At 42.0% G+C, this 144,179-nt stretch overlaps 4 protein-coding genes across 6 annotated transcripts; 2 read left to right on the top strand and 2 right to left on the bottom strand.

Moving 5' to 3' along the window:
• Nucleotides 1–47,153: 47,153 nt before the first annotated feature.
• On the bottom strand, nt 47,154–70,107 carry DCTN6 (dynactin subunit 6). The gene is made up of 7 exons (XM_026508367.4): nt 70,015–70,107; nt 62,458–62,522; nt 53,530–53,635; nt 52,096–52,184; nt 50,793–50,840; nt 49,425–49,567; nt 47,154–47,635 (listed from the first exon to the last, which is right to left on the bottom strand). The coding sequence occupies exons 1-7, from the start codon at nt 70,035–70,037 to the stop codon at nt 47,537–47,539; spliced, it is 573 nt and encodes a 190-aa protein (XP_026364152.1). The 5' UTR covers nt 70,038–70,107; the 3' UTR covers nt 47,154–47,536.
• Nucleotides 69,397–78,744, top strand: MBOAT4 (membrane bound O-acyltransferase domain containing 4). The gene is made up of 3 exons (XM_026508368.4): nt 69,397–72,262; nt 75,360–75,584; nt 77,781–78,744. Exons 1-3 carry the CDS (start codon nt 72,144–72,146, stop codon nt 78,742–78,744), a joined length of 1,308 nt encoding a protein of 435 aa, XP_026364153.2. The 5' UTR covers nt 69,397–72,143.
• Nucleotides 78,745–94,951: 16,207 nt separating this feature from the next.
• On the bottom strand, nt 94,952–107,258 carry LEPROTL1 (leptin receptor overlapping transcript like 1). The gene is made up of 4 exons (XM_026508366.4): nt 106,902–107,258; nt 101,155–101,230; nt 99,070–99,256; nt 94,952–98,219 (listed from the first exon to the last, which is right to left on the bottom strand). Exons 1-4 carry the CDS (start codon nt 106,915–106,917, stop codon nt 98,103–98,105), a joined length of 396 nt encoding a protein of 131 aa, XP_026364151.1. The 5' UTR covers nt 106,918–107,258; the 3' UTR covers nt 94,952–98,102.
• SARAF (store-operated calcium entry associated regulatory factor) lies at nt 106,571–132,689 on the top strand. Of its 3 annotated transcripts, none has more exons than XM_057303572.1 (6): nt 106,571–107,069; nt 121,455–121,633; nt 123,727–124,144; nt 126,458–126,587; nt 127,220–127,368; nt 129,447–132,689. In XM_057303572.1, the coding sequence occupies exons 1-6, from the start codon at nt 106,907–106,909 to the stop codon at nt 129,470–129,472; spliced, it is 1,065 nt and encodes a 354-aa protein (XP_057159555.1). In that variant the 5' UTR covers nt 106,571–106,906; the 3' UTR covers nt 129,473–132,689. The 3 variants fall into 3 exon arrangements, with proteins under 3 accessions (XP_057159555.1, XP_026364149.2, XP_057159554.1); XM_026508364.4 differs by lacking the exon at nt 106,571–107,069 and adding an exon at nt 112,391–112,720; XM_057303571.1 differs by lacking the exons at nt 106,571–107,069; nt 129,447–132,689 and adding an exon at nt 112,421–112,720 and having other exon boundaries at nt 127,220–128,410.
• Nucleotides 132,690–144,179: the final 11,490 nt, after the last annotated feature.

The raw sequence follows: 144,179 nt of genomic DNA, 5'->3' as shown, positions 1-144,179 counted from the left end.
TACAGCCCTGCACATGCTTGTGGCCTCCTAGAGTCCTGTGACTAAGTCAGAGCTTTTTAAATCTCCCTATGGGCATCTTATTCTATCTTTTCCTTTTAAGTTTTTGGTCAGCCTCTTGTTTGCCCCAACTGTTATCACCACGTCAGGCATCTGTGATATTAAACAATTGCTGCTGATTGTTTTTGACAAATACTCCAGAAAAAAGGCTGTTCATACTGAGTGAGCTCTGACTTGGAGAGCTCTGAATTCCAGGGAGCTGCCTGACAAGTCAAAGACAATTCTCTGGGAATGGAGCTTTTAGGATGTCTCCATCCCATTCTGTCCCCTCCACGTGTTATTAGGCTGCTTGTTTCACAATTAAAACAGTTACCAAACAACCCATTTACAAAGCTCTTTTTCAAGACTATTGCAGAGCTGTGAAGTCTCTCTCTTTCTCTTTCTCTCAGTCTCTTTCCCTTATTCTCTCTCAAATAAATAAATAATATCTTTTAAAAAAAGATTCAGCTGTTTTTCTTGAATGAATGCTCTTAGGATTGTTGCAAGATTTTGTTTAATTTCCAAACCATGACAAAGGTGATTTTGACAACTTTTTTCTGGCGTTCTTATTGCTTTTATGGAGAAGTGGATTTTCAGAGGTCCTTACTCCACCATTCCAAAAGCTGACTGCCATCATACCACTTTTTATGACCATTGTCACAAATCACGTAACATCACTTTGTTGAGGCAGTCACAGAGGCCTGCCCAGTTTCCAGTGAGACACAATAGATTCTATCCCTTGATGGGGCAGTGTCAAGGCTCTGGAAGAGCATGTGGGTCTCAAAATGAGCCATTTTTGGAAAATATAACCTGCTACATTTACTATTTTGGAAAATCATGTCACCAATGGCAGTTCTGCATATAGTATTCAAGTCACTGGTTCAACACACTTGAATTAGTCTATATTTGTACTGCCACATTTATGGAGATCATTTTTCTAAGTGTAAGCCTGCAATTACATCAGGTCTTCTGGAGTTGTAGTGGCCAAGAATGTTTTTATGTCAAACTACTTTTCATAAATTATTTTTCCTTTTATTTCACTTTTATATTACAATTAAGGTATTACATTATTATTCTGCATTAAGTTGATTGTTAAACTAAAAATTCAATTGAGGCATTGAGGCATTACTTATATATGGTAAAGTACACAAATCTTCAGGATATAACTCAGTGAATTTTTTTTAAGCAACAGTACTCATTTAGTATTTTTCATAGTTTCTATTAGTCAAGAATTCAGGAGCAGCTTGGTTGGGTGGCTCTGGTTCAGGGTTCTTCATGAGGTTGTAGTCAGAAGTCATCTAGGACTGCAGTCATTTGCAAGATTGACTGGGGCTAGGGGATTCATTTCCTTTTTTTCAGCTTTTGAGGTGTAATTGGTATATAAAAAACTGGACACACAATTTGGTGATAAGATTCACTTCTAACAGTCATTTCTAACTCCTCGGAGCTGTGCTTCCCTTAGTGTCTTTAAGAGCACTGAGGGAGGGAGTTAAGATGGCGGAGGAGTAGGGGACCCCTTTTTCAGCCGGTCCCCTGAGTCGAGCTGGATAGGTACCAGACCAGCCTAAATAACCACGGAATCAGCCTGAGACGCAGGATGATGCATCTGGATCTCTACAAATGAACATCTCCAGCGCTGAGTATTGAGGTACGAAGAGGGGAGCTGTAAACCGTGCACAGATATCGGAAGATAAACGGAAGGGGGAGGGAGCCGCCGCGTTTGGGCTCCGGGAAGCGGCAGCCACCTGCACGGGGGAGCGGGCGGACTCACAGAGGGCACCCGGGAGAGAGCGGACTGAGACCGGTGAGCCGTGAACCGGTGAGCCGAGCCGTGAACGCGCGCCACCAGGCATCTCCCGGAACACCGGAATCCCGGTGTGCTCACGGGATCCAGACTGAGACCGGGAACTCCTGGAGCGCGCACGGGGCGGCTGGCGGCTGGCGGCTGGCGGGCCACCTGCACGGGGGAGCGGGCGGACTCGCGGTCGGCACCCGCGAAACAGCAGACTGAGACCCTGAACCGGGTGCGCGCGCCACCAGGCTTCTCACGAAACTCCGGAATCGAGGTGTGCTCACCGGGCATAGACTGAGACCGGGAGACCCGGGAGCGTGCGGGGCGGCCGGTGGCTGGCGGCATTAGAAACACAAAGGACAGAGACGCGCCGGCCCTGGAAGTGAGGGCAGGGACGCCGAGTTGGTGCGCACATCCCGGACGCTAGGGTTGAGCAGCACCAACAGTAACAGAGTTAAAGTGGCCAGAACATCAGTGGAGAACGGGCCGCAATCCCTCTGTTCTGCGACAATGCAGCCTCTGCTGCTCTGACCCTCAGAAGAGGCATAGCCGGCCGCCAGGGAAAGCTGCCAGAGAACAAAAGCCTGGAAATACCGGCTCAGAGAGTGCCCATCCCCATCCCCCCATCGCAGGGGACACGGAGACTCTAACCAAACAGGGTTGCCTGAGTATCGGCACGGCAGGCCCCTCCCCCAGAACACAGAAGGCAGGCTGAAAAATCAAGAAGCCCACAACCCGAGGCGCCTGGGTGGCGCAGTCATTGAGCGCCTGTCTCCGGCTTAGGGCGTGATCCCAGCGTTCCGGAAAGGAGTCCCTCATCGGGCTTCTCCGCTGGGAGCCTGCTTCTTCCTCTCTCACTCCCCTGCTTCTGTTTCGTTCTTGCTGACTGTATGTCTCCCTCTCTCAGATAAGTAAATAAATAAAATCTTTAAAGAAGAAGCCCACATCTCTAAGATCCCTATAAAACAAGGGGCACAGCCTGGGACCCAGTCAATAATTTTGGGCTCTGGACAACCCCACAACCTCTCCTCATCAGAATGACAAGAAGGAGAAGCCCCCCCCAGCAAAGAAAAGACAGTGAGTCTGTGGCCTCTGCCACAGAAGTAACGGATATGGATGTAACCAAATTATCAGAAATGGAATTCAGAGTAACAATGGTCAAGATAATGAGTAGACTTGAAAAAAGTATTCAGGAAAATGTTACCGAGAATATAGAATCCCTAAGGGCGGAAATGAGAGCGAATTTGACAGAAATTAAAAATTCTATGAGCCAAATGCAGGCAAAACTAGAGGCTCTGACGGCCAGGGTCACGGAAGTGGAGGAAAGGGTTAGTGAATTGGAGGATGGGTTAATAGAGGAAAAAATAAAAATAGAAGATGGTCTTAAAAAAATCCACGCCCACGAATGTTGGCTACGGGAGATTACTGACTCAACGAAACGATCCAATGTTAGAATCATCGGCATCCCCGAGGGGGTGGAGAAAAACAGAGGTCTAGAAGAGATATTTGAACAAATTGTAGCTGAAAACTTCCCTAATCTAGCAAGGGAAGCAAAAATTCGTGTCCAAGAGGCAGAGAGGACCCCTCCCAAGCTCAACCATGACAGACCTACACCACGTCACGTCATAGTGCAATTCGCAAATATGAGATCCAAGGATACAGTATTGAAAGCGGCCAGGGCAAAGAAATTTCTCACGTACCAAGGCAAAGGCATCAGAATTACGTCAGACCTGTCTACACAGACCTGGAATGAGAGAAAGGGTTGGGGGAGCATTTTTAAAGCTCTTTCAGAGAAAAACATGCAGCCAAGGATCCTTTATCCAGCAAGGCTGTCATTCAGAATTGATGGAGAAATAAAGACATTTCAGAATCGACAGTCACTAGCCAATTTCGTAACCACGAAACCAGCCCTACAGGAGGTATTACGGGGGGTTCTATAAAAGTAAAAAGGCCCCAAGAGTGATACAAAACAGAAAGTCACAGCCAATACAAACAAAGACTTTACTGACAACATGGCAGAATTAAAAGCATATCTCTCAGTACTCAGTCTTAACATTAATGGTTTAAATTCTTGCTCAAAACGCCACAGCGTTGCAGATTGGATAAAAAGAAATGACCCATCCATTTGCTGTCTACAAGAGACTCATTTCGAACCCAAAGATGCATTCAGACTGAGAGTAAGGGGATGGAGTACCATCTTTCACGCAAATGGACCTCAAAAGAAAGCTGGGGTAGCAATTCTCATATCAGATAAACTGGATTTTAAACTACAGACTATAGTTAGAGACGCAGAAGGGCACTATATTATTCTTAAAGGAAGTATTCAACAAGTGGATATGACAATTATAAATATATATGCCCCCAACAGGGGAGCAGCAAGATACACAAGCCAACTCTTAACCAGAATAAAGAGACATATAAATAAAAATACATTAATAGTAGGGGACCTCAACACTCCACTCTCAGAAATAGACAGAACACCCTGGCAAAAACTAAGCAAAGAATCAAAGGCTTTGAATGCCATACTCGACGAGTTGGACCTCTTAGATATATATAGAACACTACACCCCAGAACCAAAGAATACTCATTCTATTCTAATGCTCATGGAACATTTTCAAGAATAGACCATGTTCTGGGACACAAAACAGGTCTCAGCCGATACCAAAAGATTGAAATTATCCCCTGCATATTCTCAGACCACAACGCTCTGAAATTGGAACTCAACCACAAGGAAAAATTTGGAAGAAACTCAAACACTTGGAGACTAAGAACCATCCTGCTCAGGAATGACTCGATAAACCAGGAAATCAAAAATCAAATTAAACAATTTATGGAGACCAACGAGAATGAAAATACAACAGTCCAAAACCTATGGGATACTGCAAAGGCGGTCCTAAGGGGGAAATACATAGCCATCCAAGCCTCACTCAAAAGAATAGAAAAATCTAAAATGCAGTTTTTATATTCTCACCTCAAGAAGCTGGAACAGCAACAGAGGGACAGGCCTAATCCACGCACGAGGAAGCAGTTGACCAAAATTAAAGCTGAAATCAATCAAGCAGAAACCAGAAGTACAGTAGAGCAGATCAACAGGACTAGAAGCTGGTTCTTGGAGAGAATCAATAAAATTGACAGACCACTGGCAATACTTATCCAAAAGAAAAGAGAAAGGACCCAGATTATTAAAATTATGAATGAAAAAGGAGAGGTCACGACGAACACCATTGAAATTGGAAGGATTATTAGAAATTTTTATCAACAGCTATATGCCAATAAACTAAGCAATCTGGAAGAGATGGAATCCTTCCTGGAAACCTATAAACTACCAAGATTGAAACAGGAAGAAATTGATTTCTTAAACAGGCCAATTAATTATGAAGAAATTGAGTCAGTGATAAACAACCTTCCAAATAACAAAACTCCAGGCCCGGACGGTTTTCCTGGGGAATTCTACCAAACATTCAAAGAAGAAATAATACCTATTCTCCTAAAGCTATTTCAAAAAATAGAAACAGAAGGAAAGCTACCAAACTCATTCTATGAGGCCAATATTACCTTGATCCCCAAACCAGGCAAAGACCCCCTCAAAAAGGAGAACTACAGACCGATTTCCCTAATGAATATGGACGCCAAAATCCTCAACAAGATACTTGCTAATAGAATCCAGCAGTTCATTAAAAGGATTATCCACCACGATCAAGTGGGATTCATACCTGGGATGCAAGCGTGGTTCAATATTCGCAAATCAATCAGCGTGATACATCATATCAACAAGAAAAGACTCAAGAACCATATGATCCTCTCAATCGATGCCGAAAAAGCATTTGACAAAATACAGCATCCTTTCCTGATTAAAACCCTTCAGAGTGTAGGAATAGAAGGTACATTTCTCAATCTCATAAAAGCCATCTATGAAAAGCCTACTGCAAATATTATTCTCAATGGGGAAAAGCTGGAAGCCTTTCCCTTAAGATCAGGAACACGACAAGGATGCCCACTCTCGCCACTATTATTCAACATAGTACTAGAAGTCCTTGCAACAGCAATCAGACAACAAAAAGGGATCAAAGGTATTCAAATCGGCAAAGAAGAAGTCAAAATGTCTCTCTTCGCAGATGACATGATACTCTATATGGAAAACCCAAAAGAAGCCACTCCCAAACTATTAGAAGTTATAGAGCAATTCAGTAACGTGGCGGGATACAAAATCAATGCTCAGAAATCAGTTGCATTTCTGTACACGAATAACGAGAACGAAGAAAGAGAAATTAGGGAATCCATCCCATTTACAATAGCACCAAAAACCATACGTTACCTTGGAATTAACTTAACCAGAGACGTAAAGGACCTTTATTCTAGAAACTATAAATCACTCTTAAAAGACATTGAGGAAGACATAAAAAGATGGAAAGATATTCCATGCTCATGGATCGGAAGAATTAACATAGTTAAAATGTCCATGCTACCCAGAGCAATCTACACTTTCAATGCTATCCCGATCAAAATACCGAGAACGTTTTTCAAAGAACTGGAACAAATAGTCCTTAAATTTGTATGGAACCAGAAAAGACCCCGAATCTCCAAGGAACTGTTGAAAAGGAAAAACAAAGCTGGGGGCATCACAATGCCGGATTTCGAGCTGTACTACAAAGCTGTGATCACAAAGACAGCATGGTACTGGCACAAAAACAGACACATAGACCAATGGAACAGAATAGAGAGCCCAGAAATGGACCCTCAGCTCTTTGGGCAACTAATATTTGCTAAAGCAGGAAAAAACATCCGGTGGGAAAAAGACAGTCTCTTCAATAAATGGTGCTGGGAAAATTGGACAGCTACATGCAAAAGAATGAAACTTGACCACTATCTCACACCATACACAAAAATAAACTCCAAATGGATGAAAGACCTCGATGTGAGACAGGAATCCATCAAAATTCTAGAGGAGAACATAGGCAGCAACCTCTACGACATCGGCCAAAGCAACCTTTTTCATGATACATCCCCAAAGGCAAGAGAAACAAAAGATAAAATGAATTTATGGGACTTCATCAAGATTAAAAGTTTCTGCGCAGCCAAGGAAACAGTCAGAAAAACTAAGAGGCAGCCCACGGAATGGGAGAAGATATTTGCAAATGACACTACAGATAAAGGATTGGTATCCAAGATCTACAAAGAACTTCTCAAACTCAATACACGAGAAACAAATAAACAAATCAAAAAATGGGCAGAAGAAATGAACAGACACTTTTCCAATGAAGACATACAAATGGCTAACAGACACATGAAAAAATGTTCAAAATCATTAGCCATCAAGGAAATTCAAATCAAAACCACACTGAGATACCACCTTACGCCAGTTAGAATGGCAAAAATAGACAAGGCAAGAAACAACAATTGTTGGAGAGGATGTGGAGAAAGGGGATCCCTCCTACATTGTTAGTGGGAATGCAAGTTGGTACAACCACTCTGGAAAACAGTGTGGAGGTCCCTTAAAAAGTTAAAAATTGAGCTACCCTATGATCCAGCCATTGCACTACTGGGTGTTTACCCCAAAGATACAGACGTAGTGAAGAGAAGGGCCATATGCACCCCAATGTTCATAGCAGCAATGTCCACAATAGCTAAATCGTGGAAGGAGCCGAGATGCCCTGCAACAGATGACTGGATTAAGAAGTTGTGGTCCATATATACAATGGAATATTATTCAGCAATCAGAAAGAACGAGTTCTCAACATTTGCTACAACATGGACGGCACTGGAGGAGATAATACTAAGTGAAATAAGTCAAGCAGAGAAAGACAACTATCATATGATTTCTCTCATCTATGGAACATAAGAACTAGAATGATCAGTAGGGGAAGAAAGGGATAAAGAAAGGGGGGGTAATCAGAAGGGGGAATGAAACATGAGAGACTATGGACTATGAGAAACAAACTGAGGGCTACAGAGGGGAGGGGGGTGGGGGAATGGGATAGGCCGGTGATGGGTAGTAAGGAGGGCACATATTGCATGGTGCACTGGGTGTTATACACAACTAATGAATCATCGAGCCTTACATCGAAAACCGGGGATGTACTGTATGGTGACTAACATAATATAATAAAAAATCATTATAAAAAAAAAATAAAAAAAATAAGAGCACTGAGAACACTGTTTATAATTAGCCACGTGGTAACCCCCACCACCGAGCTAACGCCAAGCTTCATCTGCTTGCTTCTCTGGAGGTTTTTAAATAGACAGGGATGTGTTAATGGCATAGTACATTATCTATCTGTCAGAGTTTTGGCAGGCAACATTGAAATGTGATATAAAAAAATACTTTTATCCTTAAACAACCACAATTACTTATTAATGGTATGTGTGTACCTGTTGGGCACTGCACAATTTCTCAAACCATAAAATCGAATTAGACATTTTCATCCACATTTCCTATTCCATGTTGGCTTTTGCAGAGTACTTTTTTATTTTTAAATAAAAGAAAAAACTGATGAACACTTTGCTTCAATTTTGTACCATTACTAACAATATTCCAAAGAATGCCTCATACATATATTCTTACTCATCTGTGGGATTGTTTCTCAATAGTATATTAGAATTAGAATTGCTGGCTCATAGGGCATTTACATTTCCATTCTTCCTAGGTAACACTGAATTTTTCTCCATAGTCATTGTACTAATTTACACTCCTATTAGTGTTTAAGAATTTCCCTTTCCTCACTTCTCCCCCCCAAAAAAGAATTTCTCCTTTCTCCACATCTTTGCCAGATTGAATATTATTGAACTTCTCAATTTTTGCCAATCTGATGGGTATGAAACATACCTCATTTTTTAAAATTGTGGTAAATACATGTAAAATAAAATTCACCTGAATCTCATTTTTAATTGAGATTTTTATGGAGATGTAGATTTGCATAAAGCTATAAAAAATAACAGGGAAATCCCTTGCTCAGTGAATTTTTATGTATGAATATATAGCCATGTAACCACCACCCACATTAACATACAGAACATTTCAACACTCCAGAAGGCTCTCTTGTGTCCCCTCCCAGTCAATACTCCAGCAAAGGTAAGCTATGTTGATTTAAAATTGTATTTCACGATAATAATAAATACAGGGTATTTATTATAAAAGGGGGAGTTGGATCTGGTGAGGTTGAGAACCACTGTGTCTGGTAAGACTTCCCATAGCTGATAGGTTAGAGGTATCAGGAGATGCTTTTCCACCTTTTGCTTAGCCCCACAGTCTGTCCCCGGCACTGTGCCTATAGGGGCCGTATTAAAATGGAATGAATAAGCAATTTTTTATAGTAATTGATGATGGTCTTAGAGCTCTCCCCACCCTGCTCGTTCTTGTACACACAGCCTGTTGTGTTTTTACTGGGAGAGGCACGAGAGAAGGAGCACGGTAACCAGAGGACGCTATCTTTGAGCCCCAAGCTGCAAGCCGACCCCTCGAGATCACAGGGAGAGTGACGCAAGGCTCACTGTGGCCCAGGACCACGCCACGTGCTCTGTACTGTGGCTTAGCATCGGCTGGTCAGTCTTAGTTTCAGGGAGAAGAAGGGAGCTAAGAGTTTCTGAGTGCATAAGGCACAGTATCATGCCTGGGGAGCTCTGCTGGGCATTTCGCATAGATTTTCTTGTGTAGTATTCTCACAACCAGCCCAGAAGGCAGGTGTTGCTGCTCCCTTTCTCCAGATGAAAAAGTAGAGCAGTTACTTTGAAATCAGCCAGACACAGATGTGCATCCTAGCTCTGTCAGTTAACCAACCCGGCATGCGACCTCAGACAGATCCCTCCCCTGCTCCAGGAGACGGCCCTTTCCCACCTACCAGTTGTCTCCCATCTCAATCCAATAACACACAGTGAGGGGTTTATACTCCGTGAAATGAACATATGTAATATTATCAATCATTTAAAAATCTCTAAAATACCTGTTGCTGGAGGCCTAGCAAGGGGATTTTGGCTTCCAGACTCAACATGTGAGCAGAATCCTTGGCTCCAGAAATAAAAGCCTCCACAGACTGAAGCAATATGGGACGACCTCAGTCCTATCCTCTGTCTTGCCCTCCTCTCCACCAACACAGCCTGAACTACGAAGACAGACACTGTCTGCTGCACAGAACTCCCTAGCTGGCGACACAACCTTGATGACCCATTGCAATCCGGTGGTGGGAAAGGCTGGGAGGAAGTTACTACTAATCAGCACAGTAACATTCCAGGTTTGGCAGAGCACTGCTACACTTGGGGGGCCCTGGGTGCACCCTGCCTGTGTGGGTTCACTTGTCCAGCTCTGCTTAGCTGTCCACAATGGGGAGAGAGCACGTCCGCAGTATAAATATGTTCAAAGGCAAACCAGAGCAAAATGGTGAACTAAGCTTCCGAGAGCTTCCTTTCCTCTGTTAACGACTCTCCCTTCCTCCTCCTGTCTACCCACACTACCTGTGTGCTCCCTGGTGGCCCCGGGCTCTTCTGGGTCAGAACACCTGAGTCAAAGGAGAATGTCCATGCTCACTTTACCCCAGAGGATGTCAGTCAGTAGCTCATTCCCTCAAGGGCCTGCTCAGCTCTCCATTGGTCTGTGTCCCTCTTTCCTCTGTGCTCAAAGAGTCTTCTCTTAATTACAGTGCTTACTTCACAGTGCATTTTTCTTCTCTTCCATGATTTGAAGAAATAGTCCTTACCCAGGGCCTCACACTTTTTTCATATTGCCCCCTTAAGTTCACTGGTAAAGCCACTCTCTCCAGGCACATGTAGCTGATTTGCTTGCAAGGCTTGCCTGGATTTCAGCTGATGCTCCTTTCTTCACTGGCACCTTTATGCAGTGCACAACTTGTACAACTGTACCGAGAAGCCCTGTCATCGTCTGCTCTGTTTTATTCACCTCTGCGTTGCCCATTGCCTACCATTCTGCCTGATATCAATGAACACTTGTTGATTGACTGCACGTGTACATATATAAACGGACGGATGAACCACATCTTCTCTGTCACTCTGGTGATTCACAGGCTAATAGGCAGCTACCTAAACTACTTAGATACAGCATGAACCAGGAGCACCGCGATCACACACACAAGGATAGGTGGTTTCATTAAGAAAAGAGTTGTGTTATTCATATGCAAACCCACACTTTTGTGAAAAGGGGCTTAGACTCTACTAACTATTCCAACCACAACTAGACACCAGCAATAGGCTAAGCCCTCTGAAGGAGATGAATGAGTAAGAGATGGCCCAGCGTTCAATGGTGGCTCATCTAGCTGGGGAAGGAAAGAACCACAGGGGAGATGTAGCTGTCAGTACAGGACAACCATCAACGAACAAATCGCACAAACTAATGGCAGGTTGGATCTGTGACGATTGGAATGGGCCGGACACTTACACATGTGACTAATTCTGGGCACAGATCCAGTCAGAGTTAAGGGCAGCCTTTCCTGATGAAGTGACATGGGAACACCCATCAAGGGTTCACCAGGTGAAGTGGGAAGAGAAGCACCTTCCACACAGAGGGTGTGACTCTGTTTTGTCCTGGAGGGCATCATGGCAAGTATGAAGTCATAAGAAAGGCCAGGGTGTAGGGGATGAGCGTGGCATGCGGGGATGCTGGGGAAGAAGGGAGAAGCAGACCATGAAGATACCTGTGGGCCATTTAGGGCACTGGCTGTTCTCAGTGTGAAGAGCAGTGGGACCCTAATGGACGCTTCCAGGCCGAAAGGCGCTATGCTCAGGTCTGTGTTTTCAAACTCTCACTTTCCCTGTTGCATGGTCTTAAAAACAAGACAGCAAGCACACATGGAGTCGTTTATGCTAAGCCTTGTGTCTGCAAATGGAGACTAACTCAATTACAGCTTCAGCTCTCCCAGGAAGGGAATCTGCAATCAGCCGGCCAGGAATCAGCTGGTCAGCACGGGGAGGTCGTCTGCGGAGAGGCCCCCGCCATCCCCGAAAGGAAAGGAACTTTCCAAATACCAACCAGCTCTTCTGCCTGGCGTCGCCTTCTCGCTCCTGCTCCCCTCTGCCTCTCGCGGACTCTCACCCCGTACAGCCCCTCAGAGCTCCCTTCTCTCTGCTAGACTGGATGCTGCTCAGTGAGAATCCAGTTTTGCCCAGATAAACTCTCGAAACGTGTAACGTGCCTCAGTTTACCTTTCACCGCCCTGCGGGCAGGAGAGGGAACTGAAGGAGACTCTGAGAGGCTCCCAGACGCAAGGAGCAACCCCCTGTAGGTACCTGCTCGCCCGGCGCTCTCCGCTCTGGCGCTGCCTCTGGGGTGGGGGTGGGTAAGCCCTCGGGCGGCCCGGCTGGCTCCGCTGTGCCTCCGCTGTGCCGCGTCCTGAGCTCGCAGACTTCGCTCCAGCAGTTCTTCTTCCCGCGGACACGAGCACTGGGTCCGGAAGAGCACCAGTCAAACTGGGTCCCACTTAGAGACCGGACTGGGTTCTTCTCAGAAGCCGGACTGGGTCTGGGAACGGCCTGGTCCGACTTGGAACCTGGACTGGATCCAACTTAGAAACCGGACTGGGTCTCGGACCGGGCTGGATTGGATTTAGAAGCCAGATTGGGTTTGGGGTCCGACTGGGTCCCACTTAAGCTGGACGGGGTCCATTGCGAGGCCTCAGGTAAATAAAGCGGGTGAACCTTACCAAAGATAATCTGGAATTTCAGCGTCCGCTGTGGAGAAATTGAACCTAGATAAGCTTGTTCATTTATGAGGTGGCCGAGAGAGAAAGGGGTCTCGGGCAAGCACGCACCATAAGGGGAAGTGGGGGAAAATGCCTTTTCCTCAACTACAGTTTCTGGGGACCAGGATGAGACCCGTGGGGATACTGCGCTCACCGCAGAGCCTGCAGAGGGATCCTGGGAAACCCGGCAGGAGCCCTCAGAGGGAGCGGAGTCTTACCAGAGCTCTCCCAGGTCTCTATCTGTAGTGCCTGGCTGAGCGGGGAAGGTAAGATTTCAGGGTCCCTTCCTTTCCACATTCAGATTGGCAGGCAAAATACATGTGTAAGAATTCGGTCTGTGGATTGTGACTCGTGAATTTGGTTTCGGGTACCCACTGATTGTTGATCTTTCTCTTTTCAGGGGCAGCTATTGCTTTTTTGTGGGTCTCCTTTTGAGTTCTGAGAACTTGGCTTGGCAACTGTTGGGAGCCCCAAAGACAGGCAGACAGAAATGTGGAGCTCTCAGGAGAATCCTCTAAGTCTTCCTTCTGGTTACTTTTGGGAGAGGCTCTGCATCTTGGGAGGGTAGTATCTTTTGTCCTGTCTTTGTGGGCCCCGCAGCCTCTGCTCTGCAGGGTAAAATCCAAATTCCTTCGTGTAGAGCATAAGGCTTAGCTTGTATGATTCCACTCCGTTTCTCCAATTTCTTTCCTGCCTCTCTTCCCCATACACGTAGCTGCTCCCCCTAATGAACGTATGAATATACCTGGCCCTGCCATGACGGTAGGCCTCTACACATGCAGTTCACATTCTGGAATGTTCTTCCTCTTTTCCCACCTGAATGGCTTCTACTCATGCCTCAGATAGCCAACTAAAACATCACATTCTCATGAGAAAAATGAACTCGAAAATAGACTAAGTTTCATATCACTGGAATTTTATCAGCTCAATTGGCATTGTGATAATACTTGTCATCTCTGATGGGCAGTAAAACGTCCCGGGGATGTGAAATCACACAGTAAACTGCTACAGGACATTCTCTTCACCCCAAATGTCTATGAACTGGCATTTCTCTACCCTGCCAGTGCAATTACAATTAATAGCAATGCTATAAGGTACAAATTGTTTCATCAGTCAATTATAAATAAAGTCGGGTGGTGTGAGAAAAAAAAAAAAAGATGCTTTTTCACCAGATTGCTAATTGCAATTTATTACTGGGCGCATGGCTGCCTAGCTAAGGGCTATATTTCCCAGGCTTCCTTGCAGCTAAATGCAGCGCCATGACTAGGTATACGGCCTAGAATGTAAATCAAAGGGTAGGTGCACCACCTCTGTTTCCTGCTTGAAGGGAAATTGCTTGCTTTCCACTTTTTCTCTTCCTCTTTCCCAGGCTGAAGCGTGGATGTGGTCAGGACCCAGCTTTGACCATGCAACCAAGGACATATCCTACAGATGATAATGTAACAGGATGGGAAGAAGCCGGGTCCCCCAGGTGACCTGTTAGAACTGAGCAGCCCCAGCAGTGTGGGCTACTCACCTCTGACAATGGTCTCTTACGAGAAAAATAAAGCGAATCTTCTTTAAGCTGCTGTGTGTGTGTCTGTTGTGTGTGTGTGTCTGTGTGTGTGTACAGATGTCTCTTTGCTTTCACGTAGCAGCTTAGCCCTTTCCTAGGCAGACGAGGCAATGAGCTTCTCCAGAGCAGAGACGAAAGCTCTGTCATCGTTTTACCTCCAGCACCGAGCACTGCACCTTCTAAAAAAAGTAATATTCAATAAACCTCTCGGATTAAGTGGGCGCTTGAATTGGTAAGAACTAAGGCCATAAAAAAAAATGAGTTGGATCAAATCCGAAGGGCCTGGGATGTCCTAGCGAGGAGCTGGGATTTTACAGTGTCCGCATTTTGGTTCTGTGGAAAGTTGTGAAGCAGGGAAGAAGAGCTCTGCGTGTCCAGGCTTCTCTGATGGGTGCTCGGGGTTGCAGCTCTGCAGCTGAACTCAGCCACGAGAAGATCAAGGAAGCAGCGATTAAAGACTGCAAGTTACAAACAGAAGGTGCTCACCACGCGGGATACATGCCCCCGTGTGGAACGGCCCTGGGCCAATCGCAGTGATGGGCGCTGTGCTGCAGGGTACGCAAGTTTCAGACTTGGTTCCCAGTGTGGGAGTTGTAGGTTTTGTGTTTTTTGCAGCTCTGTTTCTGTCCTTTGATCTTGATAAGCTGTAAACGGCCTCTCCCACCCTTTCCCTCTTCCTGTGATTTTTTTCTTGTCCATTTGCATGACTTACGGTTTTCTCTTTCGACCAAAGGAGTTAGTTACCATGGCTATGTTATTTGACTTTGAGGTAAAAACAAAAAACAAAAAACGTGGGGTTGGGGGTAAACCACAACCATACACAAACTAAACCAAAACAAAAGCCCCAGACGATCATGAAAAATCAGCAGTCTTCCCACACGAGATGGTGCAGCGGCGCTCCCACTGGGGAGATTTACTTAGTTCTTGGTTTTGAGAGAAGACGTTCTATTCCTAAAACAGTCTGATCACACACAAGGGCCCTGTGTGGCCCCTGGGATGATCGTTTGCCCTCAAGCTTTGGCTTCCAGGAGACACAGAGAATTCTGGTCCCCTTTTAGCGACTGTATAAGACCGTCCTTTTCTCTGTGCCAATACCATACCTGAGTTACTCATCTTTATTTTATGCTTTTGCAAGCCACCTCAAATCTCTAATACAACATATGACCGACCATTAGAATGAATGACCCAGATAAAACCGTAGACAGGGGAGCTCTACGCGAGCGCAGGCCCTTAGGGAAGGGTCTGCACATGCGGTCTGTCACCCTTTCCTTAGAACTCTTGCCTGGGTCTGGAAATAATGGAAGGATTATTTTTTGAGTCGGTTTTCAAAACACCTGGTGGCCTCTCCTGGTAGCTAGCCACCCCCTCTCCCCCACCCCTACCTCCGTCTAACAGGGCACCAGCTCTCCTCCTGAACACGTCACACCAGCAGGAAACCCAGCTGTGTGAATGTCTAAAATAAAGACCTGACCCTCTGCAAACAGGACGGTGGCCTTCACCGAATGGACTGTGCAGAGCTTTTTAAGGGTGGGGGAAGGGAGATCCTACAGTGAATTAAGTTATGAATAGCCGGCAGGTGCCGTAGGAAGGGGCTGGAGTTTTCTGCCAAAATGTTGAGGTCTCTTTTGATAGCCACGCCTCTCCGTGCACTGAGAAGCTACTTTTCTGATTTCCTGCTTCCAACCGCTAGACAGGGAAGCAGAAGGAGCTGCTGCCACTTGTCCGCGAGGCCAGGCTTTCAGACGTGGGCATAAGGCTAGAAGGAAGGCTTCCAAGTAAACGTCCAGCTCCTTCGCGGAGTCGCAGACCGCTCTGGGCAGGCCAGCAAGCAGGCAGGGCTCACAGGCTCCCTCGGAAGGGAGATGGGTCAGGCCTCCAGCGTGCCGCTGGCTCCGGGGGCTGCAGGCGTGGGCCTGTCCCTCCGCTCCGTCTCAGCCGCCCCAGCACGGCCTGTGGGGAGTGCCCTCGTGCAGGGGACTGCGGCAGCAGCCAACATAAATATTTAGAATGACCAACCATGAGAATCATCGATCACAGTCTGGAGCGAGGTGTCTATTTCTGCCCTGGGGCCAAGGGAGCCGTGAGGCTGGCAGGCACGGCTGGGGCTTGGGTTGAGTAGGAGGCCCCGATAGTTTGCCAAAGGCTCAGAGCAAGGCCGCAGAGCTGGAGGACTGTGGCTGTGCGGGTCAACATGGCATTGACCTGGGGGGGCCTCCACAGCTCCTGCCTCACCCTGATGGAGACACGGAGGGTCGCGCTGGTGGTGGGGAGAAACAGACCCCAGTGTGAGGCTCCTTGTATAGTGTGTGTGTGTACACGTGTGTGCGTGCACGTGTGTGTGTGTGTGTGTGTGTGTGTGTGTGTGTTAGAAAGATGTGTCTACTCTTAGCCCAGGAAAACTTTCCTTGCCTTGTTGTTGGGGGAGAGTACTGAGAGGAGGGAGATTTATTTAAGCGGTTAGACTCGACCATAAAAAAAGGAGGAAGGGGGATTGTTTCCCAGTATCTATGGTACCTCGAGGAATGGACAAGAACTCTTTCCTGTCTCTCACAGAGGCCGATCCTTGGGGAGGGGTGCATTTGAGCATGTGCACTGTGGAGGGTTTGACAACCGAAGAGAGAGAAGAAAAGTTCCTATAAATAGGGCTGAGGTAAAGTGCCCAGGAAAGCTGGCTACTACCCAAGCCGGGGCCCGGTACACACTGGATGGCCATAGGGAAGTGAGGGGGAGAGAAAGAAGAGGAAAGGTCAAGGTCAGGACAGCTGACCCTCTATTCCCAGATCTCACCACATGTCCTAAGACGTGGGACTGCTCTCCTCTAAGCAGAATGAGAGAAACTGAATATGGACTGTATATTGGATATTACTTTATCAACGTCAAGTGTCTTGGCCGTGACAATGGTATGCTAATTACGTGGGAGAATGTCTTTGTTCTTGGGAGCACATGCTGAAGTATTTAGGGATGACATTTTCTAATATCTGCAACTTTCAAGGGGGTCCAGTAAAAAGAAAGGAAGAGAAATGGGAAGTATTAAAGCAAATATGGCAAAACATTAACAGTTGTCGGACCCAGGTCAAGGGCGTATAGGGGTCATTATCTTTCAGTTCTTCTGTAGACTAGAAATTTTAAAAAATAATGTTAGAGAAGATGGGTTACTGGTTCATGACAACATGAATGAATCAACATCCTGACTAAAGATGAAACTAGACACAAAAGAGTACATACTATATGATTCTATTTATTTGAAATTTTAGAACATGTAAAATTCTACAGTGGAAAGATACCAGAACAGTGGTAGCCTGAGTGTGGTGGTGGTGGTGGTGGTGGTGGTGGTGGTGGTGGTGGGTGCGTTGACCTGGAGGGATCATGAAGGAACTTTCTATATTTCTGTAGGGGTTTGGGTTATGCATCATTCAAAACTGGGCAAATGTACACCTAAGATCTGTGCGTTTAATGATACATAAAATTCATATGAAAAAGAAAAAAATGGTTAAAAATGGTTTAAATTGTTTTAAAATGGAAAAAAATGGGGAAAATGGTTACAAAGGAGTTGGGGAAAATGTTGAGGAAGGGTAGAGTGAGGTTTGTCTTGGATTTCTGACCTTTTGGGGATAATCCTCAGCATCTTTCCCAGGTTCCCAATGTGGCTGGACATATTTTGAATGCTTCGCTTTGAGGGTTCAGAAAGAAGATATCACTGCTCAGGTTTTGGAAGTTCCCACCCTTAGAGTTGGTCTCCAGGCACGCAGTCAGCATGCATCCAAGGATGCAGCTACACTGGTGGCTTAGCTCTGTGTAGCCTGGCGGCCAGCCTCCAAGATGGTGCCCAGTGATCCTCACCTCCCAGTTTTGTAGTTCTCTTTCACATTGAATAGGGCCAACTGGGTAATCAATAGGATATTATGGATACAGTCTGTGACTTCTGAGACTAGGTCATAAAAGACACTGCAGCATCTACCTTGTTCTCTGTTGCTTCACTTTCTCTGGGGGTGGGGGTACACAACCCCATGGTGGCTGGCAAGGAACTGAGGCCTCGTGCCAACAGCTAGGACCAGTATCTCAGCTGTATGAGTGAGATTTTGGGAAGCAGATCCTCCAGTCCCAGCCAATCCTGTGATTGCAGCCCTGGCAGACATCTGGACTGCAACCTCATGAGAGAGCCCAAGCCAGAATTATCGTGAAAATTCACTCCTGAATTCCTTACCCACAGAAACTCTGAGATAATAAATGTTTATCACTGTGTTAAGCCACTATGTTTTGAGGTTATGCACCAACAGATAACTAATAGAGAAAGTGACGCTGGGATCTTCAGAGGACACGAAGGCGCCTCTAGGCAGGTGTGGCCTGCCTTCCTGTGGTGAACCACGGGAGCTTTCCCTTCTGCCCACAAACCTCATCCTTCCTCCCGTTTTCATTCACAGCAGCCCAGGGGGAGACTAAGAAGTATTTTCTCTTGCCATTCTAACCCCACAGTTGCATAAAAGTCATTAGACTTCTTCAAGACTCTGTTCTCTAGCACCATCTCCACCCCGCCCCATCCCACCCCCACAAGAGGAATTCATCCCTCTCCACACACTCCCCTGAGGACCTCATGGTACCTCATAGCACCACCAAGAAGATTACCCCCTTGCCCCTGAGAGGTCCCCAGGTCTCACACATTGAAAAATTACTGCCAACATTCCACCTACATTTTCCTCACCAACCTCAAGCCTCTCATCTGAGGAGAATCTCTGCATCCACAGTCAGTTTTTGTGGCAGATGCAACATTCCCTTTTAAAGGAAATTTTATTAGAATGTTTTCTTCATAAAAGTTATATAGGGTCATCTTAGAAATATTGTAAAATACGTACAGCAGGGCGCCTGGGTGGCTCAGTTGGCTATGCGTCTGTCTTCGGCTCAGGTCATGATCTTGGGATCCCTGCTCAGCGGGGAGCCTGCTTCTCCCTCTGCCTCTGCCTGCTGCTCCCCTGCTTGTGCTCTCTTTCACTCTCTCTGTCGAATAAAAAAACATACAGCAATCACTGTTAAGAGGTGTGTGTGTGTGTGTGTTCTCAAAGCAAATTCACAACAAATAATTCAAAAGAAATGAGGTGCTAAACTAATTTATTTTGTCATAGCCAAAGCTTTGAAATTAACGTAGTTGGACCCGGAGGCTTTGTGTATTAAAGGCATATTCCGGCAAACAACAATTTAAACCTTCTGGAAATACTGCGGACACAGATAAGAGGGGGAGAAAGTGATCCTTGTGGTCTTTCTGTCTGACGTGTCTGTCTGATTGGGCTTTTGCCCACTGCCTCGTTCATGCGGTCTTGGTGGATACCCCTGGACACCTCATTGCCCCTCACAGTGAGAACTAGAGCCCCTTTCCTCACGCAAGAGCTCTGCTCGACCCAGGTTCCTCGGAGGCCACAGCCCACTGTCTGTAGTTTACAAGGGCTGCCATAAGAAAACGCTACAAACTGGGTGGCTTACAACAACAGCAATTTATTGTCTCACGGTTCTGGAGAGCGAAGTCCCAAATTAAGGTGTTGGCAGAATTGGTTCCTTCTTAGGGGTTCTGAAGGAGAGTCCGTCCCATGCCTCTCTCCTAGCTTCTGTGGCAGCAAGTAATCCTTGATGTTCGTTGGCTTGTAGATGCATTCCTCCAATTTCTGTGTGTGTCTTCTCCAGACGTTCTCTCTGGGTGTTTCTGTGTCTTCTTATGGCCTTTTTTTTTTTTTTTTTTTTTAAGATTTTATTTATTTGTTTGACAGAGATGGCCAGCGAGAGAGGGAACACAAGCAGGGTGAGTGGGAGAGGAAGAAGCAGGCTCCCAGCGGAAGAGCCTGATGTGGGGCTCAATCCCAGGGTCCTGGGATCACACCCTGAGCCAAAGGCAGATGCTTAACGACTGAGCCACCCAGGCGCCCCTTCTCATGGCCTTCTTAGAAGGACACCAGTCATTGGATTTGGGGCCCGCCCTAATCTAGTATGACCTCATTTTCCTGAATTACATCTGCAAAGAACCTGCTGGGAAAGAAGGTCTTATTCTGAGGTTCTGGGTGGATATGAATTTGGGGGGACATTATTCAATCTCGTGCATGAAGGCTCAAACATCACACATTCTAGCCATCGGCAATGACAGCACCTGGGTTATCACTGATGGATTATAAATCCCTACACACGAGAAATAAAGGTAAAGGAAGTGATCAAGAAAAGAGAGGCTTTAAATTCTATCTCTGCTGAAATATTAAACAAGTTTTATGGAGGTCCCGGGAGAGCGTGGATGAAGATGTTGCTGTTTTGCTGCTTCGAGAAATCAGAGGACCAGTTCTTTGCAGGAGGAAACATTCTAAGACACGGGTAATGAAAGCAAATCTCCTGGAAACATAAGGGCTAGATCACAGCTAATTTAGGCAAGAAAACAGTGCAATGAATATTACGCAACCTATAAAATGGTCTTTAAGAAGAGTTCTTCAGGACACAGGGAGAGGCTTATGCTGTAAGGCTAACGAAAAAAGCCAGCATTCAAAATTACATTGGCAGCGTGAGCTCAACTATGCAATAAAGAGGAGACATTTGCAGAGAATAAGGCTGGTGCCAGCTGTGAGGTGGAGACATGGACGCAGAGGGCGATTGCCTTTTATTTCACACAATTCTGCACTGTCTGAATTCCTTTTCCCCACGATCATGTACTTTAAAGAAAAAAATAGACTTTAAATTTAAAAACAGGTTTAGATCTACATACAAACTGCAAGCATAACACAGAGAGTTCTCATATATCCTGTATCTGGTTCCCCTATTTGCTAACATCTTACGTTCGTCACAAATAATGAACCAGTACGGACACATGATTATTAACTAATGTCCATTCTTTAATGGGATTTTGAAAGTTGTTTTGTAATGTCCCCTTTCCGTTCCAGGATCCCATCTAGGAGACTAGATTACATTCAGTGATCGCATCTTCTTAGGCTCCTCTAGACTGTAACATTTTGTCGGACTCGGTTTTGATGACCTTGACCGTTTTGAGGACTTCTGGTCAGATATTTTATAGGGCACCCCTCAGTTTGGGGTTCTCTGATTTTTTTCCCCCATTAGATTGGGGTTTTCAGTTTTTGGGAAAAAGACACACAGAAGTTAATTGCCATCCTCATTCCATCACATCAAAAGATGAATTGCTTTTTTAATGAAACGTACAAAAAATATATTTTCCATGAGGATTACGCTAGAAAAAGAACAGTGCTTGATTCTGAGTGTGGATTATGTGGGTTCTCTTAATATTTTTCTTTATAGCCTTCTATAAAAAGTAGAAAATACATTTTTGAATTAGAAAAAGAATTAACAAAAAGTCAGACTGTAAATAGCCAGGAAGCTCCGCAGTGGGGATGGGGACAGGGGAGGGAGGGAGGGGTCCGGGCCTTGTCTGGCATGGGAACAGAGAGTGTCAGCGTGATGGGGAACACACCAGGGCCTGGCTGCGTGCTGGGAGCAGTCAAGATTACTAATGGCAGGACAGAAAGTAACAGCAACAAAAGGAAAGTGAGGGCCAGGGCTGGGAAGACAGCACTAATGAGAACACTGAGATGCATTCCAGGCGAAAGGGTAACCCAAAAATGTAAGCAAGCCTGGAGCTGAGATTAATTCTAGCCAAATAAGTCATGCAGGACTCAGAGGGTGCAGGCGGCCGGGTGGAAGCCCAGGCCCCTCTACGTCTCTGAATCCGGCAACGTCATGCTTTGTATAAATACTGACTTTTTAGGGAAGGCAGAGAGGAGCCTCTCTCTTTTTCCACTGCAGGGATTAAGAAAAGTTTATTGATTTTTAAACAGGCTGTTTCTAATCAGGGTTTATTTTAGATCTAATAAGGCCGTTATCATTATTTTGTTTTAATTGGGTGCAGAGAAGGGGATTCAATGTCAATCTGGGTAAAGTATTTTAAGTTGCCTTGGAAGATGTTACACTGAAACAAAGGCTGTAGATCACACGGAAGTCCCAGGGCACTGGTCCCATAGGGATGTTCTGCTAGAACCCTCACATTGCCCCAGCTCTTGGTTCAGCATTAAAATGGCTGGACCGGGGCGCCTGGCGGGCTCAGGGGGTGGAGCACATGACTCTTAATCTCAGGTTGTGAGTTTGAGCCCCACATTGGGTGTAGAGATTGCTTAAAAATAAAATCTTTTTGGGGCGCCTGGGTGGCTCTGTCAGTGAAGCGTCTGTCTTCGGCTCAGGTCATGATCCTGGGGTCCTGGGATTAAGCCCCATGTTGGGCTCCCTGCTCAGTGGGGAGCCTGCTTCTCCCTCTCCCTCTGTCCCTTCCCCCCCACCCATTTGTGTGCTCTCTCTCTCTCTCTCAAATAAATAAATAAAATCTTTCAAAAAAAAAAATAGGGACGACTGGGTGGCTCAGTCTTCAAGTGTCTGCCCGGTTATGATCCCAGGGTCCTGGGACCGAGCTCTGAAACAGGCTCCCTGCCCAGCGGAGAGCCTGCTTCTCCCCCTCCCGCTCCCCCTGCTGTGTTCCCTCTCTTGCTGTCTCTCTCTGTCAAATAAATAATCGTTAATAAATAAATAAATAAACAAACAAACAAAAATGAATGAATGAATGAATGAATGAATGAAATGGCTGGGCAGATGGGTTGGTGTCCATACGGATATATGACCATAACTTCCAGAGAAAGCAATCTTTCAGTCGTGATTGGCAAACTTTTATTCATGCTTCAAGACCCAAATCATGTGTTCCGTGAAGTCTTCTCACATTCTCTCAGGCATAACAGTGACTTTGTCCTCTGTGTGCACTGCATACTGTTGTAGTAAGTTTCATCATTGCATTTATTACATTACACTACATCACTGGTTTCTGCTCCTCCCCCAGTAGACTGTGCAGCAGAGACAGCAGAGACGGTAATGTATTCTCATTTTGTATTCTTTTCTCTTCCAAAGTAGCTCAGTTACTAAAATATGGTAGGCACTCAAATCCATTTTTTCCCCCCGAGTCACAGACTGGCTATGTATCTCTCTAGATCTGGTTTGCTTCGATCCCCCTTCATATGTGCATATAGATTTGTGAGGGTTAATTGTTGAGCACTTCCTATGGGCTGAATTTCTGTCCTAAGATATCTAAGGGTTTATAAAAGAACTATGTGATGTAATCTTGCTACCGTGTAGCCCTTAGTCTTTAAAGAGATTCAATAGATGAAAATATTGCACAATCAGGAACAATAGAGGGATGAGTAATTACAGAAAAGAAAATCAACGTGTCCCAGTGCCTGGTAAAGGTAGCTTCTGGCATGAAGTGAGGAAGAGAAGCTGTGGGGTTGGCATCATTAGGGGGGACTTCGGCCGAGACACAGCAGATGGGGACAGCTGACCAGCTGGAAGAAATGAGGGAGCATGCTTCAGACTTGCAGAACAGCTGCCCCGGCTGGGGCTGAGCTCCAAGCAGAGCAGTGAGGAGACCAGCCTGGAACCTCCCATCAGATTTCGGAGCCTCTGGGGGTGAGTGCTCTCCTGACTCACCGAGAAGCCGAGTGCTGCAAGCAGAAGCTGGGAATGAACCAAGTCCGACTGAGCTGAGGGATGGCGCATCAGGGGGCAGGCTGGGGGTGGCTCAGAAGCAGGATCGGGATAAACCTACGGGAGGGACTCAGGGCCGTGCGCATTGAGGGGATCTGGCTGCACGGGCACCGGTGCCCCGGGAAGCCGGGCAATGCTGTAGATGGATGTGTCCCTGCTACGCGGACCTCTCTTCCTACTCCTTTCTCCAAGAATGAGGTCTACTCCCTAAAATGCTTATCGGCCCCGCGCCATTCCTGATGATGAAGAAGGGGCAGCGGGAGAGGAAAGGAGAAATCATTCTGAACGGAGGGAATGAAGGCAGCAGTGTGGCACCTGAAGAAGGCTTTGATGAAGACTGTCGTTTGCTGCCTGCTAGTACGATGCCTGACCTCCCTGAACCTTGATCCCATTTGTAAGACCCGGATGCCCATCTGTAGCTTGCAGTTGTTAGGACATAAAGTGTATGAGGCACTTTGGGCTGCAAGAAATCACGACTCCCTGGGATCGCCTCAAGTGTGTGGAGTGTGGCGGCCAAGTTCATTGCAGACAATGTGTGGCAACGGGAAGATGGGATAGTAGGGTTGCCCCTCCCAGCCTCATGGCAACCTGACGGCAGACACAGCTGGGACTCACTCAGAGAACCTGGCCGTGACACTGAGCCCAGCGCAGCTCCGGAGGCAGGGCCACCTCTGCCCCCTCAAGAAGGCTCAGTGCTTGCCTCCCTGCCGTTTGTTCCCGATCCCTCTCGAACACCGACTGTGTTGCGGTGTGAGGCCGGAGACGCAGCCTTCCCACACCTTGCATGGTCTCTGCCCCGAACCTACCCAGTTCTCTATTTACGGATTAGTCAGTATTCCTCATATGCAAGTGACTGCAACCCAACTCAAAGTAGCTGAAGGAAGGGAGCCTTTAGTGGCTCTTAGTATAAACAAACCCCAGAGAGGCAGGGGTGTGAGGGGAGGGGAGGCGAAGCAGGGGGAGAATGAGCTGGCCTCAGGGTCAACTGATCAAGTTCACAGGACAGCAGGCTGGGATTTAAAAATAGTTGCAAATAGCCTCCAAATAGATAGTGGTTAGGCTGGAGTAGTGGGAGGGACACCACATGGGAATCAGGACTCTCTTTTTTTTTTTTTTGAAGATTTATATATTCGAGAGAGAGAGAGAGAGAGTAGGGGCAGAGGGAGAGGGAGAGGGAGAGAATCTTCAGGCAGACTCTGCACTGAGCGTGGAACCTGACATGGGGCCCAGTCTCATGGCTCTGAGATCATGACCTGAGCTGAAATCGAGAGTCAGATGCTTAACCCTCTGGACCACCCAGGTTCCCCTCTTTTTTTTAAATGTCTCTTTCCTTTTCCAGGTTTATGGAGGTATGATTGACAAATAAAATTGTATATATTTAGGTTGCACAATGTGATTTTTTAAAGGCGTCCACGTGATGGTTTGAAATACTGCATGTATACATCATGAAATGATCACCGCAATCAAGTTAATTAACACATCCCTCATTCACATAGTTACCACTTGTGTGTGTGTGGTGAGAACAAGGAGATTTACCTTCTTAGCCAAGGTCAAGTACACAGCACAGTATTATTAACTACAATCACCATGCTGCACAGTAGATTCCCAGACTTGCTCATTTTACAACTGAAAGTTCATAAACCTATCATCTCCCCATGTCCCCACCCGCAGCCCCTGGCAACCCCATTCTGCTCTCTGGTTCTATGAGTTTAACTTTTCCAGATTCCACATATAAGCGAGAACAATAGTATTTGTCCTTTTGTGACTGGCTTATTTCACTTAACATAATGTCCTCCTGGTTCATCCCTGTTGTTGCAAATGACAGGATTCCCTTCTTTTTATGGCTGAATAATATTCCATTGTATATATGCCACATTTTCTTTATCGATTTGTCCTTTGAAGAGGATTCCTTTCTCCAGTCCCCGATCTGCCACTTATTAACTATGTGATAGCATTTATAACATTGCTAGGGTTTCATCTGTTAAATGGGCATAACAATCACCTCCCTTTCTAGCATTTAAATGCCTTATGTGCTGGGTGATATTATTATTATAAAAATATCTGCAAGTTAACAGTATGTGCCCATCTGCACGCACAAAGACACACATGGGAAGAAAAACAATGACCAGAATGACAATCGGTAATTCAACCTATTTGATTCAGGATGTGTGGCTTCCACCCCATGTTCCTGACTCTTTCTCCATCAACTGCTCATAGCTGGGACCACAGACTTCACTGACCCCTAGCCTGCAATGCAGGTTCCTGAGCCAGTGCTCAGGCAGTAAGTAAAGAGTTTTAGCAATCCCCCCCTTCCTGTGGGGTTTAGGGATCCTGACCCTGGGTTCCCATCTTGATCCCAGCTGTGCTTGGTAGCCAATCCCATGGGGTGGGGGAGGGGGGCATCCAGAGCCTCAGAAGAAGCCCCCAGAGCGCCATCACCACGGGACAGGGCTTCTGAGTGGTTCTTGCTGATCTCTCTTCTCAGGAGCTGGAATTCTGGACAGGGCATCTTAGATCCAGACTCAGGATCACCAGATGCCTGGATTTCTGGGCTGCTTCCTCCTCTCCAGATGGGAACCCGCTGCCACCTAGAACCTAAATGACGGTTGGGAACTGACCCTCTGTTAACATTCCAAAACATCCTCCCTCTCCTATTTCACATGGGGGGCTGAGCCTAGACGCTCTCCTCCCCACCTGCTGTTTGGCCAAAAAAAGTCCTGCCTCAATGTCGGTCTTAGGTTTTAACAAGTTGCTTTACTAATTTGTTTTTCGTCTATACCTATATTCAGATGTGATTTCTCCCATTATACCTCCCCAAACTGCCAGACCCGCTAGCCCTTCAGTAGCATTCTCTAATTTAGAATTTCTGCTGTCATTTCAAATTTACTGAGGACACACATGACAATAAAAACAAAGAAGCAGACCGTATCCCTGGGGCACCTGGCTGGCTCAGCTGGTAGAACATGAGCCTTGGAGCAGCGTGAAGAGGCGAGAACGACCCCCGGACGGGCCAAAGCCCGTGCCCCGCTGCATCCCCGGGTCCAGCACCTACATCCCGCCGCCACGGCTACCACGCCCAAGAGAGGAGCTACAGGGGAGCTGAAGGAAATAAAGCCAAGGTGAAGGCTGAGCCGCAGAGATCCGCAAGGCTCTCTGCTAAACCTGCTCCTCCGAAGACAGAGCGCAAGCCTGAAAAGGCCCCTGCCGAGAAGGGAGGGAAGGCACCCAGAGGGAAAGAGGGGACAGCCGATGCCGGCAGGGGTGGGAAGAAGCCTGCGGAAAACAGAGATGCCCCGACACATCAGGCACAGGCTGAAGAGGGCTGGGCCCGCCGAGAAGACTGTGCATTTCTGGTAACGGCGGACTTCTAGTGACTGTGCAGTTTGAAATACTACTTTTTACCAAGTTTTGTTATATTAAAAAAAAGAACATGAGTCTTGATCTCCAGGTTGTAAGTTCAAGCCCCGCGTTGGGTGTAGAGAGTACTTAAAAATAAAATCTTCGAAATAAAGAAATAGACCACATCCCACATGCCCAGCACCGACCTAGGTCCTTGACACCCTCCCTGTGAGGTCCATGCTATCTTCCTCTCGACGCGTGAGGGCACGGAGGCTCAAGAGGTCAGCCCAGGGTGGACAGCTGGTGCGTGACAGAACTGGGATTCCGACCAGATGCCTGTGCTCCTGACTCTGATGTGACCGGTGAGTGGCCCGCACGGGTGTGCGGACCGCCGTGGAGCGAGCAGGGTCACGGCTGAGTTCCCGCAATGCACGTGGGCGGTGGCATGTACTTCTGAAGGTTTTATGAAATTTCCAAGTTACATGTGATTTTTTTTCCTCGAGGAAACCCAAAGGGTCCACGTCCATTCTATGCCATCTCCCCCAGGGCTTTGCCATCCATACGCGACCACGTTCTGCGAGGAACCATGGGGAATACGAAGAATAAGCGGACACAGCTTCTGCCTTCAAAGGGTTTTGGTACAGGAGATGAATGGGGGATGAAGTTAGTGCTGAGCGAGGTTTGAAGCGCATTTCCTGGCCGATTCCTCTTGTTGCCAGAAGTGGTACAATTCAGGTTATTCTGCTCAAAAGCTCCAATTGCAGAAAGGCCTCGAATTCAACAGCCGATGGCTGGGTTTTAGGAGTACACAGTTTTTGTGTGTTTTAAGGGGCAAGATAAAACTTGAGGGTAGGATGATGCCGTTACTATCAATCGCCATGAAATGTTGCAGTCTGCCCCTGGCCAGAGGCATCTCCTTACAAGTCCTCTACGGAGCAGAAAAAGTTTCAGATCTGGTCACTTTAGAAGCCATTCCACTTCCCAGTCCCTCTGGCCCGCCTCAGCGCTGTTGTTAGGTTCCATTCGGTAAACCTCTATTGAGGGCCCACGATGAACTAGAATGGATGTGAGGAAAGGCGGGGGTGTGGTCGGGGTGGAGTTCAAGTTGCAAAGGGCATGGTCTGTGACCTGGAGGGATTTGTCACTGAGCTAGGAGGACAGATTTGTCCGGAAAAGCTGCTCCGTGCAGTGGCAGAGGTCCAGAGAAGATGCCGCGAGAGCCCAGAGAGGGGATTTCAACCAGTTCTGGAGTGTGGTGTAGTCCAGTGTGTGTGTGTGTGTGTGTGTGTGTGTCTATCTCTGTGTTTCTATGTATGCATCTATGTGTATCTGTGTGTGTCTCAGTGTGTCTGTGTGTATATTTTCCTTGAAGACAAGACACCTGACCTAAACCTCGGAAGATTCCAAGCCAAGAGGAGGCATGAACAAGGGCGCAGAGGTAACAGGGGCCACGCAAAGCCCCATAAACTGGGCTGTGAGGTGGGGAAGTCAGGAGACAAGGCAGGAGAAGCCAGCAGGGGTTAGGACTGGAGGCCCATGGATGTTGGCTGAAGCATAGCCTAACCCCTCATAGGTGTCTACGTGTGTAGGTCAGGCAACCCCTCAGGTTAATCCTGTAATGGAATGGAGCCCTGAGAAGCAGGGGAAAGACATGGTTACATTAGCCCATTGGCGACACTGCTCTGGTGGCAGCCTGGAGACCAGAATGATGGGGGGGGCAGGGGTGTCGGTGGGATGCTGAGGTTGGTCTTCAGGGAAAACAGTCCAAGAGAGAGGCAATCAGGGCTCAAATTCCAGTGGGGAGGGAGGAAGGAGAGAAGGCTCCACACCATCCTGCTATCCCAAACCCAACAGACACTTCCATCTCCTCCTCACAGCCTCCTCTCTACCCTTGCCAGCCTTTCCCCAGCAGCTCCTGGCCAGGAGCCCACCCAGTCTTCTGAAGGGCTCTCCTCAAACACCTGGGAAGTGGGGATGGGCAGAGGGGAAGAAGCCAAGTCAGGGAGTTGGCAGAAGCAGCCCACCCCTGCCTCCCACTTTGAGGGTCTTTGTCTGACCACTGCAGAGTTTCACTTGCACTTTGCAGTTCACTCAGCCCAGTGACTGCTGTCAGCTTAACTGACACCTGTGAGGGGTTAGGCTATGCTGCTAGGGGGACAGGAGTCCCAGCTTTGGGAGGTTTTACACCATTTCTTTCTTTCTTTTTTTTTTTTTTTAAGATTTTATTTTTAAGTAATCTCTATACCCAACGTGGGACCTGAACTCCCAGCCCTGAGATCAAGAGTCGCACACTCTAAGGACAGAGGCAGCCAGGCGCCTCGCAACAACATTTCTTTTTCTTCTAATGGAAACATGTTTCCTCCTCCCTCTCCTGCAGGGCTCGAAGTTGTCCAGGTGAAGACCCCGTGCCCACTTGGTGGGGGACTCCTGTTACCTCAGAAACAGGCTTCCACTGTGAGTTTCTTTATAAGAGCTTGTTCTTTGCTTCTAGAAGTCGTTTCAATAAATATCCATCTGATTAGACTCTCATTTAAATAGTATCTGTGGTGGGGAGAGGAGTAGTTAAAACGTAATGAGATGGTTAGCAAATGGATCTGGGACTTTTCAGCTCTTATTCTGGTTTAATCAAAACCAACAGGCATTTTTAAAAAAAGATTTTATTTATTTATTTGACAGAAAGAGAGCATAAGCAGGGGAAACAGCAGAGGGGAGAGGGTGAAGCAGACCCCCAGCTGAGCAGAAAGCCTGACATGGGAGCCCCAGGACCCTGAGATCACGACCCGAGCCGAAGGCAGACGCTTAGCTGACTGAGCCACCCAGGCGCCCCCCCCATAACAGGCATTTTTAAGGCCCTGATCTGCCCACGCATCACACTACGGAGTGGGGCTGGTATGTGGATGAGCAAGAGAACAGCCCAGCCCTGTCCTCCACAACATAGGTCCACAGGCCCAGGCGAGCACAGGGGACAGCTGCTGTGTCCAAGGAAGTCGGGAGTGCTTGTGTCTGAACTGGGTTTTTAATTAAGTGGGTGTTTGACAGGCAAAGACGAGGGCGTTCAGAGCTGAAGAGACAGCTGAGGAGACAGTGTGACCAGTGTGGCATGGGCGGGAATGGTGCTGGGGCCGGGGAGAAGTTAGGGGTGGCTGAAGGCCTGCGTCCTTGGGGAGCAGTAGGGAGAGGCAGCTGGTAAGTTGGCTCGAGGGCTGATTGCAAAGGCCCTGGGGCACCAGGCACCGAATTGGGCTGTACTTACAAGCAACCAGAAGTCATCAAATGTGTGCTGGCCTGGTGTATTTCGTGTTTTAGGAAGGCAACTAGATGGACGAGAGAGAGGACATGTTGAGAACCAATCTGGAAGCTGTTAGAGGATAAAGCCCATGAAGCCTGCTTTAGGCAGAGGGATGCAGGGAAAGGGACATGTCTAGAGACACTTAGGATGTAGAACTGTGCTGAGCTGGGTACTGACGGTACGAGGAGTCAAGTCTGATAGAGAGCTTGCTGGTTTGGGAAAATAGGTGCCTACCACGCACTGTGCCAGGATACCTGAAGAGAGCTAACGCTTTTATAAACTGCCTCCTGGTATCATCTCAAACGAATCTAAGAATGGAATCGCCTAAAGATGTGGCAGAAGGCAAGAGAAGAGCTAAAGGAGGGCATATACAAAGGGAGGTTTGTTCTTTGTGCCCAGATGGAATCTGCTAGTTCTTCTCAGGTCTGCAATTGTGCCGTTGGTGCCAACCACTGTCTGGGGTATAAGTGGGACTCTCTCCAGACTCCCACATGACACATTTCTGGGAGACCCGCTGGATGAGAGCACAGGACGAATGCAATGCTGGAAGGACGTCGAGGGGGAGCTCTCTAGAAAGCAGCTGGAGCTTGCCTATCAGGAGATGGATGGGCTGGAAATCCAGGCTGCAAATAATTAGCATACCAGAGCCACTTGAAGCTGGGGGCGCAGCGGAAATCTCCCAAGGAGGGCCCAGGACAGGAACATCAGCATTCAGGGAGCAGCTGGGGAGGGGTGGCAGTGGAAATGAGACCTGAAGAGGACAAGGAGAGAGCAGAGACTAGGAATCTGCCACATGATGGACCGGGCTGTTTAGGGGCAAGGAAAGCCCGTGAGGGGAACCTTGCCCGGTGGGAGCGGGGGAATTGGGCAGGAGGTGGGCACACTGCAAGTCAGGCAGTTACATCTGGACTCCTGTGCCCGTGTGCTAACTTCTCTCAGTCCAGATCCAGCGCTCGGCCCGCCACTCATGGCTCCAAGGGAGGCGCCGCCTTGACCTCTGGGGGCTCAGGCCGCTGCGATCAGAGGTAAAGAAAGAAGGGTCTTAACAACTTCCCTTCACTCATCTGTGGGGGAAGAGCTTTTGGACCACTGCGCCAACGCCATTCTTCCTTGTTTGCACTGAGAAAAACTATCTCAGTGTAGATACCATGCAAAGATAATTCCGAGTGTGGCTTTGATCTTGTGGTAGCAACATTCCAGGAGAAAAATAAGAAAAAAAAGCTTGTTAAGAATCTGCTGCTTGTTGGCTGAGAGATTGGGTGTTGTGCTGATTGCTGAAAGTCCCAACGCTCAGCAGCTCAGGGGAGAAAGCAGGCCTTTGCTATGGGAAGAACCGCATTGCATGTTCTCATCCTGGCAAGCCGGCTGCGATCTTCATGGTTAAGCACCTCTAATGGCTACCAGGTGTCAGCTGGAAATTTTACTTAACCAAACGAATAAACAACAGTACGTCACAGTGTCACGAAGAGTGTCTCCACCTCCGACACAGCACGAGCGAATCACCGAATCACGTCTGTTAGAATTCTATCCTAGGTGCCAACAGACTTTTTAATACACGTATGATGTTTTGTAATTAGCTCTGAAGATTTTTAAAGTGGAATGTGATGGAATGGGGTTGGAGAACTTAACAATGACGTAAAGGTTCTGCAAGTCAAACTTTCTACTTTTCATAATCACACTGAAACAATACATATATTAATATGTACATATATTAGCATGCTTATTTCTTTGGTTTAATAAAAATCCTAATGGACAGGAGGTTGATTTTAGAAGTTTTTAACCATGAATAAAGCGACATAGGTTAGTTATTAGCCTGAAATAAATCCAAGAAAATTACAATCCTTTTGGTGGACTGGGGCCAAATGCAGATTTTTCAAGAAGAGGCATTTAACCCACAATTTTTCTTTTTAGGAAATTAGTATTTTTATTTGATTAATGATAGGAATCGATTATGTCCACATTCTGCCCTTTCCTCTTATCAATTCAGAAAATAGAATATATTCCATCTGCCCTCACTGCCCTTAGCCCACATCTTCTTAATCTCATTAAGGCAGAATGGCTAAATAATAATAGTTGATGATAGTTTCTGATGAGAATTGGATCATTATCGAGACTGAGGAACATCCAACACTCAGGCTCAAAGGAGGCTGTGTATACGAGGAAATCTGTGAAGTCTCATTTCGACAATTTTATTTTGACGACTTATTCCCCTTGTTAAAAAAAAATTTTTTTTCCTGGCCTGAACTTGAACCAGTAGGGTCATTTTTGTTCTGGATAGTTTTGGTTCTCATTCATTTCCTTGTGCCTAAGGTCTGCAATTGTGCCACTGGCGCCCACCGCCATCTGCCATAGACGTGGGTCTCTCACTCCAGAACCCCACACCTGTGCCATTTCTGGGAGACTCTCAGGGACTGCACTGGGCTTTGGGCTATACAAGTGGGCTCTTGAGGGCAGGGATCTCAGATCCCAAAGAGGGATAATAGGAGAATTCTGTCTGGTTAGATTCTCCAGTCTCCCTGACCTGCACTAGAAATATATTTTGAGTCTTCTTGTTGAAACCGTCTATTACATGTGATGAGAACAATGTCACTTACTCTTTTTCTTATTTGTCATGGCTCCCAAGAATCATGGAGATGTTTTTCAGGCCAAAATACTGGAGACCTTATCGCCTCAAACTTTCTAGTCAGAGTTGAAGCAGCTAGACATACGGCAAAAGCACATTGCTAATTTAATCATTCTTTTTTATTTCCTAAAACAAGACTCAAATGATTCTGAGTTAGAAGAGTAAGTGCACACACAGTCCAGTAGTGCTTGGTGCCGGAATGTTCTAGAAGATTCTGATCCAGGGTTGTCTCGTTACAATATGAAAGTCTGAAAAATCAATGTAGCTTCAACTTCATGGGGTGAAATAACATGGGTATTTGAGAAATGTAATACTACGAATTATAACATTAACTACCGTCTATTAGCCCCTCTGTTGTTCCGGGTTCTCTATTTCCTGCTTTGCATAGCTGCTCTCAAAGCCGAATCTGAGGACCCACCACGGTAGTCACCAGCTACTTCTCAGGGTCAGCACATCTGCTTCTCCTCACTTCCCGGCTTGCTCTGTTCCTTTCTTTTCTGTTCATCTTGATGCATACCCGTTCTTTATCTTAACCCACTTCAAATTTCTTTTGGCAAGAGGCAGCATTCTGCATACAGTTTGGGAACATTTGTTTCTAAAGAGTAATTAATTGTGAAGGCTTTAGTTTGTCTTCAGCTCTAAAGAAATCAATGGTTTACCTGGAAGGCAGAAACAGCCATTCTTGTTAAATTATTCTGCTAATGTTTGCTTTGTAAACAGTGGTATTTTATGCAAACAAAATTGGAAAGTCTTGATTTGGGCCCTGTAGGGGCAAAGGTCTTCCTTCTCTTACTGAGTATCTGCTGGTAGGGCTTCCTGAGGGAGGCTTTGTCATTTCCACACCCCTGGGGATCATAAGGGACACATAATCTTTACACTTGTACTTCCTGAACAATTTACGTGTGTGCATATAGTGTATGTGTGATCACGTCTTTAAGCTGCTTCACCACGCCCTGACGAGCCCTCCGCAATTCCTGCAGAATACTTTTGCACAATGACCCAACTGAAATATGAACTGTTCAGAAAGAATTTAGATTTTCAGAGAGGAGGACAGTTGCCCACTGACAAGGACTCCGGCCCTTGGCAAGCTGATTCTGAGGGGGCCGTCAGAAACCTCAGAGGGATAATGAACACGTCCACTGAAGGGCAGCAAAAGCCACCGCCAGCTGGCTGCTCCCTGCCTTCACCTGGGTGCTGTTCCGTCGGGGTGGCTGCTCCCTCTGGAGGGGATAGTCCATTATTTAGCACAGGCACACTGCCTTTGGGGGAGGCTTTGGAGAAGTAGGGAGGAGACAGACAGTTGGGTCATTGCTTAGAAATCAGTGTTGTGGACTACAGATGCTCTCGTGAAGGTCCAGAGCCTTCAAGCAAGGTTTATCAGAAATACACAACAGAGCAAATGGTCCTGAGAGTCTGAAGAGGAAGGCAGTTCAAAGTCGCTAAATGGGGGCTTTGTTATTAAGAGCCCTAATCTAGTAAGGCTCTAAGGTAAAACCCATAATCCAGACTTGATGTTTTTGTGTTTTAATGTTTGTTCTGGTGAGGTACTGTTTTCACCCAGCAGGGGTAAGAGTGGGTGGGAAGGATGGACCTTAAGGCAATGGAAGGATTTTCACTTCTTCTTTTCTTTTTCTTAAAAGATTTTATTTATTTATTGGACAGAGAGAGAGACAGCGAGAGAGGGAACACAAGCAGGGGGTGTGGGAGAGGGAGAAGCAGGCTTCCCTCTGAGCAGGGGGCTTGATGCGGGGCTCGATCCCAGGACCCTGGGACCACGACCTGAACTGAAAGTAGACGCTTAATGACTGAGCCACCCCCAGGCACCCCTCTACCTGTACTGCCTGGAAAATGCCTCCGTTGTAATGTCAAGTAGTACAAAATAAAGCCGAGCAGTCTTGCATATTTACACCGGGGCCTTAGTTATGCAAAAATATGGATAGGTAAAACACTAGTAGAAAATATAATAGAACGGCAGCAGCGGTGTCTCTTTATGTTGAGGCTGTAAATGTTTCCTTTCGCTTTTCTTTCTTCTAAATTTCATGTACTAAATGAGACCTATTTATCATGAAACTGAAATCTGGAAAAAAAAATCCTAGCCTTATTCTGCAATTTATACCACACATTTTTGCCTGAAAAATCCCATCACGTGCAATTAATAGTCTTCAACCTTGGGGGTATGTGTCAGCTGGGAAGCTTTTAAATTTTTCAGGGACTGTGAAGTCTGGCAGGCAGAGCTGATGTGCAGCCAAGGTTGAGGACCATTGAGCTGATGGTTGCCACAGACTTTCTCATTCATCTGGGTATCTCTCCTGCGACGTCCATGACAAACAGGGCTCTGGACTAGAATCACTGAAGCTGAAGGGAGTGTCTGCAGCCACCCGCTACTATGAATAGTGGATAACAGAGTGTGGGTCTCCTGGGTGCATCCATTTGAACAGGATTCCCCACTGAGGTTTCCATGTCACTTACTAGCTTAATGGGAACTGGAAAATAGTCGAAGTTAATTCTTAACGCAATATTCATTCAATTTCATTTTTCAGAAAAGCGCAGATCTCACAGCACTCTGGAAATGGGAAAGGATTTGTGAAATAAAATATATATGGGGCACTACAGGTTGGGATTCACCTCTTCAGATGACTGATATTAACCAATAGATCAATCATGACAACTTTTTTTCTTTTTAAAGCTTTTATTTATCTGAGAGAGAGAGCGAGAGCACAAGCAGGGGGAACAGTAGAGCGAAAGGGAGAAGCAGGCTCCCTGCTGGGCACGAAGCCCGACTCAGGGCTCAATCCCAGCACCCTGGGATCATGACCTGAGCTGAAGGCTTAACCGACTGAACCATCCAGGTGCCCCAACCATGACAACTTTTAAGCTGAATAAAGCATCTGTCTTTTTAGCTAAATGTGTGTGGGAGTGGGTGGACGGCAAGGTGGCAGTGGTAGTGATGGTGACCAGGATCTGAAACTGTAATATGGGAAGTGACACAAATTCCTCAAGGCTTGGACTGCAGTAAAGGTAAGAGACGTAAATCAACATAATGGAGATTCTGATCTAAAAGTAAGATCGGGGCGCCTGGGTGGCTCGGTGGGTTAACGATCTGCCTTAAGCTCAGGTCATGATCCCAGGATCCCGGGATCAAGACCTGCATTGGGCTCCCTGCTCAGTGGGGAGCCTGCTTCTCCCTCTTCTGCTTCCCTACTTGTGCTCTGCCTCTTTCTCTCTGTCAAATAATTAAAATCTTAAAAAAAAAAAATAAATAAAAGTAAGATCATTGTTTATGTAAAGTCTTCTCTCTTAATTATCATCTCCATAGGAAAAGAGAATATTTCCAGATTCTAGAGGCCATCATAAATGAAAAGTCCCCCAAATCCAGGCATCCAGACAAGCAAATTCATTTTCGGTTGAGTGAACAGGAGACACAGATGGGGTGTCCCTCAGCCACTGTTCCCCTGTACAGAAGTTGCCCGTGGTCAGCCCAGCAGCTGCAGTCACATGGGCCTTCCTGGCTATGGTTGATGAGACTAGCAATGGGTCGAGCAGAGTCTCCATCCTGAGAGTTCTGAATTGGGATTGTGAGCTGTTAGGGAGTCATTCCAGCAGGTCAGTGAACAGAGGACCCGTAAACCAGGGAGTGAGGGCAACCGTAGTGGGTCACGTGCACACATAAGCAGTGATTGCCCATTTGCTGAGACGAACAGAGTGGATAATATGAGGGAACTTGAGCAAGGGAGGCTGACTGCTGGCTTCATGGTCCAGTCCTACGTGGATCCCAGCTCTGCTTGATGTCCTTGGATTCCACTAGCCATCTCGAGAGCCTTCCATAAGAGCCTTTTTGCTTCAACTAGTTTGAAGTGATGTCTTTACCTTGTGACCCAGAAAGCCTTGACTAGCAAAGTACATAACCTGACCAGTAATTAACACTGAGAAAGAAATGTAAATGGAAGCAACATTAAGAACGTATTAGTCATTTCTCTCTGCTGAAAATTTTAGAGCAGTCATTCTTAGCTTTTGGGGAGTGGTAGCAGTTAGAATTCTTTAAGAAGCTGATGGAAGTTACGGACCTTCTCTTTAGGGGAAAAAAACCCCACATTTTGCATATAATCTGTGTACCACAGGGTAAGTACTTAGGTAATCAGTGTTTTGATTTGAGCCTTAATAAATGTACATAGGTACCTGTCATTCTCATTGTGTCACCCCTTTAGGTTACGAGCTTCTTTCTGAAGGAGGAAACCAGTTTTCTCTGTAAATTTTAGTTCCTTTAACTTGATGGCTCAATCAGAATTACTCAATGAAGTTATTACCATCTGTTAAATCATGGGATATATATGGTATCAAAATACTTTTTCATAATTTTAAAATACTTTTTTGAATGCAAGTCATGATCAGTACCCCAAACATAAAGTCTTATTAAGGTGGATTAAGAGTACTTCACATTGAAATCAAATACCCTCTTCTGTAGGCCAGGCTTTTCTTCCCTCTATTGAACTTGTAATTTATCGAAGGGCCCAAGTAGCTACAAGTCAGACTGTATTTGAATCCAGTCTCTACTACTTACCACATAACCTTGGGCAAGTTCTCTAGTCCTTTGAGACTAAATTTCCTCATTGGCAAATGAGGTCAACAGCGGTATCTAATCATACGGTTTTTTTGAGGTTTTAGTAAGATATTCCATTTAAAGCACTTGGGAAAATGCCTAGCACAAGATAATAAATATTAATTTATTATCTAGATGAACTGACATAGAAATTGAGTCACAATATACTGTGAACTCGCTTCTCTTGCAAGGCCTTTTCTCCTGACTTGTCCTGCATACTTACACTGATTGAGTAAGGGCCAGGACTGAGTCAGGGTCGAGGTCCATTCAAGGCTGTACTCTTTGTGAAACTCCCTCCCTCTCTTAGACAGAACGAGTGACCCCTTCGGGCTTCCCTGGGTATTCCTCCTCACTGAACTGGAATCCACTGTGTAGCTGGGTTCCATCTCCAGACTCTGAGACAGGGACTGTATTATTCTCCTCCTCTGTATCCCATAAGACAATTTGTTGAATAAATACATGAGTAAAGAAGCACAGTAAAGAGACAGTAGGGAAGGAGACTCCTGCCCTCCCCCTCTCATTGATCAGAGCCTGAGAGAAAGCAAAGGAAGAGGTTACAGAAGTGAAGAGGTTGGTGTGAGAATAAAAAGGATCCTACAAACTTAGGGAAAGACTGATAGTTCTGTAGCCATGGTAACAAGGAGCCACCAAGAACTGGTTTGAAGTCTCTTCAATCTATCCGTGACAACTAGCTGAAGTGAACATGCTTTTGCAAACCAACTGGTGTTGGCTCTTGCTTATGAAAATCAGCCAATAAATTAGGATGGACCCGCTCCAATAAAAATGCACCCGAGCACCAGCCAATCCACAGGTCTCACCCGAGCAACCACACTTCCACCGATGATGTCAACCCACTCACACTTCTGAAAGCGCGCCAATCCATGAATTCCACACTTCTCGAAAACCCTACATGAGATCAGCAGTCTGCTCTGTTTCTGGAGACCATGCCTGACAAACACATTTCTCCCTTACTGGAGCCAGCAATGCGTTCAGTTTTGTCCTTTTATTTTAGATATTGGGAAACAGTCTCATCATCCTTTCCCAATTCTGATGTAGACAATTTTTGTATTTAGATAAATTTCATGTAACATAATTCACAATCTTAAACATTTTAGTGTACAATTCAGTGATTTTTAGTAATAGTCACACTGCTGTCCAACCATCATCCCTGTTCAATTCCAGAATATTTCCTTTATCCTAAAAGGAAGCTTTGAATTCCCAATTGCCCTTCTCTTCACCACCTGCCAACCACTAGTCCACTTTCTGTCTCTGCAGGCTTGCCTATTCTTGACACATCAGATGAATGGAATCATACAGCGTGTGGCCTTTTGGGTCTGGCTTCTTTTACTTCAGCATGTTTCAAGGTTCATCCATGTTGGAGGATGGATCCATACTTCATTCTTTTTTATGGCCAAATAATATTCCACTGTACAGACAGAATACATAGTTTTTTTTATCCATTCTTCTGTAAACGGATACTTGGGTTGTTTCTACCTTTTGGCTATTGTGAATAATGCTGCTGTGAACACTGGTGTACAAATATCTGTTTGTGAGCATCTGTTTTCAATTGGCTGACAATTTTTTTTCAGGACTTTGACTACATCACCCTAGGGGTGCCTGGCTGCCTCGGTGAGAGGAACTTGCGACTCTTGATCTCGGGGTTGTGAGCTTGAGCCCCACCCTGGGTGTGGAGATTACTTTAAAATAAAATCTGAAAAATAAATAAATAATAAACCAACCCACCACCCTAATGCCTTCTAGCCTCCATGACTTTTTAAAAATAAAAATAAAAAACTTCCATTTTTTTATTTAGCTAACTCTGTGCTTGTACCTTCAACATTTTCACGACAACTTCCTGCTCCTCAATAAGGAAAGCACGCTTGATCCCGTCATGAGCAAACTTAGCACACATGGAACCACCACATGTCCTGCTGACGTGTTTTTTCATTTTAGACAACTTCCTAAGAACTGTAGGTCTCACAGCATGAAGTCCTCGAACTGGCTTGGGCACACACCCTGTGCGGATTCTGGTGCTTTCCCAACCTTCTAGGTATAAAGTTACATGATTCTACTACTAAGGGTTTGGGACAGCCTAGTTTTGCTAAAGGCTGTATCATAGGACAGCCTACGATAGCACGTCAAATGTGGGGTCATCCTGAATGCCTACAGATGCCATCCCTGGAAGAGGAAAAAGCTCCATGATCTCTGACGAGAAATCAGCCAGTAAGTTTACTGAAGATCCATTTTATGTGATGAGTTGCTTGTCCAGAACAGGCAAATCCAGATACTGGGAGTAGATTGGTGGTTGGCAGGGTTAGGAGGAAGAAGGAATGAGAAATAACTGCTCACGGGCATGGAGTTTTCTTTTTGGAGTGATAAAAATGTTTAAAAAAGAAAGTAGTAAGGATGATTGCATAGCTCTGTGAATGTATCAAAATCCCCCAAATTGTCCATTTTAACAGGATAAATTATGTCTTGAGCTGCTGTAGAAAAATCTAAATTTGGATGTCTCAAAGGCATCTCAAAATCAATGTCCCCAACATCAAATTCTTGTTCTTTAATATCAAACGCTGTCTTCTTCCTGTGTTCTCTAGAGCTCAGTGAGTGGACCACCGTTCATCTCCTTACACAACAGAAACCCTGGGTCTTGCTTGCCACCTTGTTACTCCCTGCCCCCGATATTTAGTCCATCCCTGAATCCTGTCAATTTTACCTCCTCAACGGCTCTGTAATTTTTCCATCGGCCCCTATCTTTAACAGTCCATCCCCAAGCCACCAGCTCTCGTTAACGACCCCTTTTATCTGGCTTCCTCGTGCGCGCGCTCGCCCTCTTCAATTTGCCAGCCCCGCGGCAGCTGGATCGCTCAACAGACCAGGCACGCACTAAGTACATCAGCAAAGCAGGTCACTTACGAATTGAGGCAAAATTTCTTGGAAAATTTTGATATTCTGTATCAGTTAGGGTATGACATCTCTGTAAGTAACAGAAAACCCAGCTCACGCTTGCTGAGATGGGGGAAAACATATTATCTCACCTGAGAAGTCCAGAGTTAGGTCGGCTCTAAGGTTAAGTTCAGCCATGTCTTGAGGCGCCTATCTTTTCCATACTGCCATTCTGCGGCCTCGCCTCAGGGACGTAAGGGGGCTGCCAGCAGCAAATAGGCAGCATGCTCCCCTAGTCACATCTGGTGATAGAAGGAAAATCTCCCTCAAGGATAAGTTCCTTCCTGAGCTTGCATTAGGCAAATTTAAGTTATCGGCCTATCTGTAGACCAGGGGAAGGCCAAACACTCATCGGCATGGGCTGATTCAGGTCTACCTGTGGGCTGGACGGACAGCTGAATCAAATTTGAGAATCCGCTGAGGAAGCGGAAGGCGGGGATGGGCACTTACCCTGGGTCCAGTAATACGGCTCTTCTTTTCGGCAAGACACGAAATACAGGGAAGAGGCCCTAATATACTGCAGAAAGAGGAAGCTAACTTTAGCAAAATACCATTTACAGCATGAGGTTTCCCCCTCCATATTTCAATATTCAAAACTCAAATGCATTTTCTGTCATCTGGCACAAACGAGAAATTTAACAATTTATCTGTAACTCAGTAAAGAGCTTTCCAATTTTTCTTACCGCATTACAATAAAGTCAAATGTAAAGATTATCATATGGGCTCAAGTGTAGATTATTCTTTTTCCAGTTATAAAATATATTGAGCCTGATGGCCGAGGTTCACTAACCACAGGGGTAAATACAAGTCAAACACTTCCCTTCTGGGCTCTACGCATTTAAGCAATTATACCACACGTCCACAATTGTGCCAGTCAGCCTTAAGTGAAAAGAAAACATATCTGAGGCACAGTTATGGGATAAGCTGAAAGACCTGAAACCATTCTTTCAGCTAATAGACCTAGATATATTATAGGTAACTGAATTCTAAAAACCCGCTGTATTAAAAATCAAGTGCATTTAACCCAGAGATAAGGGCTTCCAGGTGTAATCTTTCTAAAAATGAGGTTATTAGTTGACAGTACGTACAAATCACTAGCAAGCGTTCCCCTACCTATGTGCGGTTGGTAGCTCGTGGAAGTCTATGGTAGCAGCTCTCTTCCCCAGGCAGCCAGGATCTACAGCTGGTCACTTAAAGAGAACAGTCGGTTAGAGCAGGCAATCACAAAATTATAATAGAAATCCTTAAAATGTTATTTTTAATTAAAAACATACAAGTCTATTCATCCATCATTCCTTTGATATCGGGCTAAAAGGCCTTTTCTTGGAGTGGGGTCTATGGATGGGGGCAGTACGTAAGCCATGCGTTACCACGAGCAATAGTGCCGTCAATTTTAGTTTCAGTGGAGTGAGGACTCAAGACACCTGTGGAGAAAACGGAGGGCAGAATTCCGCTGGATTTTGACAACCCTTTTCTCCACCCAAACTTACAGGTTTGTTTCACCCATACCTAATTCCACAGCAGTTTTTCTTAAGACGTGATACAGACCTACCTTTAGAGATAAGTCCTGATATCCGATAGGTCTTTGTCAGGTCTTCCCAAGCATTCAACTTATTTTCATAGAGACCACAACCCTCTTCACGCTCCTCTTCATCTGCTTTGGGTAATATTGAATTAAATTATGTAATTACGAAGTACAACTTGCATAAACAAGTTTGGGAACAAATGACTGACTTCTGGAAAGCATACAACTCAGGAAGAAGTGATTAGCCCATCAGGGACTAGCCTACTTATTAGTCGTAAAAATTGCGTGGGCCTCAGCCTTCGGAATGTTTTCCACACAGAACAGAGACGGTTCAAAGGTCTGAGCCGCAGGAAGGCGGAGTCGGTTTTAGAAACAGAAAATCTAAATTCAGAGACAGCATTTAAATTTATATGAAGTTATGAACTCTTTTGGGAGGAATGCTAATGAATAGGATTTGAGCAAACCTTTCTTTACAGAGCTTCCGGTAGGGCCAGCAAGGCTTCTCTGGGGGAGGGCATAATGTGTGAGCCTGCTGTTGGAGGTGTTCAGGGTCACTGGGTCTGCTCTTGGTGAATGCTCCAAAATATTAAAATATCTCTCCTTGAAGGCAAGAAAGGAACTGTTCCTCATTTATGTTTAAGAAAATATTGAAGTCTAGCTTTTGGCTTTCAGCTCAGAGGAGGCCAAGGTGTAACTGTCTGTGGTTGTCCCGAATCTGGGTTCACCCAACATCAGCCGCCTCCGCCATGCTGCCTAAGTTTGACCCCAGTGAGATCAAAGTTGCATACGTGAGGGGAACCAGTGGACAAGTTGAGTCCACGTCTGTCCTGGCACGATCGGCTCCCTGGGTCTTTCTCCAAAAAAGGTTGGTGATGACATCACCAAGGCAACAGGTGATTGGAAGGGTCTGAGGATTACCGTGAAACTGATGTGCAGAACAGACAGGCCTGGATTGAAGTGGTACCTTCTGCCCCTGCCCAGATTATCAAAGCCCTCAAGGAACCACCGAGAGACAGAAAGAAGCAGAAAAAACACTAAGCACAGTGGAAATAGTACTTTTGATGTGATTGTCAATGCTGCCCAACAGATGCGGCACCGCTCTTTTGAGCCAGAGAACTCTCTGGAACCACCCAGTCCGTGGGCTGCAACGTTGATGGCCGCCCCCCTCATGATATCACAGATGATATCAACAGTGGTGCAGTGGAATGCCCAGCTCGTTAAAAACTAGAAAGGAAAATATTTCAATAAAGAATCATCTGACAACCAAAAAAAAAAAAAAAAATCGAAATCTAAAGTAGCCTTACTATGGGTCAGATTACTAAGGATAATAAAATTCTCCAAGAGAACCAATTTGCTAATCACTAGGGGGAGAGCGATCCTGTTTCCTAGTGCCCTCTTGTGATAAAACAGCAGGTCTACAGCTTTAAGAGTCAGGTGTCTGAAAGATCCTCATCCCCTTCATTAATGGTTGGACCGCACACTAAGAACTAGCCACCAAAATGAAAAAAGCAGTGGGGCTTGAGGGTGGGCCACGGGATTAGAAGTATTTCCTCCCCACCCCCTAAGGACCTAAAATGAAATTGTATTATTTTAGAAGTAAAAACAACAAAACACCACCACGATTTACCACCAGTTAGTTAATAATAAGCAGAACCACTTTAAAGTTTTGGACGGAACGACATATAGCCTTAACGTGAGGACCATCTTTTAGTAATTCTTTTTTTTTTTTTAAGATTTTATTTTTAAGTAATCTCTACACCCAATGTGGAGCTTGAACTCACAACCCAGAGATCAAGAGTCGTATATTCTACCAACTGAACCGGCCAGGCATCCCCCTCTTCTAGTATTCTTCCTGAATTCAGAGGAAAGACCAGTAATTCTTACTAAGTTTTCCTATTGTTTTGTCTCACGCTGCTTAAGAACTTTAAAAATAACAAAGACTAATAAGCAAGGCAAATCCTCAGCTGCTTTCCTAACCAGCATGTAGGAAGCCCAATGTATTATGGAATCTCTAAAGGGCAGTGCTGAATGGGGTTAAGATCATGAACTCTGGAGCCAAATGCCATTTACTAGCCAGAGACCTTGGGACAGTCACTTAGCCTGTCTGTGCCTCGATTTCCACATCTGTGAAATGGTGGTAATATTACTTACCTGTTTAGAGAACTAAATGACTTCATGTGTAATCAATCAGTTATACGTAAACTGCTTGTAACAGTGCCTGACATGTAGTAGCTTCTATACATTTAATAAATAAATGCAAATTTAAAAAACATTGGTGAGTTTACTAAGTATATATTAAGAATAGTTTTTGTGGAGGCACCTGGCTGTCTCAGTTCGTAGAGTGTGACACTCTCTTATTCAACATTCTGACCCTTCGGGATCTTTATTAATAATAATTTCTACTTAGCCTAGAGAAGTTAAACCTATGCTTAATGAGATATATACGTAGGGACAAGTCATCTAAATTTCTAAAAAGATGGTGTTTGGAAAAGGTTATGACAAAGACCTCTGATAATGTCATGTGCCATCCCCATTAATAAAGAGAAGTTCTTCCTGAACCCGTCTTCCCCAATGTGGAGCTAGCGAGGACCCCAGGCATAAACGGACATGTGTGACTTTAGAATATGAACCTGAATTCTTAGATGCTCTTCCCTTCAAAAGGTGGAGCATAATCCCCTTCCCCTTGAGTATGAGAAAGACTTAGTGACTTTCTTGTAAGAAATAAAATGAAGGGATGCTTGGGTGGCTCAATCAATTAAGTGTCTGCCTTCAGCTCAGGTCATAATCTCGAGGTCCTGACGTCGAACCCTGCACCGGGCTCCCTGCTCAGCGGAGAGTCTTCTTGTCCCTCTCCCTCTGTCCCTCCCTCATGCTTGTGCATGCTCTCTCTCAAATAAATAAATAAAATCTTTAAAAATAAATAAATAAAATGAAGTGGAGTGATGGTGATAACTTCAGAGACAAGGTCCTTCCTCGCTTGGATCTGAAGGAAGCTGAGGGAAGCCAGCTGCCAGGTCACGAGGACACCCAACAGCCCAGCGGAGAGGCTCACATGGTATAGAATGGAGACCTCCTGCCAACAGCGCTGTGAGGCAGTCATCTTGTAAGTGGACCAGCCAACCCCAGTCAAATCTTCAGAGGACTGCAGGTCTGACTGACTGCTGGAGAGAAACATGAGGCACACTGAGCCAGAACCACCAGCTGAGCCACTCCTAGATTCGATCTGCAGAAACCATGTAAGATAATGAATGTTCACTGTATTAAGCTGCTACCTTTTGCGGTAATTTTCTACACAGAGCAAATAACTATTCTAGTGTGTGTTCATGGATGAATAAGAGAGCAGTGTGAAGTACGCTTTCTAGACCCGATACTATCCAACTGGCGATCTATCATCTTGACCCAAGAGCTATTGCTGCCTTGCAGTAAGATGCTGTGATAAAATGGTTTCTTTCTTCTCCCTGCCCAGTTGCTACTTTCTATGTCCCAAGTATGTCAGGGTTTGTCCTACCCCTTAGCATAATTGCCCAGGATGTCTGTGACGAAGTCTGAGTTACAGTCTCAGCAAGACAGAGACTGTTAGTAAGGGAACACCTGCTACGGAGAAGCCCCCAAGGGTGAAGTTTGCACAGTACAGTGTCTGGGCTTTGGTTCTTTGTCCTAAAGGGTCAGAAATGGTATTTTTCAGAATGTTCAGAACTCACAGACTAAATTGACAGACTTGGGGGCCGAACTATACAAACTAAATTCACACAAGGCTAACGTATAAATGAGAAAGCTTCTCTGAATTTGCTATGCGTAGAATGGAATTCTGGCGCTCTCATCCAGAGTCCCTCCCTTTCCTGAATGATAGCCTGGAGGTCATACTAGCAAATCAGAAAGTGGTTCAGTTAAGCTTGTAATTAGAGCCCAAAGTGGGGAGTCTCAAGGTATGCTCTTCCCAAGCCACAGCAAGTCTTGATAAACTGATACTACCTGAAGAAGAGAACATTTCTGGTCACTAAACTGCTCACGTCTTGGATTCAGCACCTCCCCTCCACGGATAACACTGCACTTACACTGTCATATTCTGTTTCTCCAAATTCTTGGCAAATCGACTATTTCTGTTCACATTTTCTTTCCTCAGTGAGTTAGTATCACTTAAAAACCACAGTGTACCTAGGAAACACTGGGGCTCACCTCACCACATGCTGACTTAATTAGTTTAAATCTCTGGGGGTATCTTATTACCATGTCCTTGGAGGTGTCTCACTGCTGTGTTCACATATTACCTGTATAATTTGGAACAGAGGACATTTATTAGCATATCAGAGCTTGTCCAGAGATAATATTTTGGAATTGGCATAACCTCTGAAAGGCAGTTTTGTAATTTCTGATCTTTTATCTAGAAAATTTCCATGATCAACAAAATCCTAAATTGAGATTACCAAGGGCAGAAAATTGAATAAATAACAGTTATCAAAAATGGGACATTTATGTGATGTTACCTTTTTTTCAATCCACCACATGTAGTAGTAGTCTTCTAACCTGAGTCTTGAGTGTTCTTACCAAAATTGAATCATTCAAATTTGGAACAAAGGCTAATTTGTACCTGTCAGTTTCAGAACTTCAAAAATTGTTTTTACTATATAATTAAATATTTAATTTCAAGAAAAAGTATTTTAGTATTGAATGCCTTAGTATTAATCAACAGCTACTGATTCAAAAATCGAAAAGTATGTTCCATCAAATATATGCATTTGAATTATTAAACCTTAGAATTACGATAAAATCCTCAATATGTTGCCATTATGTAATTAGATAAATTAGATAAATTATAACAACATCACCAGTCATTAGTTGTGTGCCAAAATCATTTCATAAATTTATAAATATATCAAAATCTCTTTTAGTTTCATTGTCTCCAGAAACCCAGGACCACTCAATGGTCATTTACTTGTCATTTTCATCAGAGATCATTCTTACTAGTTTTGTATGCTACTGAATACATCTTTCCCTAATTATTTCTGTTTTACTAAAATGAAAATAAAATTTTTTTTCTTGGAAACAAAATTAAGTCAAATTAATTCAACAGCTGCTGAAATCTCACCTGAAATTTTAAACAGCTCCAAAGCCACAAAAGGAGAAGACAAACACATTAGCTTTAATATAGCTAGTATGCAATAAAAATGAAAAGATCTACTATGGGAATGTTAACACAAGTACAGAAATCGATTAAAGTATGTTCACTAAAAGTCCTGTCATTAGCATTTTTATTTAGTACAATATATGCTAGAATATAAATACATAACAATATGTCCTTTCTTATCACAAGGAGTCTTTTATACAACTAAAATCCATGGCCAACATTTTATATGGCAAAAGAAAAATAAACCGAACCTGTAAATTCTCAGAAAAGGACCAAGGATATAGGAAAATAATGCATTTTATATAAATTATAGAGGACAGTTACAGTGAAAATCCATTACCTTCCTCTCTGACTCAATTTAACAAAATAAAGTCAACATGTATTATCCCGGGAACTGCTAAGAGTGCATGAACACTGTGGCCCTTTCAAAAGACAGTGGTCAAAGACAAACTGTTATCTCCATGTCATATATTGTTCTTAGTTCTTAACTGGAGTTGAGCTTCCTTTCATAGTCTTCTTTAGGTGGTGGTAGTTTGGCAAGATTTTCATCAGGAAATCCAGCTGTAGTGTCTGGGGCTAAAAAGATAAGATAATTAAGGACTGACAAGCAGAAGGCAAAGTTAAGAGTATCAGGCAGAGATAATTACCACCAGGCCAGGGAAATATAGGTGATTTTCACTGGCTTATTTCTGCTTACCTGTTTGTTTTGTTTTTGTTTTTTTTTAATTTACAATGAATATATGTTAAGTTTGGTAATAAGAAAAAGCTGAAAGATTTTACATGTAAAAATATACATGACTCAGTTTTCAACCCAGCTTTTGTATACTTTACCCTGGCCTCCAAAGTTAAACAGTTCTGATCACAGACAGCAACATAAGTAGAAACCTGGAGCACCCAGCTTTCTGCAGGACCTACACAGCACGCAGCTGCAGTCCTCATCAGCTCTTTACCCTTCCGCATCAGCTTTGCCCAAACTTCCCTCACTGTGAAACTCAGGAGGGGCACTCCTGACAAATACGGAGTTTTAGACCCTTGCCCTTGACACTGGGGAACCCTTCTTTTAATAAGGACCTCTACACATGATCACTGTGATCACTGAAACATGGAAAACAGTATGTGTTGAACTTCAGATGTTCCTACTTAATTCTAATCTCCCTTAACCCAATTAGTTTCTCCCTCTTCAATCATCTTTGCTGTTATGCAGAAAGAGAGTAAAAAGAAAAACTGGATTTGTTCTTATTGCCTTTTAGTCTATAGAAGTCATACTTGCTTGTAACAGTAATAAAAGCCAAAAGTTAGAGAAACAGAATAACCCAAAGAGAACTGGAGTTTTAATTTCTGATAAATATGGCTAAGAATCAGATGCAAAGTGGTAAATATCTTGAAAAATATTTTCTTTTGGGGGAGGGGAGAGAGGCTGGGTAACTAAAGCACTATATTCTGGGCCAGACAATGAGGCTTAAAACAACAATCAGAATGTCCAAAGAAAGCTCCAGATGCCCTATTTATCTCCTAAATGAAACCCTAAATACATATTCTTCATTATTCTTGGTTCTCACGAGGAGGAGAAGATAATTTCTCATAAGCCAGGGAAATACCCAAAGCCATTTGCATATTCACAAACTGTGTTTATTTTCAGAAAAGTCGTCTATGTTGGTAAACTAATAGATGGATCCAAGCTGGCTGTCCAATATAAATTTGGTAGGGTCATTCCTTACCCTGAAGGATTAATATTTTAAGACTGAATCAACAGTTTATAAAGTTTGATGACGCATCTTCAGTGAAAACACGTAAGACTAGGAATAACATTTCTGGATTTTCTTTTCTATCAATTTGTCCTTGTCATCTTTGTATATATTTTTGATAATAACTTAAAAGACTGAATAATTTCATTGCAAATAAATTCTAACTTTAGGAATGTTTTTCTGATGTTTTATTTTAACCATTTGCTTTTTAAATGGCAGACCGCTGCCCCATTGAAACAATTATGTGGTATTTTGGGGAAAATCAGCAGCCCGAGAAGAACTTTTTTTTTGAAGTATAATTAACAATGTTATATTAGTTTCAAGTGTATAACATATTGACTCAACAATTCTATACATTATTCAGTCCTCACCATGATAAATGTAGTCGCCGTCAGCAGCCACACACTATTATTACAAAATTACTGACTACATTCCCTGTGCTGTACTTTTCATCTCTGTGACTTATTTTATAATAACTGGAAGTCTGTACCTCTTAATCCTTTTTATCTGTTTTACCCATCCCCTCCACCCACCTCCCTGTGGCAACCACCAGTTTGTTCTCTGTATTTAAGTCTTTGTTTCTTTTAGAAAGAACTCTTTTTAAAGACAGGGTCTAGTACCTGTGGTCGCTCCGTCTGCACCCGACGAAGGCAGTCTGCACCATAGATCACCGTATTCTCAGGGATGACTTCAAACGTATTTAGGTTGCAGCAAGCCCCAATGATGCAACCACTTGTCAATATCACGTTTCTGCCCACATATGCTGCAGTAAAAACACAGAAAGAAATGCAATTTAAGACAAATGAGTAAAATGTTAACTTTTTTCTAGAATGACTTCAGTATTAAATTGCAAACTAGCCTTAAGAAAAAAATTAAAGGAAATATTTCAGTTCAGAGTTTGTAAAGCATACAGGCAGGCGCCTGACTAGTATTAAATGGATTAAACCAGAGCTTTGCTGACATGTGACCCTGGGCAAGTCACTGTAAATTCTATGAGCAAGTTTATCTATAAGATGGAAAGACTGACCTACTTAATAGTTTGTTGCAATGTAAAGGAATAAGTGAGATATTAAATGTAAAGTGCCTAGCACAGGTTTGACACATAGTAAGTATATAATAAATAGAAAATAACAATGATAGTAATAACTGGTAATCCACATTAAAATAAAAACCGTTAGGTAGATTAACAAAAAGTCTAATTTTATTATTTAAAAAAAGAAACGTTTTCTTTCATGCCAATCAGGACCAAAGGTAAATCATTATTCTATTTTTTTAAAAAATCATTATTCTGAAGTTGTCTCATTGTTCAGGTTCTTTCTGGACTGCAGTGGGACACGCTCTTGGAGCTCTTTCCAGTAGTGGTGGTGACCTTACATGACCTCCTGCCTAGCTCCATTTATAAGTAGCTTCCATTTGTCCTGACTGGCTACGTAAAGCAGTCCTGAAATTAAAGAAAGCAAATTGCTAGAGAAAATGATTTTTTTTCTTTAATTCTGCAGTTACATTAATCAACTAAATTATCAGACATTAGTATTTAACAGAAATCTTTTTCAAATTTTTCATCTGAATATTATGATTTAATTCAATCCTGATTTAAATGTACGCAGCTGAATTTTTTTTTTAAAGGGGGGGGAGGGCCAGAGGGAGAGGGAGAGAGAGAATCTTAAGCAGGCTCCACGCCCAGCCTGGAGCCTGACACGGGGCTCAATTTCACAACCCTGAGATCATAATCTGAGACAAAATCAAGAGTCAGATGCTTAACCAACTGAGCCACCCAGGCAGACCCACGGCTGAATTTTTAATTCAATGTATTAAACACATTATTAAGTTCCTTAAAGGCAAAGAATTCATCTCATGACTATTTTAGTCCGCTTTCAACCATACGTTCCTTCCACTTTGCCACGGTTTCTACTTAGATTGTTTTCCAGGACACAATAAAGAGAAAGGAGGTAATCACTTTTCGCAATAAAATTCCAAATATAGCTTACCTTTTGATTCAATAACATTATTATCTCCCATTTTCATGGCTTGGGAATCTGTGAGCCAGACTTAAGTAAACACTGTAAATGTGTTCATCTTTTCTTCCCTCCACTAATTCACTATATCCTTTTTTTTTTTTTAAGACTTTATTTATTTATTTGTCAGAGAGAGAGCGAGCACAAGCGGGGGAGGGGGGGCAGCAGGCGGGGGGGAAGCTGCTCCCACTGAGCAAGGACTGATGTGGGACTCTATCCCAGGACCCTGGGATCATGATCTGAGCTGAAGGCAGACACTTAACCCACTGAGCCACCTAGGTGTCCCTAATTCACTATATCCTTATCCTGCACTGAGGCAGAGGACAAAGGCATGGGAAGGGCCACGCAGCCCCAGTCTGGCCAGAACTTCTTGCTCAGTGCAGCCTGAAAGTAAAGTTTTAATCTCTGAATACGAGTATCTCTAAGCAGATATAAATGCCTTCTATATTTTTTTAAAGAAATGAGCATCTTTTACCCCAATTCTATGAATAACGTATTTTCATGATTGTCTTCAGAAAATTAAAATTACTTATCACCAAATCACTTAAAGCTAACATGTTAACAGTTTGATATATCTTTATATAAACACATATAATTCCCTTTATATAACTGGGAATCAAACTCTATAAAATCAAACTGTATAAACTTTCACCGCTCACTTTATTTGGTTCAATTAAATTTGCAAGCAACCATTATTCCATACCATTAAAATCTTTAAAAACATAGTTTAAAATGACTGCTAGTAGCTCTATAGTGTGCTTATAGCTTAACTTATTTAAATATTTTGCTATTGTTAAACATTAGATTTTTTTTCCTCCAAGTTTTCTTATCATAAAATAACGTTTTGCTGACACCGTGAAAATATTTTACTATCTTTTTAGAGTACAAAAATCAAGCATAAGAACTGGTAGCACTCGGGGGGAAAAAACAAAGAATGAAATATTTCCATGCCCATCCACCATTTCTTTGCATCAGACAACATACTGTTAACCTAAACTATACAGGAATCAAACGGACAGAGCTGTGGTTCTTAAATCAGAATAGAAGCCAGGATTCCTGTTTCTATGTCTACTGCCACTCAGTCACTGCTACCTGTCAACAAGTTGTAGCAACAGGAGCAAGATGGTACCTAAAGATATGTCTGTGTGTGCATGAATGCAACCTTATAATATATTTGATATATTTGATAGCTAAAACATGACAATTTCTATGGAATAGATTTGGATACTAAAGACAGCTGGGAAGAAGAGTTTACTTAAATTATTGTAAAGGATACAACAGCCAACTTCAAACACATTATTGGTGCCAATGATCATAGGTTTCGGTTCTGGATCTTCAGTATCAGGGGTGATATTATCAGGGTGACTATAAAAAAAAGAGACAAATCATCAAAGTCAATAATGCAATAAGCAATTCTCTTGTTTTAGAATTCGGGTTCATTCTTGCAATTTTATCTCCATCAAGCTTACTATATGTAACTATATGAGTAATTTCTTAGCCCAAGTGAATTCTTTATCCTCTGTGCTGAAGAACTGATTCTGAGTTGAAAGAGAACTACTGAAATGTAAAGAAGCCATAGGCAGATGCCTAAAGAAGTCATAGATCAGCTTTCCTTTGCTTATTATTAAAGCCCAAAGCCGAGAGGGCCTTTCCTAGGACAAGGTAAAAATGTTGCTGGCTATCATTTTTAGCTTGTTAAATTGGAATCAAAATCATGCCTGGCTTGAAAAATTTCCATTCCTAATAACCATTTGAGATTGTGAAATGCAAACAGATATCCACATCAAATAATTATTTTATGTTGTTAGGTAGTTTGAAATATTTGGAACATAAAATGTTTGTGGTCTAAGAGGAAGCCATTTTTTAAATGGAGCTTTATCTCTGACAGTTGAGTTACTACAGAATATAGCTGCTGTCAACTGACTTACACTAAAGGTGCCAAAATAGATTTTAAAAAGAAACTGCTTAATATAGTAAGAAACTCCCAAATTCTAAGTAAGCGTTAAGACAAATCAATCTCTTTATCACATTTAAATATTTTCCCAAGGTCTTTCTTACAAATTCCATACATTGTTGCTATAAATTAGGTATAAGCTTGAATCTCCTGCCAAATTTTATCTAGAAAGCTTTACAAACGCTTATGAAAATTTCATAGGTATGACAGTCTAGTTCACTAAGATCATGTACATGTTTAACATTTTATTATTTCTTTAATTTTCAAAGTTAAAAATTGCCTCTATACCCCCCAAATTTTCAAATACAATTCTGGGCGCTACCCCCACAAAGCATGATGAAAATATACATCAGAGTCAGGTTCATGTGTCTGGGCCTCAGTAATAACATTTCAGCCAGAACGGACACATCCAATCTAAAGGTTCTCTTCAGGGTGGTCAGCACAGCACTTGGTCTCTGGAGTCTGGAAATGTTTGCTTAAGGCACAGAAGAGGTAGTGACACGTAAGGGGAAGGTTATCAGACCTTCTAGTCAGCCACCGATGAGTCCTCTCCCCTTGGACAAGTCTCATTACCCATCGGTCTCTGGTTTCCTCATTTACTAATTACTTGTGTTGAAAAGATCCTTAATGTTTCTCTAGTTCTAGAATCGTGGGCTTTCCAGATGTCTGTTGTAAAAGGTTCCTACAGACAGCTGAAATTAATAAAAGCACAACCTGTGGTACTTAGTTCAGAGTCTCTGTAAGAGTCTTACTCACGCATTTATGATAAGCGCCTGTTCTTCTATGAGGTTACCTTCACCAATCACGATCGGCCCGGCTTCGGCAATAATTCGTGCTTTAGGGTGGATCACCGTCCTAGGTCCTGTTAAAAATAGGATGAAACGGGATTACTGGTGGAGGCTCAGCTTGCAATAGGAGGGGAAGATGACCGAGGGGGGCTGAGGCTATTGGGAGGCACACTTCCTACAGTGTGTGCCAGGCACCACACTAGGCACTCTACAGACGCTATCTCCTCGCTGCTATCCACAGCAGTCACTGCCAAATCTCAAGCCAAGGTGAGTGGAGACAGCACAGGCTCTGGAGCCAGATAGCCCTGGCTCACCGACTATCTGGAAGCCTCTGTTATCTCAGCAGTGAAATGGGGGTGGTGAGAATACCAGTCTCGCAGAGTCGTTGTATGGATTAGATGAGATAATGTTTGTAGACACAGTATTCTGGCACATTGTTGGCAAGAAAAATTAATTCCCTTCCTTGCTTTGCTTTCCCTCATAAAAGTGAGGCTCTCTTATGATGCTGGTGCGTTCTCACACTAGTGAACCACGTAAGGCTTTCTTATGCTAGCGTACTAGAGTTAGTCTTTTTATTAAGCGGCTAAGAGGAAAGACGGGTGGAATGGGAGACAGGAAATACAGAAACTAACCTTATCTTTGTTACTTTGTCACCATCCCTACAAAAAGCCTCACCATCGGAGGGAGGCAGAGCTTCTGTTGTATCTGGTCTAAGATACGATTTTAACCAGGTAAGGGTTGAAAAAGCTTACAGGGAGGCGGTGGAAGGAGTCAAATGTGATTACTGGAGTCCTAAGGCTCTGGAATAGGCCGACTGAGGCAATGACTCCCATCTCAAATTGAAGGGAGCAAGAAGGGGTCTACCACATCCATTTCACCATCAGGGTGGAGAAGGCACTGCACTGCTTAAACAGTGCCACGATTCTGGAGCTAACACATTCCTTCCCCTCGTTCTTGAGTTCCTGAAGGCCTAGTGTTTTGGTGATAATGAAACCACTCACTAGAAAATACCACCTCACTTTCGCCACTCCCTGCAGCACCGGCCCCACCCATCCACCCCCAACGCCAAGGCTATTTTTATTGGTAAACAAGCACACGCGAGGTAACCGGACTCTGGAAGTAAGAGAGGGTGGGTAGAAAGGTTGACAGAAGGTCCGGGGAGGCAGTCAGGAGGATGACACTGTCCATGTCATTCAGTAGTCGATTGTGTAAATTAATTGATTCAATAATCATTATCTGCTTGTGACAGGTAAGACGCAGTGTTGTATGTCACAGGGAAACAAAAGGGAACACAAGCTACTTTTGCCCTTTTGAGCCTGCGTATCTTCTTTATCTTGAAAACTGGAAATACTTAACATACTCACACACAAATGTATTAAAATAAATAAGGAGGTGTTCCTGGTGCCTAGAGAATTGGAAGGAACCTCCATGCAGGTCTATTTTTGCCCTAACAATGAAGAGCCGGGGACTCATAAGGAGGGTGGGGCCCGAGACAGGATGCACGGTCAAAGGACCGCACAGTCTGATAAGAAACAACACGAGAGAGGCTTTGTTATTTCTGTCACCTCTGGCTCCCCAAATCCTCAGCTGCCAAAGTAAAATTTCCCTGGCAATTTCTCCTATTCAGGGTAGAAGACGGGATCTCTCAGATCTCTGGGAAGGTTCTCAAGTAAACATGTGTGCCTTTTTTTTCTTTGTTAAAAAAAAATGCATACATTTATAAAAGTATTATGTGCCCATTATAAAAATTCAAACAAAGCCAAAAGCGAAAGATCCTCTCTTTATGCTAATCCTAATCCCTAGAGGTAACTATTCTTAAAAGTTTGGGGTATATTATTCCAGACTTGAGTTCTACTGTATACTTAAGACCTGTAAATGTCACTGTATATAAAATATATTTCATCATAAAGTTATAGAACAAATAGAATTTGAAGGTGGAAAAATATGGATTAAAGGTACAGTTTTTTTTAAAAATCAAGGAATAGTACTTGTTATTCTGCAGTTTGCTTTATTCACCTGAAAAATCATGCCGATTTTTTCATATAAGTACATTTAGCTGGCTATTCAATGGTTGAATAGTATTTCATATCATATTAACATACCATAATTTATTTAACCAAACCCTTAATGATGGGCATTTAGATGTTATCACATTTGGGGGAGAAGTGCTAAATAATACTGAAACAAACACTGGATTCCTTTGAAATGAGAAATTTCTTAGAGGTCTTCCAGCTGTGTGAACCAATTTAAGTCTGTAGTTTGCACAATACCAGATTTGCATTTTACTCTAAAATGTTCTATGATAGGGACGCCTGGGTGGTTCAGTCGGTTAACCGGTTAAACGTCTGCCTCCAGCTCAGGTCATGAATCCAGGGTCCTGGGATAGAGCCCCGTATCAGGCTCTCTGCTCAGTGGGGAGTATGCTTTTCCCTCTCCTTCAGCCCCTCCCCCCAATGCTGCTCTCTCTCACTCTGCTTTCTCTCTCTTTCAAATAAATACATAAAATCTTAAAAATAAAAGAAAATGTTTTATGATAAAAGGGACAGATCATTCAATTTTAGGTTCTTTGTAATTAAAACCCTGCCGGCACCCCACCCCTTGTCTACAAAGTCCAGACTCTGGCCTCCACCACGTAAACGCTATATGCTTCATCTCTCAAATGCCTGTTCTCTCATCTATAAAAAGATGAGATCTAGAGCAACCTACTTCACTGTGTTGAAGTGTGGATTATACGAAATAATGTCTGAAAGGGAGATCACAGGGTCTGGCCCATAGTTGTTAAAAATGGGAGGTTGTGACACTATCTGACACCAAAAGCTATTTGTGTAACTATCATAATAAGCAAAACAACTCCTTCTGGTCTGAGAAACAAAAAAAGAGTCCACTTTATTCCTCTACTCAGATTATTAGGGTGGTAACTCCTTTTAACCAGCAGGGAGAAATTTACATATTACTGTAAAATAGTAAAAGCAAGTAAACAAATATTTTCCGCACTAGCGTCAGAATCTTAGACGGGGAAGAGATCATCATGCTGTGACAGAGAGCAGATCCTCTGCCACTGCCAGACAAGAAGCCAGAGGCACGAGATGTTCTGCTGGTCCTCAAGCTGTAGCTTTTGACAACAAGCAGACTTGCAAGAAGCTACCTGAGAATGGACTAGTACGACAAGGTTATCACTGAACCCTGTCTTTAAAAATTGCTCTAAAGTGTAGCTTTGAAAACAACTGATATTTCCATTTTCCCCTTTCAAAAACGATATAATTACTACATGGTAAATATACAAACACAAATTTAAGAATTTTTTTTTTTAATTTATGTGACAGAGAGACAGCCAGCGAGAGAGGGAACACAGCAGGGGAATGGGAGAGGAAGAAGCAGCCTCCCAGCAGAGGAGCCCGAGGTGGGACTCGATCCCGGAACACCGGGATCACGCCCTGAGCCGAAGGCAGATGCTTAACGACTGCGCTACCCAGGTGCCCCTACAAACACAAATTTAAAAAAAATTTTTTAAATGAAATTTTAAAAAACAAAGACATGATCCCCATGTCTTACACAATTTTTAAATATAATGTCTGAGCTATTTTAACCAGGCATTTTATGGTTGTTATTATCATTTTTATGATTATTAATAAGTTAGCTAGAAGATAACTGGGAAACTCCTGGTTAGAAATCTGGGCGCCCTGAGATAGAAAGCCAGGTCACCAGCCTGGATGAGACCTGTACTTAAGACAGCACCTCCACCTGCTGGCAGCACTGCCAAACTACAAGTCCTCGTGTTTTAGGGCGGAAAGACCATAATCGGTCAAGTATCAACTTTGAATTGTGAAGTAACAACAAAAGTCATGGGTGGTAATAAACTGAACAGTTCCTCTAAATCTCTCGTAGGTCTTTTGGGGCAGAGACTAGAGAAGTCAGTACACAGGTACTTCGGCATGTGACTGCTAAGATTTTGGTTTGGACAGCTTGCTAAAGGGACATTCCGTTGCAGGTGTGCGGTCCGCAGTGTGGGCTTTTGTCTCTGCACGGTTTTGTGCTGGAGGATGGCACCAGAGAGCCCCGGAGTCCAAGGGCTATTCCAAGTCCTGGGCGGCCGCAGAGACTAAAATGTGGGCACAGACTGCTCCACTCTTCTACATGCGAGAAGCACTTTTACCTAGAATGGGTCTGATTTCAAACCAAGTTTAAGGGTCTTGAGGTTAAAATGCTTTAAAAACAAAAACCTGTCACCATGGAAAGATTTTTTTTAAAGGTGTGAACTTTCTTGGAGCTCTCACTGGCAGGGTAGTTTGTATATTTTCTTACCAAATGTGCTGAAACTCTATTTGGCTTATCTCCTTGTTTGGATAAATGTGTCTAGAGTTGGAGTTGCCTTACCGGCTGATGAATTATTTTTCTAAATGGTTGGCTGGGCTTGATGCAACAGAGCCAGAAAGGCATTCCTCGCATCAAATTTCCATTCCCCTCATTTGGTAAAGGACATTTTTCCTGTCTATCTTTGCCACAGAAAGCAATCTTTGTGCACATTTTCATATGTCAATAAATAGTTCAAAAAGCCACAAGCTTTTTCCTTTGAAAATTAAAACAATTCTTTTGACCTGGAAGCTGAAGTACCTGTAAGAACTGCTTTATATTTGATGAATTTCAAGTCAAAGCCACTGTTCTTCCTTATTGAAAAAGATTTCCATGGTAAAGGGAAGCTTTTGACCTGTATTAAAAACTTTAATGGAGAGAAAGAATAAGTGGGACAAAGGACTTCCATCTCAAAGTTTTACCACCGTGTAGAGTTCTGCCTTCCTACCGTAATTTCCCAACCAAGCCCTGTCCTAAGACCAGGAGACTGACTTTCACCCTATAATGGGACTATAGAACTGTGATTAGAAGACTTCCTGAAATGTTTTTCAGCTTTCAAAGCAAAATTTAAGGAAATAATCCATGGCCCAAGAATCAAGACAGCCTAATTACAAAGAGGCTTGATACTATGAAACCTTGCTTACCCACATTGTAATTAACAAGAGAGCTGTTATTTTTCCCAAGGTCTGTTTCCTGGCAGCCTCTAATGAAAGGGGTCAGGCTCCAGCAGAGTCTCAAGTCAGAGAGTTTCTGCTTAAGGACAATACTTCAAAGCTTCAGACCAGTTTCTTTGATAAACCAAATACCTGGTTTTCTAGGAGAATAGAATTTTTTTCTCTAGGAGAATAGATCTGGTTTAAAGTTCTACTACACCACCGAAACATAGAAAAGGAAAAAATTACTTTCCTTCCAAAACATTTTCAGAATGGAATAATTTGGTAAGAGTGTAACCAACTAGGGGACGGAAAGTTATGCATAACATCCTATGAAAAATCCATTAATTCAACTACACTTAAGTTTACTGCTATTTAATCCAGAAAAATAGAGCTTTTTAAGTGTTCAAATCTCCCTATCCATAGCGTAAGAGAAAAAACTTTATTCTGGTAAATTAAGCAAAAATAACAACAACAACAACAAAAAACAACAACAAAAGCCATAAATTGAAAAACAAAACAAAACATGGTGGAGAGAGTGAGTTTTAATTAAATAACTTATCTCTACTCTACCAGTTGATTTAACTTCCTATCTCCCTGGAGCTTTTTAATCTGATGTATTACATCAGAAAAATGAATTAGTAGTAATCAAAAGATTTCACATTTAGGTATATTGAGGGGGCAGAGGGAGAGGGAGAGGGAGTGGCAGAGAGAGCATCTTAGGCAGTCTCCATGGTCAGGGCACCCAGCACAGAGCCGGATGTGGGACTTGGTCTCATGACCCTGAGATTATGACCTGAGGCAAAATCAGGAGTCAGACATTTAACTGAGCCACCCAGGCGCCCTGATTAGAGATATCTTACACAAATAAAATAATGACAGAAATAGTTATCTAAATACCAATTCTGGACAGTTTCCGTACTTACATATACAGTTAAGAAACACACACAAAACAAAAAACCAAACAGAACAAAAGGTAAGAAACACATAATGAAAATGAAAAATTGTGAAAGACCAAACAAGTAACTATATCACTTCTGAATCTTTTCCTTGATTTTAAAAATTGAGATGTTTCTGTAAAGTATTTTAGCAAATTAAAAAAAAGGGGCCAAAAATAAACATAACAAAAATTAATTTAGATCCATTCTATGATAAGCTTCAAATCACTAGTTAAAAAATTATGACTTCTTATGCTATAAACTATCATTGAAAATCTGTGTTGAACTGTCATTGTACATTTTTATCACACAGCCGTGTATTATCGGGCAGAGGAAAAACCTATATGGAAAGTAGATTTAAACACTGTATTTCCTTACATAACTTCAACACTTAGGGAAGGTTGGTTGATAATAAGGATAAAGAAAGGAGAGGAGCATACAGTAGTGAAAGACAGCAGGAGAAACAGGAAAGTGAGCGCAGACTACTGATACCCAGTGGTCCACCGCTCTTTTTCATAGGAAAAAGACATTCCTGCTATTCTACAAAAGCTTCTATAAGTAACGAGTTTTTTCCAAATCAGAAAGACACATATACACAAACATGTATATAGACCTTGGTACGTTTATGCCAGCAGAAGTATCTACACTATCCATGTATCTGCTATACAGTAGGTATAATATACTTAGTTTAGAATGCAGAAGAAGTAGAAATGAAAGGGAATATTTGTGTAATTAGCAACATTATTTTAGTCTTACTTTCCTTCTAATTATAGAATACCTTGTCAGCTAATGAGATTCCTCGAATCATGATGAAAACCATAAAAAATACCAGATTAAAAATGCAGAACAGCACTTTGATAAACACGTGGCCATCATAATTTCTCCTCACAGAAAGTCTGCAAGCTGTTTAGTAATTAACAAAGAGTTAACATAGCACTGAACAGAAACTGTGTCATCTTCTAAACTTTGAAATTCTGTCAATTTAAAATAATTAAATAAATACAACCTGGCAAATTCCTAATGATGTCCCATAACAATGGCACAATCTTTACTTGTTCTCTAAGATGTGATGCCTAAATTGGTTGGAGGCTTAGACTTAATAAAATTCACAATTTTTTTTCCTATTAAAGATACTGTCAGTATAAGGGAACAGGGCATATTTTCTCTCTGACAGCTCTACTCTGGTAACATGCAGCTGCTAGTAAGGACGGTCTCATGTTAGTAAAGCTACAAGGGCATGATATGCAGCGAAAACATGTAAAAGAACGAGTGGCTAAAATGTAAGTTTGGGAGAACATAATCATGTCCATACAAGCAAGCTGCCACCTGTTAAACTGTTCACTTGATTTCAACGTTGGATCTCACCTCTAGCAAGGCTATACAATGTTAAGATTTAATGGTGCGATTAGCTAGTGTTAGGATTTGGGCAATGACTTTCACAAATATTCTCTTATTGAATCCTTCAAAAACCTATGAGGTAGGCACTCCTATTTTGCATGTCACAAAAACTGTTAATTGCCACTCAATCTCCATGCTTCCCTCTTCCCTGGTAACAGAAACCTACCGGACGGAGTGGGGGAAGCAATGCGCCCAGTTCAAACTACGATCTCCCAGCCTTCCCTGCAGTTATATGTGTCCATGACATTAAATCCAAGGCATCAGACATACAATGAGAAATTGTGTGGAAGTTTCAGGAAGACTATTTAAAGGAAGCTGACTCAACTGGGAGGTACACCCTTTTGTCTCCACTCTTCCCTTTTCTTATCCAAGATCACTCTTGGTGCTTTAGCTATCGGATTCTGGCCTACAAGGCTGGAGCTCCTGGACGATCAACTACCTAGCCCTCAATTGCCCAACTCTATACTTATTTATATAAAAGAATAAACCCTGCATACTAAGTCACCACTATATGCAGCTGAACCTAATTCTAATACACATTCACCCCCAGATGGGGAAAATGAAGGTTGGTGAGGTTAAGTAGTAGAATCAGGGTGGGGGCGCCTGGGTGGCACAGCGGTTAAGCGTCTGCCTTCGGCTCAGGGCGTGATCCCGGCGTTATGGGATCGAGCCCCACATCAGGCTCCTCCGCTGTGAGCCTGCTTCTTCCTCTCCCACTCCCCTTGCTTGTGTTCCCTCTCTCGCTGGCTGTCTCTATCTCTGTCAAATAAATAAATAAAATCTTTAAAAAAAAAAAAAAAAAGAATCAGGGTGTATCAGCAGGTAAAGAGCAAGGATGCAACCCAGGTCTGTAAGACTCCATGGTCCACACTCTTAATGGTAGTATGTAAGCTCCATGAAGGCAGTACGTTTGTCTGCTGTGTTCATTGCTGTGTCCCTAGTGCTAGCATAGTGCCTGGCACATAGTAGGAACACAACTGATGTTTCTCAAATAAATGAATGACTTTATTATATTGCCTCATTAGTTTATCAGATAGAAGTTTTAAATATAGAGTCCATCAGGGCACCTGGCTGGCTCAGTGGGTGGAGCATGCGACTCGATCTCAGGGTTGTTTTTTTTTTTTAAGATTTTATTTATTTATGTGACAGAGAGACAGCCAGCGAGAGAGGGAACACAGCAGGGGGAGTGGGAAAGGAAGAAGCAGACTCCCAGCGGAGGACACCGATGTGGGACTCGATCCCGGAACGCCGGGATCACACCCTGAGCCGAAGGCAGACGCTTAACAACTGCGCTACCCAGGCGCCCCGATCTCAGGGTTTTGAGTTCGAGCCCCACGTTGGCTGTAGAGACTACTTAAAAATAAAATCTTAAAAAAGTGTCCATCAGACTTAATTCTTTTAGAAATATTAAACGCTTATACGAAAAATACATTATTTGGTCAATAAAATTAGGACATCAGTGAAACAAATATATAAAACCTAATTAACTGTAAAGCACAGAAGTAAATTAAATTACATCAATTTTTGAGAAACAACATTAATAAACTATTTCCTTACCTATGGTTACATCACCCCGGATTTCACTTTCTACACACACAACTGCTCCAGGAGCAATCTTCACACTGTAGAAAGAAAAAGGTAATATTCACTATGGGTACATTTTAAAAAATATTGTTATAGAAGCTATCTTGACACTGTGGCGAGAAAAAGGTTTAAAAAATGGATTAGAACAATTGTAAGAGAATAAGGTATTTAATATATTTTAAAATTCTCTGGAGGCATACTATCCATTAGCTAAAATTAATAATGATACTTTATTAAAAAGCTTGAGGGAGTGCCTGGGTAGGTCAGTCGGTTAAGCAATTGACTCTTGGTTTCTGCTCAGGTCAGAATCTCAAGGTCATGGGACTGAGCCCCGTGTCAGGCTGTGCTCAGTGGGGGGTCTGCTTGAAATTCTCTCTCTCCCTCTGCACCCACCCCCTGTGCACATCCTCTCTCTCTCTCTAAAATAAATAAATAAATCTTTTTAAAAATAATAAAAATAAAATGCTTGAGGAAAGAGGCTTTGTATTCTTTTAACATCAGCACTGTTTCCAAATAAGATAAAGCTGAATACAACCTAACTATCCATTAGCAAGGGACTGGTTAATAAACTGTGGTACACCACAGTCTAATACACAGTCATCAAAAAGAAAGAATAATCCTGTATGTAAAGATGTGGAACAATTTCCAAGCTATATTAAGTCAAAAAAAGTCAAAGCCAGAAAATGGATGGTATATAATACACTGTTATTTCTGTAACAAAGAAAAAAAGGATGTACATTCAAAATACTTAACAATCAGCAAGGTAGTATTGATACAGAAATCAATGTAGAGATTAAAAATTTACAAAGATTCCTATTTATTCTCTAACTATGTGTTATAAAACTGCTTATCGAGTGATATAAATTGGAGTCCTAATTGTCCCCAAATTACTAACTTCCAAATAATTTACTGATGCTTTTTGATGTTCTGTGATGTCCTGTCTGACCCAGCGAAATCTAGCTAAATTCTGACTTAGCTGAGCCACGAGCTGACGTGCAGAACTGTACCAAATGACTTCCCCCTTAAACTGATAATCGTTTGGTAACTTGTTCTCATGAAGTAAAGAATTTTTTCTTAGGAGTAATGATATTATTCATGGTGTTAAATGTGCACTCATCTATAAAATAGCAGCAATACCATGTGAGCTATTTTGATTTTATAATCCTATTTGGGTTTTTCAAAATTTTGATTGCTAGTTGTTCACGGCAAGATACAGAAATACAGTAATTTTGAGGCGCCTGAGTGGCTTAGTCGGTTAAGTCTTGGACTCTTGATCTCAGCTCAGGTCTTGATCTCAGGATCGTGAGTTCAAACCCCCCATTAGGCTCCATGCTGGGTGTGGAGCCCACTTAAAAAAAAATGAAAGAAAGAAATACAGTAATTTTGTATATTGACTTTGTTTCCTACCTTGCTAAATCCACTCAGTTCATATAGATTCTCTGGGATTTCTCACAAAAAGAATTTTGTTGTCTGTGAATAGGGACAGTTTCATTTCTTCTTTTCCAATCCGTATGTATATTATTTCTTTTTCTTGCTTTACTGCCCTGGCTAAGACTCTCAGTACGATATTTAATATCCTTAATCTGTTCTGGCTCCATAAGATCAACAAAACCTACCAAACTATCTTCCTAAGCATGAATGATGCATTTTAAATAAATTATTAAAACCTGGTATGTAAAACAGTTGAAACTTCCTTTTTTTTTTTTTTTTTTTAGATTTTATTTATTTATTCGACAGAGATAGAGACAGCCAGCGAGAGAGGGAACACAAGCAGGGGGAGTGGGAGAGGAAGAAGCAGGCTCACAGCGGAGGAGCCTGATGTGGGGCTCGATCCCATAATGCCGGGATCACGCCCTGAGCCGAAGGCAGACGCTTAACCGCTGTGCCACCCAGGCGCCCCCAGTTGAAACTTTCTTGACCAAAATGTTAATGCTTTGGTTTATAAATTTTCTAAAAAACTTGTTTCTTATTTTAGCAAATGTTTTTCAACCAGTAAGAACCATAAATGTAGAGTATAATGATTCACTCACATCAATATTATTTTTTAAGTTCTATAAGTATTCACGTATGAAAATACTTGCTTATTTTTAACTTATAGTTGATAGTATAAAAATGGTACTTTCTATTTGTTTTTCATGTCTTTTTTGGGACATTTCTTTGGCAAAAAAATTGTTATTGCCAGGTCTTCTTTTTTTCCCAAATGTTTTACTGTGAGACAGGTTCCTGTTTTTATATTTGTCCTCCTTGATGAATGCAAATTTTCATTATCTGTAACATGAACTTGTATAGGACATGCTTGCCATTCTAGCAAAATATATGTGATTAGCACATTAAATTTCTCTTTTCTTTTTTTTAAAAGATTTTATTTATTTATTCGACAGAGATAGAGACAGCCAGAGAGAGAGGGAACACAAGCAGGGGGAATGGGAGAGGAAGAAGCAGGCTCATAGCGGAGGAGCCTGACGTGGGGCTCGATCCCATAACGCCGGGATCACGCCCTGAGCTGAAGGCAGACGCTTAACCGCTGTGCCACCCAGGCGCCCCTAAATTTCTCTAACTTTTGAGCATCATTTACAACTGATGCAATTAATACAGCTGCACTAGTGTATAACTGAATATTTGTATTTGCTTGAATATTTCCAAACTAACTCTGGAGGAACAGACAAGGTACTAATAATATTCATCACCTTCAGAGAGAGGAGCTGGAGAGCAGGGACACAATGGTAGACGGAAACTTTTTCACTACATGCTCATTTTTTATTACATGCCCACAAATGCACTGCCTATTCAATATATAAATAAAACAAAACAAAAAAGATAAAATTTTCTTAACACCAGGTGATAAGGGGGTCCTGGATTCATTTCCATAATCAGGGTGAAACTTTATCCCCATTTCCTTAAAAAGGCTCCCTCAAATCATGATCCCTATATGCCCTCCCCCACTTAAACTTTATTTATTTTACCTAAAAATACTTTCTTGTAACTCTTAAGTATCATTTAATTAATTTTAGACTTCTTAGTTTCCTTTTAAGACCAGGTGTTTTTTGGTTTTTTTTTTTAAGATTTATTTATTTATTTGAGAGAGAGAGACAGAGCAGGAGGGACAGAGGGAGAGAGAATCTTAAGCAGACTCCACCCTTGAGCCCGATGCAGGACTTGATCTCACAACCCTGGGATCACGATGTGAACCAAAACCAAGAGTCCGATGCTTAACCCACTGTGCCACCCAGGTGTCCCCAAACCAACTTTTTTGTTCTTTAAATCATTGTTCCCATTGCTTCAACAACTATCCTTTTTAACCAAGAATAAAATTATTACTCATTAGTATTTTTCATTACTTTCAACCTTCAAATACCCAGCTATCACAAATATAATCCTATTATGCCATATTCACCATGGCATTGGTCACAATATTTCTAAATCACTGTCTATAACTGTTCTGTGTCATACTGCATCCAGGATGCTTGATACTGTACTAGCAGAAACATGACACAAGTCAATGTGTAAGAAATAAAAGGCTGTATTATGAAAGAAATATGAATACTTGGAATAGTCAGTATAATCATATTCTGGTCCATTTCTTATATTAGTTTGTTCAAGGAAATGAGGTGTTTTTGCTTTTCTATTTATGATGGCAATCAAACGATGATGCACCTATAATTGAACTAAGACACTTGGGCACTTTTGTGGACAATATCAGGGCACTTCTTGGAAAATATTGTACCAATATGCATCAGGAAACATCAACATAGTCACAATGTTCGACCGCAGACATCTATTCCTGGAGTTCTAACATCAAGAATTCCATAGGAGGAACATATATGCAGAAATTGGAAATGTTATTTAGAATAATGAAACTGTAAAAGGGGAGGAGTAATGAAATAAAATATAACCATCAACTTACTGGAATACTATATACTCTGTAACAATAAAAAAAAAACAAGATAAAACTACCTTTTATAGAAAAAGTTTGCTCCTCCCTGTGACACTGCACTCGAGACATTAGGCCTAGAAGCAGGTAATGATGATAGAGCCACAGTGAGCCCACCAGCTCCCCTTCCAATTGTTTAGTTCTCATTCTTAATAATGGACAGAGAGCCAGAGATTATCAGATAAACCAGGAAAGCCTCCAACTAAAAAGGAAAAAAGCAAAACAAAGAGGAAAAAAATAGTTTGAGGAAACACAGACAATTCAGGCAGTAAAAGAAAACGTAAAAAAAAAAGCAACTTTATAATTCAGAGAAATAAGAGACACTACTGCATAAAACGAGACAGAAGTCTATGAAAAAGGAATAAAGTCTAAGAAAGAGCTCCTAGAGATGAAAAACATGACCAAAATTTGAAATCACTAGGAGCGTGGTTAAAAAAAAGAGGTCTTCCAGAAAGTAGAACAAAATGGGGAGGAAAAAAAAAAAAGAAAGAAAGAAAATAGGACAGAAAAAATGGGAAAATTAGAGAATCTAAATAAAAGAAATCTCAAGGGACGCCTGGTTGGCGCAGTCGATTGAGCGTCCAACTCTTGGGTCAGCTTAGTTCCTGATCTCATGGGTCCTGGGATAGAGCCCTGCACTGCATTGGGCTCCAGCTCAGCGGGGAGTCTGCTTCTCTCTCTCCCTCCCTCTGCCCTCCTCCAAGGGAAAAAAAAGAAAAAAAATTAAATTTCTCCTCAAAAGGAGAAAATAATTTGTGGAAAAAAACTATTAAGGAATAATACAAGAAAATTTCCCACAACTAAAGGACATTAATCTCAACTCTAAAAGGATGAAAATGCAAAGGACGCCAGGCCAAGTCACATCATCTTAAAATTTCTGAAAGCCATGCTAAAGATCCCTACCGTTTTCAGAACTAAAAAACCAAAACCAAAATCAAAGTCACAGAGAGGGATTAAAATCATCAGAATGCCATCAGCGTCCTCCATAGTAATACTGGAGGCTAGAAGACCAGAACACAATCCCTACAAAATGCTAAGTGAAAACGATGTTCAAACTAGAGCTACCTATCCAGCCAGACTAGCAATCAAGTATGGAAGAATAAAGACATTTTCAAACTTGCAAGAACTTAAAAAAAAATATATCTCCTAAGTATTCTTTATTAGGAAGCTGCCGAAGGATGTACTAAGCTAAATGAAAGAAAGCCAACAAACAAGGTAGATTCTAGAAACAGAGGCCCCAGTGTCTGAGGACAGAGGAAGATTATCAGGACAAGAGCCATGCATCAGCCTCATAGAGCAAAGATGAGAGAGGGTTTCAAGGGGAGAAGATCTCCAAGAAAAAAAGAAGAGGAGGATGATGACGACGATGACAGATTATGTGATGATTACTACATATTTGGTATATCTGTCAGAAGATCTGAAAATCATCAGTACACAGAAAAGTAAGGATATGAAAAAAATGAACTTATTTTGTTAAATTTTAGATTGATTCAGGTTGAGGGTCCACAGAAAATTCAAGGGAAAGGACCAGTAAGAAAGTGAAAACACAGAGCTCATGAGAGTTCTAGACCAGAAATAAAGCTCTGAGAGTCAGTAGGGTACAAACTCTTTAACATGTCTCTCCATCATTCACATTCCAGAATCTTCCTAAATATTCCCTAACACAAGTGCAAAGTAACACCAAAAATATTTTTCTTAAATCATACGAACTTCCCTACTGAGAGGGAAAACTAAAAAAAAGAGACATACACAATTTTTTCTCCTACAAATTTCAGTAAACAAACCTTTCTACCACCGAGAATTTTCAAAGCTCTAAGTAAAAAGAATATATACCAAACAAAAACTAATAATCCCTGAGTCTGTCTCTAAGAAATATTTGTGAGATCAGACACAGCTACATATGTTTCCATCATTTTGACATACAGTGACTTTCTACAAGGCACAAGTTAAGGAAATTCTAGAAATGATGCATCTGGATTATGTGTCCGACTCTGCTGAATCACAGAAAAAATATAATCTTTCTACCAAGTACATGAAAAACTTCAGTACCATGGAACAGAAAGCAGAAAATGGTCCAACCTTCTCATCTCACAGATGAGGAAACTGAAGCCCAGACACTAGAAATTTCCTTAAGTAGTTTGTCCCTGGGGCATCATTATCCGAACACCATTTTTTTTCTTTTAGTTTGAAAGTTTCCTGGAAACATCCTGACATATTGGATATTTTTCCTGTGAGAGCTGAATGATGCTGTCCTTGAACACATCACCATTTGTAAATGCTATTCCTCTGATGCTTTTCATTTAGAGTGGGTGTGTGTTACAATAATGCAATTTTATTAAGGCCCTGATCAAATAAACTAGGCTTTATAACACGCTTTTTGTTTTAGATCTTATTTCCAGGTTTCCATTTCCTCAGCCTCTCTCTCACTATGATTTTTTAGGAAAAGAGCATTATCTAACATTTAACTTGTCTTAGACAAGTGGCGAGAAGAGCGATTCCCAAGAATCCCTCAGTCCAATGCTTAAGGGAGAGGACCCAGGTAGAGTTTGTGACCCGATCAGCATACTTCTCCCTGAGGCATAAAATAATTAAATTCACCACTAGACCAACTAAAACATGGTCCAAACATCTCCGTGCAGACTCCACTGAACCTCGGAGTGGTGGGGCTGGCGGGCTCAGATAGCTGGGAGGAAAAGTCTTAGCCGAGGACCTACTAAAATAACAAGGCAACAATATCATCTCCACTGTACACTACTATACACTGTACACTATTTTCATAGTAGGTCTGGTCCTCTGTAGCTTATGAAAAAAGATTACAGTTACCTGCCTCCATAGAAGAAAACCCTAAATTTTAATTCATTACAACAGAACCAAGGTTTGTCGGTTTTCCTGTTCAAAGAAGAGTCGGTAGAGGGTGCTCAACGCAGCTGTTTTCGAAAATCGTTAACGTAAGCACTTCTCCCATCCAAGTCTTTGCTTTCCACCACCAGTTCCCAGCAGTGAAGACTGCTGAAGAGGCCACCACTGCGGTCCTCACGTTTGCAAAGGAGCTTATCCAAGCCGAGCGGAACGTCTCACACAGTTCTGGTCCAGGCGCAGCCCCCTCTAGACGAGCAACAGCGACGCGTTTACACAAATACACACCGCCCACGACGGGCAGGAGGGGGCTGGGGTGTGGCCAGCACTTCCGCGGGTGTCTCGGAACGCACGGCGGAGGATGCTGCCACAAGCCGCGGACAGTCGCACCAAACGCAGCAGGATTTGGGGGGAGCGGGGGTGTCACCCCGTGTCCCGGGGCAGTGGGCGACGACCGCGCAACGCCTCCGGAGACCCTTTCTGCGCCGGCGGCTAGCGGAGGAGGGCGGCGGGATCGAAGAACGGAAACCTTCCCGGCACCGATCCCACATCCCTTCCCAATCCTCCCTTACACCCACTTCGTCGCTTCCTTCCTCAGCGACCGCGAAGTCTGGGCTTTAAGAACCATCCAGGCCGAGTGCCCGGGATAAGACACCATCTTAGTCCCTACCTCTGGCGACCAAGAGCAGATTTTCCACTCCTGCGGAGTGTAGAAATAGGCTTTTCTTAAACAGCGGACTCACCTCTTTTGAGCCTTCTCCGCCATGGTTTGGACCCTGTCTCCAATTGGAGCGGAGATCGACACAACCGCCTGCGTCCAGCGATGATCTCTACAAGCGATTGGAGCGCCTGGCAGGATCGGGGGGGGGGGGCGGGGCCTGCTGGGGCTGGTGGTTTCTCCCCCTGCTGGGTGAGGCGGCAGGTGCAAGGCAGCTTTACACGGCCGCTGGCTGATGGTTACCGCAGTCCGGGGATGGATAGACTCGGATTTAAAACAGCCGCTTAGTCCAATTCAGCACACATCATGTCGACCTCATTATACCCCACCGTTCTTTTTCAGTCTGCTTTCCGGTCTCTGCTCCTTAAGATTCCTGCCAGGCCCCTGCGCCCTTTACCGTCCAGTGTGAGCTCATCTCTTCCTGGGCGAGCTCAGCATTCCCATCAGTTAAATACCTTCCTACCTGCCGGCTTTCTCGGGCTAATATCTCTAGTTCTGTCCTCTTTAACGAGCTTCACATCTGGTTATTCCATTGCCTACTTGGCATCTCCGCTTGGATGCCTCAAAGTTGTATCAAACCTAAAACGTATAGAACAGAGCTTTTGATTTAAGCCCTCAGCTGGTGCTTTGATCTCCATCTCAGTTAAGGGATTCACCATTCACCTAGACGCTCAGGCTAGAAACTCAATAGGCATCCTAGGCTTTCTCACCTCCCTGTATATAATTCGCCGGCAAGACTCTGCCACCTTTCCAATGTAAGCTCAGCCACCACCTTCCTCTAAAGTCACACCCCCATCCCCGCCAAGCCAGTCTCCTGCCGCCAAAATCACCCTTTAAAAACCAATCCAGTTATTTTACTTCCCATTCTTTATAAAATCCAAACACCCTTCCATCGCCTAGAGATCTAGCCCCTGCCTACTTTTCTCTTCCTTAATGCCATGTTCTTCCTCTTTCTCTGATCACGCTTTCATCCTCCATGACGCCAAGCTGACTCTCTGCCCCAGACTGCTTTCACCTGCCCCGCTCCCCGCCCTGAGGGTTCAAGTCTCAGATGTCCCATCCTCTGCGTAATATTCAGGGTCAGCCAGAGAAACAGAACCACTAGGAGATACAAATTTAGAGGTTTATTGCAAGGAATTGGCTTACATGATTGTGGGGGCTGCCTAGGCAAGTCAGAAGTCTGTAGGGCAGGCTGGAACTCAATCATGAGGTGAAGCTGCTGTCTACAGATGGAATATCTTCAGGCTCTTCTCTCCTGTCCTCTATTTAAGGCTGCTACCTCTTTCACGTGTCTTCAGAGATGAAAAATGGCCAGTCAGGTTCATCACTGTAATACTCTGGGCTCAGTAGATGGACTCTACTAGCCACGAGATGGCCTGTTCTTTTCTTGGTTCTAGGCAGTGTGTCTTGTATTTCTTGTCCACACTCTGAAGAAAAGCTTCTCCTTAAATGTCCCTCTCTACACTTTACTTCCTTAAATCCTTCCTTAAACTTTAAAGTTTAACAGGTATTTACTGAGTACATAGCATATGCGCAGCACTGTTCTATGGTCTATACAGAAATAAACAAAACAAAGTTCCTCCCTTGTAGAGCTCACATCCTAGCAGCGGACAGACAAAAACTAATTGAGAAATAGATATAGAAGAGGTGGTGATAGGTACTATGAAAAAAAAGAGGAAGAAATAGCATAAGGAGGACAGCGGTGGTCGGGAGGAGGAAACTTCTTGCTCTTTGAGAACCTGCCTCCCTTCCTCATGCTCATGCCCTTGCTCCCACTGCCCAGCTGGCCAGTTATCTGGCCACAACTGGAAAATGAGATTTTTCATTAACTTAGTGAAGAAAATATGACAGCCAGATGACTGGAAAGGCAAATAATGCAGTACGTAAACTAAACAAAACGAGAACTTCTGAAAGCAATGTTTTCCGTACATTCTTAATAGAACACCAAATGCATTTTGGTTTCTATAGTGTAGTTCCCCTTATCAGAAAGCCAACTTTTATGCTGCTTTTCGCCAGTGCTTTTGTTTGCTCTTTACTCACTCAGGCCTTCCTGAGCCATATAAAAAGATCAAAGAAAGCCTGGTTGAGGTTTCTCTTACAGGAAGGCACCAGTGAAGGACTCTGGAAAGGACAGTGTCTTTGTTCCAGTTCACTATGGATTGGCTCCAGCTGTTCTTTCTCCATCCTGTATCACTTTATCAAGGGGCTGCTTTTCCTTTTGCACTTCTGTTTAATTATCTCTGCATTATGGATTCATTTTCCACCCACGCCAGGTAGGTTTAAGGGCTCATTTTGCTCTTACATCTGTGAATACCATAGTAGGTCAAAAAGCATGGATTCGTCAGTAGACATGAAGATTCAATAATTATTTGGTTGCTTTTCAGTGATTATCACTATCACTGATTATGGATTACTTGGTCATGAGTATCTTTCATAGAGTGAAATGGAACTAGAAATTGACATCATGACTCCATTGACTCAAAGTTTGGTAGTTTTACATTAAATGGGAAAAGGATAAAAATAAACTCTGGGGAGAGAGAGATGTTTAGATGCTACAGGAATTCCCCAAACAGAAACATCTGTACCCCCACCGCATGTCCTATGTGCTCTTGAACAGTCCTAATTTCATGGAATTTTATCATTTTCAATAAAATTAAATTTTATTAAATATACACCTGGTTTTTAAAAATGCCTTTGTATGGTTTCTCAGAGAAATGGAATAAGTCAAAACAAATATTGTTAGATTAGCTATAGCTTAACCTGGGGTTCAAAAATTATTGTCACTAGAGATTTGATAATGTGATTGAAATGATTTTTGTATAGCTAGTAGGTTCGATACATGAGAGACAGTCCCGGTTTTTTGTTTTAAAGATTTGTTTTATTTATTTGAGAGACAGAGAGAGTGCAGGGGGAGGGGCAGAGGGAAAGGGAAAGAGAAACACAAGCAGACTCCATGCTGAGCTCAGAGCCTGACACAGGGCTCCATCTCAAGACCCTGAGATCAGACCTGAGCCGAAACCAGGATTCGAATGCTTAACCAACTGAGCCACCCAGGCGCCCTGAGACAGTCCCTGTTTTTAAAGAAGTTTGTGGAATATCCTTTTGTAAAATGAAAATCCATTGCCAGAGGGCTACCTCCTAATAATTCACTTATTTTAGAAATTAAGATTTTTATGTATTGAGGATTTTTAAGTAAAATTCAGTTGTACCTAATAATCAGAATTTCTGAGTTTCACTAAACTGTGGTATGTGTTATTACACATTCACAACGGTTGATGGCCCTTATCTTCATTTAGGAGATGGGGTGGCGGGGCGGGGGGCAGCGTTGTAAAAAAAAGTTTCCTATTGGGAAAGATCACAAATAATAAAGCAAAACAAGTACAAAAACGAAGGTTAATTCCCGTAGGGTTAAGATTGTTGGCTTTGGAGACAGCCCGGTGGGTCCTGGGTCCCTCCCTTCCTGAGTGTCCTTGTGTATGTGAATAAATTCTCTCCAAGTTGATCTGTGAAATGGAAATAATAATGCCTATCTCATGGGGTTATTTTAAGGATTAAGTAAAGATATTTCTTATATAGGGATTATTATTATTTTTTAAATAATTTTTATTTTGTTATATTAGTCACCATACAGTGCATCCCCAGTTTCCGATGCAATGTTCCATGATTCATTATTTGCATATAACACCCAATGCACCATGCAATATGTGCCCTCCTTAATACCCATCACCGGCCTATCCCAATTCTTATATAGGGATTATTAGCACAATGTCTAGAATAAAATAAGCACTATGTAGACATTTGAATGTTTACGAAGCCTTAGGGTAGTTGCCACTTCAGACTTCCACTTCTGCTGTGTAAGGAATATGTGTTCCCCTCATTTTTCCACGGGAGGGAGGTAAAGGCTTGGCCCACTGTGTTCACTGGGGTGAGTTAGCTCAAAGAGAAGCACAGGAATGGCCCAGGCCTTGTGTGATGGAGCTGCTGACACTGGGGTGCCCACCAGTCTCTCCCAAGAAAGACATTCTCACCAACGTGTGTGTGTCAACGTGCCACGGAGCCATGATATGTACCCTGTGATGGTCAAGAAAACACAGGCCGCTTTGACTCAATTTTCCTATTCCTGACTAGTCAGTACCTATTTTCACACCTCTCCATTCAGATTTATTAATTTGGCATCAGTTAATACAAACAGGGGCACCTGGCAGACTCATTTGGGAGAGCATGTGACTCTTGTGCGTGGGGTCATGAGGTCAGGTGGAAAGAAGAACTGAGTTGTTATCATGTGAAATTTCCCAGGTCTCTGCACATCCTCAGGACATCTGCCAGCTTCTGAGGGAGGTAGTTTCCACAAACCACTGACGTGGGTCTTTTTTTTTTTTTTTTTAAGATTTTATTTATTTATTTGACAGAGAGAGACAGCCAGCGAGAGAGGGAACACAGGCAGGGGGAGTGAGAGAGGAAGAAGCAGGCTCCCAGCGGAGGAACCTGATGTGGGGCTTGATCCCAGGACTCTGGGATCACACCCTGAGCCAAAGGCAGACGCTTAACGACTGAGCCCCCCAGGTGCCCCACTGATGTGGGTCTTTAACAACATGCAAAAAATCACCAACTCATAAGATCTGAAAGTGTAGTCGAGAGAATTAAGAGCACGTATAAAGATTTTCTAATTGAGTTTTCAAACACTTAGCAGAGAGAGGCATGGAATCCCCTTTCCCACTCTCTGGAATGGTTCAGGGCAGTGCAACCCAGCAAAAAGGATAGAGGTTCATCTCAATGAGGCGATGTCTAGAGAGCTCTCCTAGATCCTCGACACTGGATTACAACACTTTTCATTCAGGCAGCAAGCCACTAGTTTAAGATGTCCCCACCAGGAAACCTTCTGGAAATAAAAATTATTTAAAACCCACAGGATTGTCAGGGGTATTGTTCCCACTTGAGTGGCAGACATCAAAGAGAGGTTCCCAGGATCACTAAGGTGGGAATCAAAATTCATCTCCTGAGGGGCCCCTGGGCGCTCAGTCAGTTAAGCTCTGCCTTCGGTTCAGGTCTAGATCCCGATGTCCTGGGATCGAGCCCTGCATCTGCCTCCCTGCTCAGCAGGGTGTCTGCTTCTCCCCTCTGCTCATGCGCTCTCTCTGTGTCAAATAAATAAATAAAATCTTAAAAAAAAATTGTCTCCTGAAATAGTTGTTTTCAAATGGACTCTGGCTTTTTTTTCTCTCTCGGTTCATTCCTTCAGAAAAACAAAAGGAAAACTTTGGGGTGATAACAGTATGGCTTCTTTAGGTGATATGTGGGGTTTACCTCCATTGGATTATCCAGAATGACATCTGAAGGGACTCCTTTGTCACACTGTTCTTTTTCTTTCAGGTACCTCTTTCTGCTGGCTGGAGGGGGGGCCCTGGCCTTGGCCGCCATGGGGTCCTTCGCTCTGCTTGTCCTCATCCCCGCTCTGTGGGCCACGGTTCTGATTTGCTGGCTCCGCCCACGGGATGTGCACAGGTGGGCTTTCTTCTTTCAGATGAGCTGGCAGACGCTGTGTCACCTGGGGCTGCACTATACCGAGTACTATCTGCAAGAACGTCCTTCCATGAGGTAAAGCGGCCTGTTCACTTGCTTATACTAAACCAACCAAGGCTTGGCTTGCACCGTAGTGAAGTGGAGAGAACGTGGGTGTTGAGTTTGAATCCGAATTCTTGCATGTTGGAGCAGTGTGACCTTAAGCAAGTCATTTAACCTCTCAGCCTCAATTTCTTTTCCTAAAAAAAAAGTGGGTGCCTATGTGCATATGTGTATGTGTGTGTATAACAATACCTGTCTTGCAAGACTCTGAAGTTCGAGAGAATTAAAGTAAATGTAATCCTACGACTGTAAATAACTACCATGTGTTACCCATGGAGCACAATGCTGCCACTTTGCTGTGCTTATCATCGTGCCTGAAAAAGGCATTGACCCAGGAGTCCCCGGGCCCACAGAGGAGGTCTGCCTGCAAGTGACTGAGCACAAATTGCTCAGCTCCGAGTGGGTGGTCTAGACGCACAGCCAGGAGCCTCTCCTCCCCTTCCACAGGACAGGGAAGGTAGAAATCCACTATAAACCTTCACTACCCTCCCGTGGAAGGTGCTACGCAAGGGTTTTGCTTTCATTGACACTCAGCTGTCCCCTCCTCCCAGGAGAAGGGTAGTTACCCAGTCTAGAAAACAGAATTAGGCACTGATTACAGTCCAGAGAAGTGTTTTCAAGAGTCATGAGATCACCCAGATTAGGGGAAAACAGGTATCTCTGCGATCTTGAGGCCTGTGGTCCCTGGCTTCCTCTGTTACCACAATTGGTGTGGGTCCGTGGTCACTCGGAGAACAGCGGCTGTGACCTCTCGAGGCAGGTCACCTCTCTGATTCTACTTTGCCATTGGTTCACTCATTCTGCCATCCCTACCACACCCAGAATCCTTTTCTTTATCCTCACTGTTTTCACCAAAGACTTTAGGGTTTGCTTCTTGGAAGAAGAGGCAAGATGGCAGGCAGGTAGGGAGTGGGGAGTACTGACTGGGGTGTGGTGAATTAGGATTTCAGTAGGAAGCTGGGACCTGGTAGGGGCTGGAGGAGCAAGTTAAACAGGATCTGGCTGATGGGAAGAAGCCTCAGCCAGAGCAGAAATGCGAAGATGCCTTAGTTTGCTCTGACCGTCATAACAAAGTATCGAAGACGAGGTAGCTCGCACACAGAAACTGACTTCCTCTGGAGGCTGGAAGTTCAAGATCAAGGTGTTGGCAGGTTCAGCTTCTTCCAAGGCCTCTCTCCTTGGCTTGTAGATGGCTGTCTTTCCCTGTGTCCTCACCTGGTCTTCCCTCTGTGTGTGTCTGTGTCCTAATATCCTCTTCTTATAAGGACACCAGTCATACTGGATTAGGGTTCACCCCAGTGACGTCATTTTAACTTACCCTATCTCCGAACACAGTCACATTCTGAGGTACTGGGGGTTAGGGCTTCAACATATGAATGGGGGGGGGGCACATCAGCCCACAACAGCTGGTGTACGAACAGGGATGGTTGGCATTTGGAGGCTACTTTGCTTACTGTTTGGATAAGTCAGGTGAGGAGGTCAGTTTTCCTTAAATCCTCAGACTCACAGATAGAAACTGTGGGCATGTGGAAAACAGTGCCATCTTCTCTCCACAGGACAGCGTTCCTGATTGTAGAGTGTGTCATATAATTTTCACTAATCTTCTCCATAATAACCTTGCCGGCAGGATCTTCTCTACCTTGTGACACTGAAGCAGGAGCAGTTCAGGTGATTGGTCAAGAGCACACCTCAAATTGCTAACGACTCAGTGCACACCCTGAGCCCCTAGCTTGACTCACGGTTCCTGAGCACGACTCCCAAAGCCTGGAAAATCTTACTGACAGGGACCGGTTCATATTTAAAATCTTCGCCTTCCTATAGTCTCTTCAGTACTAAATTTTTATTCCTTCTGTGGCACGTTTCTCCCAGGTCCTTGATCCTAACTGTAGAAGCCATTCTTAGAAATATTCTAACAATATTTCCCCCACAATATTCCTTGTCATTCTTTTAGTTTCCTCTCTAATGATTCATTTCCCCATTTACCTTTTGATCCTGCCCAGAGTAGCCTGTGGTGGAAATTAATGCAAGAGTCTTTGTGGGGTCACTGCAGGGCAGGACATCAGTCTCCATTTTTCAGAGCTGTTGTTCGCTGTGGGGTCATGTGTGAGGGACTGGAATGGGATGAAATAAATATGGAGCATTTTTACATTTTAAATAAATCTCTTTCAGGTTCTGCATCACTCTTTCTTCCCTCATGCTCTTGACCCAGAGGGTCACGTCCCTCTCCCTGGACATTTGCGAGGGAAAAGTGAAGGCAGCATCAAGAGGCATCAGGGAAAGAAGCTCGTTGTCTGAGCATCTGTGTAAGGCACTGCCCTATTTCAGCTACTTGCTCTTTTTCCCTGCTCTCCTCGGAGGCCCCCTGTGTTCCTTCCAGAGATTTCAGGCTCGTGTTCAAGGGTCCAGCTGTTTGTGTCCCAGGCGCTTGGTCTGGGCTCTGAGCTGGAGGGGTCTGCAGATCGTGGGCCTCGAGTGCCTAAAGGTGGTCTTGAGGAAGGTGGTGAGTGCAGGAGCAGGTCTGACCGACTGCTGGCAACTCCAGTGCGTCCAAGTCATGTGGTCCACAGCCGGGCTCTTCAAACTCACCTACTACTCCTGCTGGATCCTGGATGACGCCCTCCTCCAGGCCGCGGGCTTTGGACCTGGGTTTGGTCAGAGCCCTGGTGAGGAGGGCTACATTCCTGATGCGGACATCTGGACACTGGAGACCACCCACAGGGTATCCCTGTTCACGAGAAAGTGGAACCAAAGCACAGCGCGGTGGCTCAGACGCCTTGTATTCCAGCAGGGCGGGGCCTGGCCACTGCTGCGGACGTTCGCCTTCTCGGCCTGGTGGCATGGACTCCATCCAGGACAGGTGTTTGGTTTCCTCTGCTGGGCTCTGATGGTGGAAGCTGATTACCTGATTCACACCTTTGCCAGCATGTTCATCAGGTCCTGGCCAATGCAGCTGCTCTATAGAATGCTCACCTGGGCCCACACCCAGCTCATCATTGCTTATGTAATGCTGGCCGTGGAGGCCAGGAGCCTCTCCTCCCTCTGGCTGCTGTGTAATTCTTACAACAGTGCCTTCCCCGTGGTGTACTGTATTCTGCTTTTCCTATTAGGAAAGAGAAAGCATACATTTAACTGATATCTTTCCCCAGCCTTCATCACATGCATCCATGAAACAGAGTTTAGAAAGTGCCAGAGGGTGTGTTGATGATGCCTATGCTTGAACTTGTCCATACCAGAAGGGTTTTTTTTTTTCAAGTATTGGATGTATACACATGATGTCTGCCCATAGAAATTTATGTATCTACTTTAACAAGCAATTGTACTGGTACTGACGAATAAAAAAAAAAAGACAAAGACGTGGTTTCTTCCCTTAGGACTTGTAGTTTAGGCATGGAAGCAAAGTAAGGGGATAAGTAAAACATAAGGTACCGTCAACCAAATGGCAAATGGTATACACGGGGACACCCAAACATTGAGCTCCCAACAGGTCACTTGATCCTGGACTGCGCGTTTAGCAAGACAAAACCAACAAAAACAAAAACCTAAACCAGGGGCGCCCGCCGGCCGGCTCACTGGGTAGAGCGTGTGACCCCTGATCTTGGGGTCACGAGTGCTAGCCTTACTGGATGTCGAGGCGACTTAAAAAAAACCCCTAAATCAGATTATGGTGTTGGTTTGATACACGAACTAGAGACTCGTCTTCATCTACAGGTAATTTGAAAATTTTGGTCTCGAAATGGAACGGCTGCTCTTATCTCCGAATATGTTAATAGACTGACCCGACCCATGAGATAAGTCACACGAAGAGGCCAAGAACAAGAGGCAAGTCCTGTTTTGGTACAACAGTGAGGCTCTGGTTCCCTTTTCTTGGCACAGCCTAAATAACTCCCTCTGCTTCTTTCTCTGTGAGGGACCCAAGAGAAAGCTGTCAAGACGGCTGAGGGGTAATGAAGCCGCGTCGTCTCATGGCTGCTTTCACAGCGCCTCTGCCGGCCGCTCGGCTGGTCACACAATTACAGTTTCTCTCTCTCTTTTTTAAAGATTTTATTTACTTATTTGACAGAGAGAGAGAGAGCACAAGCAGGGGGAGCGGGAGAGGGAGAAGCAGGCTTCCCGCTGAGCAGGGAGCCCGATGTGGGGCTCGATCCCAGGAATCTGGGATCATGACCGGAGTCGAAGGCAGATGCTTAACCGACTGAGCCACCCACGTGCCCCATAAGTACAGCTTTTCTTTAAATTAACTTTAGCTCAGCTTGCTTTTAAAACTTACCGTCTTTCTAAGCGATGGCATCGCTGAAAATTGAGTTTAGTGGATTAACTATATCTTACTCTCACACTCACTGTAAGAAACACGTACAAAACGTTTCTTTGTGTCCTGCCTAAAATCATCCACTTACCCCATCTATCCCACCTCAGGAAGCATGGTACGAGGATCGCAGCTTCCAAAACCAACCATCTGCATTCTTTTCAAAATCTAAAATTGTAAGTGGGCTTCTAATCTTTAAAACCTGACAAAGATAATACTAAGAAGTCACAGATCACTTAGAAAGTTATGTCAATATCACTCACTAACATAAAGGCAAACAAACAGCTCAATCTCCACACACAGAACATACCACGGCAAGCAGTGAGGGCCTTGAACAGGTGGCATGAATTTATAGTGGCCTTAACTGGCATGGTTCTGTACTGTCTCTCACCACACTCAATAGCCCAGAGGAGACAATGTGGACAAACAGGGGTTTCCAGGGTTAGGGATAGTCAAGGGGAAACAGGCGATAGCCAAGGGAGTGGTAAAGTACTCTAAGACCATTTCAAGCAAGTCACTGGAAGGACGATCCTGAGAATGCAACCCAGAGAGGCAAGTGGGATGGTGGTGGTGGTGTTATAGGTTGGGAGGAAAGATAAACAATCATCACAGCATTATTGATCATTAAAAAATGGTCAGCATTAGGAGAATGGTTAAGTAAATTACAATGGAGTATGATAGAGCTATTAAAAATCAATGCTTGGGGGCACCTGGGTGACTCAGTTGATTAAGCGTCTGGCTTCAGCTCAGGTCATGATCTCAGGGTCCCGGGATTGAGCCCTCTGTCAGGCTCCATGCTCAGTGAGGAGTCTGCTTGCTCTCTGCCCCTCCTCCCACTCATGCTCGCTCTCTCTCAAATAAATAAGTAAAATCCTTAAAAAAAATTAGCGCTTGTATAGAGGCACTTCTGAGGAGCTAGCCACGTAGATGCATGTGTTCAGTTTATGAAAATCCTTCAAACTGTACACTTAGCTGTTAGTTCTCCTAATGCTGGCCATTTTTTATGATAAGTAATGCTGCAATGATTATATGATAAACTTATGTGCAAGTTTCTGGATCTATATTACACCTCCATAATTTTCTTACATGAATGCTTTTAATGATTCGGAAAATGCTTATGATAGAATGCAATTTTAAAAGTAATTGGGTGGTGACTGGATGGCTCAGTTGGTTAAGTGTCCAACTCTTTGATTTTGGCTCAGGTCATGCTCTCAGGGTTGTGAGATCAAGCCCTGTGTCAGGCTCCACACTGGGCATGGAGCCTGCTTAAGATTCTCTCTTTCCCTTTGCCTCTGCTCCTAGCCCCCTCACTCTCTAAAAAAAATAAAATAAAAAGTAGTTAGTTAATAAAATCTTTTAAAGTGCAATTTGGTCTCGAAATCTATCTCCCCGTGAATGGCTAGGGGTAATTTCTGTTCCTCTGATTGGTTAAAACCAGGACATGTACTTCCTTCCCTTTCTGTTTGCATCCTATAAAAGTCTTCCATTTATACGGACAGTATAAAGAACAATGTGATTTGAAGGAATTAAGCTAAGGAAAAAGTCACAGCCAGAGATGTAGACCCAGGAGCCATCTGTCTGCACAGAGGAGATCCTGGATCCCAGAGCAGAGAACAGAGAATGTATCTTCTTTCAAACCTCATTTCCTTTGTTAGGACTTAAATTTTTGAGTTCCTGACTCCCATGCCAGCTGCTTCCTCAACAATTGCCATCTTTAGTTTCCCTTTCCTTCAGTTACTGTCAGTCCCAAGACCCTGCCTATTGCCTCCCAAATTCCCTTTGACACATAATGGATAGCACCTGCTTATTCACCTCTCTCATTTTTTTTTTTTTTCCGAGAGAGTGTGTGTAGGGGGAGCAGAGGGAGAAGGAGAGAGAGAAACTTAAGCAGACTCCATGCCCAGCGCAGAGCCTGACTTGAGGCTCAATCTCATGACCCTGAGATCATGACCTGAGCCAAAATCAAGAGTCTGATGCTTAACCGACTGAGCCACCCAGGCACCCCCTGGCAGCTTACCTTTTATCAGCCAAATTACTTTGGAGAATTTGGTAGGAGCCTTTACACATGCCCCCCTGGGATCTCATCCAGTTGTTGGAAAGTATCACTGTGTGAGATTCTGTTGATTAAGAAATCCCTAAAAATGGGGTAAGCCTTGATAACTGAAAAGCTCAGAATGCTGGCAAAGCTTACTTAGAAAATATTTAACACAAAACTACAAAATTTGCCTTCCTAAGAGGACCCAGGAACTGGTAGATGCCATCATTTGCCTATTGAAATGGCATTGCCTAGGAAGTGTTCCATGAAAACTTCAGTTCACCTTCACGCTGTGATTCTGGATAAGGTAGGCTCACAGGGCAGTCTTGTTCCCCCGATGCACAAGCAGCCACTCACCCATATTGGCCTCCTTCTTAATCTGTTGGCAGCTGCCATGACTGATAGGCAGCCAGTAGCTCTAAATGGGTAAGTCAGATTTAGCGATCCATCCCAATTGTTAAACTTCTCCAAAGGAGACAATCCAATCTTGTGTGTTTTTTTTTTATCCATGTAGTTTTTATAAAGCAAACCATAGGGAGACTTCACTGACAAACCCCACCCAATTAATTCATCACTCTTCGATTCATCAATTCCATGAGAACATGGAAAAGGAGGTCCAGATGGAAAGTTCTCAGGAGTTTGTCCTGGCAAGCACTAGTGGATATTTCAAACCAGAAGAGTACCAAGAAAGCCAAGTTCTATCTCTGCCCAAAGGATGCTATTCAGCCCACATGACTGATCTCTCGCAGTCAATGAACTCTCTCTCAGGTCACCTGAGAGGCTCCAGCAGCCAGCCTGCCAAGCCTGGGCAAAGGGGAAGGGATCGAACAATGAAGCAGGTGGGTGGTGAAGCAGGCTCAGTAGGTGTGAAAGAACAGATCTGAGCACTGTATTCACACAAGCACTGTAGAGACCAATAGATTATGAGCATTGCAGTGACCAAGTGCTGTAAAAGATTACAGCAAGCACTAGTAACAATCCTGATTAAATGCCTACTGTTAGGCTGTAGATTCGAGTCACTTCCAACAGATTCTTCTCTACACGTTTTAACACAGCAGATGGTGCAGGGAACTTGTTCCCTGTAATCCCAGGCTTCCGCACTGAGAGGTGAAGGGTTAGTGGTTATATTTTATGTGAACCTTGACAACTACACCTATTTCCAAAACAATAAAAATGTGCAAAACATTGAACAGCTGCCTCACAAAAAAACAAAACAAAACGGATACTTCACTCTTTGGCTATGATGAATAATGTTATTACGAACATTTGTGTTCAATTTTTTGTGTAGATCTAAGTTCAGTTCCCTTAGGTATATATCTATGAGCAGAATTGCTGGGTCATATGGTAACTATGTTTAACTTTTTGAGGAACTGCCAGACTGTTTTCCACATCACTGAACCATTTTACATTCCCACTCCCAACGTATGAGGATTGCAATTTCTCCACGTCCCTTGTCAACACTTGTTATATCTATCTTTTTCATTCAAGCCATTCTAGTGGGTTTGAAATAGTATCTCACTGTTTTTTAAAAAATATTTCATTTATTTGAGAGAGAAAGAGAGTGGGAGGAGGGTCAGAGAGAGAGAATCTTCAAGCGGACTCCATGTTGAGCGCGGAGCCCAGTGTAGGGCTCTATCCAACGATCCATGACATCATGACTTGAACGAAAACCAAGAGCCGGAAGCTCAACCAACTGAGCCACCCAGGCGCCCCTCTCATTGTGGTTTTGATTTGCATTTCCCTAATGACTAACAATGCTGAGCACCTTTTCATATGATTGTTAGCATTTGTATCTTTTTTTTTTTTTTAAGAGAAATGTCTATTCAGATGCTTTGCCCATTTAAAAATTGGGTTACTTGGGTCTTTCTGCTGCTGAGTTGTTCAGTTACTTAAATATTTTGGATACTCGATCCTTATCAGATATATAATTTGCAAATATTTTCTTCCATTCTGTGGGTTGCATTTTTACTTCCTTGATGGTGTCCTTTGAAGCACAAAAGTTTTAATTTTGATGAGCACAATTTGAATTTTTTCCTTGTTGTTTGTTGCTTGTCATACCCATGAAACCATTGCCTAATCCAAAGCCATGAGGATTTACACTTATGTAAATCTTAAACTTCTATAGTTTAGCTCTTACATTTAGGTCTATGATATAGTTTGTTTAAATTTTGAAGATAGAGTGAGGTAGGGGTCCAATTTCATTCCTTTGCATGTGTTTAACCATTGCTAAAAAGACTATTCTTTCCCCTTTCAATTGTCTTGGCCCCTAAAGTTGATTTTTTTTTTTTTTTTTTTAAGATAAGAACCAAAGAGGGGCGCCTGGGTGGCTCAGTTGGTTAAGCGTCAGCCTTCAGCTTGGGCCATCACATACCTTAATCCAGAGGTCAGAAAGTTTCCAATAACGCCCACAAGTCAGGAAACCACTGCCAAAGTCACAAATTCCTTGTATCTGCTTAAAAGCAGTGGAATGCAGAGTCTTGTCAACCCTCGAGAAAGCTCACATCTGCTCAAGCCTGCACACCACTGTTGGCAGAGGAAGAAGATCTTTCGCTCTCCTGAGGTTTCCCAAAGCATGGTGAGTGTATTTTACTAGCAAAATATAGATTAAACACAGGACCCTGGAGGCAAGGGAATCTGGAAAATATAGTTTCAAGACCCCTGTAATAGAAGGTGGGGGGAATGAATGCTGGTCATCACTGAACAATAAATATACAGCTTACCAACCAGTCATGGACAAATACTGCATGATTCCACTTTTTAAAAAAGATTTTATTTACTTGAGAGAAAGAGTGAGAGAGAGAGCACTAGCAGGGGGAGAGTCAGAGGCAAAGGGAGAACCAGGCTTCTGCTGAGTGGAGACCACGACGTGGGGCTCGATCCTAGGACCCTGGGATCATGACCTGAGCTGAAGGCAGATGCTTAACCAACTGAGTCACCAGGTACCCCTGCACGGTTCCACTTAGATGAGGTTCTAAAGTAGTCAAACCATAGAGACAGCAGAATGGCGATTGCCAGTGGCTAGAAAGGGGGAAATGAGGAGTTGCTGTTGAATGGGTGTAGAGTTTCAGTTACGCAGGATGAAAACATTCTAGACAGCTGCCGTACAACAATGTGCATATAGCTAACAACACTATACTGCAGTTAAAATTCAGGAAGATGGTAAATGTCATGTTTGTTTTTTTACATTATCTGTCTTATTGAGAAATCATTCAAAGGGTTATTTTGCCCTCTCTATATTCTACTACCAAAATAATATCACGTAACCCTGTTGCCGTCTTACGGTATTTCTTATTCTTCTATTTATTCCCAAATGTCCAGGGAGATGCGGATCCACCCTTTTTTTTTTTGTCATGGAGTGGGCATCAACTAACAGATTTTCCCTCACTTAGAATCTGCTTCAAAGGGGTGAACTATTTGGACCCTTTTTATAACCTTGCCTGGGACAAAACAAGTGGTAATGATGGCAATTATTTATAATGTTATTATTTCATTTGAAGTGACTTCATATGCAATGTTAAAAGTAAATTGGCATAATTGTCTCAAGAAGTTGCAAGTATTACATATTGGGACAATGCAAAGCTTAATTTTCTGAGAAAGTTGCACACATATCTTACTTATAAAAAACATTAACCGTCATCACTTTTTAAGACTGCTTTTGTTGTGGTAAAATATAGCATAGAAGCGACCATTCTCGAGGGGGATGGGCAAGATGGCGGAGGAGTGGGGGACCCCGTTTCAGCTGGTCCCCTGAATTTAGCTGGATATCTACCAAGCCGGTCTGAACAGCCGTGGAATCCGCCTGAGATGCGGGATTCTAAGTCGGGACCTCTGCGGGGGCGGAGGATCATCAGTCAGGAGGTAGAAGGCCAGCGTTGTGGTGGTGTGGGCAGTACGGGGGGACAAACAGAAGAGGAGGGGAGCCACCAGAAGCTAGCCACTGGAGAGCAACGTAATACCCAGGGAAGAGGCGTCCTGCACCGGGGGACCAGGGATAGCTGGCGGCGGGTCGGGAAGGGCCTGATTCCAGCCTCAAACACAATCCAGCAGCTTAGGGGGCAAACGCCAGGTCGGGCGCAGCCGCTTGTGAGGACCCGTTCTCTGGGGACCCGGGGGGGCGGGGGATTGGCGGGCTTCTGCCACCTTGGCCTAGACGGGGATCGGTCTCGGGTTTTGGAGGCACCGGGGGCAGAGACAAGCGGCGGGCCTGAGTCGACCGCTGAAAGGATCGCTGGGGGCACGCACCGCCGGCGGGAGGCTGTGGTTTTCAGGCGCTTACACAGGGGCAGTCTGTGTGTTCTGGAGGGTTCAGAGAAGAGCAGACTGTGGCTGCTCTCCTGCGGGCGGAGCTCTGGGAGTGGGCATTCTCCTTCACTCTGACCCTCCGAAAAGGCGAGGAAAGCAGCCAGAGCATAAAAGCCTAAAAAACAGGTTTCCACGGGGCCCAGCCCCTTCATAGGGGGCAGGACAGCTCTGCCCTAGCGGGGTTGCCTGAAAAGCAGCGCGGCAGGCCCCTCCCCCAGAAGCCGAGCTGGAAGAATAAGAGGACAACCCGAGGGTCCCCATAAAACTGTAAAATCCCAATACCAGGTAAAAATAGTATATTGAGCTCCTGGTGTTGCCTCACCGCCTGTGTATTTCTAAGATACAACTTTTTTAAAAAATTATTCTTTCTCATGTTTCTTCTGGTTTTTTTAAAAAAACTTATTTCAACTAGATGTTTAGTACAACATATTCCATAGTAACTTTTTAACTTGTACTTTTTCACACCTGTATTTTTGCCTATTTATATAGATATAGATACAGATATAAGCTTCAATGCAGCCCTTTTTTCACCTATTCAATACTACCTTTATATATCTACACCAGTTTTAATTTCTCTGTAACTCTGGGAAGTAGTGTTCTCTAACAAAGAGAACAAAATATAGCCAGGAAGAATGGAAAAACCCTACCTTGCCCACATTGAGAGTTTATAGCCCTCCCACCCCCCCTTTTTAAAGTTCTTTCTCATGTTTTTTTTTTTTTTTACCTACTTATCAACTAGATGTTTATTTTTTTTTAAATATTTTATTTATTTGACAGAGAGAGAGAGACCGCCAGCGAGAGAGGGAACACAAGCAGGGGGAGTGGGAGAAGAAAAAGCAGGCTCCCAGTGGAGGAGCCTGATGTGGGGCTCAATCCCACAACACGGGGATCACGCCCTGAGCCGAAGGCAGACGCTCAACAACTGAGCCACCCAGGCGCCCCTCAACTAGATGTTTAATACAACATATTCCATGGTAACTTTTTAACTTGTACTTTTTCACACCTATATTTTTTCCTTTTTCTTTATATATATAGATATGTTTCAAAGTAGCCCTTTTTTCCCCTATTCAATGCGATATATATATACACATACATGTATGTGTGTGTGTATATATATGTGTGTGTGTGTGTGTGTGTGTGTGTGTGTATAACCAGCTTTAATTTCTCTGTAACTTTGGCAAGTAATGTTCTCTAACAGAGAACAAAATATACCCAGCAAGAACTGAAACACCCTACCCCACCCACACTGAGAGATTATAGCCCCCCTTCTTTCACCCCCTCTTTTGTAACTTTATAAATCTTATTCTTGGGGTTCATTTTGGCTGAGTTTTTTTTGGTGGTGGCTTCCGATAGCTCCGCACTTTCCTTGGATGCACCGTGCCTGGATTGTGGTTGATATTTTTGACTCTGTACGTTCCCTCAACCACCCCTCAACAGAATGACTAGGAGGAGGAACTCCCAACAAAGAAAAGAACCAGAGACAATGGCCTCTCCCGCAGACCTAATGGATATGGATATAACCAAGATGTCAGAAACAGACTTCAGGATAACAATTATGAAGACAATAGCTAGACTTAATGACAACATAGAATCCCTAGGGCAGAAATGGGAGCTCATCAGGCCAAACTTAAAAATGCCATGAATGAGATGCAGTCTAAACCAGATACTTTAACAGCTAGGGTAGATGAGGCAGAAGAACGAATTAGTGATCTAGAAGATAAACTAATAGAAAGGAACAGGAGGAGGCTTGGAACAAACAGCTTAAAATCCATGAAAACAGACTTGGAGCATGAAATGTTCCAATGTCAGAATAATTGGAATTGCTGAGGGGGTGGAGAGAAAAAGAGGATTAGAAGATATATCTGAGCAAACTGTAGCTGAGAACTTCCCTAATCTGGGGAATGAAACAAGCATTCATGTTCTGGAGGCAAAGAGGACCCCTCCCAAGATCAAGGTGAACAGACAAACGCCTTGGCATGTAATACTAAAACTTGCAAATCTTAGAACCAAGGAAGCCATCCTAAGGGCAGTTAGGGGGAAGAGATTCCTTACGTACAGTGGGAAAAACATCAGACCTGTCCACAGTGACCTGGCAAGCCAGAAAGGGCTGGCAAGTCATATTCAGGGTACTAAATGAGAAGAACATGCAGCCAAGAATACTTTATCCGTCAAGGCTGTCATTCAGAACGGATGGAGAGATAAAGAGCTTCCAGGACCCACAGAAACTGAAAGAATATGTGACCACCAATCAGCCCTGCAAGAAATACTAAGGAGGATTCTATAAAAGAAGAAGGACCCCAAGAGTAATATGGACCAGAAATTTACAGAGATGGGGGCGCCTGGGTGGCTCAGTCGTTAAGCGTCTGCCTTCAGCTCAGGGCGTGATCCTGGAGTTCTGGGATCGAGCCCCACATCAGGCTCTTCCACTGGGAGCCTGCTTCTTCCTCTCCCACTCCCCCTGCTTGTGTTCCCTCTCTCGCTGGCTGTCTCTCTCTCTGTCAAATAAATAAAATCTTAAAAAAAAAAAAAAAGAAATTTACAGAGATGATCCATAGAAACAGGGACTGTACAGACAATAGGATGGCAATAAACACGTATCTTTCAGTAGTAGCCCTCAACGTGAATGGCCTAAATGCTCCCATGAAATGGCACAGGGTTGCAGATTGTATACAAAGACAGGACCCATCCATATGCTGTCTACAAGAGACTCATTTTGAATGTAAAGACACCTCTAGACTGAAAGTGAGGGGATAGAGAACCATTTTTCATGCCAATGGACCTCAAAAGAAAGGTGGGGCAGAAAGTCTTATATCAGAAAAATTAGAATTTAGGGGCGCCTGGGTGGCACAGCGGTTAAGCCTCTGCCTTCGGCTCAGGGCGTGATCCTGGCGTTATAGGATTGAGCCCCACATCAGGCTTTTCCGCTATGAGCCTGCTTCTTTCACTCCCACTCCCCCTGCTTGTGTTCCCTCTCTCGCTGGCTGTCTCTATCTCTGTCAAATAAATAAATAAATAAATAATCTTTAAAAAAAAAAAAAAGAAAAGAAAAATTAGAATTTAAACCAAAGTCTGTGATAACAGATCCAGAGTAACACTGTATCATTCTTAAAGGGTCTATCCAACAAGAAAATCTAACAATTGTAAATATCTATGCCCCCAACATGGGAGCAGCCCACTACATAAACCAGCTGTTAACCAAAATAAAGAATCCGATTGACAATAATACATTAATAGTAGGAGATGTTAACACTCCACTCTCAGCACTGCACAGACCATCTAAACAGAAGATCAGCAAAGAAAGAAGAACTCTGAATGATACATTGTACCAGATGGACTTTGCAGATATATACAGAACAGTCCACCTTTGGGGCGCCTGGGTGGCTCAGTCATTAAGCGTCTGCCTTCGGCTCAGGTCATGATCCCAGGGTCCTGGGATAGAACCCCGCATCGGTCTCCCTGCTCCGCAGGAAGCCTGCTTCTCCCTCTCACACTCCCCTTGCTTGTGTTCCCTCTCTTGCTGTCTCTTTCGTCAAATAAATAAATAAAATCTTGGGAAAAAAAAGAGCAGTCCACCTTAAAACAACAGAATACTCATTTTTCTTGAATGCACATGGAACTTTCTTCAAAACAGACCACATACTGGGTCACAAATCAGGTCTCAGCCAATACCAAAAGACTGAGATTATTCCCTGCATGGTATCAGACCACAATGCCTTGAAACTGGAACTCAATCACAAGAAAAAAATTGGAAGGAATTCAAACATCTGGAAGTTAAAGAGCATTCTGCTAAAGAATGAATGGGTCAACCAGGAAATTAAAGAAGAACTTAAACAATTCATGGAAACCAAAAAGAACAACACACATCAGTTCAAAACCTATGGGATACTGCAAAGGTGGTCCTAAGGGGCAAATACATTGCCATCCAAGCCTCTCTCAAAAAATTAGAAAAACCCCAAAGGCACATGCTAACTCTACACCTAAAGGAGCTAGAGAAAGAACAGCAAATAAAGCCTAAACCAAGCAGGAGGAGAGAAATAATAAAGATGAGAGCAGAGATCAATGAAATAGAAACCAAAAGAACAGTAGAACAGAGCAATGAAATTAGAAGCTATTTCTTTAAAAAAACAAAAAACAAAAAACCAAAACTGGTTCTTTGAAAGAATTAATAAGATCAATAAACTCCTGGCCAAACTTATCCAAAAGAAAAGAGAAGGGACCCAAATTAATAAGATCATGAATGAAAGGGGAGAGATCACGACTAACACCAAGGAAATAGAAACAGTTATTAGAAATTATTACCAGTAACCATATACCAACAAATTAAGCAACCTGGAAGAAATGGATGCCTTCCTGGAAACTTTCAAATGACCAAGACTGAAACAGGAAGAAATAGACAATCTGAATACACCAATTGCCAGTAAGAAAACTGAAGCAGTAATAAAAAACCTCCCAAAAAAACAAGAAGTCCAGGGCCAGATGGCTTCCCAGGCAAATTCTACCAAACATTTAAAGAAGAAATAATACCTATTCTACTGAAGCTGTTCCAAAAAATAGAAACAGAAGGAAAACTTCCAAACTCGTACTATGAGGCCAGCATTACCCTGATCCCAAAACCAGGCAGAGACCACATCAAAAAGGAGAATTACAGACCAATATCCCTGATGAACATGGAAGCCAAAATACTCAACAAGATCCCAGCTAATAGGTCCAACAGTACATTAAAAAGATTATTCACCAGCACCAAGTGGGTTTTATTCCTGGGATGCAAGGGTGGTTCGACATTCTCAAATCAATCAACGTGATAGAGCACATCAATAAAAGAAAAGACAAGAACCATATGATCCTCTCAATTGATGCAGAAAAAGCATTTGACAAAATACAATGTCCATTCCTGATTAAAACTCTTCAGAGTATAAGGATAGAGGGAATATTCCTCAATATCATCAAAACCATCTATGAAAAGCCCACAGCGAAAATCATTATCAATGGGGAAAAGCTGAGAGCTTTTCCCTTAAGATCAGGAACATGACAGGGATGCCCACCCTCACCACTATTGTTCAACACAGTACCAGAAGTCCTAGCCTCAGCAATCAGACAACAAAAAGAAATAAAAGGTATTCGAATTGGCAAAGAAGTCAAACTCTCCCTCTTCGCAGATGACAAGATACTTTATGTGGAAAACCCAAAAGACTCTACCCCCAAATTACTAGAACTCATATAGCAATTCAGCAATGTGGCAGGATATAAAATAAATACACAGAAATCAGTTGCTTTTCTGACTTCTTCTAACAATGTGACTGTAGAAAGAGAAATTAAGGAATCAATTCCATTCACAATAGCAGCAAAAGCCATAAGATACCTAGGCATAAACCTAACTAAAGAGGTAAAGATCTATGCTCTAGAAACTACAGAACACTTATGAAAGAAATTGAGGAAGACACAAAAAGATGGAAAAATATTCCATGCTCATGGATTGGAAGAATAAACATTGTTAAAATGTCTATCCTGCCAAGAGCAATTTACACTTTCAATGCCACCCCTATTAAAATACCATTGGCATTTTTCAAAGAGCTAGAACAAAAAAATCCTAAAATTTGTATGGAACCAGAAAAGACCTCAGATTGCCAAGGGAATGATGAAAAAGAAAAACAAAGCTGGGGGCATTACGTTACCTGACTTCAAGCTATATTACAAAGCTGTGATCACCAAGACACCATGGTACTGGCACAAAAACAAACACATAGACCAATGGAACAGAATAGAGACTCCAGAAATGCACCTTCAACTCTATGATGAACTAATCTTTGACAAAGCAAGAAAAAATATCCAAAGGAAGACAGTCTCTTCAATAAGTGGTGGTGGGAAAATTGGACAGCTACATACAGGACAATGAAATTGGACCATTCCCTTACACCACACACAAAGATAAACTCAAAATGGATGAAAGACCTCAATGTGAGACAGGAATCCATCAAAATCCTAGAGGAGAGCATAGGCAGCAATCTCTACAACATCGGCCACAGCAACCTTTTTCATGACACATCCCCAAAGGCAAGAGAAACAAAAGATAAAATGAACTTGTGGGACTTCATCAAGATAAAAAGTTTCTGCACAGCCAAGGAAACAGTCAAAAAAACTAAGAGGCAGCCCACGGAATGGGAGAATATATTTGCAAGTGACACTACAGATAAAACACTGGTATCCAAGATCTACAAAGAACTTCTCAAACTCAATATGTGAGAAACAAATAAACAAATCATAAAATGGGCAGAAGATATGAACAAACACTTTTCCAATGAAGACATACAAATGGCTAACAGACACATGAAAAAATGTTCAAAATCATTAGCCATCAGGGAAATTCAAATCAAAACCACACTAAGATACCACCTTACACCAGTTAGAATGACAAAAATTGACAAGGCAAGAAACAACAATTGCTGGAGAGGATGTGGAGAAAGGGGATCCCTCCTACATTGTTGGTGGGAATGCAAGTTGGTACAGCTACTTTGGAAAACAGTGTGGAGGTCCCTTAAAAAGTTAAAAATTGAGCTACCCTATGATCCAGCCGTTGCACTACTGGGTATTTACCCTAAAGATACAGACATAGTGAAGAGAAGGGCCATATGCACCCCAATGTTCATAGCAGCATTGTCCACAATAGCTAAATCGTGGAAGGAGCCGAGATGCCCTTCAACAGATGACTGGATTAAGAAGATGTGGTTCACATATACAATGGAATATTACTGAGCTATCAAAAAGAACGAGTTCTCAACATTTGCTGCAACATGGACGGCACTGGAGGAGATAATGCTAAGTGAAATAAGTCAAGCAGAGAAAGACAATTACCATATGATTTCTCTCATCTATGGAACATAAGAACTAGGAAGATTGGTAGGAGAAGAAAGGGATAAAGAAAGGGGGGGTAATCAGAAGGGGGAATGAAACATGAGAGACTAGGGATCTGAGAAACAAACTGAGGGTTTCAGAGGGGAAGGGGGTGGGGGAATGGGATAGGCTGGTGATGGGTAGTAAGGAGGGGACGTATTGCATGGTGCACTAGGTGTTATACACAACTAATGAATCATAGAACTTTACATCAAAAACCATGGATGTACTGTATGGTGACTAACATAATAAAAATATTATTAAAAATTTTTATTAAAAAAATTTTTTTTAATTTTTGTATTTACTTTTAAAAGGATTTTATTATTTATTTGAGAGAGAGTGTGAGAGAGAGCATGAGAGGGGAAAGGGCCGCTAAGCTGGCAGACTGACATGGGACTCGATCCCGGGACTCCGGGATTATGACCCAAGCCGAAGGCAGTCGCTCAACCAACTGAGCCACCTAGGCAACCTGAAGAAGATACTTCTGATATGAAAAGCCAGCCACAGTATAAATCAAGATAACTAAATTATTAAATAGTAATGCTCTTACAAAGAGATATGGAAATACTCAGTCTCATTCTATATTATTCTATTTGATGGTTTCCCTGGCTGAAGGCTGCCACAAAGTTTTTCTCTCACAGTATTAGCCATTCCACCGGCTTCTGAAACAAGTTTCTGATTTCCCCCAGTGAGTACTGCCTCTAAATACAAACAAGAAAACAACTATAATTGAAAAAGGAATGTTTCATGGTCATAATTTCTCACTTGTGCATTTTTGAGTTTGACTATTTTACTCCGATAGGAATTCACAAGTTAACAATTAATATCTGAATTGTTGTGACTACAGTGTAATGTCCTAAACCCAAGGATAGATTCAAATAATCCTCAAGAGACTGGAAGCAAAATATTCAGTACACAGCGTCCAGTAAAAATGACCTGTAAAACTGTCTTCATATCTAGACTTTCTGCAACTGAAAACGAATGGTGAAGCGAGAGATAAGCTCTCAGCAATCAGTTAGAGGCCTAGGGGTGTCTAAGCTCGGGGTAACTGCTCGAGTTCAGCAAGTGGAACTCGGAGGCTCTTCCCGGTGCACAGCACAGTCACGCCTCCCTGTCTGTGTTCCCTCTCACAACCCCCCACTGGCTGGCATACAGTTTAACGGCTACAGTTTTTTAAGAAGGCCGTTTCAGCAGGAAGAAGATTCATCACAAAGCATATCATTTGTATAAGAGGTGGGAGCACCTAGTTAGGCCCACTGAGGTACTGTGTATAGAAATGTTACGTAATTGATTCAGTCCGCTTGGTTACCTCATTTTTCCCCCTGGCAACTTTCCATTCTTCATGTACTATAGTTTATTTATTTTTTAAAAAAGATTTATTCACCCATTTGAGAGAGAGAGAGGAAGAGAGTGCACATGCACACCCATGCACACGAGGAGGGGGAAAGACAGAAGGAGATGGAAAGGGAGAGAGAACCTCCAGCAGACTTCCCGCTGAGTACAGAGCCGAAACCAAGAGCTGGACACCTAACCGACTGAGCTACCCAGACACCCCCTAATGTACTAAGTTTAGAAAATCAGAAACAAAAGAAATTAAGGCATGCTAGGAACAAACTCAGTGTTAAGAAAAGCCAGCAAAAACACAATTCCAGAAAAATACAGGTCTGGGGCTATTTAAGAGAGGGGGAAATTATTATAATAATCCTAACTTACCAAGGAAAACCCAAAATGTCTTAATATAGTCTAAGAAAGTACAAAGGTATATGACTCATTTAATACTTTGACCAAAATAAATAAAATAAATGTCAGTTCTTTTTGAAATAAACTTCAGTCATCTGGAATATTTATTTTACAGGATATGTTCTCTTCTCTGGGAATGCCAGAAAATTAGGAGGCCTGTAATAAAATAAGAGCTCCCCAATCTTCACCAAGGGAAAGGATAACACAGGCTTATATGGAAGAAACATGATTTTGAATTTCCCACCAATTTTATAAACCATAAAGCATACTGAGACGTAAAACATACATATCACTTGACAGTATTGTTGCATGGCTGCTTGTTAAATCTGATGTGCTGATTTAAAGTTATCTGAAACTTAGGAACGAATCTCGTCACATTAAATATAAATATTCCAGGATTTACTCTAGAAATCTGGATTATTTTGACAATACCCCCCAAAAATCCTATTAGAGCAAACGCTAAGAAACTATGATCAAAACTTTGTAAAGTATATAATAAGATTATATAATTAGGACAATTTGGGACAAGATTCATGTTTGATAAAAGAGAACAGTACTTTTCTCCGTTCACATTGTACCACACATTTTTTTTACCCTTTAACTATTTGAAATGTCTGCAAAAGGCAAAATGCTCCAATAACGAATGGTGATACATACACAATAAAACATACAATCATAAAAAAGATCTGAAAATTTAAAAACAGGTACAACCTTGACTTTAGATTATCAACAGTCTTTTTACATCACCAAAATCATCTATGGCTTTTTTGTAATGGGTTAGATAAAACTTCTACTTCCCCAGGTTACCAATCCTTTCACCATAGCACAAAATCACAGGGCTTCACTGTAACATTTGTTACTATGGTTTCACTTCTATTTTGGGAGTGAAACTCCTGCAAGTCTAACATTACTGACTAATGCCATACTTCTTTTATATCACATTATTAAAACGAGTCATGCACTTCAGGAGCTGAAGTGCATAGTATATTTTCATTTCAAAAACACCCACAAACTAAAATAGATATTTAAAATCTTTATTGTTTCATCATCAAAAGTTTTCTTTCCATAGAAGAATGGCAATGCAGGATCAGTGCATATTCCATGGAAAATTCATACCTCAAATAACTAGCCTAGATATCAGAGACAGCACTATGTCGAGCTAGTGTGCAGGATGAAAGACACAATGCTGCCAATGCAATCAGTATACAGAAAGAATATGCAGCTGTTAGAAAAAGAGTCTATGGCCAAGTGAATAAAACAGTAGCAGTGCACTGCACTGATATTCTAGAACAGAAAATGGGGAAGGGCCAGAGGATGCACTTCCTGGAAAAAAAAAAAAAAATCAAGTAGCTCACAGGCACTGAGCTCCCAACCGTCTGGCCAGCTACTTCACGCATACCTGTACCTTCCTCTTTAGGTCTCCGTCATTGTAACACTGCACGTCGTGTCCAGCCTACTGTCTAAGTGGGATGGCCATGTGCAGATCTTCGTTCTGCTTCCCATCTTACAGCTCAAGTCACAACTTGGGTTCGGCAATAAAACCTGTGGCCTTTACGCTATCTTTAGTAAAAAGCTGGACAAACCCAATATCTGTTCCCATTTTCTTGAGAAATAAACTTTATAAAACAACAAAAGGCAGCTGTCATGATCACTCAGTTTTGTCTGAAGGCAAAATAATTTTCCTGTAAGTATACTGAATAAACACACAAATATCCTCAACGACATACTGTCAGACCAACTCGAACATTTTCATAACTAGCTCTAGAAAAAGGTACTGATAATTGTTGAAATGCAAATGACCACTACGATTGGATCATGCCTGGTCATCGGGAATTGTTTGGTCAGGTTTGTGTTTGAAGCTGGTATACAACTGGATTTGGGTATTTTGCATTAATTCACACAATAAATGCCATTTTTAAAAGGAAACAGCATATCTATCATGATGAAATAAAAATCAAAAAAGTTGAGAGGTATACAGGAAACTTGTCTTAAGTATTTTTAAATTACATATGATATAACCTTAGAGAATAAGAACTACAATTACCATGGTCTAAATCTTAAATTGTTAATGCATCGCTTCTTTGCAAGACTAACAAGTCACTTGTGAATCATGTCAAGGCCTTGCGGGGCAGGGGGCGCTCGGCATGTATGGCATAGCGATTACTTTCCAGGTGAGATAAACACCTCTAATTTAAAGTGTTATTAAACTATATTTGAAAAGTTACTTTACTTAATATATACAATGTATAAAATAAGTTAAAAGGAGGAAGCAGGGAAAGGTTTTCTGGTGTAGATGATGCAAACATACAACTTTCCCTTATCAGTAGTAGTTTCACGTATGTCCATTTCAACAATGGTAAAATATGAAAGACTGATAGAAGATCAAACATTTCACTTATAGATAGAAAGAGGATTCAAAAAGTGGAATTTCAACGTCGTTTCTTCCCACAATGCAACTCACTCTACTTTAACTATAATAAACATAAATAAAAACCATCTCTGAAATCTGGTTTTACACGCTTACCTTTAAGTTTAACAATAAATTCTTCTAACAATTGAGAAGAAAAGCACTCCTTTGCAGCAATTCCATAAAATAATTTTCAATTCACAAAACACCTGCTTCCTGGCAAAATCAGCAACACTTACGGAGGACACAGGCATTAATACTTGGCCCCTCTGAGGTATAAATGCAGCTATATTTGCGCTGAGTATACAGTCTATAAGGTATGCCAACAGTCTGCATGTTTGCATAAAATCGGGAGTGATGTCATCCTGACTGATTGAAAACTTTTTTGAACTTTTTGCAATGGAGGTTAAATAATTTTAAGACAAAAGATGTCCTTTAGCCCAGTAATAGCCAGCAGAAATCTAATTTCTAACCAATGCAGATGGTTATTACATTTTAAAAATGCTTAACATTGCATACTGATTTAAAAAAATAACTAAACAGGGACACATAAATATTTAAATTCAGCAGGACACCACAAAAAGCATACTAGAGATAAGTGTGAAATCAGTCAAGCTTTTCCAAAAGAGAAAATCCTTTTAATCCTTCAGCAAGTCTCTGTGAAAATAATATGCTTACAATAAAAGTGAGAAGGGAGCACCTAGAATACCCCCAAGAGGCTTGCTGTACCACTCAGCATTCCTGCCCCAGCTCCTGTGTGCGTGGATGGCCAACAAATGACAAGAAGTCCACTTGACAGTAGTTCAGCAGTTCCTTTCACCACTGCTGCCAGCTGAAGTCATCATTGCTTCCAAAGACCAAGAAAAAGCCCAGTATAGTTGCAAAGATGACTGTGTTTCCTGTGAGAACAAGTGCACAAGCTCCCCACTCAATCTAGGGAAATACAATAAACACGTAGTTAACAGACACATGAAAAACAAAGAGAATGAAAAGCAAATCAAGACTCTAGGTGTAAGCAAATCACAATCTAAAACAAATAGTTTGTAAAGTAACTTTCACTCTCCTGAACACTTAATGGTCTTTCTATATTCCTGTTTTTAATTTGCTTCCTTTAAAAAGACGGGAAGTCACGAAGATGATAATTATTCCACAGCTAGACTTCTGGACTCTGAGGAGGCAGCACAGACTTCTACAACTTTCTGTTTATAAAGAAATTTGCTCCAACTCTTCTTCAGTGAATCTAAAATTGTATCTAGAGAGCAAATTAAAGTATCAAAGACGAAAACACACTCATGTACGTTCTTTCAAAGGGGTAGGGGGAATAACCGCCCTCTCCATATGGGAGGGTGAAGGGTGGCCAGCCCTGGCTCTTGACCTCCTCAGAGACAGAGGAGTGAATCTGACTGGTGAGTCTGGGAATAAGACAAGTATACTGAGCCCAACGCCCCCTCTCCTCTTCCACACTTTCCCACTTGCAAAGAACACAAGGCCTCCTCAGGCCTGTGGCCTGTGGTTGGTGGCCTGTGGTCGGTAAACACTGGGTGAGGTGATGTGCTCAGTTCTGAGAGTGAAGTACTGGTGAGTCAACAGCTGTTGCAGATCCCAGCCATGCTCTCCAGTATCATTTTTATCCGTTAACAACAACAAAAGTAAGATTATCTCTATCCTCTAGGATCTTATGTCCCTTATCTCTTTTTTCATGTCACTTAACAAAATCTTTTTCCTGAGACAATTTTAACACAGTCTAATGTAAAATCATTAACAGAAGAATATATTCACTTACCAGATGTGCTCTGGCAAATACGATAGGGAGCCCAAAAGCTGAGACAACAATGCCTGTTGTAAGAAATATGGCAAGTTCCTTACAAGCGTTACTCATAGCATCTGTATCATCCACTAATCTTCTCGCTATGCAGTATGGAATAGGTGAAAGGATGTAAAAAAACAGAACAAAGAGAGGCCAGTATTGGCTAGAAAAAAAAAAACAAGTTAATGTAGTTTTTGCTATCTATTTCCTACAAAATAATATATGTTTTTTAAAAATAAGGACCAAAGAAATACTGCAAGGTACAAAACATGATACAGTTTAAAAATAAACAATAACCTGAACACTCAAAAGAGGAACACTTATAGTCACAGTATTTCTAAAGTCAATTATGACACATTGATTAAATATTTCTTAAAAGAAAATGCTTTATAAATCAAAGCAGTTGGAATCAAGGTCCAAAATTAAAAATATTTTTTATTTTAGGTTATAAATAAAGAGGCATATGGAAATTAGAAATAGTAACACAGTAATTTTTAAAATTCAAGATTCATGCCCTTGACTCCTAATGAATTACAGACTTCTTAAGAGTAAGCTGGAACATCCCCAAACTCTCGTTAGGCCACTGTGAACTCCCCAAATACTGAAGTCAAAATGTAGAAAATGAACTGAAAGTAATACTGAAACCTTTCAGTCAGAATACAGAAAATAGATGGCTTTCAGTGTACAGTCTAGCTACTGTATTGTGCCAATGTCATTTCCTGGTTGGATACTACAATTACGGTTATGTAAGACAGGGCCACCGGGGGAAGGAAGCCTGTGTGAAGGGTACAGGGGACCTCTCTGTACTACTTTTGCAGCTTCTTGATAGTACGTCATCATTTCAACATAAAAAGTTAAAAAACTTCAAAAGCACAAAAAGTGAAAACTCTAAGCTGCCCATCTCTCCCCCTGCTTTCTCTTTCCACTCTCCCAATGACCTTCTTGTAGATCCTTCTATATTTCCATACAGATAAATTTTAACAGCATGAATCATTGCACTTTTCCATTTAACAATGTATCTTGAACACCTTGCATATTAGCACTTACAGCTCCTCCTCATTCTTTTTAAGACTACCTACTACTTCCATTGATGGACATACCAGAGTTTAACCATTTCTCCTCTCACAGGCCTTTAGGATGCGTCCAGGTTTTTGTTTTTTTTTTTAAAGATTTTATTTTTTATTTATTTGAAGAGATAGAGACAGCCAGCGAGAGAGGGAACATAAGCAGGGGGGGTGGGAGAGGAAGAAGCAGGCTCATAGCGGAGGAGCCTGATGTGGGGCTCGATCCCAGAACGCCGGCATCACGCCCTGAGCCGAAGGCAGACGCTTAACGACTGCGCCACCCAGGCGCCCCGCGTCCAGGTTTTTGTTTGTTTGTTTGTTTGTTTTTATAAACAAGGCTGCTGTGAATATCTATACTCTCCCCTCACTACACATATCTTGGGAAACACCTGCCAGTAGATTTATGAGACATTCTACATGGAAGGACTAGTTAAGGAATATATACATCTCGAGAGCTACAAGCAAACTGGCCTCCAAGATGACTGCCCAGAGCTATTCCTCCACCCCACTGCACAGGACAGTGCCTGTCTGCCCATAGCTTTTATCTCTGCCAGAGGGTTTCATTTAATTTTGAGAGAGGCTGCGTATAATTTCATGTGCTGATTAGTAATTTGCAGTTCCTTTTTCATATTTGTTGTGTATTTTTCTATTTAGTTGTCTGTATTTTTCTTACTAATCTATCCTCTTAATTTTTAAAAGTTTTCTATCCTGTGGAAAGTAATTGCTTATGTGACTTTTTTTTTCCGTAGTCAACTCTCTCTTGATTCTGCTTCTGGCATTTTTTGCTGAAAAGACATTTAACATTTTCTTGTGTTTAATTTTATCAATAGGCACTCAAAACTGAGTGGTAGTGCAATAACCAAAAGTGTTTTTTGCACTTTAAAAAAAGGTTTGTCCTTGGTAAATGAATTGAAGCTTTCATTAAAAAATTTTTTAAAGCTTTACAAGTAGAAAAATTTTACCCTTAAACACTCAAAAAGACAAAAACTTTACATACTTGTATATTGGAAGGGCACATCCAAGCATCAAAAACATCAGCCCAATTGCTCCTCCAAAGGACAAACTAATCAAAGCTGCAAAGTAAATAGAGTCAAATACAAATATTAATTAAACTAAATATTATTTTTATTAATATTAGTATTAGCAGTCTGAACATTACCTATGACCCCAGAAGCAAAAAACAAAACACAAAAAACAAATGCATTAAAAGGGAGTTGTCTTCAAGAGTATAAGTTATCAATAGCCTCAAAATAAGTTTTTTGTGTCCTCTTCAAGGCAAAATAAGGCAACACTGATTTTCAAAGCCCTGACCCATCGTAAGCGCAACACCACATTCCCTCCCTAAGGGCTCCATTTCTAATGAGTATCCTAGCCAGCCAGATCAATGCTCTTCCAGTCATCAGTGTTATATTTACTTCACAGATCATTACAGTTTGAAAAGCAGGATGTGGAGAAACTCTGCATTCTCAGCTTTACTGGAATCTTATCCTATGAGAAAGTCTCTCATGATCAGCTCCTGCTTCTTGCACCTACACCCCCAATGTGCTCAAAACTGGTAAGAAAAGAGGTCGAAGGACATCTGGAGTTAATAATTTTAATCAACTAATTTTGATATAGATCTTTGAATAGTTTACAAAGCTATAGCTGAGTTTCCTCCCCTAATCTTCTACACGTTGGGAAATGTGCAGGATAATAGATATAAATCCTTCTTTGGTATCACTATTTTATGATATTATCACAAGTAATTGATGCGTTCTACAGGTCAAATATAGTTTCTAAAGTTATACACACACATATATAGAGCATTATATTTTATGAAGTGGTTTCACATATATTAGTGAGTAGAAACAACTTTCTTAAATAGGCATAGTTAATCAATGGCCTAGAATTAAGCAAAGATATAAATGATCGATTTATTTGAGTTCTATATAACCTGTATTTCTGCGACTGCATTGGCTAAGAGAATAACTTAGGTGTTTTTTTGTTTTAAATGATGCAGTCCATTAACCTCAAGAGAAATATCAAAATTCAAAAGAGTTGTAGAAGGTCTAAAAGTTACCGAGACAAAAGCTAACACATACAAACCAAAATTAACAGTAAAGGGGTTAAATGCTGCCCAGTACTACTGATAGACTTCTCTGGATTAAAACCGTCATAATCAAGGAAACCCACTCACATGGTAGGTTGGCAAATTTGGTTTTCACTCAGATCACTGACGTAGGTCATGTCAACCCTAAAAACATTTATTTAGTCCTTAACGCCATTATATTTTCAGTTACAGAAAAAAGAAAGAAAAAGAATTGCACTTTTATTTTATAGCAGATAACTTCAAGTTTACAATGGAATGCAATGTAAACTGCAAGGAAAATACTGAGTGTACCATTTGTTTTGTTCATAGGCCTTCAAAACCTGGCCCTGCTTATTACTCTCCTGACCCACTCTCACCAGCCTATTACCCCTTGCTCTCTGCACTTCAGTTACACCGGCCTGTCCTTTCCTGGAAATCCGCAGGCTCCCTCACCCACATGGCCCTTTTACATGCTGTCCCTTCTACCTTTTTCACTCATTCATTTCATTCAAGAAATATTTATTCAAGAAATATTTACTGGGAACCAAATACATAACAGGTGTTGGAGATATGTTAATAAACCAGACAAGGCCCTTCCACATGCATGGAGTTTGCATTCTTGTTCCATTCCCTTCCTCTTTGTTCCAAGTGAATTCCATGTCCTTCAGATCTCAGCTCAATCATTTCTTCCTCATTGAAGTTTTTTCAAACCTCCTGCTAGACCAATTCCCCCTTTTACATTAATTCATTCAACAAATATCTATTGAGCACTTAATACACATCACACACTGTTCTTGATACTGGAGATAAACCAATGAAAAAAAAATCAAAGCTCTTGCTCTCATGAGGCTTATAGTCTAGCAGGAGAACAAAATGATAAAAAACAACAACAACAAAACACAAAGCTGGCAAATGAATGCTAAGTATTATGAAAAAAATCAGGTAGAGTAAGAGGATGGGAGTGTTATTCTAGACAGAGTGGCCTGGGAAGGCATCTCTGATGAAGTGACTGAGCAGAGATTTATATAAAATGAAGGAGTGAATCATGTGGATACCTGAGGGGAGCATTCCAGACAGCCATGCATGTGCAGAGCGCCCCCCTGCCCCCGCACTGTATACATCCCCTTTGCTCAGTTATCACAGCTGTTAATTTTATAATGATTTGTAACTGCTTTTCCTTTTTTTTTTTTTTTAAGATTTTATTTATTTATTTCAGAGAAGAGGGAGAGAGACTGTGTACAAAGGGGGGTAGGAGCAGAGGGAGAGGGACACGCAGACTCTGTGCTGAGCACAGAGCCCAATGTAGGGCTCAATTCCATGACCCTGAGATCAGGACCTGAAGCGAAATCAAGAGTCAGATGCTTAGTGGACTGAGCCACCCAGGGGCCCCTCTATCTGTTTTTCCTTATGAGCTGTCTGGTCCACTACAGCAAGGAAATTTTTTTGTTGTTGATGCTCACACCCCAGCTCTTAACACTGAATAATAAATATTTGCAGAATGAGTAAAAAGAACCCAAGGTGAACAAAGAAGGGACAGAAGGGAAAGGAGAGGAAGATCATGCCAAAGTAGCAGAGTAAAAACAGCACATAAATTAAAGTGAGGAGACAATGTGTCTCTAGCCCCTACTAGCCACTTAACTAGCTGTCTACATAATTATATCTGAGTGTCACTTCTTTCTTCTATAAAATGAGAACTGGATTAGAACTAAAAGGCAGGGCGCCTGGGTAGCACAGTCGTTAAGCGTCTGCCTTCGGCTCAAGGCGTGATCCCAGAGTGCTGGGATTGAGCCCCGCATCAGGCTCCTCTGCTGGGAGCCTGCTTCTTCCTCTCCCACTCCGCTGCTGTGTTCCCTCTGTCTCTGGCTGTCTCTCTGTCACATAAATAAATAAAAAATCTTAAAAAAAAAAAAGAACTAAAAGGCAAATAATTCTCTGAACACTAAAGATACTTGTTATAAGACATGCTGAAGAAGTAAAAAGCCATTTCCACTTAAAATTTTTTTAATGTAACTGTATAATTAACATAGAGTGTTACATTAGTTTCAGGGAACCATCTCCACTTTTTGAATATAGTTGCAAAACAGCTAAATTCACCACTATAAATACATTATAGTAACAACTTATTTATTCAGAAGCCATTTATCCAGAACATAGTTTAGAATCCTGGAGGAAACAAGGGTCACTAAAGAGCAAAACAGATGTCACAAAGCCCATACACTAAAGCTACCATTGTTTATAAACGGACCCTTAGGCTCTTTTTCAGTCGTTATTTATTCATTTTTGTGATACAACTGCTGTATGTGAATTTCAGTAGAATAAAAAAAATCATTTTTTTATACCTATGTTCATTTATACATATTTTTTCAATAGCAATTCATGTAGCCAGAAAAAAACTGAGAAGTAACTTTCCCTATCCAGAAATGATCATTGTTACCTGTAACTTGTAACATAAAATTTTGTAAGTTTGAAGATCTTGCTTCCCACATTGAAACAAATGAGAAATAGGGAGGTAGAACTGCACATAAGCAAGATATGCCCTCTGACAAGAAAAAGGAGACTGAAAAAAACCTTAAATCAGACAGAAAAATCTCAAAAAGCATACCCGTTTGTGGTAATCTTGGCCAAAAGGCAAGTAGCTTTAGGGCTCAATGGTCTCTGCGGGTAACTCTTTCATGACAGGGAACAATTTATGTTCTTATCAAAAAAGAAAGTCTAAATTCTTTGAGTACACTCTTAGAAAGTTAATAAAAGAAGATCTCTTTTTTAAAAAATTAAAAATGAAAACAAAGTAAGATTGAAGTATCAAAAAATAATTTTATGTAACATCTCACCTCTAATCAAACTGGATTAACCTCAATGGGGTTAAATATATTGCTCAAAAGTGTTCTCAAAACTTGTAAAGTTTCTCCAGTATTATGAAATCAGCAACTAGGCTGATTTATACACAAATTTCATCATTTGTGTATAAATGGTTGTCCCAGATGACACATAAACAAGGCAAGAATTTATACCATAACTGAATGATGAAACATTTGGAGGGCAAAACTTAGATGAGTCTGGTTTCTACTCCCAAAGCCTCTAGGCTAGGGATGGAACAGCCCAATTACCTAAACTTTGTACAGACAGGGAGCTGATTCTGTGACTACATGGAATTAGGGTGGCAGGGATCAGATTCCTAACCTGGGAGTTATCAGAAAAATCTAATATATAAGAAAATAATAGGCAAATGGCTTAAAAATTAAGTAATGGTCTCCAATTATAGCAACACTTCTGCCTAATACAAAGACAGGCCAACCAAAGAAAATGTCCTGATAAACAGTCATAAGAATCAGAAAATTTTATTGAAACCAAAAGTGTAAGTACAATTCCATCTGAGATACTTTCACCTGGTTAATATTTTTCTAAATTTGGAGAAGGAAATTACAAAGTTATTTTTTTAAGAGGGAGATTTCCGTTGATGACACTGAAGAAATGGGGAAGGACTGGGAAACTGGCAACATCCTTAAAAACCACAGCATTGTACCCTAACTAACTTTCCATAAAGGATTTAAGAAGGTCTATCACAGTTCAAAAAACGATTGGAAATGATCTCTGTTCCTTACCTAATGACAAAGTTTTACAACAGAAACGAAATGTTTTCAGACATTAAACCAGAAACATTAAAAATGTGACTCTGGGAAAGAAGCTCAATAAAAGTTGTCCTAAAGGAAATAAATTACACAAAAAACCCCACTGCTATCAAAGTTCTTCACCTCTGTTTGCCTATCCCTTCTACAAAGCCGCAGGTCAGGAAATCAATGCAATTCGTGGTCAAAAAGTTGAAAACGCTGTCAACGGTGTTTCCTTCTAATCACACTAACAAAACTACCACGCAATTTGAAAAAATGCAACCTTCCTTATTTCTAAAGAAAAGACATGAATAAACGAGTAATTTTTCATTTAAGTTTTAACCTTATTTTATTTCTTTAAACCCAACTAAAAGCCTCAACGTGCAACTGTGGAGAACAGGAGCACTTCGGGGTCGCTTACAGGGTCTAACCCTATCCGACAAACGCCACAAATCAAAACTCATCAGTTTTTGAAGCCTGTAAAGCTTCGAGGACATATCCTAAGAGTGGATGTGATGGCCAAGGTTTCAGAAAGAACCGTCCCTAAGTCCTTCCAGGGCGTTCCGGAGGGACTCGGTTCGGCTCAGCACCCGAAGATCGCACTTGTGAATTTAAGAGGGAAATGACACTGATTTTCCGTAACTGGCATCTCTAGGGGCCTCGAGCCCCTCGAAACCACTCTCCGCTCGCTTCTCTCTCGGATGCAAACTCCTGCAAAATGTGTGTGATGGCCCGAGGCGCTGCGAGACTCTCGCAGACCAAGGACCACTTCATTCTTTGAACGGGGGCCGATAGGTGGGAGAGAGGCTGCCGAGATCAGCAGAAAGAAGGGGCTGACGGAGAAGCCGCCGACCCCGCCGGCCCTTCCCGGAAGGCGCCGCGCCCAGCTCCGCTCCCAGGCAGCGAGGGCGGAGACGGGGGTCGAGGGGCGGGTGGCGGCCGCCAGCTCAGGCACCTCCGGGGCGCGCGCCCGGGCCGGGGAGGCGGCATGCGGGAGGCCGCGAGGGACCCCCTCCCCCTCTCTCGGGCGGCCACCCAGCCTTCCGGCGCCCTGCGCCCCAGGCCCACCTTTGATGCCGGCCATGGCGGTGACGTCGCTCCTGGCTCCGGGAACCGAGGCGGCAGCGGCGGCGGCCGGGAGACCCGAGACGCGCGGCGGCGGCGGCGACGGCGGCCAGACAACACCCGGAAGTGCGCGACGCAGCACTTCCGCCGGCGACTCGCGCTCGCGCGGGGGTACGGGGGGCGCGCGGGGCTAGGGGCTGTGGGGCCGACCCCTTTCTTCCCTGCGGTGGTGGTGTGCGGATCGCCGTTCTCGCAGGCTTGGCGTTCTCGCCTCGGTTCCGTTCCCATTTTCCCCTCAGGCTCGGGGAAGCTCCACTCCCAACCCCCCCTCGCGGATCCTGCAACTTTCCACGTTCTTGAAGGATAAGGGAGCGCGAGTAGCCGCCGTCCTTTGGGAGGCATGCTGTGATGTCTTTAGAGGATGGTATTACGTTCTTTAAAGCGCACCCTTTGCTCTCTCCTCCCCAGCCTTGTAGTAGAAGTCAGGCCAGTTAGGTCGTTGGCACTTGGGTCCTTGGTTTCCGACGCAACTAGCGTTCTGGTGAGCCCCACCTCGAGAGATAAGGAGCAGCGGGACCTAGTAAATACAAATACACATTTTAATACAGATCCGATCTCTTGGGAGTCTGTGAAAATCAATGTTTATTTGTTTTTTGTTTTTAGTAGTAGCAGGGCTAGGGAAATAAAAAGGAGAAAGCAGAGGTACAAATACATTTACTTAAGTCATCCTTCAAATGTATTCAACATTTACTATGTTTGGGGAACAGGGCTAGGAGCTGAGGTGAGCAAAACTAGGTGCGGTTTCTGCCCTGAAGGAGCTTGCAGTTCGGTAAGACACAGGCATACATACACACAAATGTAAAATTGTAACATTGCTAGGAAGATGGGTAGATAGTCCTTGACAGCCTTTGATTTAGATAGAGAGATCTCCCCGAGGGAGGGACAATGGAGGGATGACCGGGTGTGTAACAAGAAAACAAAAAGGAAAAACCGTTATGGGGAAGAGACATTGTGTTGGGGGTGGAGGAGGGGGAAGTGGTTGGCTGGTGAGCTTGGGAGGCAAACTGGGCCCCAGGAGCTTGGTCTGTTGGAGAGAGGAGAGAAGGTGAGTGGGATCCTGGTTAGGGTAGGACAGCAGAGTCCTATGTTAGATTTTTTCCCCTCCTGAGCAATGAGAATCTTTCGAAGAGTTTTAAAAAGATACAGGTGGAGGTGCTGGATGTAAGATTTGAATTTTTCAATCTTTTCCGTCACTAGACTAAGATAAACTGGCATGTAAAACTTTGTTGAGTGAATGGTTATAAGAGATGTTTCCAAAATGCTTTAAAATGAGAGGTACTGAGAGCTAAAGGTATTGTCCTACCCTGCTTCTCTCCACTACCGTCAGGGTTGAATGATATTTTTTAAAAAAAAATAGGTCACTTGAGGCTTAATGCCGCCCAATAAATCCACAGATATTTTGTAGAGGAGTAGAATTTTTTTCTATTCAAGTTAGTGCAAAAAATTCTGGCGTCTTCTGAATCATGAAGAGTTTCCCTTTAAGGACTGTAGTAGTGAAAACACAAGGCGCACTTGGACATATGCTATAGAAATGTTGCTGTTTAAGACGGTCTGTGAACCACCAGCTCCTTTCTCTAAACTGAAGCAGGTGTATATATCCTCCTCCCCAACCATCTTGAAAGGAGTAGGTGAAATTCTTGCAGAAGGAAATGGTTCTGTGATTCCAAATAGTCACCACTAACATCTTTCTTGTTTTGTTCCATAGTATTCATCTTTGAAAGCAAGATGGTTGAGAGAACATAATAGAGATAGCTGATCAGTGGTGGTGGTATTGGTGGTGGTGAAAGTGATAGGTTCTTATCTCATAGACTCATAGCTTGGCTTCTGAGGGAAAGATCACATTTTAGGAAGACTTTTGGGGCTTCCACAAGTCCTGAGTTAAGTGCTTGTCCCCTAATTTCCTCTTGTGAATACAAATGGGTTGAGCATTGCACATATTCATCCTTGAAACATTAACATGCAACTGGGATTGTTTTTCAGGTTAGAAGGATCTATGTTCTTTTGTTTCCATGGTCACAGAATCCTATGAGGTTATGCTCCTTTGACTTTTCCATGAGATCCACAGTGTTACTAGCAAGAAAACACTCACCACCCTGAGTACTAATTTTGGTCTACAGGTATTGTCTGGAGGCACTTGAGACCTTAAAAACAGTGTTTCCAAATGTATTTCAACTACCTACGACAGAATTCTTTGGGATGCTTCCTAAAAATACAAATTCCTGTGTCCCACTCCAGACCCAGAAGTTCTGAATCAGAACTTTTGTGAGAAGAGCCCAGGAATCTGAAATTTTATCAAGCACCCTGAAGACTTCCTATGCAAACGAAAGCTTGAAAATTATTGTCTGAAAAAGGTAGAATGTCAGGAATTTCCTTCATTAGTTTGCTAAGTGAATCCTAAACGTTGTTAAATCCTTTAAACGTTCTCTATTCTTACAAAATAGTTAATTAGTGTTACCTTACATAGCTTCAAAACTTATTCAGATAGCTTCTTATCCTCCAAAGTTAACTCACAAAGATGGGGATGGGGGTGAGAGGAAGAAAGCTGTTGTTTATTGAGCAGCTGGTATGTTTTGGTGCTTTAAACATCTGTTTTCATCCTCTCCACAACTCTGTAAGTTTGGAATTACTAACTCTTACAGATCAAGTCAGAGAAACTTCAGGGAAGCTTTTAGTTTTAGTTTTAAAAAAAAGTTATTATGGAAAGATTAAATATATAAAAAGGAGTCAGGATAGTATAATGAATTCCCATGTGCCATCAACTGCCTTCAAAACTTAACACATGTTCAATGTTGTTTTGTCTATACTTCCCATCATCCTCTTTCCCCTACCTCCCATATTATTTTTCCCCAAATTATTTTGAAGGAAATTCAAGATATAATTTCATCTCTAATATTTTAGTGTGTTTCTAAAAGAGCCATTAAAAATAACATAACCATAGTACATTTATGAAACCTAAAAAACAATTCTTTAACATCAAAAATTTAGTCAGTGTTCAAATTTCCAATTGTCTCATAAATGTCATTTATTTTCCAGTTTATTTGAATCAGGAACCAAATCACGTCCACGCATTCCTACTGATGTGTCTCAAAGGTGATTAAAGCAGCTGTGTCTTATTATTTAGATCTCAGCTTAAATGGTAGCTTCTCAGAACCCTTCCTGGACATACCATTTACTACAGCACTTCACTTTATATTATGCTGTTTTCTTCTTTTTTTTTGAAAATTGAAGTATAGGGGCACCTGGGCGGCTCAGTCAGTTAAGTGACCCACTCTTGGTTTCGGCTCAGGTCATGATCTCAGGGTCCTTGGATAGAGCCCTGCGTGGGCTCTCCCTCTGCTTCTCCCCACCCCCCCCCCCCACCATCGCAGGCTCTCTTTCTCATAAGTAAATGAAATCTTTAAAAATTGAAACATAATTAACATACAGTGTTGTATTAGTTTCAGACATATAACATATTGATTCAACGATTCTATACATTAGTCAGTGCTCACCATGATAAGTGTAGTGACTCTCTGCCACCAAACATTATTACAATATTATTGACTATATTCCCTATGCTGTACTTTTCATCTCTGTGACTTATTTATTTTATAGCTGGAAACTTCTTAATCCCTTTTATTTCACCCATCCCCCCAGACACCTCTCCTCCGGCAACTATCAGTGTGTTCTCTGTATTTAAGAATCTGGTTTTGTGTGTGTGTGTGTGTGTGTGTATTACTCTGTTTTGTTCTTGAATGTGCTTATTATTTATCTGAACTATATTATTTGTTGGCTGTCTCTCCCACCAGGATGTAAGTTAGTATAGCCTTCAGTGTTTTATTCACCACTAAAACTGTACATGCCAAATGATGTGATCTCAAATAACAGCAATTCTCTTGTTAAGGTAATTAATGACCTCTACATTGCAAAATCCAAAGGTGGCTTTTGGATTCAACCTTTCAACAACAGTGGACACAGCTGACCATTCTCTTTCTCTCAACTACCATACAACTTCCTTCCTGCTTTTCTCATACCTTGCCAGAGGTTACTTTTCAGACTCTTTCTAGGATCTTCTTCTGCCAGAATTCAAAATATAGTGTTCTCTTAGTTTAGTCCTGGGCCTCCTTCTATGCCAATATCTAAATTCTCTTCCTATGCATTGTACCTTTTTTTGTGGCATTAAATACCACCTTCATTTTGATAACATAACTACCAAGTTTACCTTAGCTTTGAAATGCAGACTTGTATATCCAAGTGTCTGCTTGACGTGTCTATCTGGAAGCTTAAGAGTCACAGCAAACTTAACAAACATGTTGAGAACAGAATTTTCTATTATCTTTCTTCCAATCTTGCTTGGTCATTCCAAGCCCCCACTGCTCAGCTTCCTCTTGTTCTGCTCTTCCCCTAATTTACTTTGGTTCAGTTATATTGGACATGTTTGCCTCTCCCACCCCCTGAATTTTGTTTTATTCACTACTGTATCCCAGGTGCCTAGAACAGTGCCTGGCAGGTACTGTTAGGTATTGGTGGATGCTCAATATATAAAGTTGTTGGCTGAATTGATGAATGACTGGTCCCCGAAACACATGGCTAGGGTATGTGCACCCACTGTTCTCCAAGCTGTGAAGGATCTTCCCCTGACTTTTGTATGGCTTGTTCTTTCTCATTCAGGTCTCAAAGTTCAAAACCACTTCCTCAGCAAGGAAATGCCTCCCCAAAGTTGCCTCCCAGTCTCTTTTGTTACATCCTGTTTTACTTTCATCAATGCATTTATCACTCCCTATTATTTTTGTTTACTAATTATTTAATGTTGCTTTTCTTATCCCACTTCAGTGTAAGGTCCACGAGTACTGGGAATTTGTCTGTATCTTCCATGCCTAAAACAGTGCCTGGCACGTATCAGGCATTCAACCTGCATTTGTTGAACGAATGAACGAGAGGAATCCTGGGCCGTCAGACCTCAAAGATAATGCTCCTGCACTCTTAGAACTGTTTTCTCTGACTGGTTCTTTAGGAGGTAGTTTCTTCTGATATTTTGTAAGTTTTTACTGCCTCCACGTACAAGGAAATATGCAAAGGTTCTGAACTTCTGAATCCAGACAACGTATTAATTCCCTTGCTACCTTTCAGCCGAATCTTAGCAAACAGTGGAACACGAATAATGTGACAGGCTCTATGTTAGGTGCTGAAGACACATAGTTTTATAACAAACAGTAACTTCCCTCAGGGAGGTTATGGAGGTTTCAGAAATACATAACCTAACTACGTTTCTTAGATTTTACGTTGGTTTCAATCTCTCTCACCCCTGCACCTTCGCTCGGAATCTTTCCGAGCCGCAGACCAAACGCAACAAGGTTGCGTCATGTCGGTCCCACCCCCAGCGCCCGGCGCCCCGCTCACGGATCCGCCCCCAGCGGAAGCGTCCTGCCCTTGGCTCCACCCCCAGCCGCTCTAAGCCCCAGGGGCGGGGCTTGCAGCGTCCACTAGTGATCTCCCGAGCGGCGCAGTGGCATTGACGTAACACTCGCGCTCGGACCTTCGCTGCAGCTCTGCGGACAGACGTCTCTTCCCCACGGCTCGAGCTGCTGGCGTTGCGGTGCCGCGGCGCGCGGACCGACTTCCGCAACAGGGTTCCGGCCCTCTGGCGCTTGGCAGCCGCCGGCTCCCTTCACCCGAAGCCATGGCCGCCCCGGGTGGGTCGGAAGCTGCTGGACGCTGCCCCCTTCTCAGCTTCCTTTTGCTTCTGCTGATCGCGGGCCCTGCCCTTGGGTGGCAAGACCCTGGTGAGTGCTGTCGTCATCCGGCCCTTTCAGCTAGCGCTCAGAGGCCTAGCGGGCGACAGTTCCGTTCGCCTCCGCTTGGGCCTTTAGCCCTGATTTCTCATTTCCATCTTCTTCCTTATTCACCTGCACCCTACCTGTCCCTTTTGCTCTTCCCAGACGTCCTACGGGACAAGTGGTCCGGGACTGTTAGGGAGTCGGTGGGGCGGGACGATTCTGTATTCTTACGGTCCCTTCTCCCTTCCCCGGACTCCCAGAATTTGTCTGCCTTTTCCTTTCTCGGACTACAATCCTCATCCCTAAGAATAGCTGGAAAGCTCGACTCTCACCTGCTCCTCTTGCTTTGTTGTCATGACTGTCTGATGTCGTCTTCGCTGCCTGTTGTCATGGCTGCCTGTTGCTATGGCTGACAGTTGCCACAGTACCTGCAGTCTGTGAGTCACCCTTAGTGGACAGGGATATAAACCCTTCAGGTAGGTTAGCAGAGTCGTGGACTGTACTACTTATCTGAGTAGAACCCATGCTTCTTGTTCTGACCACTACAGTGAAGTTCATCTCATTATGTCAGCTTTTCTCGTCGTTTTTCACCGTACACTAGAATTTAAAAAACAATTTATTATTTTTTGTGTGCGATGGTACATAATAAGTGATTTCTGGAGAAAAGATTTTATTACTATCTTATTAGAACTCCCTAAAGAATTTTTATGGGACAAATAACATTCCGTGTAATTAATATATGTATATGTGCACAAACATACAGGTTTCCATTTATTGATGCATGTTGTTAAATTGGAATGACAGAAAAAATGACTTTTAAATAGTTAAAATATTTTTTGTTTGGAGAATGAAGATGTTAAGGCATGAGAAGTATCAATATTGCATTTGTGACTTGGGTGATAGGAAATGCCCATGTTTCTTAAGCAACAGATTTACTGTAATATCCTATTTTATTCCTAACTGCTGAAATGAGGGGAGAAGGTGCTGTTTGCAAATACTTGATTCTGAGTAACTCATTTGGTGTGGATGTTTTATTAGTAATAAAAGCCAGGTTGAATTTAAATGTCCATTTATTTATGTATTCCTAGAAAGTTGTATATAAAGAGGATGCTTTGATCAGATTTGTAATTTAAAAACTGGATTGAAACATTAGTTGAACCATCAATTTTTTAATTTTTTTTGAAGATTTATTTATTCGAGTGTGTGTGTGTGTGTGTGTGTGTGTGCGCGCGCGCGCGCGCTAGGGTGAATGCATGTGCAGGGGGAGGAGCGGAGGGAGAGAGAGGGAGAGAATCTCAAGCGGACTCCTGCTGAGCGGGGAGCCCAGCCTGAGGCTCTGTCCCACCACTATGAGATCGTGACCTGAGCGGAAATTAAGAGTCCTCCTATGCTTAACCAACTGAGAGACCCAGGCGACCCGAACCCTCAATTCTTAAGTAAAAAAAAGGAAGTTTACAGATGTAGTCAGGGGAATTAAAAAAAAAGGAACCAAATATAAATAAGTGGTGAACCGCTTCTTGGTAGCTCTTAGTCTATCTACTGCATAAACTCTTGTTTTGGAACAAAAAGCACCAAAATATTTTGCAGAGTAAACACAATTGATTTTTATAAATTCTACCTTATCTTAAATTTACTTTGAGGAACTGTTCTATGAAAGTATTTTATTGGGTTAAGTTTTATCAAGCCTTATAATAAAACAGTAATCACTACTTTTTTTTTTTTTTTTTTTTTTACTTTGGATGTACTTACTTGTCTTTAGCTAACCTAGAACAATAATTTGTCTGGAAAAAAATTGTACCAGTTCTGAAGAGATTACCTGACTTTTTAAAATTCTTTATGGAATTATTTTATATTTAAGTCACTTTTCTGGGTGTTGGGAATATAGCAGCGAACAAAACTGAGCATCTTGCCCTCAGAAAGTTTACAGCTATTGAGGAGAAATAGACAATGCACAAGTTGGTAAGTAGCATGTCATATTGTGAAAAGTGGTATAGGCACGGGAAGGAAGACAGGGTATGCAGGCAGAAGCGGGACTTTCAAAATATACATTGGTCAGGGAGGAAGTCACTGTTAAGGTGATATTTGGTCAGAAACCTGAAGGGAGATGAGGGGTAAATGATCTGCTGTGACTTGTATTTTATTTTATGTTTTATTTTTTATTTTTTTATTTTTTAAAGATTTTATTTATTTATTCAACAGAGATAGAGACAGCCAGCGAGAGAGGGAACACAAGCAGGGGGAGTGGGAGAGGAAGAAACAGGCTCATAGCAGAAGAGCCTGATGTGGGGCTCGATCCCAGATCGCCGGGATCACGCCCTGAGCCGAAGGCAGAAGCTTAACCGCTGTGCCACCCAGGCGCCCCTGCTGTGACTTGTATTTTAAAGGCTCATTCTGGGGGTGCCTGGGTGGCACAGCAGTTAAGCGTCTGCCTTCGGCTCAGGGCGTGATCCTGGCGTTATGGGATCGAGCCCCACATCAGGCTCCTAATATGAGCCTGCTTCTTCCTCTCCCACTCCCCCTGCTTGTGTTCCCTCTCTCGCTGGCTGTCTCTCTCTCTGTCAAATAAATAAATAAAATCTTTAAAAAAAAAAAAAAATAAAGGCTCATTCTGTCCTGTCTGTGGAGAGCAGACTGTAGGAGGTCCGGGGAAGCTGGGAGGCCAGTGAAGAGGCTGCTGGTACAGTGAGTTCCAAGAGTAGGGATGGTGTGCCCAGGGGAGAAGCAGTGGAATTGGTGAGAGTGATTGGATTCTCAGCTGTTCAGAAGGTGGAGCAGACATGATGTTTTGATGCGTTAGATGTAGTGGTGAGGGGAGAGGACAAAGGTGATTAAGGTTTTTGGCCTGAGTGACTAGAAGTGTGGAGTTACCATTACCTGAGATACGGAAGACTGTGGGAGAAGTATGTTTGGTTTTGTTCATCTTAAGTTTGAAACCTGTAAGTGGATTTCGATTTGTGAGTCTGGACTTGCGGGACCTCCCTGTGACCCTTGACTGATGAAACTAGTGGAGGATGGGTATGAGCACTTTTTTCTTAGGCCTTGTCTCACTTTGGGCTGCTATAACAAAATACTGTGATTGCTTGGCTTAAACAACAAGCATTTATTTCTCATATTCTGGAGGCTGGAAAGTTCAAGATCAGGGTGCTAGCATGTTTGGTGTCTGGTAAGGACCTTCTTCCTTGTTTACAGGTGAGGATCCTCTTCTTGGTTTGTAGATGACTGTCTTGTTGTTATGTCCTCACATGGCAGAGAAAGAGAAGGCTCTGGTCTTTTCCTCTTCTTATAAGGGTCTAATGCTTTCATGGGGGCTTCGTCCTCAAGTCCTCATCTAAAACTAATTACTTCCCAAAGTCCTTGCCTCCAAATATACTGAGATTGGGATTAGGGCTTCAACATAGGAATTTTTAAGGCCACAAAACATAGTGATCTTTAGGAGATGGCGGGAAGAAAGATGCTGTAGGGTTATGGTAATGAAACCCAATGTGTATATAGCTCCTTCAACATTCTCAGTAATATTTATTTTACTTGATCATTTATTATGTGTCAGGTACTCTGCAGGACAATTCTAGTAAATCATATCTAAGCTTCACAACCCAATTTAAGGTTGATAAAGCTTCATGACCATTTTTAAAGTTGATATTATCTTCTTAATTTTACAAGTGAGGAAACTTCTATGCAGATTAATTGACTTGGCCAAAGTCATACAGCAAGTTGGTGATAGGAATTTAGTTCAGTGTTCTTTGCATTATCTCAACCCTGCTACAATAATTTCAAGTTATTGTCATTCCTGTTATTTAGTTTAATAATACCTTACGACTTTAAACCTTTCAATGTTTTTATTGTGACAGTTTTTTACGTATGAGGTGGTAGTTTGGGGTTAATATAGCATATTTTATTTTAATATAGTTCTTTTTTTTTTAAAAAGATTTTATTTATTTTTTCGACAGAGACAGAGACAGCCAGCGAGAGAGGGAACACAAGCAGGGGGAGTGGGAGAGGAAGAAGCAGGCTCATATTAGGAGCCTGATGTGGGGCTCGATCCCATTACACCGGGATCACGCCCTGAGCCAAAGGCAGACGCTTAACCGCTGTGCCACCCAGGCGCCCCTATTTTAATATAGTTCTTAGAAATTTTAGCCCTTGAGCCCATGTGGAATTAAGTTTTTATATTGCTGTAGGTGTATATTCTTCTAGCTGCATAGTCAGTTATGTTGGTGTCATTTATTAAAGAAGGCACTCTTTTTCTGCGGAATTGAAAAGTCCATTTTATCTTTTAAATTTTTTTTACTTATTTGGGAGACAGCGTGTGTGCACATGCGCTGGAGCAGGGGCAGGGGTAGAGGGAGAGGGAGAGAGAGAATCTCAAGCTGACGCCAGCTGAGCATGGAGCCCCCCTTGGAGCCTGGTGTGGGGCTTGATCCCACCACCCAGAGATCATGACTTAAGCTGAAATTAAGTTGGATGCTCATCTGATTGGGCCACCCACGTGCCCCCAAAAGTCCACTTTATCTTCTATTGGATTCCCACGTATATCTGGACTTATTTCTGGGCTTTCTTCTGTTTTATAGTTCCCTTGCCTGTTTCTTTTCTTTTTTTTTTTTTAAACTTAAATTCAAGTTAGTTAACATATAGTGTATTATTAGCTTCAGGGGTAAAATTTAGTGATTCATCAGTTGCATATAACATCCAGTGCTCATTATATTAAGTGACCTCCTTAATGCCCATCACCCAATTACTCCATCCCCTCTCCTTTGCCTATTTCTGTTCTAATTCCATGCTATCTTTTTTTTTTTTAAGATTTTATTTATTTATTTGACAGAGAGAGAGAGACAGCCAGCAAGACAGGGAACACAAGCAGGGGGAGTGGGGGAGGAAGAAGCAGGCTCCCAGCAGAGGAGCCTGATGTGGGGCTCGATCCCGGAACGCCAGGATCACGCCCTGAGCCGAAGGCAGACGCTTAACGGCTGCGCCACCCAGGCGCCCCTCCTATTTTCATTTTTAATTGGATATTACAGGTATAGAAAAAACTGTTGACCTTTGGTAACTGATAAAACATTTAGCTGTTTTTTAAAATTTTCTTATTATACCATGGTTGTCTTTTGGGAGGATCTCATGGATTTTGTAGGTCCGGAAACTCAAAATAAAATGTTATTTCTTCTGTTTGTACCAAGTGTGGCAAATACTACTGGAGGATTACTCAGAAGCCCTTGTCTGCCTTCTTCTCCTTGTCTACCTCTGTGTAAATACTGGGAAAGCCAAATACTCATTTTAGTAGAATTACTGGATCCTAAATCATTCTAGTCAGTCTACCAGAGGAAAGATATTTTAAATTTTGGTGGAAAGTTGTCAGTCTTTATATATTCCTGTTTTCTTTCAACTGTATTAAGGTTGAAATATGTCAATGGAATTTTAGGCATCATGACAGGCTCTCACTAAATTCTTCAGTATGCCCCACCCCCTTTTTAAAAAGGAACTTTTCCCCACAAGGTAAAAATAACATGACCCCTGACAAAATTAATCTTAATTTCTTAATATCAGCTAATTACCCATTCCATATTCAGATATCACAGTTGTGCCTGAAACGTCTAAAATAGTTGGTCCAAAACCAGACCCAGTCCAGGTCTGTGCATCCCATCAGATTGTATTCTCCCTTAAGGCTTCTTAAATGTAGAACAAACAGTCCTTTTTTTATGCTACGGCTTTGCTGAAGGAGTTGGGCCCATTGTCCTTCAGAGTATCCTACCTTCTGGGTTCTGTTTTAGCTTGCTTTTTTTCTTCCCTGTTTTTCTCGGAGACTGGATGTTAAGTCCAAAGGATTGATAAAATTCATGTTAAATACTTTTAGGGATTACATCATAGTAGATGGTGTAATATCAATTTGTTCTACCATTATTGATACTAAGATTAACTGGTAGATTAAAAGTGGCTTTATAACCCTTGTGAAGTTACATTTTTCCAGAAAGCACTTGAGTAATGTTACTTGGCACCATGCCAATATCCAGTCTCTTAATGATTTTAAAACTAATGAATCCTTGTCTGAATCAGTTTCTTTGGGCATTATAAAATGATGATCTATTTTTCTAATTCTGTCATTTCTTCTGCATTTATTAGCTGTCATTCTTCAATAAAGTTGAGATTTCCATTATCACCTGAGGCTATTTCAGATTACATTTCCTGGTAGAAAGTCAGAATAAAGATTTAATTTTTAATCTTTAATTACCAATTTTCAGAGTAAGGAGGTAGATAGCAGCTTTTAGTGACAAATGAGTTTTTGGCATTCTCTTCGAGTATCATTATGGACTCTGGACTTTCTTTTTTTTTTTTTTTAAAGATTTTATTTATTTATTCGACAGAGATGGAGACAGCCAGCGAGAGAGGGAACACAAGCAGGGGGAGTGGGAGAGGAAGAAGCAGGCTCATAGCGGAAGAGCCTGATGTGGGGCTCGATCCCATAATGCCGGGATCACGCTTTGAGCTGAAGGCAGACGCTTAACCGCTGTGCCACCCAGGCGCCCCTGGACTTTCATAGATTGAACATAATTTGATCAATTACAGTCTTTATCTTGCTGGTCTTTTTCTTTTGGTGTCTTAAGAAGAATTCTGCATACCAGGATCATAAACATTCTGTTGTGCTTTCTTCCAGTATTTTTAATTTGTTGTATGCTTTATGTTAAGTTTTTAGCCATCATGGATTAATTTCTGTACATGGTGTATGATGATCCATTTTTCTAATCCTCTGCCAATATTATACTGTGTATGCCACTTTAGGTTTAATAATTCATTTTGATATATGTAGTCCAAATTTACTTTCTTTGTTGTTACTGGTTTTCAGCTGTCTTTTTGTTATTGATTTTACATATTATTATATGTTTTACGTTATATTTCTAGTTTTATTGCATTTTGGTGAGAATGTGGCTGATGAATCCCAGCTTAGTTGCATTTATTAAGTTCTTTTTTTGGTAAATAAGTATAAATACGATCTGTATCTGCCAATATGAGGGAATGTCCACGATGTATAATTAAGTGGAAGAACCACTTGAAGAATAATGTGGACTGTATATTTCAGTTTTTATTTTTTTTATTTTTATTTTTTTTTTTAAAGATTTTATTTATTCATTTGACAGAGATAGAGACAGCCAGCGAGAGAGGGAACACAAGCAGGGGGAGTGGGAGAGGAAGAAGCAGGCTCCTAGCAAAGGAGCCTGATGTGGGGCTCGATCCCAGAACGCCGGGATCACGCCCTGAGCCGAAGGCAGACGCTTAACGACTGAGCCACCCAGGCGCCCCATGTATATTTCAGTTTTTAAAGCAATTAACTAACAAAACCCAAAACAACTCCTGTATCTGTGTGGGTAAGCGAGAAAAAGGTACTTATCAGGTCATTAATTTAGGTTATCACAGAAATGTGAAATTTGAGTAAGAGTGGGTTTCACTATTAAAAAAAATCATGAAATATATATAAAGATGAATAAATAAAACATACACGAATAGTTTAAAGAAGAATAAAACGAATATCAATGTAGCCCCATTTAGTTAAGAGAAAACATTAGAACAATTCTACATGTTCCTTTTTAAGCACATTTCCTTTCCTGGAGGTAGCTACTTAGCTGAATTTTGAATGAATAATTTTTTTACTCCAGTTTTTTGACCCATGTATGTGATAAAACACTAAAAGTTTTTGAAAAACTGACTAGCTATTTTCTTAGCACTGTATAAAAAGTTCAGGTTTCCTGAGATTTTTTAAGTGCCCCTTCTGGGAAAATCACTGGGGAAAGACAGGAAAATAGGACTCACCATAATTAGGGCATCTGTTGAAGGCTCTAGTGGTCCAGTATCGAACATCTGGCAGAAATATGGTCAGAGGGGCACCTGGGTGGCTCAGTCGTTAAGCGTCTGCCTTTGGCTCAGGGCGTGATCCCAGCGTTCTGGGATCGAGCCCTGCATCGGGCTCCCTCCTCCACTCGGAACCTGCTTCTTCCTCTCCCACTCCCCTTGCTTGTGTTCCCTCTCTTGCTGGCTGTCTCTCTGTCAAATAAATAAATAAAATCTTAAAAAAAAAATGGTCAGAAGTAGGTTGCTCTTTATCTTTTTTATAAGGTTACCATAGTCTCTCTGTTGCACTCAAGAATAGGATGAAGCCAGAGTCTGTGGTGTGACATCAGTGTCCTCAGCTGATCCCAGGTAGAAGGACATGGGGGGAAGAGGAGGAACTTCCATCAGCTCAAGGTCAAGACAGAACACATACAGATAAAAACCACAGCCAGGTTCACCTGGACATTCTTTCCTTAGGTTTAAAAAAAGGTGGTACGTAGCAGCAGGGAATTTTGCTGGTAGCCCTTTTGAGCAGTACTCTTGCAGTGTGGACTTGTTACCCTCTGCCTGACCCATGATTGTCATCCTGCTGTCTTCACTTATCATTCTCCTTGGGATTCCCTTTGTCCCTCTGTATGCCATTACTGTTTCTTTAGACCTCTGGTTTTTATGTCTTTCTCTTTGCTTTGTTTTTTTCTCTTGGTGAATATCCTTCATTATCTTATTGAGAATTGATACCTGGGAAGTAAATATTTTGAGACCTTTCAGATGTCTGAAAAATCTACCCTCTTGCTTGAGTGACAATCTAGAATTCTACACCCACTTACTTTTGAAAGTATTTCCTATAACAAGAGTTTTAGTAGGATGACTCTTTCCTATGTTTGACAATGTATTTACTATCTGTTCAACTGTGTTCTTCTCGTTTTAGACAGAATATTGTTGCGGGACGTAAAAGCTCTTACCCTGCACCATGACCGCTATACCACCTCTCGTAGGCTGGATCCGATCCCACAACTGAAATGTGTTGGAGGCACAGCTGGATGTGATTCTTACACCCCAAAAGTCATACAGTGTCAGAACAAAGGTTGGGATGGTTATGATGTACAGGTAATATTCATTATGTTGATGACAGTTGAACTGGAATTTTTATTCAACAGTGTTTATCGGGATATTATTCAGTATTTTTGGGAAAGTCATAGAAAATCTCAAGTTAAATATATAAATATAAATCAGTTATTCATTTTCTGGAAGAACATCCTCCAAAAGAAATGAACTGATTTTAAAGCCTAGAAACATTCACTGTAATTTTCTTCTAAGACATTAGTAAATTTTCGAAACTTTGTACGGGTAGAGGATCTCTGCTGGTTGTCATTTTACTGTCGTTCCTCAAAGAATACCAACCAACCCTTGAGAAATAATGTTAACATGCTCAGGAATCATAGGCTGTTCGGAATATAAAATGGTGTAAGCTGTCTGGCAGTTCCTCAAAAGGTGAAGCATAGAGTTACTATAGTTACTACCAGTCATTCCGCTGGTATGGAAGAGAATGAAAAATACATGTCCACACAAAAATTTGTACTTAAGTGGTAGTAGCAGCATTATTCATAATAGCCAAAAAGTAGAAACATCCTAAATGTCCATTATTGATGAATGAATAAACAAAATGTGGTATATCTATACAGTGGAATATTATTCCGCCATAAAAAAGAACAAAGAACAGGTAATGCTACAACATGTGTGAAAACATTATGCTAAATTAAAGAAGCCAGTCACATATTGTATGATTGCATTTATATGAAATGTCCAGGATAGGGAAATCCACAGAGACAGATTGGTAATTGCCCAGGGCTGGGAAATTTGGGAGGAAGTGAGTGACTGCTAATGTTTATGAGATTTCTTTTTGGGGTGATGAAAATAGACTAAAATCGATTGTGGTGATGGTTTCATGAACTGTGAATATACTAAAAACTATCGAAATGGGTGAATGTATGATAGGCGAATCATATTTCAATAAAGCTGTTATAAAAAATAAAATAGCATATCTGAAATTTGGGAGAGGAAGATAATTGGCCAAAAAACTTACAGAAACACATAAGAACAAATCAGATCTATTTTTGCTTGTGTCTCTTTAATGCTGTTGAAGAAGCACATTACCTATTTTTCTCAAAATATAGTGAGGGAATTTAAACTCAGACTTTTTTAAAAAAGATTTTATTTTATTTATTTGAGAGAGAGAGGTGGGGGGAGTGGACTTTTTTTTTTTAAGATGGAAATTGTTGAGGCTAGCATGAATTTTTTTTGTATTTTTCTAAGTACCTTTAAAAAAAATATTAAGAAATGGGGCGCCTGGCTGGTTCAGTCGGTGGAACATGCAATTCTTGATTTTGGGGTTGTGAGTTCAGGCCCCATGCTGGGTGTAGAGATTACTTTAAAATTTTTTTTAAAGAGAATTACTTATAGGATTGACCCTGGGAAGTTAGTCCATGATGTTATAAAATTTGTGCAAAAAGTTTTTCTCAGAAGGTTATATATTATCTCTGATGCTATATGTAGTTACCAGATACTCATATATGATGCTGATTTTTGAGCCTTAACTTAAAAAAAACCCCTCTATTTTTATTTATCTTTATTTATTTTAAATGATTTATTTATTTTAGAGAGAGAAAGAGTGAGCGCACGTGGTCATAGGGGATGGGTGGTAGGTCAGAGAGAGGGAGAGAGAGTCTTAGGTAGATTCTGTGCTGAGTGCAGAGCCTGTGGCGGGGCTCCATCTCATGACCCCGAGATGATGACCTGAGCCGAAACCAACAGCTGGTCGCTTAACTGACTTTGCCACCTCGGTGCCCCCAAAAACCTCTATTTTTAAAGAAAACATCTTGAACAACAGTGGCAAAAAGTTGACATTTAAAAATTTTGCTTAACATTTACAATTGTGGAATATTTAATATGTACGAAAGAATTGCTTACATGTATATGTAAGGAATAAGGAATAGTAATAAAATAAACACTCAGGTATCTAGTACCTAGCTTTGAAGTCCCTAGGTTACCTTCCCTCCAACACAGAAGTACTCATTCTTTTGAATTTTATCATTCCCTGACTTCATTTTGCAGTTTTATGACAGCTAGATAGCCCAAATAGTACATATTAAATGAAAAAAAATATTTTGATTCTAATAGCCTATTTCTATTTTTCTTCACAGTGGGAGTGTAAGACCGATTTAGATATTGCATATAAATTTGGAAAAACTGTGGTGAGCTGTGAGGGCTATGAATCCTCTGAAGACCAGTATGTATTAAGAGGTTCCTGTGGCTTGGAGTATAACTTAGATTATACAGAACTTGGCCTGAAGAAATTGAGAGAGTCTGGAAAAAACCATGGCTTTAACTCTTTCTCCGATTATTATAACAAGCTATACTCCCCAGATTCTAGTGGCATCAGTGGATTGATTACCATCGTAGTACTACTTGCTATTGCTTTTGGAGTTTATAAATTGTTCCTTAGTGATGGTCAAGATTCTCCTCCACCATATTCTGAGTATCCTCCAAATTCCCATCGTTATCAGAGATTCACCAACTCAGCAGGACCCTCTCCCGCAGGCTTTAAGTCTGAATTCACAGGTACGTTTCCCTAATGGCAATAAGTAGGGTAGATGCCAGGTAGAGAATCTTGTGCTGGTTTCTGAAATTGAAAGTGGTGGGATTGGGAAACCAAAGCAGATTTGTCTTCTCGTCTTCTATTTTACCCTTTCAACGTCTTTACCTCTTCTTCTGTGTAAGGGTAATTGTGATTACTATTTTAAGGTGGCATGATTAAATTATAAATCATCTTAATCAGAAAAACTTGATCAGATTTGGTAATAAGCATTTACCTTGAACTCTGTCTCATACCATACACAAAAATGTATTCATTAAATACTATAGGTCTCAGCATAAAAGGTAAAACAGGTTTCCAGAAAACATAGGAAAATATTTGTCATGATCATGTGATAGGCAAAAATTTCTTAGAATATAAAAAGTTCCAGCCATAAAGAAAAGATGAATACATTTGACTTTATTTAAGAATGTTTAGCCGTCAAAAGACAACATTAACAGAGTGGAAAGGCAAGCCACAGACTGGGAGAAAATAGTTGTAAAATGTTATTTCCAACACAGGGTGTGTATCTAGAATATGTGTGTGTGCTGCCCAAGTGAGCCCTAGAATATGTAAAGAACTCTCCCACAAACCTGAGGAAAGACACACAACCCAGTTTTTAAAATGGACAGAGACTCGAACAGCCATTTTATAATAGAAGATATCCAGATGTCCCGTAACAATATCAAAAGGTGCCTAGCATCATTAGTCTTCAGGAAAATGCAAATTAAAACCACACTGAGTTCATTATTAACCACTATATAACCACCATAACTGCTAACATTGAAAAGGGAGAGTACCAAGTAAGGTAAGGATGTAGTCAACTGCAACTTGATGGTAGGAGTTAAATAGAAAGCACTGAAGACTATCACTGCCTCCCCTATGACCCAGGAGTTCCATTCCTCGATAAATACGCAAGAGAAATGATGCATTTGAACGCAAAAAGACACACACAGAATATTTTCATAGTTTTATTCATAATAGTCAAAAACTGGAAATAGCATGTACATAAACATAAGAATGGGACAAATTGTGATTTTTTTCATGCAATGGAATACTATAGATCAGTTTAAAAAAACAAAACCAAAAACTGATAAAATGCAATAATGGGGGTTGACTCTCACAGACACAGTGATGTGTCAGACCTGGAAGAGTACCTAGTGTATGATTACGCTCATACAAAGTTCAGGAATGGGTAAAACTAAAGTATAGTGAGAGAAGTCAGGGTAACGCTTATTTCTGCCGTGGGTGGGTGTCTATTGGGAGTTTTCATGAGGGAGCCTTCTGGGGTGCTGGAAATGTTTTACTGATGTGCGTAGTGGTTACATGCATGGGTACATATGTACAAATTTATTATGTTATTCATGTGAGATTAGCACCCTTTCCTTTATGTATACTATACATTAATTAAAAAAAAACTTCCTCTGAGCAGAAGATGCTTTTTGGTCTCTTTAAGATCTGACTTCCCAATCGATAGAAATATCTGGCTGCTGCCTCCACTTGGATTCCTCCATTAGACACTCAAGTACAAGCTCTTACAGATGTTCATAATACAAAGAAGGAACTCCCAGTGGGGTCATCTTCCAGTAGCTGATCCTGAGAGAGCAAATGTGACTTTACAGGAGGGAACTACCCCCTTTTTAAATATATCCCTTTTTTTTCATGTCTGTGGTAAAGGTGCTCCTTAGTTATAAATCAGTATTTTATGAATACACTTTTTTAAAAAAGATTTATTTATTTGAGAGAGAGCATGTGGCGGGGTGGAGAGGGACAGAGGGGCAGAGGGAGAGAGAACTTCAAGCAGGGGCACCTGGGTGGCTCAGTCGTTAAGCGGCTGCCTTTGGCTCGGGTCATGATTCCAGGGTCCTGGGATCGAGCCCCGCATCGGGCTCCCTGCTTTGCTGGGAGCCTGCTTCTTCCTCTCCCACTCCCCGTGCTTGTGTTCCCTCTCTCTCTAGCTGTATCTCTCTGTCAAATAAATAAATAAAATCATAAAAAAAAAAAAAAAAAGAACTTCAAGCAGACTCCCTGCCGAGTGGGGAGCTCGATGTGGGGCTTGATCCCATAACCCTGAGATCATGACCTGGGCCGAAATCAAGAGTTGGACACTCAACTAACTGAACCATCCAGGCGCCCCTTACCATTTTTTTTTTTTTGAAATACACTTTTTGAATACAACTTGTTTATGAGTCGAGGGCTGAGTATTATTAATAAACAGGACAAATGAAATAATTGAAATGCCATGTTATTTTTGGTTTTATTTAAGTAAGGATACCTAATAAGTCATTTTTTATTTCTAGGACCACATGGCGCCGCTCCTGGTTTTGGCAGTGCTTTCACAGGACAGCAAGGATATGACAATTCAGGACCAGGGTTCTGGACTGGCTTGGGAACCGGAGGAATATTAGGATATTTGTTTGGCAGCAATAGGTAGGCTTTGCATTGATTTCACTTGCCCTTTAATTCCACTTTTCTTTAGAGGCTTCTTTGTTCGGTTTGCAGTTTGACTGGATTTGGTTTTGTTAACGAAGATAAATTATGGTGACTTTACCCTATTAAATCAGGTTCTCTGCTCTATGGGCTTTCATCAGTATTGTGTATGTTGTTTTCTTTCATTGTGTTTCTTCTTCCAGTGTCATCCTTATAGAGATCATGAGATAGGGAAAAAGGCTGTTTACTTAACAGCTGAGAAAATGAGAAGACAGGAAAGAACACGGCATTTGAGGAACAGTTAGCAGTCTGGTTTGGTAGGAGAATGATAGAGAAGCAAGGCTGAAAAGGGCTTGGAGCCAGATTTTGGGGTGTCTTCATATTATTGGTAGTTTGATTTTAGATTTTGTCTGAGTGCGAATTCTGGGAGAAAGAGTCTCTTCTTCCTGTCACTCTGCCCCCCATGGCAGTGACTATACAATATCAGAAATATAAAATAGTATTTATTTCATGTTATACCAGAACACTGCGGAAAAACACTCGATAAAGGTATTTTTTTCCGAGAGTATAGGAATAGGAGGATATTTAAAAGTCACAAGAAAAATGCCTGATACGCTTTTATGTCTTAATAGAGCAGCAACACCCTTTTCAGACTCGTGGTACTACCCGTCTCCTTCGTACTCTAGCACATGGAGTAGCCGTGCTTACTCACCCCTTCGTGGAGCCTCAGGAAGCTATTCGGCGTATTCAAGCTCAGAGACAAGAACCAGAACGGCATCGGGTAAGAGTGAAAACATAGAAGTTCCTATTATGTAGCCGTGAAGTACAGAAATAGTTTTGGAACTTAAGAAAATAGTTATTAACTTTATATTAGCAATCATAATTTTTTTGGCATACCCATCAGAAATATTAATAGCATAATTAACTGAGATTAAAATATAGTTCAGATTCATTCTTTCCTCTTACTTCTAAACATTCTTTAAAAATCAAACAGGGATTTGGTTTAGACTCACTTCTACCACTAACCAGGGTTTTACTTTGAACCTTCCTGAACATCGGTTTCCACATACGTTTACATCTGTGACCTCTAGGCTTCTTTTGAGCTTATCTAAAATGGAATTTTCTAGGTAGATGTTTGAACTTTTAAAATTCAGTAAAACTCAGTAAATAACTCAGTAAATCCATACTGTAAATAATTGTCAAAAATACGGTGGTCATGTTTATTGCTATTGTTAAGAGGAAATTTTATAAAAAGCAAAGATATAAAAAACGAGAAAGTGTTTGTTTTTAAACACCCAGCTGATGAGCAGAGGATGGGATGACATGGGTAATGAAGTAGTGATGGACTGCTGTGGATTGGAGTCGTCCTCCTCAGCAGGGGGTGTCATGGAACAGAGGGTAATTCTTGATATTGATAGAAGACTTGTTTAAATATGTTTTGAAGTGTAAGGGTGAATTTCTCATAGTAACTGGTGTGAACATCATTTGACACAATCACTTTGAAAGACTGTTTGGCATCACCGACTAAAATTAAGCATAAACATGTTCAAGACCCAGCAGTTTCACTCGCAGATATATAGCAGCAGAAATGCATACACTTGTACACTGGAAGATAAGTACAAGAACGTTCATGGCATCTTTATTCCTAATAGCCTTCAGCTGGAAAAAAACAAAACAAAACAACCCTGTATCCAGCAGCAGTAAACGAGATGAATACATTGAGTTATGGCCATACAGTGGAATGCTGTGCAACAGGGAGAGAGAATAAACAGCTGGATGCAATAATGTGGGTAGATCTACCAAATATAAAAAGAAAAAAAAAGAAGCCAGACACAAAGGAATATATATAAATATGATTACAACATTCATATTTTATAAATATACATGTTTAAAAATAAGCAAAGCTAACCTATGGTGTTAGGTATAAAGTGTAGTGGTTACTTTTTGGGAGGAAAAGGGGATGTAGTGATTGGGAGGATATATAAAAATATAGCTAGTAGGACATAACATAAGAAAACTCATTCTTAGTGGAGACAAAAATTGTAAAAAAAAAAAAAAAATATCAACTAGAAATCTTTGGGACTTATATGAAGAAAATCATTAAACATTACCAAATAACCTAAAGGAAAACCTGAAAAAAAATGGACTTTCCAGGTGGGAACACTTGTCGTCTTGTAAACTGTCAGTGTATTTGCCTGTACGTGGGTGGAGCAGGGTGAAGGGGGAGTCGACTACGTGACGTTTACCATTGAAAGCCGGAAACTTGCCCCTACCGTATTTCTGTTGCCGCTCGGGTTGTGACAGGTAGCAGGGCATGGCTGGCTCCATTGGCCTCTCTGCGTTTTGGCTTAGACTTTGAGTATTGCCCATACCACTTTGGCCCCACCATAGAACACGTGTTCTTTGGTTTCCTGACTGTGAGTGATTGGCAAGCAGCATGTCTTTGTCTAGTCAGTTTGATGCCTGGGTGACCGGGAGGGCTGTTGTGGGTGGTGAAGCACTGTCTGCACAGCCCCGGTCCCCACTACTTGCCTCCTTCCCTTGTGTCGTTTTATTCATTTGTTAACAATAAATGTGTTCCTGTTGTAGTTTTATAAGCAATGCCAGCTCATTTTTAAAAACCAATGTAGGGGCGCCTGGGTGGCTCAGTCGTTAAGCGTCTGCCTTCGGCTCAGGGCGTGATCCCAGTGTTATGGGATCGAGCCCCACGTCAGGCTCCTCCACTAGGAGCCTGCTTCTTCCTCTCCCACTCCCCCTGCTTGCGTTCCCTCTCTCACTGGCTGTCTTTCTCTCCGTCAAATAAGTAAATAAATAACATCTTTAAAAAAATAAAATAAAATTTTACTCTTCTCATTTTAGGATATGGTGGTACCAGAAGACGTTAAGCGAGTAAAAAGTTGAAGTCAAACACTGGATGCAAAATTTCTGAGTTTTCATCACTTTAAAAAAAAAAAGCTACCTGCTAACACCTGGGGAAGGGGAATATATAAAAGTTGTGTGGTTTTTTTGGTCCTATATTGCTTTTTGTGCTCTGTTACTTGAGACTAACAGTTGATTTGTGAGAAAATGCTTCTGTAGAGAATTGTATGTTACTGTAATGTTCAGTTGTGTTTTACAGTTTCTGAAAGTGATGATTACTGCGGAAAGCTGAAAATGTATTAATTTCTAAAACCTATGACATCATTAAGAATGAAGGCTTCGTGACCATTATACACTGGGTACCGAAAACATCAATCTTAACATGGCTTTAGTTGATGAGTCATTACCTTATAAAAACGATAATAATCTATTTGGTATCCGTGTGGTGTTTACTGTTCTTCAAACATTTAAACCAAGCTTTGAATCACCAGTTATACTTATCTGTATGTTCTGATCACTTTTGAGCTCAGGAGCTTTGAATCCTTCGGTGGTGGTGGGGTTCAGTTAAGTGAGAATGACCTTTTTTTGGAAAAGGTGGAAAATAAGTATCTAGAAAGTTGTTGCGAATGATTTGTGTATTGACAGAGGTATTCATTTCTTAAGTAAAATTTAAATGCCTCAGCAAAGGTGTTTTACTAGCAAAAGCATGCAGTTCCCTGTGGGCTCTCCAGTGTTGTGTAGCCACCTGTTCCAATCTTACATTAAAATGACAGGAAAAATAAAAACAAGGGGTTTCATTCTTATTCTTTCTACCAGCCTTGACACAAATTGATGTTACTTTTGGACCCTTTTCCTTCAAGGGTTCATGCAGAAGCTCTGTCTCCCTAATTTCCCGTGGTAGTCTTGCCTTAGCTATCAGTCCCTCGGTAATTGCCTTCAAAAAAGTAATTCAGAAATGGCGTGGAAGGAAGCCTCTGCTAAAACATGACTTACAAACAAACAAGAAAGAAATCTCCAAGCCTCTGAACTCTCAAAGATTGCATCATCTGTCTTAGTTAAGCTTTGCAACCTGAGAGTCTCATTTTTGCCTTTTGGGAATCATTTAAAAACAAACCTTTGAATATTAAAATGTAATTTAGGGACTAGTTGAAGGAATATTGTGAACACAACTGCCCTTTCCTCTCATCAGTAAAACTTGGTAGAAATCTTAATTTATGTCACAGAGGAAACAGTTTTTATGTTGCACTAAATCCTTACCCCATTTCTCCTTAGTAAAAGGAGAGGGAATAAAAGAAAATCCAGTTTATTGCCTTTCCCCCCATTTGCTTATAGTGTTTTGGGTTTGAATTTACTTTTTACTACAGGAGTCGATAATCTTGAACTGAGTATGTTTTACTTGAAGAGCCATGTAAAAAAAATTGTTAATTTAAAACTGCCATGGATTGTGCCAGCAATAGTGATCTGCATATACAATTTGCTGTTCTTTTTTTAATGAAGGGATTTTTTTTTTTTTAATTGAAGTATAGCTGCCACACAATGTTAACATTAGTTTCAGGTCCGATTTCTATTTTTGGACGCATTATTTCCGGTCATTGGAATTTTAAGAAAATAATGAATGACTGTGGAGTTGACTAAATCGGTGGCTTTAGATTGCTTTCAGGAGCACTAGAGGTGTTCTTTGAGGCTCTTTGAAAGACCGCCTGGAGGGAAGGAAGGGAAAGAAACTGGCTGCATAAGGCTCAAAGATCCTCTGCCCCCAACCTCCACTAGGGTTCTCCTTCTCTATTGTTGCGTGTTTACATTTTCTTGTTACTTGTAGAAAAGATTCTGAGGTCTCACCTTCAAAATCTAAGACTCAGAATGAAAGACAGTACAACTGGGTCCCATCAGGGATGACACCAAGGGAAAGTAGGTCCTGAAGTGAGCTTGGTGGACCTGGTTGGGTGGGCATGAAAAGGAGAAAGGAAAGGTGAGAGGGGCTTTATGGTTGTACTCACATGAGGGTTCAGCAGAACTTCAGATGTTAGGGTGGGATTGCTGGTAATTGAACCAGTTAGGTGTGTTTCTGTAGTTTCATGAATGCTTCTCTCTGAAGCTCCTTGATCTCTTGGATTCTGATCCCTGTCCTCCAAGGCTAGCTTAAGTTTATCTACTGTTTTTCCATAACACCTTGTACACACTTTTATTATTGAACTTAGTACATTTCGCTGTAACTACTTCTTAAGTGTAGATCTTTCTTACAACTCTGAGCTCTTTAGGGAAGGAGGCCAAATATTACTTCTTCCTGCCCCTTGCAGCTAGGGCGTAGTCCTGTGACTAATTCTGTCAATATTTCTGTCAGATGTGCCCTCTAGGTCTATGGAGACAATGGCACAAAGACCTCAGGACAGTTAAGAGATTATTCCCAGGAGTGATAGAGTAGTCAAAAGATTTAGCGGAGGTATTGGTGAGTGTCTGGTGGTCCTTCCTAGGGAGACACGTTAACTGGATGGTTGCTGTGGTATGTGCTGGCTGGGTTGTGTGCTGCCTGGATACCCATGCCTGAAAACCTGCCACTTCTAAGCCTGGTTTTCCAGCCTTCCCTTTGGTTCTTTGAGCTAATTAATACAAATATTAATAAATTCCTTTTTCTGCCCAATTTAGTAGAGTCATTTTCTGTTCTTTGTTACTAAGAACCTTTTATGTATGATGAACTTCCAAAGATTCTTTAATTGTAAGCAACAGATACTGGCTAATTGTAATAAAACATTGTGGTTCACTCCTAACTCCTGTTCCTCCCTGCTAATTTGTTCTCTAAACAGTGGTTCTCAACCTTGAAGGAGCATCCGAATCACTAGAGGGGTTTAAATACAGATTGCTTGGCCCTACCCTCAGAGTTTCTGATTTAGCAGGTATAATGGTCAGTTTTATGTGTCACCTTGGTTAAGTTATAATTATTAAACACTCTTAAAGATATTGCTGTGAAGATATTTCATAGATGTGGTTAATATGTACAATCACTTGATTTTAAGTAAAGGAGATTATCCTTGGGGATCTGGGTGGGCCTGTTCCAGTCAGTTGAAAGGCCTTGGGAGCAGAACTAAGATCTCCTGGAAGAAGGATTCTGCCTGTGGATAGCAGCTTCACTCAAGAAATGGCATTTGCCCTTCCTAATGGTTTGCCCTATGGACTTTGGACTTGCTTAACTAGCCCTTAACAATCGTGTAAGCCGGTTCCTTCCAATAAATCTCTCCATATACATCTGCTACTGGTTCTGTTTCTCTGATTGAGCCCTGACTGACACAGATTGTTGTACAGAAGTGATTCTAAAGAAATAGAATTTTAAGGATGAGTTTTTAATATTGGATTTTCTGGGTTTTCTGGATTATTTTTTCTAATCTGATTAAATTGAAAGACACGAATGACTGTTTCCAGCGGTAAAGTGGACACTGGTAGTCCATGGCGTGTTGTGGCAATAGAGGTACACAAAATACCACATTTTGATAGCATATGAATGCAGCAGCCACTGGCCGAAGACTTATGTTAAGGATATAATAGGAAAACATGTTTGTGGCCTTGCAGGCTTCAGTGTAAATGTCAAGAGTCAAGCGGCCGGAATGCCTGGCCTGCCCACCAGTTGGGAACGCCCAACTGTTTTGGGGCAGAACACTGCTGAAACCTGATTGCTTTTAACAATAGCCTGCAGGGTCCCTAGAAACATGTTTAAGAATAGGCCCCACTTGCTAGACGTTACATCACCTGATCCCCTGACCTTCCCCGTGATGTACCACTATCCCATGACCTTCCCCGTGATGGTGATGCACCACTATCCCGTGACCCTCCCCGTGATGCACTACTATTCACTAGAGTGTAATACGGATCACTCCCTTGATCGATCATGATTGTGATTGCTTTTGATTGTTGCCAATAAATACGCGAGGTTGCAGCTCTTCGGGGCGATCACTCGTGGCGATCGTCCCCTGCACCCACGCTCTCTTTCTCAAGCTAACCTGTCTGTGCCTCGTCCTTCTTCCCAATCGACGAATCAAGGGTGCTGTGGCTGTGGCGCTGCGGGCGGTGCCGCGGCATCTGAAAAAGCAAGATTCTGGAGGACCATGCATGATACCGTAGAACATTTTATTTCAGTTTTTATTTAAATTTTATTTAACATACAGTGCAATATTGGTTTCTGGAGTAGAATTCAGTGATTCATTACTTAAACACCCAGGGCTCATCACCACAAGTGCCCTCTTTAACATCCATCAGCCATCTAGCCCATCCCACCACCCAACTCCATCAACCCTCAGTTTGTTCTCTATCTTTAAGAGTCTCTCATGGTTTCCCTCCTTCCTTCTCCCTTCCCACTTCCCATATGTTCATCTGTTTTCTTTCTTAAATTCCACGTGTAACTGAGATCATATGGTATTTGTCTTTCTCTGACTGACATTTCACTTAGCATAATACACTTTAGCTCCATCCACATTGTTGCGAATGGCAAGATTTCCTTTTTTGATGTCTGAGTAATATTCCATTGTGTGTGTGTATATATATATATATATATATATATATACCACATTTAAAAAATTATTTATTTCAGAGAGAAAGCATGAGTTGGGGGAGGAGCAGAGGGAGAGGGACAAGCAGACTCCCCACTGAGCACAGAGCCCAATGTGGGGCTCTATCCCGTGACCCTGAGATTATGACCTGAGCCAAAATCAAGTCAGATGATTGAGCCATCTAGGTGCTCCCAATGGATATCTTTTTTATCCATTCATCAGTCAATGGACATTTGGGCTCTGCATAGTTTGGCTATTATTGATAATGCTGCTATAAAGACTGGGGTGCGTGTACCCCTTTGACCTTAGTACATTTTAGTCAAATGAGTGTAATGGGACTGGCTGGTTGCTCCTAACTGAGCTGGACAAAGTAGAAAAAGAAAAGGATGAGTTCAGTGCTTCAAATTCCCACCTGAAGTTTCACATTAATGACCTGAAAGCTTTTTATATTTTCTCTGAAAGAAACCCTTACCTCCTTAACCACAGGACTGAGACTTCTGAAAAGCAAACCCAGAGTCTCATCCCGCAAGTGGCTCAATTACAACACAAATGTATTTTCAACCTCAAGCAGTGTCTACTGTTAAAGTGAGGGCATTGAGTGAGAAAGAATGGGAGCCTAAAAAGTGGAATGCGGACATATGAGAAGATCCCAGTAAAGTTCGGGCCATCGAACCCCTAAGTTCTGCTGCGTCTTTCTTGCCAGTAGAAGTAGTCCTTCCACTCCCGTCTGAGAATGTTAATCCTACTTTGCCTGAGACACCTGTTATGATCTCTCTAGCGGTATTCCTTGTGGGCATTACTGATTCTCCTCACCACCCTATTTTGCTGCTTCAACTGTATGTAGACGCATGTCCCAGCAGATGCCAAAGTATAATCCATGAGGTGCATTGCATGCCAAAAGAACTGCATAATTTTTCAAATCTATACAGATAGAAATCTGGGGACTATGTGGGAATGGATCTTAAGGGTGTAGGATAATTGTGCAAAAATATGAAGCTGAATCAGGCTAAATTTATTGATATGGGCCCACTAAACAGATTCTGGATTCAGTGTCCTAGTCCAAGGGATTTGAAAGGGCTCTAACAGTTTGGTTAGTTGGCTGAACGTGGACTCAAAATTGGCTCACACTAAAGTCAAAATGCCACAACTGCCTTGGTAGGTATATTGCAGGGGAAGGGATCCAAAGGCTTAATGGGATTAGAATGTTAGGATGGATTTATCATGGAAGACCTACTCACCCACTCTGGGAGAGTCCAGAGGAAGACAACTTTCAGAATTTTACTTTCAGAAATAAATTTGGGTATGGCCCCCAGCATCCTTGAGCTTTGTGGTTGCTCTTTATAGGTCAGAATATACAGTGGGACTGCTTCCATCAAACTGGGATCCCTAAATGCAGTGAGGTTAATGTGATCCCGGGGTAACTGGGCCAAGTGATGATACCTGGTTGCCAAAGACAACATGGCCTGGTTACCGGAATGAATGGCAGAGTCAGAGTAACAGAGTTAGCTAAGGCACAGAGACTTAGGGCATTAGCGTTGTTTATGGTGTTCATAGAAAAGAAATAGGTGGGCAGTCTACTAAATTCTTGCTTGATCTGTGTAAGTGAACAGTTCTAGGCTGAGTGAACAAAGCCTAACTCTACCTCACTGCCAAAATTTGTATTGTTAATCTTTTCCCCAACCTTCCCCCAAAGGACCTATGGCTATTTACTAGGGAGACTGTGCACTGTGGGAAGGGAAATAATCAGGTATTTTGGGGATTACTGGACACTATCTCTGAGTTGACACTAATTCTAGGAGGTCCAAAATGCTACTGTGGTCCACCAGCCAGCGCAGGTGATTAATGGAGTTTTAGCTTAGATTTCTCAGTGAGTTCAGTGGGTCCCCAAGTGTACCCTGTGACCATTTCCCCAACTCTGGAATGCGTAGTTGGAACAGACATACTCAGTAGCTGGCAGAATCTCCACACCGTTTCCCTGACCTGTGGATGTGGAATGTTATGGTAAGAAAGACCCAAATGGAAGTTACAGTACTGCCTCTACCTAAAAAGTAGAAAACCAATGGTGGCTGCAATATAGACACTGGATTAAAGGGCCTGAGGGGGTGTTGTTGGGACCCTAGTGGGAAGGAAAGACATCTAAGTTAGAAATAATAGTGGCTAGGAATAAAGTGGAAATGGGGAAATGAAATGGAGGGACACAGAAAGCTCCTAGAAAAATGTGTTTAACATGTGTTATGATCTGAATTGTGTTTCCCCAAATTTCATGTTGAAACCCTAACCCTCAGTACCTTAATTGGAAATAGTGTTGTTGCAGATGTAATTAGTTAAATTAAGATGAGGTTATAGTGGATTAGGTGAGCCCCTACTCTGACTTGTGTCATCATAAGAAGGAGAAATGTGGACACAGAGTCACACACACAGGGAGACTCCAGTGAAGACTGGAGTCTTGCTGCCATAAGCCAAGGAACACCAGAGATTGCCACCAACGCACTGGAAGAAAGGAGGGAGGCCTGAGAATGATTCTTCCCTAGTGCCTTTGGAGGGGGCTCGGCTCTGCCAATACATTGATCTCAGGCTTGTGGCCTTTAGAACTGTGAAACAAATTCCTATTCTTCAAGGAAAAAAAAAAAGTAAACCAAAGAAATATGGTATTTCTGGAGGGACTGCAGAGATTAGTACCACCATCAAGAAATTGAAGGATATAGGTCTGGTGATTCCTACCACGTTCCCATTCTACGTGCTTATTTGGCCAGTGCAGAAAAGAGATGGCTCTTGGAGAATAATAGTGAATTATCATACTTATAATTAGGTGGTGACTCCAATTGCAACTGCCGTTCCAGATGTGGTTTCATTACTTGAGTACATTGATACATTTCCTGGTACCGGATATGCAGCACTTGATCTGGCAAACACTTTTCCTTGATACCTTGATAGTGACCACCAGAAGCAGTTTGCACTGTCCTACCTCAGAGGTATATCAACACTCCAGCCCCATGTCATAATTTAGTCTGCAGGATCCTTGATCACTTTTTCCCTCCATAAGATATCACATTAGTCCATGACAATGATGATGATATGCTGATTGGACCTGGTAAGTAAGAAGTAGCAACTATTCTAGATGTTTTAGTAAGTATGTCAGAGGGTGGGAAATAAATCTGACAGTGAAGTATCTGGGGGGTCTACTGGTGAGGAAAGCTGCTGGTTGGTCTCCTTCATTTGATTGTTGGCTCTATGAGGGCAGGAATTTTTTTGGAGGGGTTGTTTTCTTCCTGTGTTGTTATGGCTATATCTTCAGTGCCTAGAATAGTAGATAGGGTCCCAGCAAGAAATAGATGGGTTTAATAGAGGGACTATTTACAAAGGTGTGGACAGATGTGAGGAAACCACAAGAATGGTATCATACAACAGGGCAAGTAACAATTGGGCAGTTGCACCTACAGGCCTGAAGAACTATTGAGTAAGGAGTGCAAAGAGTTGTAGTGCCCCTCGTCATCAGTGAGTAGCAGCAACCCAATTTTTCATTGGTAGTTTAGATGAATTACCCGAGTCAATAGAGTGATCCTTTCCTTTGCCTGTTTGTGCACCTTCTCAGATTTGCTTTCCTGTCCTCTTCTTTCACCTGGTTCGTGTCTCACCCAAGGTCATTCCGCTTTGAGACAAATGAAACAATACTGCTAGGCATGGGATATAGCTTCCTGAGTGGCTGTGAGGGGCCAGTTCATGGAACTCAGAAGTTCAGAGAATTAGCTCAATGGTGGATGGTCCTTTCTGAACAGACAACAACAGGAACAAATGCAATCTTTTGGTCCCATATAAATGCTCCCCAAAGAGGAACCTGAGCAGTGGAGTCTCCTACATGACATTTTTTATGGCTATTACTCAGCCTCTTTCTTCAGCAAGCCCTCCTCTTGCTCAAATGGTTCATGCACAAAGTGGTGGGGGAGGTGAAGATTATGTATAGACTTAGCAACAGAAGCTTTTGCTCACCAGAATTCATCTGGCTACAGTCACTGCTGAGTGCCCAGCCTCCAAAAGCAAAGATCAACCCTGAGCTCTAGATATGGTACCATTTCCTGGGGGGACCCGCCAGCCACCTGGTGGCATCTTGATTACATTAGACCACCTCTGTCATGGTTTGTCATTGGAATAGACACTTACTCTAGGCTTGGATTTGCCTTTGCCACCCACAATGCTTCCTGAAAAAACACAATATGTGGGCTTACAGAATGCTGTATCAAGCATCACAGTCGTCCACACTGCATTGTTTCTAAGGAACTCATTTTATAGTGAATGAAGCACAACAACAGAACTATAGCCGCATGATTTATAGAGGCCTCTGTCCTCTCCTGGATCCAGAAGCAGCAAATCTTCATGATTTTGTTAGCTCTATGATGCCTTCAGGAAAATTTCTTTTCATATTTTGTTCAGTATTGCTCTTTTCCCTGTGCGATAACATTGGTCCAAGTCATCTATTGCTTAATTACTTGAAAGTGGAATTCCCCTACTTTACATATTTGAAGGTAGCTCTATCTTTGACCAAGATAAACATCCCAAACACATTCAATTATTTCTTAGTTTACCTAGTTTTAGGTTCCCCCACCATGTGGTCATCATTCTAGTTTGATAATATTTATCTTTTTTCCCCACCACCATCTTTTCTAGTTTCCTTATAGTACCAAAGGAGAAAAGACAGTTTTTCTCCTTACCTTAAAACATTCACTATTATAAATATTTATTAAGCTAAATTATTTAAATAAAGTTATATTTATTTAGGTTAAATTATACAGTTAAATTAATTTGCAATGAATAGTTTTAGGCTATAATCATAACATAAATAGATTATAATCATAACATAATTTAGGTTATAATCATAACATATTCCATAATTAAGAAATAAAAGTAATACAAAATCTTTGTGAAAAATTCAGTTCAGAAGGATATAAAGAGAAAAGCAAAAGAAGTCTGTATCTGCCCAATTCCACACAGCTCTTCCTCTGCTCCCCTCAACGTGGCCGCCTTACCCAGAGGTATCTCTGTTAACAGCATTTTGGTTATTGTTCTAGAAATGACACATGACATCAAGAATTTTTTTCTCTAAAGACTAGATCTGTTTTCTTTTAACAGCTGCATAGTGTTCCATCATGTGGATATAGCATAATTTAATCTGCCCATTCCTTTATTTTTGAACGTCTATCATGTTCCAAAATTTTTGCTATTTTCAACAATGCAATACTGAACATATAGAGATATCTTTAACATATATGTTTATGTTGTGATCACTCTGCAAAGATAGCATGGACCCCCCCCCCAAATGATAGAATCACTCCTTATTGGAGTTTAGATTGTAATTTATATATATATATATATATATATATATATATATATATATATATATAATACTTATACGTGTGTGTGTGTGTAGATTTGTAAGACATATTTCTAGAGTGATACTATCCATGCTTATATGTGGCACCCAGACTGAATTTAGGAATTGGATATAGGAGAGCTGCTATTTAGATATAGCCTTCCATCTTTCTTCATGGGTGGGTAAAGTGAGTCACTCTGAAGCAGATCTTTGTTCTAAGATTCTCTTTGTGGCTTTTCTTAAGTAAATAAATACGGTAAGTAGGTAAGCCATTGCTCTTGAGGAAGTATATAATAGGACTTTAAAAAATGGCTTGATGAAGCTTACTTCTTTAAATATTTTTTAATACGTAGAGATCAAAGGTTGCTTAAGAGGAGGTAATTTTCTTGGAGACCAAGGTGACTATTAGAAAAGAATGTAGCCATATTTTTCACCCTATTTTTTGGAGTTCCTCATGAATCATACCTTCTGGATCATTAGAGAGAGCTCTTACTGAGGTAGAGAAGAATGAGTTTAGACTGGGGGTTCTGACTTATTATGAAATTCTAGATGGTCTTGGAGGAAATCGGGTCCTGAATTGACTTGTGGCTATGTCTGGAACTGGAGTTGCCCCAGATCTTACTTACACCAGGGCACAATGAGTGTGCTTTGGAAAGAACGGCTGAAGGTGCAGGTCTAAACCAGAGACCTGGAACCTGGGAAATCTAGGAGGAAGGGTGCCACTGTGGCCTCCAAAGGAATAGGGACTAAAAAGAGCAGTGGAAAAGAATACATCAGACTGGGTGGTTTTCAGAATGTGGCACTAAGGATGGTACCTGACAGTCTGGTCAGCTGGTGGATGGATCAGATTCTCCAGATTGCTCTCCAGAAGGCATTTATGAAATTATGTTCAGCCACTCTGGGCAATGTCCTTGGGATTCTTGAGTAAGTGGGGGTTGGCGGTGGGGGAGGAAGTGAAGTCCCTCAAAAGGTATTATGCCTCCAGCTAATCTAAAATATTGGAGGGGCTCCTGGCTGGCTCGGTAGAGCATGCGACTCTTGATCTTGGAGTTGTGAGTTTGAGCCCCACATCAGGCATAGTGATTACTTAAAAACTAATCTAAAATATTGGGATTCCGGCCTGGTTTAATTAGGAAAAATAAGAGATGCAATCATATTTGTTCCTCAAGTGGATTAAATAAATCATGGTGGTTATACCCATACAAAGTTAAGTGGACATGCTACCTCCTTAATGTGAATGAACATTTTATTTTTGCAGACTTTTTAGCAGCTACAGCTCTCTAGTACTTCATATTCAGCTTATGAGCAGGTTAAGAAAAAAATGCCACTCTGTTTCACATGAACTGCGCTCAAGAAATTTGTCACCATTTTGCACTTTAGCAATTGACTAAAAAAACAAAAACCAAAAGACTAAATTCAGGAATTTCCAGTTACACTCATTAAGCCTCATAATCTTTCTTTATGGAAGACAAGAAAAGATTTGTATGGTTGTTGCCACTCTAAATACTACTACTTTGTATACCCACAATAGTCCTGTACTTTAACTAATGGGTTTCAGGATTCTCGCTTTCTTGAAAATTATGGATAACTTTGCAAAGTAATGCCAGATTTTATCTACCCTGATATAGATGTGCTCATGGTATTTCCTAATGAAAAGCTGTTATAAAGTAACATGTCATGGCACAAAGAGGGCCCATAATTTCAAAACGTGTATTTCTCACTGGCATTGGTTGCCAGTCTGGCTTTTTCTAATTTCATTTTTTTCTTTCACCACTGGAGGGCAATAATGCTCCACTAATCAAAGTGGAATGGGTGGTGAAATCTTTTTTAAAATTTTAATATTTGGCGGGTTGTCTGTGCTGTTGCAGACCTGCTAGATAGATTATTTCCTCCCAGACTGTTACCAGAATATAAGGGTTGCCTACATCACAGTGGTTTTTCACACACATACTGCTAGAACCGATGTGGTCTGCTGTCACAGGTCTCACGTTTTCAGTCATAGAGGACTTAACTCTTTTCTCTGTGTAAAAATATATCCAGATTCTGATGACTTCTCATCTTTTTCACCCTTGCCACTCAGGTTCAAGCTACCATTGTCTGTCACCTCAGGGAGGTCTAGGCTAACTACTCGCGTCAGTTAGGCTAGCATGTTCTGCAGTAACAAACAATCCCCACATGTCGTTTGCTTAATCAACACATAGCTCACATTGAGTGTCTTACACAGGTTGGCAGGGCTTCTGCTCATCACAGTTCCTCAGGCATTCTGGCTGATGGGAGCTTCCATTTGGCATGTTCTTCTGCAATTGCTGCAGCAGAGGGAAAGGCATGTGGGGAATCAGGCACTATTCTTAAAGCTTCTGTCTAGGAATAACACATGCCACATTTCTGCTCTTCATTGGCCAAAACGAGTCACGTGGCTATACCTAATGTGTGTATGGCAGGGAAGTACAATCCTAGCATGCATCTGGAAATGGAAAACTAGATATATTTGGTGATCAATAATAATGAAGCCAAATTACTCTATTTAAAATTTCTAAGTCCCTATTTTTTCCCCGGGGACTGCATCTTCCTTACTCTGTTGCATTTTTTCCCCCAGAGCATGTATTATTTTCTAATTAATTAATTAATTTACCTTATTATTTTTTCTATTGTATATTTTCTATTTTTGTCTGTATTGTTCTGGACTATATCCACATTACTTAGAACAGTGACGGTCTTATAGTAGGCGTTCACATTTTTCTTCTTAGTTAACTAGAAGTTATGCATTCAATTTCTCTTATGTTTAACTTGCATCTTGATTTCAGAAAGTCTGAAATTGGGGCCCTGGCTGGCTTAGTCAGAAGAGCATATGACTCTTGATCTCAGGGTTGTGAGTTCGAGCTGTATGCTGGGTGTATAGATTACTTAAATAAATAAAACTTAAAAAAAAAGTTGGAAATTAATTAATAAAATCAATCTTCTCCAGAACTATTTATGTAAAAAAACTTTAATCTTAAATTATTCCCAGTAATATGTTATACTTAGTATTCTAGTTCTACAATGTTTTGTTCCCCTGCAAATTTATCACTTTTTAATATTGTTTTATATGGTAGATTACTTAGTCAAGTTTCTCCAGAGAAACTGAACCAGTAGGAGATATATATATATGTGTGTGTGTACACACACACACATAAATGTAAATATATGATATATATGTAAATATATGATATATATGTAAATATATATGTAAATATATATAGGATACATATGTAAGTATAAATATATATGTAAACATATAATATATATACACACATAAATATATGTATATATGTGTGTCTGTATTTATCTGTATCTATATAATCTTTCACTATTGCATATGTTTTGAGGACACAGATTTCTCATAGTTTCCAGTTTTGGGGGCTTAAGCATTTTTTTTCCTGCTTGAAAAATTGAGGACTTGAGGAATTGGCTCCTTATGAAGAACTGGCTCACACAATTATGAGGAATTGGCCCACACAATTATGGACGCTGAGAAGTCCCAAGATCTGTCTGCAAGCTGGAGACCCAGGGAAGCCATTTGTGTTATTCAGTGTGAATCTGAAGGCCTGAGAGCCAAGGGAGCAGATGGTTTAAATCTCAGTCTGAGGGCTGGAAAAGATGAGATGAGAAGTCCCAACTCATCCAAGCAGGCAGGAAGCAAAAAAGGGGCAAATTCTCTTTTCTTTGTTTCTGTTCTATTCAGGCCTTGAGTATCCTTGGGTGGTTGGGTGGTGCCCACCCACATTGCGGAAATTACATTCAAATGACAATCTCATCCAGAAACACCCTCACAGACACACCCAGAAACAATGATTAACCTGGGCACCCCATGGCCAGTCAAGCTGATACATAAAATCGAGCATCCTAAATGGTCAATGCTGTTTAGATTTATCCACATTTGACCACATTTTGCATTTTATTTCTTTTTTCTAGTTTCTTTTCCTTTTTTCTAAATTATATCCCTTGGAATTCGTTTCAGTCAAAGTTTGGCAGAGGTCAACTCTCTCATTCTTTGTTTGCCTTAAAATGTCTTTTATTTGCCCTCATTTTTTATGGATAGTTCGGCTTCTCTCTCCGTATTGAATTCTATGGGACAATGATTTTCTTTTTCACTTTGGGAATATTCTATGCTTTTGTTCTACTGTTGTTGAGGAGTCTGCTCTTCCTCATTCCTTTGTAGGTAATATATTCTTTTTCTTGGTGTTTAAAACATTTTTTTGTCTTGGTGTTTTGCAGTTTACTATAATGTGAGGAAGTATTAAGATTTATTTCCGTATTAATTGTTTGGTACTTTTTTGTGGTTCCTGAGTCTGAGGATTCATATGTTTCATTAATTCTAGAAAATTCTCAGCCATGTGTCTCTGAATATTATCTCACATCTCTCTATTTTTTCTGGAGTTCCTATTAGACATATGTTTATCTTCTCATTTTATCCCCTGTGTCTCTTAAACTCTAATATTTTCCGTCTTCTATCTCTGTTACATTTTGAGTAATTTTCTTAGTTCTGTTTCCTTCTTCATCTATGTCTAATCTGCTGCCTAATTTGACTAATGGGTTTTTAATTTCAGCGATTACATTTTATTTCTAGAATTTTTTTCCGTAGTCTTATTTTCTTATACGTTTTAATTCCTTTCTGAAATGTCATTAATCATTTTATAGTCTTCATTTGATCAATTATTTAAGTATATGAAGTTCTGAGGGCCTGATTTCTCTCCACCTGAACTTTATTACATACTTGTTACATACATACATACATACCTATTACATACTTGTCCATCTTAGGAGCTATTTATGCATTAATTTTGGCTTGAGAGT

The sequence above is a fragment of the Ursus arctos genome, unplaced genomic scaffold (assembly GCF_023065955.2).
Source record: "Ursus arctos isolate Adak ecotype North America unplaced genomic scaffold, UrsArc2.0 scaffold_27, whole genome shotgun sequence".
In the NCBI taxonomy this organism is placed as follows: domain Eukaryota; kingdom Metazoa; phylum Chordata; class Mammalia; order Carnivora; family Ursidae; genus Ursus; species Ursus arctos.
The sequence above is the reverse complement of the archived record's forward strand: the minus strand, read 5'-3'. Positions and strand labels throughout refer to the sequence as shown.

Coding starts and splice junctions, on each gene's coding strand:
- DCTN6 (XM_026508367.4), bottom strand. CDS start 70,037: ATGGCGGAGAAGGCTCAAAAGAG. Junction 50,841..52,095: donor TGTGTTTGAAGTTGGCTGTT/GTATCCTTTACA, acceptor TCTGGCTCACAG/ATTCCCAAGCCATGAAAATG. Junction 49,568..50,792: donor TAATGTTATTGAATCAAAAG/GTAAGCTATATT, acceptor TTTTTACTGCAG/CATATGTGGGCAGAAACGTG.
- MBOAT4 (XM_026508368.4), top strand. CDS start 72,144: ATGGATTGGCTCCAGCTGTTCTTTCTCCATCCTGTATCACTTTATCAA. Junction 72,263..75,359: donor TCATTTTCCACCCACGCCAG/GTAGGTTTAAGG, acceptor TTTTTCTTTCAG/GTACCTCTTTCTGCTGGCTG. Junction 75,585..77,780: donor CAAGAACGTCCTTCCATGAG/GTAAAGCGGCCT, acceptor AATCTCTTTCAG/GTTCTGCATCACTCTTTCTT.
- SARAF (XM_057303572.1), top strand. CDS start 106,907: ATGCCGGCCATGGCGGTGACGTCGCTCCTGGCTCCGGGAACCGAGGCG. Junction 124,145..126,457: donor CTTTAAGTCTGAATTCACAG/GTACGTTTCCCT, acceptor TTTTATTTCTAG/GACCACATGGCGCCGCTCCT. Junction 127,369..129,446: donor AAGAACCAGAACGGCATCGG/GTAAGAGTGAAA, acceptor TTCTCATTTTAG/GATATGGTGGTACCAGAAGA.
- LEPROTL1 (XM_026508366.4), bottom strand. Junction 99,257..101,154: donor TGTGCCCTTCCAATATACAA/GTATGTAAAGTT, acceptor TTTTTTTTCTAG/CCAATACTGGCCTCTCTTTG. Junction 98,220..99,069: donor TATTTGCCAGAGCACATCTG/GTAAGTGAATAT, acceptor GTATTTCCCTAG/ATTGAGTGGGGAGCTTGTGC.